Below are 144,179 nucleotides of genomic sequence, written 5' to 3' on the forward strand. Positions count from 1 at the left end.
TTTTGGTAAATAAATAGGAGGTAAGTCTTCTGTATAATAGAAAATAATTCTTTGCTATGCGTCCATTCCAAAGTTTACTTGTCCTTATAATGAAAATCTTCCAGCCCTATAACTGCTATTTTTAGCAATAGAGATCTGATGCATTGGTGATTATTTACAAGGTGACTATTAAATAAATGAGAGCAGTGTTTCACTTCTACCACCCCCTTGGGTCCTTTAGAGTTGTTACTTAGAGGTATGTTACTTTATAATCAAAAGTTAACCATTTGGGAATCAAACAGGAGTTAGATGGTAGAAATAGCTTCTCCAGGATCTTACCTCATTTTGCAAGAGTTTTTGACTTTTGTAAGCTTTTGCTTTGTTTAGGTTTACAGATAATCTACTGGCTACTTCCCATTTCCATTTTGATTATTTGATAAAAATCAAAAGTGTTTTAAAAAATTCTCTACATCCCTAATGGAGAACTTAGCTGCTAAACAGTCAAGCAAAATTTTGATATTTTTAAAAATGTAAAAGGCATGTTTTTAGGCAAAGATGAGTTATTCTCAAAAATGCAAAAACATTTTTGTTTCTCCACTGCCCCTGTTCCCCCATACACAACATACACACACATATCTAGTCAGTTGGAAGCCTGGGAAGATATGCATTAAACTAGAACAGAGGTTGGCAAATTACAACCCAACCAGTGGGCCACATTTGTCCCACCACCTATTTTTATATAGCCCATGAGCTAAGAATAGTTTTTATATTTAAAAAATGGCTGAAAATATATCAAAAGAAGAATAATATTTTGTGACATGTGAAAATTATATGAAATTTTTATACCAGGGTCCATAAATGAAGTTTTATTGGAACATAGCCATACCCACTTATTTACTTATTGTTTTTCAAGCCACGCCCATTTATTTACTTCTTGGCTTTCAAGCCACAGTGGCAGAACTGGGTAGATGAAATAGAGCCCAGAGTATTCATTATCTGGCCCTCTAGAGAAGTTTGCCAAACCCTGTGCTAGAATATAAAACTTGCCTCAGTGTTGTGATCTTCATTATTCAGTTTATGGTGAATAAAGAACTATCCTCACTTTTATTAGTAACCGTATTTTTAAACTTTCCAAACTCCTCCTTTTCCAGGTACCTATATGAGTTCCAAGAATCATCACAGATCTCTTTTCATTTGTTTGCATTCAATTCAGCAGATTTACTAATACATGAGTAGCAAATTCATGCAAGGTTCTTTGATAGCTGGCCATATTAGCACAGTAATCTATCATTCCATTAAGACTTTCTAAGTCTGTACATAGATATCATAGTGTCATAGTGATTATTTTCAAAAAATTTTTTGTTCCTAATCTCATGCTTTTCATGTGTCAAAATAAGGCTGCCTTACATTTATAAATTTTAATTCTTTATGTCACATCTCCTGACTATGATAGGACATGTGGAGGGTCAGGATAAACTTAACTGGGGGTGATAGGAGGATGTTCAGCTGGCAGAACATGATACACAGAGGGATGCATGGGTCAGAAAGCAGCTGGCAGTCAAGGGAAGTGGCCTGCATCACTGGCATAGGACAACAAGATCAGGGGAGGAGCAGGGCAGTGGGAAATCTAGAAGCAAAGAAAATTAGAGACCTAAATATGCAGGCCTAAATATGTAGGCAGGTCAGTTTACCAACTGGTAATGAAGCTGGGGTACAGGAAAAAGCTTTTAAAGCCTGGAGTGAAAGCCTTGTTAGACTGAGGAACTGGGTATAAAGAAAATGATCAAGAAGAGAAATTTGTTTGCCAGAAATGTGGTACAAGGAAGGTTGAAGTCCAGTTACTAGAACTAGGGAAAAGGTCAATATAAGATTTAACTTGTTAAGCCACTAAAGTACAGGCCTAACTATCACCACTTAAATTCCACTCCCACCCTTTATCCCACCCTGCCCCCAAAGGCCAGGATTGATTTGAGCATCTGAGACTAGGCTCAAGCCTTCAGGAAAGGCAGAGATGATAGAAAACCAGATAGGTAATTCCAGTTGGAAATATATGCCATTTAAATAAGAAACTACGAATGTCAAAGTACTTCTTTCATTTTTTTATACTGGCATGATGCAATTAAAGCAGCGATAATGTTAATTTAAGTTGAGTTCCAAACTAGAGAAAAGGGAGGTGGAAAAAAAAATCACTGCTTACTATAGTAAACATAGTTCAGTCTAATTTCCACTCAAGCTTGTCAAGTTTACATGTTTTTATATGGGGAAGTATTAAAATTTTCTTAAGAGGGAAGAAATAATCTTAGACAAAGATATTGAAAGTAAATAAAAATTAAAAATAGGGCTTCCCTGGTGGCGCAGTGGTTGAGAGTCCGCCTGCCGATGCAGGGGACACAGGTTCGTGCCCCGGTCCGGGAAGATCCCACATGCCGCAGAGCGCCTGGGCCCGTGAGCCATGGCCGCTGAGCCTGCGCATCCGGAGCCTGTGCTCCGCAACGGGAGAGGCCGCAACAGTGAGAGGCCCGCGTACCGCAAAAAAAAATAATAATAATAATAAAAATAATAATAATAATAAAATTAAGCAATAATTATTAAATTACTCTGTTCTCAAGTGAGATACTCTCAATGTCCGTGTCAAAGTGGATACTACCAATGTCCATGGAAGAGCAGGATTAAATACATTTTATATATGTTAGAGAACATATACACATATTTACACATATTAGGAAAACTATATGATTTATAAACTGTAAAATGTAATTTTTTATAATAAAGAGATCTACATATACAGGTATGTAAATAAAAATATATATCATGTAGATAATATATGCTTATGTGTTTAGATAGTAAATCATCAGAAAGTAAATAATTTTTAGTAATAAAGATAAATTAAGGTTTAAGAATTTTGGATGGATTTCCTTTTCAACAAATGCTAAATATTTTATCAGTGCTGTATTTCTTTCTTGAACAGTTTCCTGACCCAAGAGGTTACCTAATTGCCCTCTGACCCTAAAACAGCTCAGTCTTTGACTCTTATTATCTATCAGTCATGCTAGCCTTATTCATGTGAGGCATAACATTGATGATATCTTAAGTCAACATTTCAGCTGTTACAAATAACTACCTAATAACTAGTCTAATTTTTTTTTTTTTTTTCGGTACGCGGGCCTCTCACTGTTGTGGCCTCTCCAGTTGTGGAGCACAGGCTCTGGACGTGCAGGCTCTGCGGCCATGGCTCACGGGCCCAGGCGCTCTGCGGCATGTGGGATCTTCCCAGACCGGGGCACGAACCCATGTCCCCTGCATCAGCAGGCGGACTCTCAACCACTGCGCCACCAGGGAAGCCCAACTAGTCTAATTTTTTAGTTCACTGAATTTTTGTTATAAAAATCAGTATTTATATGATTACACAAGATGTATATCCTGGGAGATAATCCTATTTTAGGTACTATTTCCTAAGGACAACAGAAAACGTATTATATTTGAAATTATGAGATATTCCCCAGGTTAAAATGTGGAAAACAATCATGACAATTGGGAAAAAAAAAAGTATTTTGTGCATTTGTTTGGGATAAGAGATTCCTAGTTTCTAACCAAAATATCATAGAACACTTTGTAATATAAATTTTTGTAAGGACATACAAACATAACAGAGATATGAACAGCTAAACCCAATTTTTGTTTTGAGGTTTTTTTTCAGTAAGGAGTTTAAAGTCTTTGGGCCTTTACAGCTAAATTAAGTTTTGATGAAGTTCTCTCAAAAAATAATAAAATATACAGAATAATCAATTACTATGGTGCAATGTTTCTAACAGACAACTGTTTACTGAATATTAAAACTACAAGTGAAAGATTTTAAAGGATTTGGAGAAAGAGTGGTAAGTGGGAAAGGAAATATTATCTTTAGGATTATGGATCTATAACTTTTGTCCTCTCTTTTTCTCCACCAAGTCTGGTCTTTGACCTGGAAGAAAAGTCTGAAACCAATACAGAACTAAATAAAATTATGGTGCAGGTGGTTTGAAACACTAACCCTGTGGCCACAATCCAATATTTCATTTACTTAGGTTTCCCTTGCCTGAGCTGTTAAATCTGTGTTCTTCCTCCTTGAGGCGGGCTGACTGCTTTCCCAGAGCTTCGCTTGCGGCTCTGTCAGGATATGTTCTCCGCAGAAACCGCAGAGGCTGTCGGGAGGCCCGGAAGCAGCCTACCCGAGGCCACAGAGGCTGTTGGGAGGCTGCGCCATACTCCCTGGAGCCGAGAAGGGGCTGTCTGAGGCCTAAGAACGTGTCGCTCATCCCAAAACGAAGAAGTCAGAGCAACAGCCTGTCGCGACCCCGGTGTCTTCTTGCTCCGAAGTTCTGAGGAGATGAATTGGGTCGGGGGGTCCCGGTGAGTTGTGCTACTGGAGCCTGAGACTGTAGCATTTGAGTCCCATTCCCATAATGGCGCCTCTTCCGTTAGCCCTGGTGGGGAGTGCAGAGACTTAGCTGGAAAGAACTTGTCAGGAGTGCGGCTTTCAATCGTTATCTGAGATGGGAGATCCTAGAACCAAGTCTCTATTACTAAACCAGAAGCAATCCAGCTTTTCCCCGCTGTGTTTCCAAAGGCTTCACGGGTGGTGCTACTTTCCATGCGGTTCTCTGCTCACCTAGTGTCCCGCGTCCTCCTCTAATGAGGCCTCTGAGCACCTAAGCCCTTTTCTGCCTTCTTCCTGCCCTGCCCCTCTTTCTTGGGAGCGGTTTCTTTTAGGTCAATATATAATCTTTGCATGAATTTGCAAAGTATTATGGAAGAGGACATTCCTTGCGGCCCTTAAATATATTGATGGGGGGGCACTATGAACCATAAAAATCCAATATTGTTTGTTTTAAAGTGAGATAAAATAAATAGTTTTTACTTTAATAACTTACAGAGAATTTACAATGTACTTTGTATTTAGGAGTAATCACATAAAACATAATGGGTTGACAATTTAGTTTTATATAACCTATTCATTGCTATTGACCTTGAAGTCCACTAGGATGGAAATCATGTGGGTCTATAATTTCATTTGATCAAATTCCTTGATGAAAAAAATTGTTTTGATTGAAACTCTAAGCCATTAAATACAATTTTTTTCACAAGTAGACCCAGGAGAGTGGTATATGGTTAGAATATAACACATTTAAATTCTAACGAATTTGTAAGAGGAAAGACAGTTTTTGTATTCACCAAATATTGTAACTGTGCCCAATAATTTTAGCAGGCACATTTATCCTGTTGAAGAATATGTTAGCATTTTATTTTAGAAATTTATCTTGATTATTCCTGGCTAGTGTTCTACCATCAAACTTCCACTTTGGAGAAAAGTGAAAATTCATTTACAGGCTTCACAAGATTTAGTTGATATATGATTATAATTTCATACAATTTGATTATAATATTTTCTAAAATGTGAATATTAAATGAGATATGAAGTCATTTTACAAATGCTTAAGCATTTAATATGTTACTTTTTTTTTTTTTTTTTTTTTTTTTTTGCGGTACGCGGGCCTCTCACTGTTGTGGCCTCTCCCGTTGTGGAGCACAGGCTCCGGACGCGCAGACTCAGTGGCCATGGCTCACGGGCCCAGCCGCTCCGTGGCATGTGGGATCCTCCCGGACCGGGGCGCGAACCCGTGTCCCCTGCATCAGCAGGCGGACTCTCAACCACTGCGCCACCAGGGAAGCCCAAGTGTGTTACATTTTAAGCATGAAAATGTAAAAGTGCTATTCTTATTCTGTTATATATCTCAAACTTCTGGTTATTCAGGGAGTAATATTTTAGTTGCTATTGGGAGGATGTAAAAGCAGTAAACTACAGGAAACGTGTAGTCAAAGACTGTGTTTCTCAAAGTGAGGTAGTGCTGTACCTGGAGGTATTAGGTACCAGGGGGCTTAAGAAACCACAGAAGAAACATGACACATCTCCTTGGAGCATCAGATCTCCTCGGAGATCAGAGAAAAATATATTTTAAAATTTAAACTAACATGGATACATTATAGAGCAAAATACAAAACTCCTGTGAAATTTTAAGGTACAATATGTAATTTAAAATAAATTTTCTTGTGCATGGTGGGGGTGCAGGGAGGTGAAGGGGCTCCTTAGGGTCAAACCGCAGATTTGTAATGAAAAGATGAGTACCTCCACTTTCTACTATAACAGTTGACAAGATTAGTTGATCATGGCATCTGATCATGAGACCCTAAAGGGCCTCAGAATCCCAGACAATGCTTAGTAATCACTAGCAGCTGATTGGAGCTACTATAGAACAGAAATTTTAATTCTTATCCCAGACCATCCTGGAGTACTTGTTTCTTCCCCTCTGATGTTAGGATGGTTTTGTGGTTGAAAATTTTGGGAACTGTTAGGAACTTAAAATATAGACAAGTGAAATAACTGGAGAACATTTACAGAGTCCCCTCAGAACAACTGCTCCCTTATAACATTCAACATTAAGTATTCAACAAGTATATTTTTACATGCCTACATGTTTAGGACATTGTTAGGCTGTATGGGGGTGTTAAGCTGTAAGGGCTCAGAAGTGAAAAGATATAATTTTGGCCCACAAAAAGAATATATGGTAGAATGGTGAGATTAGAATTAGGTAAATGACTGTAATACTAGATACATAGCACTTAATATATAACAAGCACTGTTCTAAGTGCTTTTTGTATATTAGCTCATTTACTCTTAACAAGAACCCTATGAGGTATGTACAGATGTTATCCCCATTTTACTGATGGGGAAACCATTAACGTTAAGTGACTCACCCAAGGTCACCTAGCTAATCAGTGACAAGAGTTAGGATTAGAGAACAATGTGCTTGACCACTACACAGTGCTATATAGAAACATGTGTATTGTAAAAGTGGCCTGTGGATAAATAAAGGGCTGCGGATATTTAGAGAATTGAGAAACAGGAAATTATGTTAAGCCTTGAAGGATAGCAGAACAAACACCACAGAGAAGCAATGAAATACAGGTTCTTAAAAGTTGAAAAGGATGTGAGATAAATAATTGATCAAGTTGGAGACCTAATCTTTAGCAAGAGTTCTTAGAAGAGATGGATTGGGAGGGGAGGTATTAAAGAACTTGAAAGGATTATTTTGCAGTGTGTGTGTGTGTGTGTGTGGGGTCTGCATAAGGACAGGAAAACACTTAAGGGACTATATATTTTTGTCAAGGGAATGAATGAAGCAGGCTATAGCAAGTTTATGTTTTGGTCATAACAACTTGATTGTATACATTAAACTGAGGGAGAGTATTCTTGTATATTATAGGAATCTGATATATGTTAAGTGTAATTACAGAATCATCTAATAGGAGCATCTTTATAGTTGCAAAGGTCTTTACAGTTTTTCTTGGTATTTGACTTTTTGCTGCTCTTCAGTTCAGGGACTCTACCAGTTATACATAAAATGTCTTCTTTTGTGAGGGAAAGGGCTAAGCTTCCCTTATTTTCCTTTTTAAATTACTTAACTTGGTTTGCCTTTAGTGTTATGGTTTGTGGACATCTTTGCAAGATGTCATAACATTTCATTTCAAACGAAGTCTCATTTAGGGTAAAGATATTTGATCTAAGCTGAAACTAATTTATACATCTCTGATAGCAGTTCCCAATCTACTGTCCCTGAAACTTGCTAATCAGTGATAATGTCAGGTTTTTCAATTTAAGGACTGTTCTAAAATTATATTCCTCTTACTTTTTTTTTCTCTTACTTTTTTTGATTTTAAAGTACCTCTCCCCCTTTAAGTCCTCTCTTGACAAAATTAAAATATCAGTAATTTGTCAGTCTTACCAATTAAAAAAATTATTTTTATTTGGGAATCATTGACCTAGAACTCTAATTTTTGTTTTATACTTTTTACAAGTCACCGCTGAGACCCTGTATTTTCCTAGTCAGGTTAAGGTATAAATTTGAGAGAGGTCAGGTATAAGCAACTGATTTTTTTAAATTTGGAAAAGTTTCTCTTTTATTTTCCTTATTTATTGATTGGTGACTTGTTTCACCAAATTCATAGCCACTTCAGAAATGAGGGTGGTAGGATAGAGGAGAGGAAGTAGAATATAAAGATGTAACCAGTCTTTGGGCCAGAATATGCTATTCAGAATGAGATCGCCTTTTTATAACTTAGATTGAAGAATGTGACCAGTGTCATAAGAAAAACACAGATTAAAATCTTGTTTAAATTTAGGTGAGGTAGAGGTTTGCCTTTGTAAATGTAGGCCTAAAATGTTCACCTGTTCAAAACATTTGTTGAATGCTATGCACCAGGTGCTGTGCCAGGTTGGGGTACAAAATAACCGAAATTTAGTCTCTTTCTGATAGATTTATAGTTTATCGGGGGGAGGGGGAATATGACATGCTATTAAGCTTGAAAATGTTTAAGGTCAGAGGCCAAAATATGTGGTTTAAAAAATAGATACTGTGAATAATAGTAGAACATGGGGTAGTTTTAGATAGGGCTTGGCAAATCAGAAACAAGGATGAAAGAAAGTTCAGATGGAGAAAGACAAAGAAGAAAATAAACATTACATAACTAATTGGAGATAAGATTATATATTTAAATATTTTACAGTGTGTGTGGTATTTGCTTGACAGGTTGAAAGACAGACTGAGAAGTTGAAATTTGATCTGTTATTGAAGACTCATTCAAATTCAGAAGTAACGCAATGAAAGTGGTATTTTATGACTCTTTGTGATGTTAGTGGTGTGTAGGTTGGAATATAGCAGGGAAAGACTCCAGGATAGCAATACTAGTTAGGATTCTGCTTGGGGGGGGAAAAACAACTAATACTATTTTTTCATTTTCTGATATGACTGTATATTCTCCAAATCAAATCAATACCAGTGCTAACTCCTTTTTAGGTACTGTGGGCTATGTGAATTTGGGTTAATTATTAAACCTCTGTACAGGGGCAGATCCAGGTTGTAAGGAGCCCTCTTTATGGAAAAAGAATACAAAATTGTGACTACAAAATTATGTACAGGGCTTGGAAAGGGCATGCATATTCAGGTGAAGTGCCCTGAAGCTTAAGCTTTACAATAAATTGTCTTCACAATAAATTAACCTCTGTCTCTATACATCTCTTTCTTCATCTGTTAAATGGGGATAATACTTAAATGTACAGTGAACATCATTTCAGTTGCTTGGGACAGTCATGGTTTATGCCTGTGGTCCTAGTGGCATGCCCAGTTCAGCTTTGTTCTTGGAGGTTTTTTGTTTTGTTTTTATTTTTAATTGAAGTATAGTTAATTTACAATGTTGTGTTAGTTTCTGGTATACAGCAAAGTGATGATTCAGTTACACACATATATACACACACGCACATACTCTTTTTCATTGTGGTTTATTATAGGATATTGAATATAGTTCCCTGTGCTATACAGTAGGACCTTGCTGTTTATTTTATCAGCACTTGCTGATAAAATTAAGTGTGCTGGGACATGAGCAGCTTGGGGCAACTAACTTGCATTGGGTGGGAAGTATTTAATGCTGCTATCCTTGCTGGCCGCTTGTTGTACCAGCTAGTTGTACCATTGCATGCTAAGGTCGGAGAGATTTGTCCAGCCACCATGGCTGGGGTTGGGAAATTTTATATTAGGTGTCAGTGAAGTATCTATAAGGAATTGGGGCCTTTCAGTCCTGTGATAGAACATACAAAGAGTAGTAGGACTGTTGCTGCTGTAGTGGTTTTGCCAACAATTATTTTCTTTTTTTATATTTTTTGATAATGCTTTTGTAATCTTTTTTGCAGCCTGGAGCTCAAATAAAGAAGAATAAATACTTAATGATAAATTAAGTTCTGATATTTTGTTTTTCAGTCAAGTTGATGTGAATCTGTAACTTGTGTACAAGATGTGTGCCAACATTTATCATCTCTCATGGTTATGTCGTTGACCACATGACAATCTGAAGCCACAAACCTACTGAAAAGCATCAGGATTTACTTTCAGATATAGTAGTTATTTTAAGGCGATTATAGCTGCAGACAGTAATTTGACACATGGAACTGAAGAACATTAAAGGTAAAATTACTTCTGCAATAATAATATGAATACAAATTTGATGGATCATAGCATCATGGGTAAAACAGGGTTCTTACTAAATTATGTACCTATGTAGCCAAGATATACCTGGAATTGGTTGTGGTTTACATATATTTCATAGTTGCATCCAAAGAGGCTTTATATTTTACCAAACAGAAGCCGTACTTGTCACAGTTTCAAACAATTTTATATATGCACAGTTAATGTAACTGAATTACAGTGTTTTTGAGACAATACTAATGTTGAATACAAAAAGAATACTTTGGCATGTCATTAAAAGCTTTTTCTCTTTGCTGCCTTTCCTTAATTGAATTTCATGAACGTTTGTGTCCTTTAAGAATTACTTTATAAATCAGTCTGTTTGTCCTACATTGTTATTGAACATTTTTATAAGCAAGTCCTCTAAATTTTGATGACATTTTGTTCAAACAGTTGGAAATTTTTATTCAAAGTAGTGCCTAAATGGAGGGAAAAAACTTCAACTTTTGAAGGTTTTAGTGAATTATAATTATTGGAAATAATGTTTTTAAAACTTAATTGTGAAATATACACCTATGTTGGGGTATCATTCACATTCTAAAATCTCTTCCACTGTGTGACTCAAGAGATGGCGGCTTATGTTTATCATTACAGCCTGTAACTGTGAAACATTGTTTTCTGTGTGAAAATACTATAATAATTCAGTCTCTTAAGAACTTACTTTTAATTAACCTCTGTATTCTGAGTATTAGATGGATTTCTGCCTATTGATTTGCCAAATTTTTTTCACAATACTTTACCTTTTGTAATTCATACATCTAAAAACTTTTTTCTTGTATTACAAGAGAAGAATTTATTTAAAGCTATAATATTCTAAAATATATCATTACTATTCTTAACGCATCAGGTAGACCTGCTTTAGTTTTGTGGAAAGCCAATGTAAGTACTTTTTCTAGGCTAGTTACTGCCCTGAATCTTAATAAGTCTGCTAGCTAACAGTGCTAGATTATGATGTTTTAGGTTAATATTAATTTCGGTGTAACACGAACCATAAAATATTATTTTTCATTTTTAGTTATTGCTCTATTGATTTTATTTACATTTTCCACTTTTAATTATACGTAAGGTATTATAAAATTTTAACAATCTAGAACAGTTTCTCTTGCATGATATCATGCCACTGAAAAAAATAAGCAGCAAACTAAAAAGCAAAACAAAATGAAAGAAACAAAAAAGAACAATTTAAGACTAACTGACAATTAAGGCATAAGACACCCATAGTTTTTAATCCCTAATGTAGTTTCAATATATCCTGCATATTCCATGTAAAATGTACTTCAGTATTCTTTTTGATATTACGTTGACAACCTTATTACTTTTGTCTTTTTTTTTTTTAAAGAAAGTATTTCTTTAACATTTCCTTTAAAGCTTTTCCTATTAGAAAGAATAGCAAGGGGCAGAATGCCTTGATACATTTCTGTAGTCAGCATGGTTCACTTTTTTTTTTAACATCTTTATTGGGGTATAATTGCTTTACAACGGTATGTTAGTTTCTGCTGTATAACAAAGTGAATCAGCTATACATATATCCCCATATCTCCTCCCTCTTGCCTCTCCCTCCCACCCTACCTATCCCACCCCTCCCTGTGCTATGCAGCTGCTTCCCACTAGCTATCTGTTTTACATGGTAGTGTATATATGTCCATGCCACTCTCTCACTTCGTCCCATCTTACCCTTCCCCCCCCATGTACTCAAGTCCATTCTCTGTGTCTGCATCTTTATTCCTGTCCTGCGCCTAGGTTCTCCAGAACATTTTTTTTCTTACATTCTATACATATGTGTCAGCATGTGGTATTTGTTTTTCTCTTTCTGACTTCACTTTGTATGACAGTCTCTAGGTCCATCCACCTCATTACAAATAACTCAATTTCGTTTCCTTTTATGGCTGAGTAATATTCCATTGTATATATGTGCCACATCTTCTTTATCCATTCATCTGTTGATGGACACTTAGGTTGCTTCCATGTCCTAGCTATTGAAAATAGAGCTACAATGAATATTGAGGTATGTGACACTTTTTGAATTATGGTTCTCTTAGAGTGTATGCCCAGTAGTGGGATTGCTGGGTCGTATGGTAGTTCTATTTTTAGTTTTTTAAGGAACCTCCATACTGTTCTCCATAGTGGTTGTATCAATTTACATTCCAACCAACAGTGCAAGAGGGTTCCATTTTCTCCACACCCTCTCCAGCATTTGTTGTTTGTGGATTTTTTGTTGATGGCCATTCTGACTGGTGTGAGGTGATACCCCATTGCAGTTTTGATTTGTATTTCTCTAATGATTAGTGATGTTGAACATCCTTTCATGTGTTTGTTGGCAATCTGTATATCTTCTTTGGAGAAATGTCTGTTTAGGTCTTCTGCCCATTTTTGGATTGGGTTGTTTCTTTTTTAAATATTGAGCTGCATGAGCTGATTGTAAATTTAGGAGATTAATCCTTTGTCAGTTGCTTCATTTGCAAATATTTTCTCCCATTCTGAGGGTTGTCTTTTCATCTTATGGTTTCGTTTGCTGTGCAAAAGCTTTTAAGTTTCATTAGGTTCCATTTGTTTATTTTTGTTTTTATTTCCATTTCTCTAGGAGGTGGGTCGAAAAGGATCTTGCTGTGATTGATTTATGTCATAGAGTGTTCTGCCTATGTTTTCCTCTAAGAGTTTTATAGTGTCTGGCCTTACATTTAGGTCTTTAATCCATTTTGAGTTTATTTCTGTGTATTGTGTTAGGGAGTGTTCTAATTTCATTCTTTTACATGTAGCTGTCCAGTTTTCCCAGCACCACTTATTGAAGAGGCTGTCTTTTCTCCATTGTATATTCTTGCCTTCTTTATCAAAGATAAGGTGACCATATGTGCGTGTGTTCATTTCTGGACTTTCTATCCTATTCCATTGATCTGTATTTCTGTTTTTGTGCCAGTACCATACTGTCTTGATTACTGTAGCTTTGTAGTATTGTCTGAAGTCAGGGAGTATGATTTTTCCAGCTCTGTTTTTCTTTCTCAAGATTGCTTTCGCTATTGGGGATCTTTTGTGTTTCCATACAAATTGTGAAATTTTTTGTTCTAGTTCTGTGAAAAATGCCATTGATAGTTAGAGATGGATTGCATTGAATCTGTAGATTGCTTTGGGTAGTATAGTCATTTTCACAATGTTGATTCTTCCAATCCAAGAACATGGTATATCTCTCCATCTTTTGTATCATCTTTAATTATTTTCATTAGTGTCATAGTTTTCTGCATACAGGTTTTTTGTCTCCTTAGGTGGGTTTATTCCTAGGTATTTTATTCTTTTTGTTGCAGTGGTAAATGGGAGTGTTTCCTTAATTTCTCTTTCAGATTTTTCATCATGAGTGTATAGGAATGTGAGAGATTTCTGTGGATTAATTTTGTATCCTGCTACTTTACCAAATTCACTGATTAGTCCTAGTAGTTTTCTGGTAGCATCATTAGGATTCTCTATGTAGAGTATCATGTCATCTGAAAACAGTGACAGTTTTACTTCTTTTCTGATTTGGATTCCTTTTATTTCTTTTTCTTCTCTGACTGCTGTGGCTAACACTTCCAAAACTATGTTGAATAATAGTGGTGAGAGTGTGCAACCTTGTCTTGTTACTGATCTTAGTGGAAATGGTTTCAGTTTTTCACCGTTGAGAATGATGTTGGCTGTGGGTTTGTCATATATGGCCTTTATTACGTTGAGGTAAGTTCCCTTATGCCTACGTTCTGGAGGGTTTTTTTCATAAATGGGTGTTGAATTTTGTTGAAAGCTTTATCTGCATCTATTGAGATGATCATACGGTTTTTCTGCTTCAATTTGTTAATATTGTGTATCGCATTGATTGATTGCATATATTGAAGAATCCTTTCATTCCTGGGATAAACCCCACTTGATCATGGTCTATGATCCTTTTAATGTGCTGTTGGATTCTGTTTGCTAGTATTTTGTTGAGGATTTTTGCATCTATGTTGATCAGTGATACTGTAGTTTTCTTTTTATGTGACATCTTTTTCTGGTTTTGGTATCAGGGTGAGGTGGCCTCATAGAATGAGTTTGGGAGTGTTCCTCCCTCTGCTGTATTTTGGAAGAGTTTTGAGATGGATCAGTGTTAGCTCTTTTGTAAATGTTTGATAGAATTTGCCTGTGAATCCATCTGGTCCTGGGCTTTTGTTCGTTGGAAGATCTTTAATCACGGTTTCAATTATGTTACTTGTGGTTGGTCTGTTTATATTTTGTATTTTTCCTGGTTCAGGTTGTGCTTTTCTAAGAATTTCTCCATTTTTTCCAGGTTGTCCATTTTATTGGCATATAGTTGCTTATAGTAATCTCTCATGATCCTTTGTATTTCTGCAGTGTCAGTTGTTACTTCTCCTTTTTGATTTCCAATTCTGTTGATTTGAGTCTTATCCCTTTTTTTCTTGATGAGTCTGGCTAATGGTTTATCAATTTTGTTTACCTTCTCCAAGAACCAGCTTTTAGTTTTATTTATTGATCTTTGCTATTGTTTCCATCATTTCTTTTTCATTTATTTCTAATCTGATTTTTATGATTTGTTTCCTTCTGCTAACTTTGGGGTTTTTTTGTTCTTCTTTCTCTAATTGCTTTAGGTGTAAGGTTAGGTTGTTTATTTGAGATGTTCCTTGTTTCTTGAGGTAGGATTGTATTGCTATAAACCTTTCTCTTAGAGCTGCTTTTGCTGCATCCCATAGGTTTTGGGCCATCGTGTTTTCATTGTCATTTGTTTCTAGGTATTTTTTGATTTCCTCTTTGATTTCTTTGGTGAACTCTTGTTTATTTAGTAGTGTATTGTTTAGCCTCCATGTGTATGTATATTTTACTGTTTTTTTCCTGTAATTGATATCTGCTCTCATAGTGTTGTGGTCGGAAAAGATACTTGATACGATTTCAATTTTATTAAATTTACCAAGGTTAGATTTGTCACCCAGGATATGATCTATCGTGGAGAAAGTTCCATGAGCCCTTGAGAAGAAAGTGTATTCTGTTGTTTTTGTATGGAATGTCCTGTAAATATCAATTAAGTCCATCTTGTTTAATCTCTCATTTAAAGCTTTTGTTTACTTATTTATTTTCATTTTGGATGATCTGTCCATAGGTGAAAGTGGGGTGTCAAAGTCCCCTACTATTATTGTGTTACTGTTGATTTCCCGTTTTATGGCTGTTAGCATTTGCCTTATGTATTGAGGTGCTCCTATATTGGGTGCATAAATATTTAAAATTGTTATATCTTCTCCTTGGATTGATCCCTTGATCATTATATAGTGTCCTTCTTTGTCTCTTGTAATAGTCTTTTTTTTTCTTTTTTTAATTTTATTTTTTTTAAATCTATATTGGAATATAATTGCTTTACAATGGTGTGTTAGTTTCTGCTTTATAACATAGTGAATCAGCTCTCTATATACATATATCCCCATATCTCCTCCCTCTTATGTCTCCCTCCCACCCTCCCCATCCCACCTCTTGTAATAGTCTTTATTTTAAAGTCTATTTTGTCTGATATGAGAATTGCTACTCCAGCTTTCTTTTGATTTCCATTTGCATGGAATATATCTTTCCATCCTGTCACTTGCAGTCTGTATGTGTTCCTAGGTCTGAAGTGGGTCTGTTGTACACAGCATACATACGGGGTTTGTTTTTGTATTCATTCTACCAGTCTATGTCTTTTGGTTGGATCATTTAATACATTTACATTTAAGGTAGTTACTGATATGTATGTTCCTATTACCATTTTTTAATTGTTTTGGGTTTGTTCTTGTAGGTCTTTTCCTTCTCTTGTGTTTCCTGCCTAGAGAAGCTCCTTTAGCATTTGTTGTAAAGCTGGTTTGGTGGTGCTGAATTCTCTTAGTTTTTGCTTGTCTGTAAAGCTTTTAATTTCTCCTTTCAATCTGAATGAGATCCTTGCTGGGTAGAATAATGTTGGTTGTAGGTTTTCCTCTTTCATCACTTAAATATGTCCTTCCACTCCCTTCTGGCTTGCAGAGTTTCTGCTGAAAGATCAGCTGTTGGCCTTATGGGGATTCCCTTGTATATTATTTGTTGCTTTTCCCCTACTGCTTTTAATATTTTTTCTTTGTTTTAATTTTTGATAGTTTGTTTAAAATATGTCTTGGCATGTTTCTCCTTGGATTTATCCTTTTGGGACTCACTGTACTTCCTGACTTGATTGACAATTTCCTTTCCCATGTTAGGGAAGTTTTCAACTATAATCTCTTCAAATATTTTCTCAGTCTCTTTTTTTTTTCTCTTCTTCTTCTGGGACTCCTATAATTTGAATGTTGGTGTGTTTAATGTTGTCCCAGAGGTCTCTGAGACTGTCCTCAATTCTTTTCATTCTTTTTTCTGCTCTGCAGTAGTTATTTCTACTATTTTATATTCTAGATAACTTATACATTCCTCTGCCTTAGTTATTCTGCTATTGATTCCTTCTAGAGAATTTTTGATTTCATTTATTGTGTTGTTCATCATTGTTTGTGTGCTCTTTAGTTCTTCTCGGTCCTTGTTAAACGTGTCTTGTATTTTCTCCATTCTATTTCCAGGATTTTGGATCATCTTTACTACATTACTCTGAATTCTTTTTCAGGTAGACTGCCTATTTCCTCTTCATTTGTTTGTTCTGGTGGGTTATTACCTTGCTTTTTCATCTGCTGTGTATTTCTCTGTTTTCTCATTTTGCTTAACTTACTGTGCTTGGGGTCTCCTTTTCGCAGGCTGAAGGTTCATAGTTCCCGTTATTTTTGGTGTCTGCCTCCAGTGGGTAAGGTTTTCTCATTGTGTTGTGTAGGCTTCCTGGTGGAGGGGACTGGTGCCTGTGTTCTGGGAGATGAGGCTGGATCTTGTCTCTCTGGTGGGCAGGACCACATCCGGTGGTGTGTTATGGGGTGTTTGTGAACTTACTATGATTTTAGGCAGCCTCTCTGCTACTGGGTGGGGTTGTGTTCCTGTCTTCCTAGTTGTTTGACATAGGGTGTCCAGCACTGTAGCTTGCTGGTCATTGAGTGGAGCTGGGTCTTAGCATTGAGATGGAGATCTCTGGGATAGCTTTTGCCATTTGATATTATGTGGGGCTGGGAGGTCTCTGGTGGACCAATGTCCTGAACTTGGGTCTCCCACCTCAGAGGCTCAGGCCTGACACCCGGCCGGAGCACCAAGACCCTGTCAGCCACACAGCTCAGAAGAAAAAGGAGAAAAAAAAAAGAAAGAAAAAAGTAAATAAAATAACATAATTTAAATATATATGTTATTGAAGATTAAAAGAAATAGAAAAGTAATTAAAAAAAGAAAGAAAAAAGAAGAGAGCAACCGAACCAAAAAACAATCCACCAATGATACCAAGCGCTAAAAACTATACTAAAAAAAAAACCAAAACGGATAGACAGAGCCCTAGGACAAATGGTAAAAGCAAAGCTATACAGACAAAATCACACAAAGAAGCATACGCATACATACTCACAAAAAGAGGAAAAGGAAAAAATATATATACATTTATATATATAAGAAAAAAGGGAAGAGAACAACCAAATCAATAAACGAAGCTACCAATGATAAGCTCTAAATACTAAATTAAGATAAATATAAAACCAGAAACAAATTAGATGCAGAAAGCAAACCCCAAGTCTACAGTTGCTCCCAAAGTTCACCGCCTCAATTTTGGGATGATTCGTTATGTATTCAGGTATTCCGCAGATGCAGGGTACATCAAGTTGATTGTGGAGATTTAATCCACTGCTACTGAGGCTGCTGGGAGAAATTTCCCTTTCTCTTCTTTGTTCTCACAGCTCTTGGGGTTCAGGTTTGGTATTGGCTCTGCTTCTGTGTGTAGGTTGCCTGAGGGCATCTGTTCCCTGCCCAGACAGGACGGGGTTAAAGTAGCAGCTGATTAGGGGGCTCTGGCTCACTCAGGCTGGGGTACAGAATGCGTGGTGAGCCTGCAGCAGGCAGAGGCCGGCGTAATGTTGCAATAGCCTGAGGCACACCGTGTGTTCTCCCGAGGATGTTGTCCCTGGATAACAGGAGCCTGGCAGTGGCGGGCCGCACAGGTTCCCGGGAGGGGAGGTCTGGATAGTGACCTGTGCTTGCACACAGGCTTCTTGGTGGCTACAGCAGTACCGTTAGTGTTTCATGCCTATCCCTGGTGTCTGCGCTGATAACCGTGCCTCACGCCTGTCTCGGGAGCTTGTTTAGGCGGTGCTCTGAATTCCCCCTCCTTGCGCACCCTGAAACAATGGTCTCTTGCCTCTTAGGCAGGTCCAGATTTTTTCCCGGGCTCCCTCCTGGCTAGCTGTGGCACACTAGCCCCCTTCAGGCTGTGTTCACGCAGCCAACCCCAGTCCTTTCCCTGGGATCTGACCTCTGAAGCCCGAGCCTCATCTCCCAGCCCCACCCGCCTTGGCAGGTGAGCAGACAAGCCTCTCAGGTTGGTGAGTGCTGGTTGGCACCGATCCTCTGTGCGGGAATCTCTGCACTTTGCCCCCTGCACTCCTGTTGCTGCGCTCTCCTGTCTGGCTCCGAAGCTTCCCCCCGCTCACTCCCCACCGTCTCCACCAGTGAAGGGGCTTTCTAGTGTGTGGAAACTTTTCCTCCTTCAAAGCTCCCTCCCAGAGGGGTAGGTCCCGTACCTATTCTTTTGTTTCTGTTTTTTCTTTTTTCTTTTGCCCTGCCCAGGTATGTGGGGAGTCTCTTGCCTTTTGGGAAGTCTGAGGTCTTCTGCCAGCATTCAGTAGGTGTTCTGTAGGAGTTATTCCACATGTAGATGTATTTCTGATGTATTTGTGAGGAGGAAGCTGATCTCCATGTCTCACTCCTCTGCCATCTTGAAGATCCCTCCCAGCATGGTTTTATTTCTTTCTGTATCTGTCTCTCTCTGCACCTCCCTCACTCTCTCCCTTACTATTTTCCCCTTTTTTCCCTACCTTCCCTCAATTAACCTTTTTTACACCTCTCTGTTTTACTTTATTCTTTTTGCTTAACAAAAAATAATGTAACAAATATCTATATTCTTTCTTCATATAATTGATAACTTGTAGTGTTTTATGAAGAGGTTATGACCTACTGATTTTCTTTTTAGTATGTAGCTATAATGGCAACTAATAGTGTTCATTCAGACTTTTATTGAAAGAGATGGTTGCGGTATGTGACTTTAAAAATCCATTTTCTAGAATGAAATAATAATTGTTAAAAGGCTGAGCCTCATTCCCATTTCCCCACTCCCAATTCTCTGGTAGTTAAAATTTCAAGGCAATATTAGAAAAACTCTTAAAGTTATTTTTTATAAAGTACATATAAATTTCGTGAAGAAACTGGCTTTTGAACGGGGTCTTGAAGGTACTGAAAGTTCTGAATAAAAAAATGTGGTGGAAGAAGTATCTATATATGAAGAAGAGTAGCATATATTTTATTTTTTTAAACATCTTTACTGGAGTATAATTACAGTGTGTTAATTTCTGCTGTATAACAAAGTGAATCAGCTATATGTATACATATATCCCCATATCCCCTCCCTCTTGCTTCTCCCTCCTACCCTCTCTATCCCATCCCTCTAGGTGGTCACAAAGCACCAAGCTGATCTCCCTGTGCTATGCAGCTGCTTCCCACTAGCTATGTATTTTACATTTGGTAGTGTATATACGTCAGTGCTACTCTCTCACTTCGTCCCAGCTTACACTTCCCCACCGAGTCCTCAAGTCCATTCTATGCATCTGTGTCTTTATTCTGTCTTGTCCCTGGTTTCTTCAGAACCATTTTTTTTTTAGATTCCATATATATGTGTTAGCATACGGCATTTGTTTTTCCCTTTCTGACTTAGAGAAGCATATATCTTAATTTGGTTGGGTGTTGGAATACATGAAGTGGAAGAATGGAAAACAAGGTTGAAATCTAAGGGATGGTCAGGCTATGGAAGTCCTGTCCCTAAGTAATAATCAGTGCTGCATTTTATTGTGCTTACCATTATAGTAAAATATATTGGAGAATATTTGCATAAAATCCAGGAGACTTCAAAATATAAATCTGGTAGTTAGGCATATATTTAATATTGCAGTAGACAAAGTAGCTAATGACTTCTGGGGATTCATATTTTATATATGGCAAGGTGTTTTAATTATGTGGACTTTTTCTTTTTTGTTAGACATAAAATTCCACATAGTTTCCCACATTATATAGGGGTATTGTTCTCCCATTGTTACTATCTTTATTTTTCTCTAGCTTTATTGAGTTAATAATTGACAAATAAAAAATATAAGATATTTAAAGTGTACAACATGATGATTTCATATATGTGTACATTGTGAAAGTAATCCCCTCATCAAGTTAATAACCATATCCATCACCTCACAGAATTTTTTTTTGAATTTTATTATATTTATTTTTTATACAGCAGGTTCTTATTAGTTATCTATTTTGTACATGTTAGTGTGTATATGTCAATCGTCAATCCCAATCTCCCAATTCGTCCCACTACCACCAACCCCCACCACCACCTTCCCCCCTTGGTGTCCATACGTTTGTTCTCTACATCTGTGTATCTATTTCTGCCCTGCACACTGGTTCATCTGTACCATTTTTCATGTTCCACATATATGCATTAATATATGATATTTGTTTTTTATATTTTTGCCTTAATTCACTCTTTATGACAGTCTCTAGATCCATCCACGCCTCTACAAATGACCCAATTTGATTCCTTATTATGGTTGAATAATATTCCATTGTATATATGTACCACATCTTTATCCATTCATCTGTCAGTGGGCATTTAGGTTATTTCCATGACCTGGCTATTGTAAATAGTGCTGCAGTGAACATTCGGTGCATGTGTCTTTCTGAATTATGGTTTTTATTGGGTATATGCCCAGTAGTGGGATTGCTGGGTCATATGGTAGTTCTATTTTTAGTTTTCTAAGGAAACTCCATACTGTTCTCCATAGTGGCTGTATCAACTTATATTCCCACCAACAGTGCAAGAGGGTTCCCTTTTCTCCACACCCTCTCCAGCATTTGTTGTTCATAGATTTTCTGATGATGCCCATTCTAACTGGTGTGATGTGATTCCTCATTGTAGTTTTGATTTGCATTTCTTTAATAGTTAGTGATGTTGAGCAGCTTTTCATGTGCCAGTTGGCCATCTGTATGTCTTTGGAAAAATATCTGTTTAGGTCTTCTTCCCATTTTTTGATTGGGTTGTTTCTTTTTTTAATATTGAGCTGCATGAGCTATTTATATATTTTGGAGATTAATTCTTTGTCTGTTGCTTCATTTGCAAATATTTTCTCCCATTCTGAGGGTTGTCTTATCATCATGTTTATGGTTTCCTTTGCTGTGCAAAAGCTTTTAAGTTTTATTAGGTCCCATTTGTTTATTTTTGTTTTTATTTCCATTACTCTAGGAGGTGGATCAAAAAAGATCTTGCTGTGATTTTTGTCAAAGAGTGTTCTTCCTATGTTTTCCTCTAAGAGTTTTATACTGGCGGGTCTTTCATTTAGGTCTTTAACCCATTTTGAATTTATTTTTGTGTATGGTGTTAGGGAGTGTTCTAATTTCATTCTCTTACATGTAGCTGTCCAGTTATCCCAGCACCACTTAGTTAAGAGGCTGTCTTTTCTCCATTGTATATCCTTGCCTCCTTTGTCATAGATTAGTTGACCATAGGTGTGTGGGTTTATCTCTGGGCTTTCTATCCTGTTCCATTGATCTATATTTCTTCTTTTGTGCCAGTACAATATTGACCTGATTACTGTAGCTTTGTAGTATAGTCTGATCAGGGAGTCTGATTCCTCCAGCTCCTTTTTTTTTTAACCTCAAGACTTCATTGGCTATTCGGGTCTTTTGTGTCTCCATACAAATTTTAAGATTTTTTGTTCCAGTTCTGTAAAAAATGCCACTGGTAATTTGATAGGGACTGCATTGAATTTGTAGATTGCTTTGGGTAGTATAGTCATTTTCACAATATTGATTCTTCCAATCCAAGAACATGGTATATCTCTCCATCTGTTTGTGTCATCTTTGGTTTCTTTCATTAGTGTCTTATAGTTTTCTGAATACAGGTCTTTTACCTCCTTAGGTAGGTTTATTCCTAGGTATTTTATTCTTTTTGTTGCAATGGTAAATGGGATTGTTTCCTTAATTTCTCTTTCTGATCTTTCATTGTTAGTGTATAGGAATTCAAATGTTTTCTCTGCATTAATTTTGTACCCTGCAGATTTACCAAATTCATTGATTAGCTCTAGAAGTTTTCTGGTGACATCTTTGGGATTCTCTATGTATAGAATCATGTCATGTACAAACAGTGACAGTTTTACTTCTTTTCCAATTTGTATTCCTTTTATTTCTTTTCTTCTCTGATTGCCATGGCTAAGACTTCCAAAACTATGTTGAATAATAGTGGACATCCTTGGGCTTCCCTGGTGGTGCAGTGGTTGAGAGTCCGCCTGCCGATGCAGGGGGCACGGGTTCGTGCCCTGGTCCGGGAAGATCCCACATGCCGCAGAGCAGCTGGGCCCATGAGCCATGGCCGCTGAGCCTGCGTGTCTGGAGCCTGTGCTCCCCAACGGGAGAGGCCACAACAGTGAGAGGCCCGCGTACCACACACACACACACACATACACACACACACACACACACACACACACACACACACAAAAATACTGGACATCCTTGTCTTGTTCCAGATCTTAGTGGAAATGCTTTCAGTTCTTCACCTTTTTTATTTTTGTTTTTGCAGTACGCATGCCTCTCACTGTTGTGGCCTCTCCCGTTGTGGAGCACAGGCTCCTGATGCGCAGGCTCAGCAGCCGTGGCTCATGGGCCTAGCTGCTCCGTGGCATGTGGAATCTTCCCAGACTGGGGCATGAACCTGTTTCCCCTGCATCGGCAGGCAGACTCTCAACCACTGCGCCACAAGGGAAGCCCCAGTTTTTCACCTTTGAGAACGATGTTTGCTGTTCGTTTGTGGTATATGACCTTTATTATGTTGAGGTAGGTTCCCTCTCTGCCCACTTTCTGTAGAGTTTTTATCATAAATGGGTGTTGAATTATGTCAAAAGCTTTTTCTGCATCTATTGAGATGATCATACTGGTTTTATTCTTCAATTTGTTAATATGGTGTATCACATTAATTGATTTGCATATATTTAAGAGTCCTTGCATCCCTGTGATAAATCCCACTTGATCATGGTGTATGATCCTTTTAATGAGCTGTTGTATTGTTTGCTAGTATTTTGTTGCAGATTTTTGCATCTATATACATCAGTGATATTGGTCTGTAATTTTCTTTTTTCGTAGTATCTCTGTCTGGTTTTGGTGTCAGGGTGATGGTGGCCTCATAGAATGAGTTTGGGAGTGTTCCTTCCTCTGCAATTTTTGGAAGAGTTTGAGAAGCATAGGTGCTAGCTATTCTCTAAAAGTTTGATAGAATTCACATTTGAAGCCACCTGGTCCTGGACTTTTGTTTGTTGGAAGATTTGTAATCACAGTTTCAATTTCATTACTTGTGATTGGTCTGTTCACATTTTCTATTTCTTCCTCGTTCAGTCTTGGAAGGTTATACCTTTCTAAGAACTTGTCCATTTCTTCCAGGTTGTCCATTTTATTGGCATAGAGTTGCTTGTAGCAGTCTCTTATGATGCTTTGTATTTCTGTGTTGTCCATTGTAACTTCTCCTTTTTCATTTCTAATTTTATTGATTTGAGTCCTCTCAGTCTTTTTCTTGATGAGTCTGGCTAAAGGTTTATCAAGTTTATTTATCTTCTCAAAGAACCAACTTTTAGTTTTATTGATGTTTGCTTTTGTTTACTTTCTTTCTATTTCATTTATTGCTGATATGATATTTATTATTTCTTTCCTTCTACTAACTTTGGGTTTTGTTTGTTCTTTCTCTAGTTCCTTTAGGTGTAAGTTTCGATTGTTTACTTGAGATTTTTCTTGTTTCTTGAGGTAATCTTCTATTACTATAAACTTCCCTCTTAGGACTGCTTTTGCTGCATCCCATAGGTTTTGGATCGTCATATTTCTGTTGTAATTTGTCTCTAGGTATTTTCTGATGTCCTCTTTGATTTCTTCAGTGATCTCTTGGTTATTTAGTAATGTATTGCTTAGCCTCCATGTGTTTGTGTTTTTTACGGTTTTTTCCCTGTAATTGATTTCTAATCTCATAGCGTTGTGGTCAGAAAAGATGCTTGATATGATTTCAATTTTCTTAAATTTACTGAAGCTTGATTTGTGACCCAAGATGTGATCTATTCTGGAGAATGTTCCTTGAGAAGAAAGTGTAATCAGCTGTTTTTGGATGGAATGTCCCATAAATATCAATTAAATCTATCTAGTGTATTGTGTCATTTAAAGCGTCTGTTTCCTTATTTATTTTCATTTTGGATGATCTGTCCATTGGTATAAGGAAGGTGTTAAAGTCCCCTACTATTATTGTGTTACTGTCGATTTCCTCTTTTATAGCTCTTAGCATTTGCCTTATGTATTGAGGTGCTCCTATGTTGGGTACATATATGTTTATAATTGTTTTATCTTCTTCTTGGATTGATCCCTTGATCATTATGTAGTGTCCTTCCTTGTCTCTTGTAACATTCTTTATTTTAAAGTCTATTTTATCTGATATGAGTATTGCTACTCCAGATTTCTTTTGATTTCCGTTTGCATGGAATATCTTTCTCCATCCCCTCACTTTCAGTCTGTATGTGTCCCTAGGTCTGAAGTGGATCTCTTGTATACAGCATATATATGGGTCTTGTTTTTGTATCCATTCAGTGAGCCTGTGTCTTTTGGTTGGAGCATTTAATCCATTCATGTTTAAGGTAATTATTGATATGTATGTTCCTATGACCATTTTCTTAATTTTGGGGGGTTCGTTTTTGTAGGTCCTTTTCTTCTCTTGTGTTTCCCGCTTATAGAAGTTCCTTTTGCATTTGTTTTGGAGCTGGTTTGATGTTGCTGAATTCTCTTAACTTTTGCTTGTCTGTAAAGCTTTTGATTTCTCCATCGAATCTTAATGAGATCCTTGCAGGGTAGGGTATTCTTGGTTGTAGTTTTTTCATGTATCATGCTACTCCCTTCTGACTTGTAGAGTTTCTGCTGAGAAATCAGCTGTTAACCTTGTGGGAGTTCCCTTGTATGTTATTTGTCCTTTTTCCCTTGCTCCTTTCAATAATTTTTCTTTGTCTTTAATTTTTGTCAATTTGATTACTATGTGTCTCAGCATGTTTTTCCTGGGTTTATTCTGCCTGGGACTCTCTGCACTTCCTGGACTTGGTTGGCTATTTCCTTTCCCATGTTCGGAAAGTTTTTGACTATAATCTTTTCAAATATTTTCTCGGGTCCTTTCTCTCTCTCTTCTTTCTGGGACCTCTATAATGTGAATGTTGTTATGTTTAATGTTGTCCCAGAGGTCTCCTAGGCTGTCTTCATTTCTTTTCATTCTTTTTTTTTTTATTCTGTTCCTCAGCAGTGAATTCCACCATTCTGTCTTCCAGATCACTTATCTGTTCTTCTGCCTCAGTTATTCTGCTATTGATTCCTTCTAGTGTATTTTTCATTTCAATTATTGTATTCATTTCTGTTTGTTAATTCTTTAATTCTTCTATGTGTTTGTTCTTTAATTCTTCTAGGTCTTTGTTAAACATTTCTTGCATCTTCTCAATCTTTGCCTCCATATTTTTTTTTTGTGTGTGTGTGGTACGTGGGGCTCTCACTGTTGTGGGCTCTCCCGTTGTGGAGCACAGCCTCCGGATGCGCAAGCTCAGCAGCCATGGCTCACGGGCCCAGCCGCTCTGCAGCTTGTGGGATCTTCCTGGACCGGGGCACGAACCCATGTCCCCTGCATCAGCAGGCAGACTCTCAACCACTGCACCACCAGGGAAGCCCTGCCTCCATTCTTTTTCCGAGGTCCTGGATCATCTTCATGATCATTATTCTGAATTCTTTTTCTGGAAGGGTGCCTATCTCCACTTCTTTTAGTTGTTTTTCTGGGGTTTTATCTTGTTCCTTTATTTCGTACACAGTCCTCCACATTTTCATTTTTGCTCTCTGTGAATGTGGTTTTCCTTCCACAGCCTGCAGAATTGTAATTCTTCTTGCTTCTGCTATCTGCCCTCTGGTGGATGAGGCTATGTAAGAGGCTTGTGCAAGCTTCCTGATGGGAGGGACTGGTGGTGGGTAGAGCTGCGTGTTTCTCTGGTGAGCAGAGCTCAGTAAAACTTCAGTCTGCTTGTCTGCTGATGGGTGGGGTTGGGTTCCTTCCCTGTTGGTTGTTTGGCCTGAGGCAACCCAGCAATGGAGCCTACCGGCTCTTTGGTGGGGTTAATTGCAGACTCTGGGAGGGCTCATGCTAAGGAGTACTTCCCAGAACTTCTGCTGCCAGTGTCCTTGTCCCCACGGTGAGCCACAGTCACCCCCCGCCTCTGCAGAAGACCCTCCTACACTAGCAGGTAGGTCTGGTTCAGTCTCCTATGGGGCCACTGTTCCTTTTCCTGGGTCCCAACGTGCACACTACTTTGTGTGTGCCCTCCAAGAGTGGAATCTCTATTTCCCCCAGTCCTGTCGAAGTCATACAGTCAAATCCTGCTAGCCTTCAAAGTCTGATTCTCTAGGAATTCCTCCTCCTGTTGCTGGACCCCCAGGTTGGGAAGCCTGACATGCGGCTCAGAACCTTCACTCCAGTTGGTGAACTTCTGTGGTATAAGTGTTCTCCAGTTTGTGAGTCGCCCACGCAGCAGTTATGGGATTCAATTTTATTGTGATTGCGCCCCTCCTACCATCTCATTGCAGCTTCTTCTTTGTCTTTGGATGTGGGGTATCTTTTTTGGTGAGTTCCAGTGTCTTCCTGTCGATGATTGTTCAGCAGTTAGTTGTTCTGGTGTTCTCGCAAGAAGGAGTGAGCACATGTCCTTCTAATCCGCCATCTTGAACCAATCTTTTTTTTTTTTGGTGAAAGCATTTAAGTTCTCCTCTCTTAGCAAATTTCAGTTATACAGTACAATGTTATCAACTATAGATACCATGGTATACATTAGATCCTCAGACTGTAGTCATCTTGTAACTGAAAATCTGTACCATTTTTACAGAGCTTTCCCTATTTCCGCCACCCTTCAGCAACCACTTTTCTATTCTCTGTTTCTGAGTTTGACTTTTTTGTTTAGATTCCACATATAAGTGTTACCATGTGGTATTTGTCTTTCTCTGGATTATTTTACTTATGCTAATGCTCCCAAGTTCATCCATATTATTGCAAATGACATGATTTCATTCTTTTTAAAGGCTGAATGACTTTCCATTGTGTATATATATACCACATTTTCTTGTTCCATTCTTTCATTGATGAACAATTAGGTTGTTTTTGTATCTTGGCTATAGTTAATAATGCTGCTATGAACATGTGACTAGAGCTATCGCTTTGAGATATGGATACATATCTTTGGATACATACCCAGAAGTAGTATTGCTGGATCATGTGGTAGTTCTATTTTTAATTTCTTGAGGAAACTCCGTACTGTTTTCCATAGTGGCTGCATCAATTTACATTCCTACCAACAGTTTGCAGGAGTTCCTTTTTCTCCACATCCTCCCCAGCATTTATCTTTTTTATTTTTGATAAAAGTAATCCTAAGTGTTGTGTGGTGATAAATCATTGTGGTTTTGATTTGCATTTTCTTGATAATTGGTGATATTGAGCACTCTTTCATGTACCTGTTGGCCATTTGTATGTCTTCTTTGGAAAAATGTCTATTTAGGTCCTTTGCCAATTTTTAAGCTGGGTCATTTGGTCTTTTGCTATTGAATAGTATGAGCTCCTTACATATTTTAGATATTGACCCCTTATCATATATAAGCTTTGCAAATATATCTTCGCATTCCATAGGTTGCCTTTTCATTTTGTTGATGCTTTCCTTTACTGCGCAGAAGCTTTCTAGTTTGATGTAGTCTTACTTACTGATTTTTGCTTTTTTTCCTTATCCTTTTGGTGCCATATCCAAAAAATCACTACCAACACCAATATCAAGGAGTTTTTTTCTCTGTTTTCTTCTAGGAATCTTATGATTTCAGGTCTCACATTCCAGTGTTTAATTCATATTGAGTTAATTTTTGTGTATGGTGTAAGATAGTAGTTTAATTTTATTCTTTTGCACATGGCTGTGCAGTTTTCCCAACACCATTTATTGAAGAGACTATCCTTTCCTTATTGTATATTCTTGATTGTCATAAATTAATTGACCATATGTATGTACGTTTATCTCTGGGCTGTCTTTTCTGTTCCATTGGTCTATGTGCCTGTTTTTATGCCAGTACCATACTGTTTGATTACCATAGCTTTGTAATGTTGTTTGAAATCAAGCAGTGTAATGCCTCCAGCTTTGTTCTTTCTCAAGATTGCCTTGGCTATTTGGGGTCTTTTGTGGTTCCATACAAATTTTAGGATTATTAGTTCCATTTCTGTAAAATCTTTCACTGGAATTTTGATGGGGATTGCATTGAATCTGAAGATCACTTTGAGTAGTATGGACATTTAAATGATATTAATTATTTTAATCCATGAGCACTGAATATCTTCCTATTTAGCTGTGTCTTCTGCAATTTCTGTCATCAGTGTCTAATAGTTTTTAGTATACAGATGTTTCATCTCCTTGGTTAAATTTATTAAGTATTTTATTCTCTTTGCTGCCATTGTTAATGGGATTGTTTTCTTAATTTCTCTTTCTGATAGATCGTTGTTAATGCTTACAAATACAAGTGATTTTTGTACATTGATATTGTATCCTGAAACATTACTGAATTTTTTAGTTGTAACAGTTTCTGGTGGAATCTTTAGGGTTTTCTATCTATAATATCATGTTATCTGCAAATAAAGACAATTTTACTTGTTCCTTTCTAGTTTGGATGCCTTTTATTTCTTTTTCTTGCCCAACTGCTCTGGCTAGGATTTCCTTACTGTGTTGAATGAAAGTGGTGTGATTGGGCATCCTTGTTCCTGATCTTAGAGGAAAAGGTTTTAGTGTTTCACCATTGAATATTAGCTGTGGATTGGAGTGGTAGATATGGAGTCCAAACCCTTTGCTCCTCAGGGAGAAGCTAGGAGTTGGGGGTTCTCTCCCAACTGTATGGCATTGTGCTAGGGTAGGGTTTATGGTAACAGTGTGTCTCAGCCTTTCCTATTCATTTTAATGCGGAAATTTTATCATTTGTCCAATGTGCAGGAGTCACTCACCTAGTTTCTGTATCTCTTTCATAGGGAATGCTCCAAGTGTAGCTGTACACTGGGTGTGTCTGTGCGAAGAGGGAAGCTTAGGAACCTCTTATATTGCCACTGTAAGGGAGCAAAATCTTCCACCCCAAAATATCTCTTTGGCATGCGGATTATTTCAAGCTGAAAACATTCTAGGCCCAAAAGACTCAGGAAGAAACATTGACCTTTCTCCTAATTGCCTAAAAGAATTCAGATAGACAGCCTGTTCCCAGAACAGAGCTATCATCAGAGATATCAGCAAATATCGTCTAGGTGTGGTGTGGGAAAATTGGCAGGGCCTACAGATCAGAGTCCACTCTGTGTCCCATTGTCTACGTGGCCCAGCAAACATTTATGTACCAAACATTTGCTTTTCCATCTCCATATGAATTGCCTTTCTTCCCTTTGAAGTCCCAAACCACTACTCCCAACATCCTCTTTTGTCTTTAGCTGAAGATGGTATTAAAGGTGAGGACTGCACCCTGGTGGTGCAGTGGTTGAGAGTCGCCTGCTGATGCAGGGGACATGGGTTCGTGCCCTGGTCCGGGAAGATCCTACATGCCACGGAGTGGCTGGGCCTGTGAGCCACGGCCGCTGAGCCTGCAAGTCTGGAGCCTGTGCTCCGCAATGGGAGAGGCCACAACAGTGAGAGGCCCATGTACTGGGGAAAAAAAAAAAAAATAGGTGAGGACTTCAGCCATTTTGGTGAGTTACTCAGTTTTCCTGGATCTCTCTCATGTATACATGTTATTAAACTTGTTTGGTTTTCTCCTGTTAACGTGTCTCATGTCAATTTAATTCTTAGACCAGTTATAAGACCCTGGAAGGGCAGAGGAAAATTTCTTCTTCTCTGACACAATCTTGGTTAACCCTTGGGGGCAAAACCCAACTTTGCTCTCTTATTTTAATGTTAATCTAAGCAAAACCATTAGAAGCAACTATTAGGAATATATATATATATACCTCCAACATGCACACACATAAATATATACATACAAATCCATACCTGACATAACCAAATAAAAAATCACTTTTTGAATGTCAACTATTTTAACTTCATTGTACAACATCTCTTCAGTGGACTTTGTACCCTTCGGCAGCCCAACATCTGAATCTGAGCACCTTGTCTACGCCTTAGGTATTTCTCACTTTATGAATTTTGATGATAGGCACAGCCCACCTACCTCCACAGAATCTGGAAAAAAAAAAAAAACCCAGATACCTGTTTCACCCTGTTTTGCTGCTAGTGAATGGGCATATGATCTAAGCTCAGACTTTGATGTACTTGTCCTGTACCTTGAATCAGAGGTTAGTGACCCAAAGAAATAAGACCTACAGGGCACCTATTGTAGTTGCAGGCAGTTGTAGGATCTGCAACAGCATTGAGTTTTCAGGGTTAGTAATGCCAGTGATGCCAGAAGAGGTTGTTGTTCATTGTCCAGGTGTAGAAATGGTGCAGTCAGTGGTGTCCAGTGTTTGCCAGTGCCAGCAGTGGTGTCTTTATGAGACTAATCATGGCATAATTTTGACTGTGACCCCACAGCTGTCTCGACTTCCTTGTTCTTGCCAGTTGCCAAATCTGCTTCCTCAGCCCTCTTTGCAGGTCTATTAGCTATCCAATTTCCCTTTTTTTATATATATATATATCAATACTCAAAGAGAATTCATTTATTTTTTATTTTTATTTTTTAAACATCTTTATTGGAGTATAATTGCTTTACAATGGTGTGTTAGTTTCTGCTTTATAACAAAGTGAATCAGTTATACATATGCATATATCTCCATATCTCTTCCCTCTTGTGTCTCCCTCCCTCCCACCCTCCCTATCCCAGCCCTCTAGGTGGTCATAAAGCACTGAGCTGCTCTCCCTGTGCTATGCAGCTGCTTCCCACTAGCTAGCTATTTTACATTTGGTAGTGTATATATGTCCATGCCACTCTCTCACTTTGTCCCAGCTTACCCTTCCCCCTCCCCGTGTCCTCAAGTCCATTCTCTAGTAGGTCTGTGTCTTTATTCCCGTCTTGCCCCTAGGTTCTCATGACATTTTTTTAGTTTCCATATATAGTGTTACATAAGGTATTTGTTTTTCTCTTTCTGACTTACTTCACTATGTATGACAGTTTCTAGGTCTATCCACCTCACTACAAATAACTCAATTTAGTTTCTTTTTATGGTTGAGTAATATTCCATTTTATATATGTGCCACATCTTCTTTATCCATTCATCTATTGATGGACACTTAGGTTGCTTCCCTGTCCTGGTTATTGTAAATAGAGCTGCAGTGAACATTGTGGTATATGACTCTTTTTGAATAATTGTTTTCTCAGGGTATATGCCCAGTAGCAGGATTGCTGAGTCATATGGTAGTTCTATTTTTAGTTTTTTAAGGAACCTCCATACTGTTCTCCATAGTGGCTGTATCAGTTTACATTCCCACCAACAGTGCAACAGGGTTCCCTTTTTTCCACACCCTCTCCAGCATTTATTGTTTGTAGATTTTTTGATGATGGCCATTCTGACCAGTGTGAGATAATATCTCATTGTAGTTTTATCCAATTTCCTTTTAATTTATTTTCTGTTTAAATTAACCAAAGATGCTTTCATTTCTTTTAACTAAGAATCCTAACTGATGCAATATTCTTCTTTAATATAGGTAATTGAAAGTGACTATATCCAGTAAAACATTTAGACATAGAGTACTTACTGTTTACTAGCATTGGGTACCTTAATAATAGTTTAAAAAGATTACCTTTGACTTATACATCAGGATCCTTTTTTACTTTCACTGTAGTTTAGTGATTAGTAAGCTGATCTAGCAATTGGTCTTGAATTCCTAATTAATTTTTTCTTAGGCAAATAGGAACAGGGATTATGTAGTACATAGAATTTGGTGAAAGTCATAAGATGATGTCCTGGATAATGGAAAATCAGCCTGGAATAAATTCAGTTGGTTTATGCATATATTAAGACTGTATTTAGACTTTGACTTATCCCTAATTCTATTGATCTTTATAATGTGGGAACTGCTTATACAATTGATATTTCTTTTTTCTCTTTATAATCTGGATTGTTTAGTGTTATTGCAGCCTCTATCATACTTCTTATATTTCTGACTTTGAAAAGTCACTTTTCTCTCTGTGCCAAAGTTTTTTAAGTTTTGAAATGATGGAGAATAAACTAATCCCAAAGGTCCTCTCTAGCCTTAGCATTTAATGAGTTAATGAAGTGTAATTTGTTTCCTTTTTCTTTTCTAAAGTTTGAATGCCAACAGTACACTTATGCTGCATGGAGCAGAATAGTTTGGATTTATTGTTCAGTGACCTCAAAATGGTCAATTTAAGACATACTATTGGGAAATATGTTAAAGAACAAGTTCAGTAAGTGGCAGAGGACTTCCCTGGTGGTGCAGTGGTTAAGAATCCACTTGCCAATGCAGGGGACATGGGTATGATCCCTGGTGCAGGAAGATATGACATGCAACAGAGCAACTTAAGCCCATACACCACAACTACGGAGCCTGTGCTCTAGAGCCCGTGAGCAACAACTACTGAGCCCGTGTGCCACAACTACTGAAGCCCACCCGCCCTAGAGCCCATGCTCTAGCCCATGCTCTAGCCCATGCTCTAGCCCATGCAAGGAAAGCCACCGCAATGAGAAGCCTGCGTACCACAACGCGGAGTAGCCCCCGCTCACTGCAAATAGAGAAAAGCCTGCGCACAGCAACGAAGACCCAACACAGCCAAAAATAAATAAATTTATTTAAAAAAATAAAGTGGCAGAGTCTGGGGATATTCAGTAACTGTCATTCATGTAGTTTATGAAAATCATTTGGAAAAATGAACAGCTTTGTATATTCACAGTTGGCATACTTGGCAGGCAGTAAAAGAAACTGGTTAAAAATTTTAAAGCTAGATTTCTTGGATTTGAATCCAGGTTCTACCACTTATTAGCAGTATGACCTTGGGCAAATTACTTAACTTCTCTGTGTCTTAGTTTCTTCATCAGTAAAATGGGGATAAAAATAGAACTTACCTTATAGATTTGCTATGAAGATTAAATGAGTTTATACATGTAAAGATTCTGGAGTATCTAGAATGGTACAAGATTTATGGTACTCATTTTTAGCAATTTTATTTTCATTTTATTATTACATAATCTCACATAGCTAAAATACATTTTGTTATTTTACTTATAATTCTTGCACAAATCTTGAATTTGAGAGTATAGTTTCATGTATATCCAAAAGATATATTGTGTAGATGTGACTCTATTATCAATGTTTTATAGTGTTCTGCTATTATTAATAGAGCAAATATTTTATAACTGTTAAATACTGCATTACCATTGGGATTCAGTGCAGTTTTTGGCACAAAGATTATGTGGTTTGAAGCACATCCATAATGAATAGCTGTTTTTAAAGAAGTCGTGAGGTTTCAGGTACACGTAGCTGATATATTAATGTAACTGAAGTTGCTCTAATAATAAACTTAACATTTCCTTAGATCCTATATAGATTTTGATCTTCTCTCTATTCCATGTTGATTTCAGTAGAATATTGAAATACAAGGAAAGGCAAAGAAAATAGCAGTGTTGACCAAGAATATTGCTATCAGATGAGAATGTTTCAGTGATACATTCTTTCCAGTGCATTTATTTCTCTACTTATCTTGTTTTTCATAACAGGTTTATTTTATGCTTAATTATTCATCATAGGTCCAGAGTCTTTTTTATTAGTTCTTGGATTTTCTATCTGGGAAAATTTTGTGAAGCAGTATATATACTTTACAGATAATTTAAGAACATTTTCACAGTTGTCACTACACTTTTAGATTTTAATTCCAAGTCTTCAATTCAGCTAAAATGGCAGTTGTTTTAGAGACTATTTCTTTAATTATTATATGTTTTATCATGCTTCCCTTTTCAGGACCAGAGTTCTGATCAAGCAGGAAAGGAGAAAGCAAAAGGTAAAGAAAAAATATTTTTATTGTGTCTTATAGCCTTATGAGAACAGTGATCTTTTGGAGCACTTTTCCAAGGTTGATAAATTCACCTGAGTGAAACTGGAAGACCATCTTTCTTTAGTCTTCTTCCTTCTTGTAGATAGCTTAATTAGCTACCCATTTTGCTCAGGCAGAGAGTTAAGGATCATGTTGATTCTTGTTGTCATCTAGTTCCAATATATCCCAAGTCTGATCAATTCTCACTAACTGTACTGTTAGCCCCCTGATCCACATCATTATCATTTATTGCCCAGAGTACTATAATGACCTTATGACCTATTTCCTACTTTTTTTAGTGTTTTTAAAAATTTTTACATTGATTGTATTACATAGTAATGTTGAGCATGTATATGCCTTGCAACTGAGCAGTATATATCCCAGAGAAACTTCCACAAGTGCACTTTATGTACATGCTTGTTTGAATCGTTGTTGTTAAGTAGCAAACAAAAAAAAAAAAGAAAGGAGAAAGAGAGGAAGAAGAAGGACAGGGTACAGGGGAGAGAAAAGGGAGCACCCAAACATTCAGGAGCAGTAGAATGGTTAAGCAAATTGTGGCCTACCCAAGTAATGGTATAGCCATGAAATGTATCATCTGAATGTAATTAATGTAGATGAATCTCAAAAACAATGTTGAGCAAGGGAAGCAACTCACAGAAGAATACAAGCAGTGAGATTCCATTTACAAAAAGTTCCAAAACAGTAAAAATATGTTCAAAGGTAGTAAAATTTAAAGAAAAGCAAGGGAGTGATTATGATGTAAGCAGGATTTTTGTTAACTCAGTGAAATTATACCTTATTGTAAGTTTAACTTGTATTTTCTTGACTACTAATGAAGCTGACTATCTTTTCATTCAGGTTTTCTGTTTGGGGTTTTTTTAAACATCTTTATTGGAGTATAATTGCTTTACAATGGTGTATTAGTTTCTGTTTTATAACAAAGTGAATCAGCTATACATACACATATATCCCCATATCTCTTCCCTCTTGTGTCTCCAGGTTTTCTGTTTCATGAGGTGCTTTTCCAAGTATTTAAAATTTTTTTCTTTGGGTTCTTTGTCTTTTTCTTATTGTGTCTTTATACATTTAGGAATTCTTTGTCAGTTATATGTGTACTCCATAGCTTTATTTTTACTTCCTTAATGATATCTTTGAAGGAAAGTTCTTACTTTTAATGTCATTGAATTTATCAAAAATTTTTTTGCTTTTTCTTTTACTCTTTTGTATTCTATTCTTCACACAGCAGTTAGTATGATTTTTTTAAAAACACAAGCCAGAATTTATCATTTCCCTGCTTAAAAGCCTCAATTACTTTTCATTGCTTTTAGAATAAATCTGATTTAAACATATCTAAAAGGACCTAAAGGTTCTGCATGCTGCCTGCTTCTCTGACCTTATTTTTTACTACTCGCCCTATTGTTCATTGTATTTCAACCACACTGAGCCTCCTTCTGCCACTCTTCTTCCCTTTCTCTGGAAAATTCTCCCTTGAGATAGTTTTATGTCTGGCTTATCAATCTTGGGTCTCAGCTAAAGTATCTTAGACTGGCTTTCTCTGATCACTACATCAAATAGCTCCCCACCCTCCAGTTACTCTCTCTTCAGTACTCGCTCTTATTCATCACTCTTTTCAAAGTCTGGTATTTTCTTATAAATTTGTTGATTCTGTTCTCTTCCCCCACCCCCTATTAACATATATTCATAAAAAAGGGGTCTTATCACTTTTATTCATTCTGTATCTCCTGTGCCTAGAATTGTGTGTAACATAGGCACTCAATAACTAAATAACCTATGAATGTCATCTGTCCCCAGACTATTTTTCAAAAAATAATCTAACTCTATTTGGATCATTCTTTTGAATATTTATAAGAAAGAAAAAGACTCATGGCCCTTTCCCAAAGTGTTGATCTCTAGTCATGTCATTTTCTTATTCCTTGAAAATTTCATACCTTCCTTTGTCTCCTCAAGCCTCTCTTCCCCAACCCTGTTCTTTATTCCTTCATGCTCATTAGATGACCGTGTCTCATATTTCAAAGGAGATAGAAGCTGTCAGATGAGAATTATCTGAAATTTCTATCACCAGTTCTATAAACCATCTTATATCTTCACCCATCTTCTCTTTCCTTCCTGTAACTAAGGAAGTAGTTTCCTTTTGTCAAGGTCTCTCTATCTGTGATCTGGATTCCATTTACTTCTGCTTTCTCAGGGACCTCACTGCATCAATTACTTCACCCCTTTCTTGTATCTTCAGCTATTCTGGGTCAACTGGAGGTTTTGCATCGATATCATACATACTCAATTCTCTCCTGTTGAAACAAGTAAAAGCTCTCTCTGGATCCTTTCCCTTTTCTGCTATGCCCCTTCCCACTTACCTCCCGTTCACTTCTCAGTACACTCCACTATACAGCTCTTGCTAATGCTGAAATTGAACTTCATGTTGTTCAATTCCAAGATATTTTTCAGTCCAACTTACTTTAATATGTCATTATCTCCTGCAGTTTACCATTACCTCCATCTTTTCTTTTTGTAGGTGTGTGAGATATAAACAAACCATTCAACACTTCATAAAGTGGACAGTCTCCATTTGGAGAACTGTACACTCCCTTTATCTCAAAACAAGCTTTTACCTTGCTTTCTTCAACACATTCTCCAGATTCTATTCCTGTCTCTCTAGCTGCTGCTTTTAAATAGCTATTATCAAGTTAAAAATTGATTATTTCCTGAGGTTTTTCTAATTATTTTCTGTTTGGCTGTACCAAATGAAACTTGATAGAAAAATTGAGCCTAACCTTGTCAGGTAAATCAATTAGTCACATACCTTTGTTCTTTCTGGGAACACAAAGATTAGAGGCTATCATGATATCTAGAGTATGAGGATCCATTCTCTTCAGCACAGTGTCCCCTGAAATAAAGACTTACTAGCTTTGTAGATAGTCGTTGTACTGGTCTTCCTTATTCCTAGAACCTTATATTTCTATCCTCTGGCTTACTCTTGACTCATCCATCTACCTTAGAAATAATTTCATAAGAAACCTTCCCTCTCCTCCTCTGCCTGACCTCCCACCACCTACCCATAGGTTGACTACCCTTTTGGGGTAGATCCTATAACCTCCTATCACATGGTATTGTAATTATTTGTGTCAGTGTCTCTCTCACCATAGTCTTATTCATCACAAAGTATACTGCCTTAAGAAATAGCATCTTAATTCTAAGATATCATCAATTGTAAGATCCATAGTCAGTTTTTTCAAGGGAAAAAAATATTTACATCCTGAAGGTACTGTCATTTCATTGCTGAACCATAGTATGATCTTTTCTAAGACATTTAAGTCCAATTTGGGATTGCAAATCACTGAAACAAATTATAAACAGATATATTTTATATATATATATATTTTATATAAACAGATATGTTTATCTACGGTTAATTTTGCATAACAACTTTGTTGCTTGAGAACTGGTATGTTTCTTACAATTCTTACAAGTTTTTTACAATCTTAAGTCTAAGTCTACAGTATAAATGTCTATTATAATTAATGATATTCTGAAAGGTTAATGTGAAAGAGCTTTAATTTCTTGGAAAAGCAATACTTCCTCTTTAGTTTTTTTGCCATCTTGGACCTTCCTCATTTTTGATATCTCACATTTATAATCACATTTATGGCAGTGTATTATGAATTATTAATGGAAGAGAAGATGTTTTCACAATTTGTTATAGTGTTAGTACATAGTAGTTGCTCAATAAATAAGTTTTAAACAAATAAATGCCTTTGAACTTGGTAAATTAAGGGTATAATCTGAAAGAAAAGAATGAAGATAAGGAAGAATAATTAAGTTCAAACAACCAAGAAGAGAATAAATGCTGGATGATAAAAGATAATTATGTACAAGTCTGCTTTAAAAAAAATTGTAGTCATGGAGGTATAACAAAGGGAATTAAATTGGCTTTGGCTGCAGATTATTTCTCACATAGCTGCTTTTTTTTCCCCCCTCTTCTCATCTCAGTTGACTTTTAATGGCACCCAGCTGAGAATATCTTTAAGGATTTTTATATCTATAGAATAGCACACTTTGTAGAAAAACAAATTTGTAGCCTGTCAGATTTGTTTTATCAGATTTTTAAAAACTTTCTACATTCAGATAATTTTTGATACCTGTGAATGTCTTTATAAAGTTCTGTCTTAAAAGTATTACATTTAACAAAAGAAAGATTATAAGAGGCTGTGAAATTTAGACTCTTTAGGCAAACTGCAAGTTATCATGATTGATTTTAATTTGTAAACATATAAAGCGTGTCACAAAAATATAAAAATATCAAGTCAAGGGCTTCCCTGGTGGCGCAGTGGTTGAGAGTCCGCCTGCCGATGCAGGGAACACGGGTTCGTGCCCTGGTCTGGGAAGATCCTACATGCCACGGAGCGGCTGGGCCCATGAGCCATGGCCACTGAGCCTGCAAGTCTGGAGCCTGTGCTCCGCAATGGGACAGGCCACAACAGTGAGAGGCCCGCATACTGCAAAAAAAAAAAAAAAAAAAAATCAAGTCAATTATTTGATTGTATTATTGCTTTTTATTATTTATGATTCTGCCTGAAACCATATAGTTGCTGCAATAACTTTTTATTTATAATTACTTTAGGAATATTTTGAAAAGAAAAGGTTAAAATCAAAAATGGAATTACTGGGAGTTTCATCCCCTGTCAAAAATTCTGCTGTCAGTTTAGACCTCCTTAACCTGTATATGGTAAATCAGATATCTTGCCAGAAGGAAACACCTGGTAAGTAAGTTTTTCTAATACCATTTTGTTTTGATTCTGATGTGATTATAAGACTTAGTTCTCTAATAAGTGTAATTTTAGAACTCAAAGGATGTGGAAAGTAAACTAATTTTAAAACTTGGTTGCCTGGTTAAATAAGATTTGTTAATTTTTGCTTAAAATCTGTTGTTTAATCCATTTACTTTTATTTTTAGGTTAAGTGTTTTATAAAATTAATTTTATAAGGTATGGTTAGACTTATTACAGTGCAGCTGTTTCAGTTATTACATTATTCTGTCTAGGCAGATAGTTATCAAAGTTTAGCTAAAGAGAAGGAAATAAATGTATTTACTATCTTATACTATTTAGAGAATTTGTTTTAAAGGAAGAGCTGAAAGGATTTTTGTCAGTTTCCTATCTCACAATCTGAATAATTTCGTAGGCATTCCTGGGGTATTAACTATGGTAGTCTAATACTTCAAAATAAAATTCCTTTTGGCATGCACTTTGATTCTTTAAGTAAATAAAAAGTTTAATCAGAGTATTTTTTTTTCTCTAAAGGGAACTTGTGTCTGATATTTAATTTTTAAAATAAATGCTAAAATGAGAGCTTAAAGAAGTAAGAGAGTTCATAAATGATGGATAGAAATTGATCATACTGTTCTTAGTATCCCCTCTTTTCCTTTCTCTGCCATTTTTGTTTCTCCCTCCACAGATGGCAGTTTACACAAGTAAAAAACTTTTACTGTAGTAAAAGTAAATATGTTATTCATGGAGTTTGGGAATAAAAGCTTTTGTTGTAAATCTGTCTGTTGAATTTACCTTTTATTTTCTTCACTTGTATAATACAGTGTTATCAACTATAGTCACCACATTTTACACTAGATCTTCAGACCTTAATCATCCTACAGCTCAAAGTTTGTGCCCTTTTACCAGCCTCTCCCTATTTCCCCTACTCTCCAATCCCCAGCCCCTGGGAACCACTTTTCTACTCTGTGTTTCTATGAGTTTGACATTTTTTTTTTAAGACTCTACATGTAAGTGATTCTACATTTTTTTTTTAAGATTCTACAGTGCACAAGGGTTCCCTTTTCTCCACATTCTTGTCAACACTTGTTATCTCTTCTCTTTTTGATAATAGTCCTTCTGACAGGTATGAGAAGATGTCTTATTGTGGTTTTGATTTGCATTTCCCTGATGATTAGTGATGTTGAGCACCTGTTGGCCATTTGTATGTCTTTGGAAAAATGTCTATTCAGGTCCTCTGCCCATTTTTAAATTAGATTGTTTATTTTTTTGCTAATGACTTATGTGAGTTCTTTATATATGGTGGATATTAATCCCTTATTAGATACATGATTTGCAAATATTTTCTCCCATTCCATAGGTTGCCTTTTCATTTTGTTGATGGTTTCTTTTGCTGTGCAGTAGCTTTTTAGTTTAATGTAGTCTCACTTGTTTATATTTGCTTTAGTTGCCTTTGTTTTGCTGTCAAATCCAAAAAATCATTGCCAAGATGGATGTCAAGGAGCTTAAACTTTATGTTTTCTTCTAGGAGTTTTATGGTTTCGAGTCTTATAATTTTTACTTTTTTTTTTTTTTGGCCACGCTATGTGGCATGCGGGATCTTAGTTCCCAGACCAGGGATCAAACCCTTGCCCCCTGCACTGGGAGTGTGGAGTCTTAACCACTGGAACGCCAGGGAAGTCCCTAGGGTCTTATAATTAAGGCTTTAATCCATTTTGAGTTGATTTTTGTGTATGGTGTAAGATAAGGTTCCAGTTTTGTTCTCTTGCATGTGCTGTCTGATGATGAATTTATCTTTATGTATTTTCTTTCTCCCTTACTTTCTTTTCACTTATGCATTCAACATATGTTTACTGAATACCTACCATAAGTATTGTGTTGGATGCTGGGAATAGAATAGGAAGTGACAAGGTCGGGACATGATACCCCAAAATATGTCACCTTGGCATTTTGAATATTTTAAGCTGAAGGAATTTGAGAAGCAGCATGTGCAGGAAGGATTCTCATGTGAGAGGTACCCTATATCTGGAGGAAAGGAACATCTTTATCTCCAAGACAGAGGGGCACTGAGAGGAATCTAAATGAACGGGACTGCTGTTTCCCCCAGTTTACTACACTTTGCTCATACCCTTTTTTTGTCCTATCACATTCTTTATGACTTTCCATTGTTCGTCAAACCTAGCATTAAAATGCTCAGGTTTAAACACTTCTTTGGGTCTTCATTTTCTTTTTGAAGTTTTCTATGTAAAACCTATATTAAGTAAATTTGAATGTTTTCCTCTTGTTAATCCCTGTTTTGTTACAGGGGCCCCAGCTGGGAGTTTAGAAAGGTAGAGGATAGAGATATTTCTACTCTCCTACAAAAGCAAGACTTTATTAGTGAGAACTCATGACTGCAAACAACAGACATTTAAAAATATATACTTATTTAATGTTGTGATATGAATGCTTGTGTCCCCCCCCCTCCAAACTCATATGTTGAAATCTTAATCCCTAATGTTCAAGAGGGACATTTAGGAAGTGATAATGTCATGAGGGTGGAGCCCTCATGGATAGCATTGTATCCTTATTAAAGAGACCCCAGAGAGCTCTCTTTCCCTTTCTACCATCTGAAGGCACAGTGAGAAGATGACTGTGAACAGGAAGCAGGCCCTCACCAGACACCACATCTGCCAGTGCCTTGATCTTGGACTTCGCAGCCTCCAGACTGAGAACTAAATTTCTGTTGTTTATAATCCACCCAGACTATGGTATTCTGTTACAGCAGCCTTGAAGGGACCAAGGCACTTAACTAAAAGGAAGGGCTGTGGTGCAGCAGGGCCTCAGAGACTGCTTGGATCAGGGACTTGAATACAGCCAAGATTCTTTCTCACTTCAGATATTAGCTTCATTCTCTCAGACTGTCTTCGTCATTGAGGCTTAAAACATTACCTTAGGGACTTCCCTGGTGGTGCAGTGGTTGAGAGTCCGCCTGCTGATGCAGGGGACCTGGGTTCGTGCCCCCGTCTGGGAGGATCCCACATGCCGCAGAGCAGCTGGGCCCGTGAGCCATGGCTGCTGAGCCTGTGCGTCCGGAGCCTGTGCTCCGCAACGGGAGAGGCCACAGCAGTGAGAGGCCCGCGTACTGCAAAAACAAACAAACAAAAAAACACATTACCTTAAAAAATTAATATTGCTCATCTCTCCTAGTTTTGCTACCAGGGAAATACTGAGATCTGTTTCTCTGGTTCTGAACTTTAAAAAATTCCACTGGAGGGATGTTGCCTTGCCCTACTGGTGCCAGGGCCCAGCACTGGAACAATTACTTATTTTTTTAACTTTTTATTTTATACTGGAGTATAGCTGATTAACAACGTTGTGACAGTTTCAGGTGCACAGCAAAGCGATTCAAACCTACATATATATGTATTCATTCTCCCCCAGGCTCCCGTCCCATCCACGCTGCCATGGAACAATTACTTATAACCAGAGGGAACAATTATTAATTCTTCTTGGGTCAGATGGGTACCCATTATTTTTTCCAGAAAGGCAGGGTTTTATAACATAGAAAGTCTCCACTAGAACTACATAGTTGGTGCATGTGTAAAAGCATTTCACAGAAGAGTTGTCAAAAGTACTGAACAGACAAAATAGAGACTTCTTCTATAAAGAGAGACAAGGATTCTGCTCTATAAAGTTTAAAAATCTAGTGAGGGAAATAGAGTTAATCAAGTACTGCAAACTATGGTAAGTGCTATAATAGAGAACTTATATAGCTTTATGGGAATGTATCAGACAACATCTGATATAGTCTGGGCGTCAGGGAAGTCTTGGAGGAAGTAAAAAGTAGAAGTGAGTAGAGCCCCTTTCACGAGGAATATATAAGATAATGAAGAAAAAGAGATAGATTTGACTTACTGTGATAGTATTGTAATGACTTCTAGCATATATATCTGTAGAATATAGGTGGTTTTCAGTAAATTTCTAAAATGTACATTTATTTAATAAACATAGTATATCAAACAACGCTTTTAAAAGATTTTATTATTCTTATAGATTTTTATAAATTGTAATTGTAATTTTTTTCATTATAGAAACTGTGAGAAAACCAATCCACGTGAATATGAATAGAGACATAAAAATGCCCCTAAGAAAGCATGATATAGAGCTTCCAATGTCGCCTCCCTGTGTACCATCTAACCTCTGCATTGATGATGTAGAAAACAAGTAGGTTTTAGCTAAGTTGTATATTATTAGGTATTTAAAATGGGTCATTATTAACACTCATTTATTCATTGGAAAATGTACAAAGGATTTATCCTTCTAAGCTTCAGTTTTTATTTGTTCGGCTGTTATAATATTATTAAACTATTAAGACCTTTATCAAATGACCAAATGTCCACACTAAGTTTTTGTACACAGTTTCACTTTCTTTATCATAACAATGTCTCTCTTGTAATAATGTAATTTTTAGAAAACTCAGTAATATTATAACCCTGGAATGAAGAGAGTTACTTAGAGTTCCATATGTTTTCAAGTATTTGTGTAGAACAGTATGAATTTTAAATAGATATAAAAAGATGGTCAATTTTATTGCCAGCTATATTTTTAACCTTAAAATTTTATTTTCGTTAGTATATACTATCAAAGACTAAGCAGCAAGGAAGAATTTGATCCAGTTCAGGTGAGTTTTTTTTTTTTTTTTTGACAATTGTGACATGCCACCAAATGATATAAATTTTTCAAATACTGGAGAAAATTATAGTCCTCAAAATTATTCTTTTAAAAGTTTTTAATGTAAGGAACCTATACATTAAAATATTTTAACTGATTGCTTATGAGAAACAATTTGGAGTTCTGGTAAAGTAGACTAGGCCTACATGTGCATAACATTTGATTCTGCTTGTTACTGACAAACTGCAAAGGATAATTCATTAGGAGATTCCTACTTTGGGTTCATGTGATCATTGAGTAATTCATCTCTTCAAACATAGTGATCAGATTATTTTATTTTACATCAAATTGTGATTTTCAATATTCACATTGTTTCTAAGATTATTTTTTAAAGTATTGCAAATGATTATTTTTTAGCAAATAATTTTTAAACATTTTTATTTTTTTAAATTGAAATATAGTTGATTTGCATGTCATGTTAGTTTCAGGTGTACAACACAGTGACTCAGTTATATATATATATGTATGTATGTGTGTGTGTGTGTATATATATATATATATATATATATATATATATATATATATATTCTCTTTCAGATTCTTTTCCCTTATAGGTTATTACAAAATATTGAGTGTATTTTTCTGTGCTATACAGTAGGACTTGTTGATTATCCATTCTGTATATACTAGTGTGTATACATTAATTCCAACTTCTTAGTTTATTCCCCCCTCCCTTTCCACTTTGGTAACTGTAAGTTTGTTTTCTATGTCTGTGGGTCTATTTCTGTTTTGTAGATAAGTTCATTTGTATCTTTTTTTTTTATTCCACATATAAGCTATATCATATGATATTTGTCTCTCTCTGTCTGACTTCACTTAGTCTGGTAGTCTCTAGGTCTGTCCATGTTGCTGCAAAAGACATTATTTCATTCTTTTTTATGGATGAGTAATATTCCATTGTAACTATAAACCACATCTTCTTTATCCATTTATCTATTTGTAGACATTTAGGTTTGCTTCCACATCTCAGCTATTGTAAATAGTGCTGCAAAGAACATTTGGGTGTATGTATCTTTTCGGATTATGGTTTTCCCCAGATATATGCCCAGGAGTAGGATTGCAGGATCATATGGTAGCTCTATTTTTAGTTTTTAAGGAACCTTCATACTGTTCTCCAAAGTGGCTGTATCAGTTTACATTCCAACCAACAGTGTGTAGGAGGGTTCCCTTTTCTCCACACTCTCTCCAGCATTTATTGTTTGTAGACTTTTTAAGGGCCATTCTGACCGGTGTTGGGGTGATGCCTCATTGTAGTTTTGATTTTCATTTCTCAAATAATTAGCAATGTTGAGCATCATTTCATGTGTCTTTTGTCTACCTGTATGTCTTCTTTGGAGAAATGTCTATTTAGATCTACTACCCAGTTCTTGATAGGTTATTTGTTTTTTTGCTGTTGAGCTGTATGAGCTGTTTGTATATTTTGGAAATTAATCCCTTATCAGTCTCATCACTTGCAAATATTTTCTCCCATTCTGTAGGTTGTCTTTTGATTTTTTTATGGTTTGCTTTGCTGCAAAAGCATTTAAGTTTAATTAGATCCCATTTGTTTATTTTTGTTTTTATTTCCATTATTCCAAGAGATGGATCCAAAAAGATATCGCTGTGATTTATGTCAAAGAGTGTTCTGCCTATGTTTTCCTCTAGGAGTTTTATAGTATCCAATCTTACATTTAGGTCTTTAATCCATTTTGAGTTTATTTTTTACATTGTATTAGAGAATGTTGTAATTTCATTCTTTTACATGTAGCTGTCCAGGTTCCCCAGCACCACTTACTGAAGAAACTGTCTTTTCTCCATTGTATATTCTTGCCTCCTTTATCATAGATTAATTAGCCATAGGTGCCTGGGCTTTCTGTCCTGTTCCATTGATCTATATGTCTGTTTTTGTACCAGTACCATATGTTTTGAATACTGTAGCTTTGTAGTCTGAAGTCAGGGAGACTGATTACTCCAGCTCTGTTTTTCTTTCTCAAGATTGCTTTGGCTATTTGGGGTCTTTTGTGTTTCCATACAAATTTTTTAAAATTTTGTTCTAATTCTGTGAAAAATTCCATTGGTAATTTGGTAGGGCTGGCATTGAATCTGTAGATTGCCTTGGACAGTGCAGTCATTTTAACAACATTAATTCTTCCAATCCAGGAACACAGTGTATCTTTCCAACTGTTTGTGTCACCTTCAGTTTCTTTCATCAGTGTCTTATAGTTTTCAGAGTACAGGTCTTTTGCCTTCTTAGGTAGGTTTATTCCTAGATATTTTAATCTTTGTGATGCAATGGTACATGGGATTGTTTCCTTAATTTCTCTTTCTGATCTTTCATTGTTAGCATATAGAAATGGAACAGATTTCTGTATATTAATTTTGTATCCTGCAACTTTACCGAATTCACTGATGAGCTCTAGTAGTTTTTGGGTAGCATCTTTAGGATTTTCTATGTATAGTATCATGTCATGTGCAGTGACAGTTTTACTTTCTGTTTTCCAGTCTGGATTCCTTTTATTTCTTTTTCTTCTCTGATTGCCATGGCTAGGACTTCTAAAACTGTGTTGAATAAATATCATATGATATAGCTTATGTTTGGAACTTTTAAAAAAAGACAGAAACTGTGTCCACAAGAGTGGACATTCTTGTCTTGTTCCTGATCTTAGAGGAAATGCTTTCAGCTTTTCACTGTTGAGTATGATGTTATCTGTGGGTTTGTCATATATGGCCATTATTATGTTGAGGTATGTTTCTTCCATGACCACTTTCTGGAGAGTTTTTGTCATCAAGGGATGTTGAATTTTATCAAAAGCTTTTTCTGTATTTATTGAGATGATCATATGGTTTTTATTCTTCAGTTTGTTAATGTGGTGTATCATGCTGATTAATTTGTGGATATTGAAAAATCCTTGCATCCCTGGTATAAATCCCGCTTGATCATGGTGTATGATCCTTTTAATGTATTGTTGGTTTCGATTTGCCAATATTTTGTTGAGGATTTTTGTATCTAAGTTCATCAGTGATATTGGCCTGTAATTTTCTTTTTTGAAGGTATCTTTGTCTGGTTTCTGTATCAGGGTGATGGTGGCCTCATAGAATGAGTTCGAAGTGTTCCTTTCTCTGCAATTTTTTGGAATAGTTTCGGAAGGGTAGATGTTAACTCTTCTCTAAATATTTGGCTGAATTCTCCTGTTAAGTCATCTGGTCCTGGACTTTTGTTTGTTGGGAGTTTTTAAATCACAGATTCAATTTCAGTACTTATGATTGGTCTGTCATATTTTCTATTTCTTCTTGGTTCAGTCTTGGAAGATTGTACCTGTCTAAGAATTTGTACATTCCTTCTAGGTTGTCCATTTTCTTGGCATATAGTTGTTTGTAGCAGTCTCTTATGGTCCTTTGTATTTCTGTGGTGTTGGTTGTAACTTCTTTTTCATTGCTAATTTTATTGCTTTGAGTGCCCTCCCCTTTTTCTTTATGAGTCTGGCTAAAGGTTTATCAATTTTGTTTATCTTTTCAAAGGACCAGCTTTTAATTTCATTGATCTTTTCTATTGTTTTCTTGGTCTCTATCCCATTTATTTCTGCTCTGATCTTTATGATTTTTTTCCCTTCTACTAACTTTGGGTTTTGTTTGTTCTTCTCTCTGTAGTTGCTTCAGGTGTAAGGTTAGGTTGTTTGAGGTTTTTCTTGTTTCCTGAGGTAAACTTGTATCACTATAAACTTCCTTCTTAGAACTACTTTTAGCAAATAAAATTTTAATCAATTAGAAAATGCACAGATTGTGATTAAAGCTTGAAATATTAAGGTCTAAGGCTATATTATTCATTACCCTTTCTTTCCTTTGAATTGCTAAAGTTATACTAGAGAAAGATAACAACAGTGACACTAAAATCTCTTGGAAATTTTTTCACCTGTAATGTGGGTTAATGAAACTCAGGTTTCCCATCTTTAGGAGATGGCATGTAGGAGAATGGGGCTTGAGGATGGAGGGGACCAAGTGTGATAAAGGCAAATGAAAAGGAGCTCTTAAGTATAATCTTAGTTGATAACCTCTCTTGTCCATTACTGATGGGCTTGCCTTTCCTTGGGACTTTTTCTGCAACCCATGATCTTTTTGCACTTCTATTTTCACTTTCATCTTCTCTGGTTTTCACATTTTGGCAAACCAAATTATTGTATCTTCTTTCATATAGTCATCACAAGTCATGGACTCATATAGAATGTTTGAACCTCAATTCAACAGAACAGAAAACTGCAGTTTCACTCCACCATCTTTTTCAGCTGAATTATCTTCCAATAGAAATATTACAAAACTAAATTTCATTCCCAGAATAGCACCTAGTCTTCAGAAAGTTGCATATGAAGAGAAACAGAATGAACAGATATCTTTGGATCACGAGTTCTTAGCATTTTGATATTATTATATTTTTATGATATATTCCTTTCTCTTTTTATAGATTTAAAAATATTAGTTGCGAATTGCTATAGTTATAGCTAAAATAAGATATAAATTAAGTGTAATTGTTCCTCAAAGGTCAAAAACTTAATTCTCTGCACTGTAGAAGATTATGAATCCAAAAACTGGAGTGTTCTTTAAAAATCTTTGAAAAAAATCATTTTTTATAAAATTGATAGTGAAATTGAAAATCGTTCAGTGTGTTATATAGTAGTATGATTGTAATCACAGTAAATATCTAGTTGGTGATGTAATGGTGGCCCGGTAGACATGTTATGGAAAGGCTCTTGTGAATAGCAGTACATAATCTCAGTGATATCATAGTAGCCTGTTAAAGTATGAGTTGTGATGGCTTGATTCTTTTTATGATTTGTCAGATAACAACGTTATATGCACTTCAATTATAATTATACAAATATATTTATATAGAGATGTGTAGTGCTAAAATATTGTTCAATCATTGTGTACTCTAAAGTAAAAATATGAAAATGTCCAGAATTTAAAATTCTGAAATATATCTGCCATAGAACATACCAAGAAATGATTTTTTATTAAATTTATATAGAGTTTAAAAATAAAATTATTAAAGATTACTAATGTATAATGATAGGAAAATGGTTGTATAAACACTGTCTTATTAATAGGAATATTTAGTTTGAATTTCTCCCATTTTTAGCATGCAGTAGTTTTATGCCATATTTATGTAGTTATTATTTTTAAATTATAATTATAAATTTATAAATTATAGTTATATATCATGCCATATTATAGTTATATATAATATATAACATGATTCAATTTTATTAAAGTATGTTTTCTGTTTTTCAGAAGAGATAAAATGAAGTATTATGTTTCAGTGATATGTGTTAGCCTTATTAATTTGAGCACCCAATAATTTTTGAAAGATGCAATGAAAAACATCCAAGTACCCATTCAGTTTGTATTTTATAAGACTAAAACTTGCATCCTAGATCAGTTTATAGGCTAGAGAATGAAATGCTCTGTAATCTCCTACTTATAGACTGCAGGTTAGTGATTATCTCCAGAGGGGTAAATAATGTTATTCTTAATATGACAGAAGAGAAAAAGAGAGTTTAATGTCTCTGTCCAAGGCATATTGTCACATTGTGACCTTTTAATGAAGTATTTAATAGTTCATTTGGAGGGATTTCAAGAAAAGTGAGAAGAATTAAAATGAAATTATATGATAAAAAAGAAATTGAGTTGAAAAAACATTTTAGAAGAAAAAGTGTTCTGGGGCTCACTTCTCACTTCCCTAGAAAAGTAGTATTTGAGCCCATATATAATATTCCCTTCTCTTTTGATTTGTTTGTTTGTTTCTCACTTCAAGGGATGCACCTTTGTCTCTGCACCTCTGTCACTGTCTTTCTGAGGCTGAGATGTGAGATGTATTATCAGACTTTATTTTCAGCTCTCCCTGACTTCAGACCTTTTTTTTTTTAAGACTTTCAGTATCTCTTCTTGTCTCCCCCTCTTTTTCTCCTATTTCTGTCACTGATTGTCTTTGGACTTGTCATTTCTATGTTTGATGACTTGTAGATAAATATATACTACAGATATAAACTATTGTTGCTGGATAGATTAGTGCTGGGCCAATATAATATATTTATATGGTACTTTCCACATTAATAAATGGATTATCTCAACTGCTTTTCACAATAGTCTTCCAACACTTTCTCCATTTTGTATTCAAATATTTGATATTTGGAAATATTAAAGTAGCAGTATAAAATTACTCAGTAAATGGAAAAACTGAGATAAGTATAGCTGTTTTCTTGGGAGAGATAATGTATTTTTTGTCAGAGAAATTTAACTTTTATTTACTCAAGATCCTGGTGTACTGGGTATTTTTTTAATTTTTTTTTAATCTCTGAGAAAATGTTTAGCTGACCATAGTATCAACCCTGTTATTTCAATAATTACTCAAATACTGATATTGCTTTCATTGTTATAACAGTATTTATTTTGTTTTCAATTAGGACACAATTACTTTATTTTAGACTAAAATAATACATTTTTGTATATATATATGTTCACTTAAATGGCATTTGTGATAAATAATTTAACTTGTATATATGTACATTTACCACTTTGGCAGGCTCTTCCTTTCTTTTTGCAGCTCAGTAGTGTTAATTATTCTAATTCCTTGGTTTCTAAATTAAATGAAAGTCAAGATACTTTCAGTCCATCATATGAAACAGCACAATTTGGACCATTAGTTGAAAGATTAAACAGGTAAGCAAAGATGTTGAACGTAATAAAGAACCTGTAGCATTCTTTCCTTGAATTATTAATTTGACTTTTAATAGATACAAATATCTTTTGTTAGAAATGTAAGCAGACCTAAATATTACTTCTAGAAAAAAAACACTATCAGTAAAATGTAGCATTTCACTAAAACACTTATAAGTAATTATTTTCTAATGTGCACATTTACCTTTCATTTATTTATTTTAAAACATATTTGGAACCAAGGTGTTTTGTACCTGTTTTATAATCTCCATGACTTACTTGCTTCTTTTGCTGTGTCGTATCATATTAATTTCTTTTTCATATTTATGATAGTTGATCAGTGTCTTATTTTTATTTTCTAGATGTCTGTATATAAACCCTAGTTATTTGTTTTAAATCCATTGAACTTGTCAAACCAGTTTGAATTACTCTTGGTAATTGTGGTGAGAAACCTTGACTCTGTAATCCTACCCATCTTCTTCATGGTAGTAAAAGGCAACACTATTCACTCAGCTGCTTAAGCCAAAATAAAAGTTGTCCTCGATTCCTTCCTTTTCTTCATCTTCCAATATACATTTCACCAACAAAGTATTGTCATTTCTGTATTCTGATAAACTTTAAAATTATTTACTTACATTTTCATCTCAAAGGGTTCCATCCCAGTCTAAGCAACCACTGCTTCTTGCCTGGAGAATTGTAATAGCCACAAAACAGTTCTTTTTGTTTTCTCTTTGTCCTGAGATAAATTTTTTTTACAACTTTATTAATGTATAAGCAACGTACAACAAAGTGAACTTATCTGAAATGTGCACTTCAATAAGTTTTGACCTGTGTTAAAAATAATGAACTTATTTATCATCTCCAGTAGTTTCTTGGGCACCTTTGTAATTGCTTCTTCTGGTCACTTCACATCCCTTACTCCCATCCCAAGACAACTGCTGATCTGCTTTCTGTCACTATTGATTAGTCTTTAAGTGGCATCATACAATATGTTCTCCCTCCCTTTTTTTTGTTTAGCTTTTTTCACTCAGCATAATTATTTTGAGATTCATCTATATTGTTTATTGTATATATCAATGTCTGTTTCTTTTTATTGCTGAGTAGTATTCCATTGTATGGACATAGCACAATTTATTCATCTGTTGATGGACATTTGGATGTTTTTCTCCCAGTTTTGGCTATTCCAAATAAAGCTACTATGAACATTGATACTGAAATCTTCGTTTGGACATATGCTTTCATTTATTTTGGGTAAATATTTACAAGTGGAATAGCTGGGTCATATGGTAGGTGTATGTTTAACTTTTCAAGAAACTGACAAACTGTTCTCCCAAGTGATTTGTGTCATTTTTACATTCCCATGAGCAATGAGTGAGAGTTCCATTTGCAACACATACTTGACAACACTTGGTACAATCAGTTTTTTTAAATTTACACCATTCTAGTCAACATGTAATGGTGTCTCATTGGGGTTTTAATTTTGCATTTCCCTAATGACTAATGATGTTAGCATCTTTTCATGTGCTTCCTAGCCATTTATGTATCTTTGGTGAAATGCTTACCCTTTTTGTTTTCTTAATGGTGTCTTTTTGACACCAAACTTTTTTACAAAGGTTTTAATTTTGATGAAATCACACTTATTAATTTTTTAATTTATGAATCATGCATATGGTGTCAAAGTTAACAAATCTTTGCCTAAGACAAGGCCAGGAAGATTGTCTCTTATGTTTTCTTCTGTCTTGTAGTTTTCAATCTAATATTTTTTATTTTATTTTATCTTTAAATTTATTTTATTTATTTATTTTTAGCTGTTTTGGGTCTTCATTGCTGTGTGCAAGCTTTCTCTAGTTGCGGCGAGCGGGGGCTACTCTTTGTTGAGGTGCACAGGCTTCTCATTGCGGTGGCTATTCTTGTTGTGGAGCACAGGCTCTAGGCACACAGGCCTCAGTAGCTGTGGCACATGGGTTCAGTAGTTGTGGCTTGTGAGCTCTAGAGCACAGGCTCAGTAGTTGTGGCGCATGGGCTTAGTTGCTCCATGGCATATGGGGATCTTCCTGGACCAGGGCTTGAATCCATGTCCCCTGCATTGGCAGGCGGATTCTTAACAACTGCACCACCAGGTAAGCCCTCAATCTAATTTTTTTTTTTTTTTTTTTTTTTTGCGGTACGCAGGCCTCTCCCGTTGCGGAGCACAGGCTCCGGACGCACAGGCTCAGCGGCCATGGCTCACGGGCCCAGCCACTCCATGGCATGTGGAATCCTCCCAGACCGGGACATGAACCCACGTCCCCTGCATCGGCAGGCAGACTCTCAACCAGTGTGCCACCAGGGAAGCCCCTCAATCTAATATTTTTGAGTTAATTTTTATGTATGGTGTGAGGTAAGGATTTAATTTCACCATTTGCATTTGTGGAAAGAGAAGAATAACTTCTCCCCACTGAGTGCTTTGAGACTTTAGTTGAAAATTATTTGACCAAAAATATGTTTTGTTTTCCCTGTAATCTCAATTCTGTTTTATTTATCAATCATGTCTATCTTTGTTTGTCACACTGTATACTAAAGCTTTAGTATAAGTTTTGAAATTGGGACTTGTATTAGTCCTCCAATTTGTTCTTCTTTTTCAAAAGTGTTTTAGGTTGTCTTAGCCCTTTGCATTTTCATATAAGTTTTAGGATCACCCGGTCAGTTTCTGGGGAAAAAAAAACTTTAATTGGATTTTTATAGGGATTGTGTTGAATCTATAGGTCAATTTGGGAGAAATTTTAACATTTTAACAACCAAATTTAACAATTTTAACAAAGTGATTCTTCCAATCCATGAGCATGAAATGTTTCTCCTAATCGATTTTTCTGTATGTCATAGGAGCTTTATTCTTAATAGCCCCAAACTTCAACTAACCCAGAAGTCCATTAAGAATAGAATATTATATAATATTCATGTAACGGAATAGTACATGGAAAAGAAAAAGAATGGACTGCTAATGTATGTAATAGCAAGCAAGAACATGAATAAATCTCAACACAAAAAGAGAACCATTGTATAATTCAATTTAAATGAAGCTCAAAGACAGGCTAAAATAATGTATAGCAACAGTAATCAGAATGGTGGTTACTTTTGAGAGGTATGGACTTGGAGGGACATGAGAGAGCCTTCCAGTGTGTTTGAAGTGTGATTTTCTTTCTCTCCAGCTTTAATGACATAACTGACAAATAAAAATTATATATATTTAAAGTGTTCACTGTGATGATTTAATATACATACACATTTTGAAATGATTACCACAATCAAGCTAATTAACACATCCATCACCTCACATAGTTACCATTATTGTATGTGTGGTAAGACCACTTAAGATCTACTCTTAACAAATTTCCAGTGTAAATATAGTATTAAGAACTATAGTCACCATGCTGTACACTAGATCCCCAGAACTTATTCATCTTATAACTAGAAATTTGTACCCTTTGACCAATATTTCCCATTTCTCCCACTTCCCAGCCCCTGGCAACCACCATTCTACTCTCTGCATTTTTGAGTTTGGCTTTTTAGATTCTACATATAAGTAAGATATACAGTATTTATCTTTCTGTGTCTGACTTTTCACTTAGCAAAATATCCTCCATGTTCTTTCATGTTGTCACAAATAGAAGGATTTTCTTTTTTTTTTTTTATTTTGCAGTACGCGGGCCTCTCACTGTTGTGGCCTCTCCTGTTGCGGAGCACAGGCTCCGGACGCACAGGCTCCGCGGCCATGGCTCATGGGCCCAGCTGCTCCATGGCATATGGGATCTTCCCGGACCAGGGCACAAACCTGTGTCCCCTGCATCAGCAGGTGGACTCTCCACCACTGTGCCACCAGGGAGGCCCAGGATTTTCTTTTTATGGCTGAATAATACTCTATTTTATTTAATCTTCTTTAATTTTTCTCAGTAATGTACAGTAGTTTTCAGTGTATAAGCCTCATGGTTATATTGTTAAATTTATTCCTACATATTTAATTCATTTTATGTTGTTGTGATGGGAATTATTTTCTTTTTTTTAAGTTTTATTGAAGTATAGTTGATTTATACTGTGTTAATTTCTGCTGTACAGCAAAGTGACTCAGTTATACACACACATACATATATATGTGTATATATATACACACATATATATATATTCTTTTCCGTATTCTTTTCCATTATGGTTTATCACAGGATATTGAATATAGTTCCCTGTTCTGTACAGTAGGACCTTGTTGTTTATCCATCCTATATATAATAGTTTGCATCTACTAATCCCAAACTCCCAATCCTTCCCTCCCCCCCAGCAGCCCCTTGGCAACCACAAGTCTGTTCTCTATGTCTGTGAGTCTGTTTCTGTTTCATAGATATGTTCATTTGTGTCATATTTTAGATTCCACATATAAGTGATATCATATGGTATGTCTCTCTCTTTCTGACTTACTTAGTGTGATAATCTCTAGGTCCATCCATGTTGTTGCAAGTGGCATTATTTTATTCTTTTTTATGGCTGACTGATATTCCATTACATATATATCTTAATCCATTCATCCATCAGTGGACATTTAGGTTGTTTCCATGTCTTGGCTATTGTAAGTAGTGCTGCTATGAATATAGGAGTGCAGGTATCTTTTTGAATTATATTTTTTTCTGGGTATATGCCAGGAAGTGGGATTGCTAGATCATATGGCAACTCTATTTTTAGGTTTTTTGAGGAACCTCCATACTGTTTTCCAGAGTGGCTGTACCAAATTACATTCCTACCAATAGCATAGGAGGGTTCCCTTTTATCCACAACCTCACCAGCATTTATTTGTAGCCTTTTTAATGATGGCCATTCTGAATGGTGTGAGGTTATACTTCATTGTAGTTTTGATTTGCATTTCACTAAGAATTAGCAATGTTGAGTATATTTTCGTGTGCCTATTGGCCATATGTATGTCTTCTTTGGAGAATTGTCTATTTAGGTCTTCTGCCCATTTTTTGATTGGGTTATTTTTTTGTTGTTACTGAATTGTAGGAGCTGCTTGTATATTTTGGAAATTAAGCCCTTGTCAGTTGTATTATTTGCAAATATTTTCTCCTAATCCATAGTTTGTCTTTTCATTTTGCTTATGGTTTCCTTTGCTGTGCAAAAGCTTACAAGTTTGATAAGATCCCATTTGTTTATTTTTGCTTTTATTTCTATTGCCTTGGGAGACTGACCTAAGAAAACACTGGTACAATTTATGTCAGAGAATGTTATAACTATGTTCTCTGCTAGGAGTTTTATGGTGTCTTATATTTAAGTCTTTAAGCCATTTTTGAGTTTATTTTTGTGTATGGTGTGAGGGTGTGTTCTAACTTCATTTATTTACATGTGGCTGTCCAAATTTCCCAATACTACTTGCTGAAGAGACTGTCTTTTATTGTGTATTCTTGCCTCCTTTGTCAAAGATTAATTGTCCATAAGCGTGTGGGTTTATTTCTGGGCTCTCTATTCTGTTCCATTGATCCATATGTCTGTTTTTGTGCCAATACCACACTGTTTTGATTACTGTAGCTTTGTAGTATTGTCTGAAGTCTGGGAGGGTCATGTCTCCTGCTCTGTTCTTTTTCCTCAGGATTGTTTTGGCAATTCTGGGTCTCCCATGGTTCCATATAAATTTTAGGATTATTTGTTCTAGTTCTGTGAGAAATGTCATGGGTAATTTGATAGAGATCACCTTAAATCTGTAGATTGCTTTGAGTAGTGTGGCCATTTTAACAGTATTAATTCTTCCATTCCAAGAACATGGGATATCTTTCCATTTCTTTGCATTATTTTTAAGACTTCCTTTATTAATGTTTTGTAGTTCTCAACATATGTCTTTCACCTCCTTGGTGAGGTTGATTCCTAAGTTTTGTGTGTTTTTTATGTGATTTTAAAAGGTATTGATTTTTTTACATTCCCTTTCTGATATTTCATTGTTAGTATAAAGAAATTCAACTGATTTCTGTGTGTTAATGTTGTATCCTGCTACCTTGCTGAATTTATCAATTCTAGTAGTTTTTGTATGGAGTCTTTAGGGTTTTCTATATATAATATCATGTCATCTGCATATAATGACAATTTTACCTCTTCCCTACCAATGTGAATACCTTTTATTTCTTTTTCTTTTCTGATTGCTGTGGCTAGGACTTCCAATACTATGTTGAAGAGAAGTGATGAGCGTGGGCATCCTTGTCTTGTTCCACATTTTAGCGGGAAGGCTTTCAGCTTTTCACCATTGAGTATTATATTGGCTGTGGGTTTGTCATAAAAAGCTTTTATTATGTTGAGATATGTTCCCTCTATACCCACTTTTGTAAGGGTTTTTATCATTAATGGATGTTGAATTTTATCAGATGCTTTTTCTGAATCTATTGAGATGATCATGTGGTTTTTACCTTTTCTTTGGTTGATGTGGTGTATCACATTGATTAATTTGCATATGTTGAACCATCCTTGTGACCCTGAGATGAATCCAACTAGGTCATGGTGTATGATCTTTTTTATGTGTTGGATTTGGTTTGCTAATATTATGTTGAAAATTTTTGCATCTATAGTCATCAAAGATATTGGCCTGTAATTTTCTTTTTACTAAAAAACCAATGGATCAATGATGAAATCAAGGAAGAAATTTTAAAATGCCTTGAGGCAAATGACAATGCAAACACAACCAAACAAAATCTATGGGATGCAGTAAAAGCAGTTCTTAAAGGAAAGTTCATAGCAGTACAGGTCTTCTTTAAGAAACAAGACAAATGTCAAATAAACAACCTAACCCACCACCTAAAAGAATTAGAAAAAGAAGAACAAACAAAACCTAAAGTTAGCAGAAGAAAGCAGATAATAAAAATCAGAGAGGAAATAAATAAAATAAAGATTAAAAACAATAGGAAAAAATCAGTATAACCAAGAGTTGCTTCTTTGAAAGGGTAAACAAAATTGACAAACCTCTGGCCAGGCTCACGAAGAAAAGAGAGAAAACCCAAATAATGAAAATAAGAAATGAAAGGAGAAATCATAACTGATACCACAGAAATACAAAAATCCATAAGAGATTACTATGAACAATTATATGCCAACAAATTTGACAACCTAGAAGAAATGGACAACTTTCTAGAAACATACAGCTTGTCAAGACTGAATCAAGAAGAAAATGATAACTTGAACAGACCAATCACTAGAAATGAAATAGAATCTGTAATTAAAAATACAAAAACAAGAAACAACTCCCTACAAACATAAGTCCAGGGCCAGATGGCTTCACAGGTGAATTCTACCAAACATACAAAGAACTTGTACTGATCCTCCTCAAACTCTTCCAAAAGATTGAAGAGGAAGGAACACTCCCAAAGACATTCTATGAAGCCATCACCATCACTCTAATACCAAAACCAGACAAAGACACTACCAGAAAAGAAAATTACAGGCCAATATCTTGGCAATTATTTTGTTAATATTATTTTTGGATTATTCATTGCTAGTATATAGTTATACAATTTTGTATATTGAAATTGTATCCTTTGACCTTGCTGTATTATTCTACTAGTAGTTTTATGAGTTCTTTAGGATTTTCACCATATTGGATTATGCTGTCTATAAATATAGATATTTTTACCTTTCCCCTTTCAATCTGAATGCCTTTTGCTTCTTTTTGTTGCCTGACTGCAGTGACTTGAACCTCTAATACAGTGCTGAATAGCAGTGGCAAGAGTGAGCATGTTTACATTGTTCTGAGTCTTAGGGAAAAGCATTTAACCTTTCACTGTTAAGAATGATATTAGCTTTAGGTTTTTTGTAGGTGCCCTTTGTCAGGTTGCCCTCTATTCCTAGTTTATTGAAAGTTTTTATCATGGATTTTTGCCAAATGCTCATTCTGTGTCCCTTGAGATTATCATGTAGTTTTTTTCCTTTATTCTATTAATATATATTACCTTATTTTCAAATGTTAAACCACCTTGCCTTCCTGCAATAAAGGCTGCTTAATTATGTTACAGAACCCATTTCATAAAATGCTGGATTTATTTTGCTAATTTTTTAATGATTTTTACATCTATATTCATGGGAAATATTGGTCTGAATTTTTCTTTTCCTTTGATGTCTTTGTCTGGCTTTGGTAACAGAGTAATACTTCTGGCTTCATAGAACAAGTTGGAAAGCATTTCCTCCTCTATTTAATGGAAGAATTTGTGGAGGACTGGTTATTTCTTCTTTAAGTATTTTTGCACCTGGCCTTTTCTTAGTGGAAAGACATTTAACTAATAATTCTTTTTATTTTTAGTTGTTATAGGTCTAATCAGATTTTAAAATTTCTTCTTGAGTACTTTGTGTTAATGTGTGTTTTTATAGGAATTCATCCATTTCATCTAAGTTGTATAATTTGTTTGCATAAAGTTGTTCATAGTATTCCCTTGAAATCCTTTTAATTTCTATAAGGTAAGTGTTGATATCCTTGTTTAACCTGTTTAATTCCAGATCTGTGTCTTTTCTACTTTTTTTCTTGGTCAGTATAACTAAAGATTTGCTAATTTTATTTGCTAAGTTTTGAGTTTCATCAATTTTCTCTATTTTTTTTTCTATTCCATTTCTGCCCTAATGTTTATCATTTTCTTTTTCTACTTACTTTGGATTTAGTTTGGCCTCCTTTTGTTTCTAGTTTCTTAAGGTGTAAGCTTAACTTATTGATTTGATATTTTTCATTTAAATTTTTGACATTTAAATATTTTGACATTTAAATATTTTTCATTTAAATATTTGACATTTAAATCTGTAAAGCAGTGCTTAGAGGTCAACCAATGATTAGTTGAAGGTTGTGTTTAAACACCTTGAGCTAATAAGACTTCCTCCTGGGCATAAGACCTTACATTCAGCCAGGTATGAGTGGATACCTCACATTCAGCCAGGATGAGTGTTATTTTTCAAAGACATTTTGAAAAATGTCTTTGAGTGGCATTGTTTCCAACTAGAAGTTTGCTGTCATTCTTATCTTAATATCTGTGTATATAATATAATTTTCTGTTTTTAAGATTCTTTTATCGTGGATTCTCTACCACAGATTTTTTATGGTGGCTTTCTCTCCATTAGGGTTAGGATGTTTGTTTTCTATTTCTTGTATTTGGACTGCGCTGAGCGTCTTGGATCTGTGGACTTATTGTTTTTACAAAATTTGGAAAAAATTCAGTCATTAATTTTTCAAATATTTTTTACATATTTTTTCTGATTGCTCTCTCCTGTGTGTGCTCACAGCCTTATACATGTTTGCAGCTTTCCAGACCACCAGTGATGGCTGGGAGTTTATGAAAATGTATTTGTTTTCTAGATCTCTCCATGAAATTTCTTGATCGTTTTTTGCTTTCTCCAAGTATTATAGCCTTAGGCAGCTGCAATGTTAGCCTATCCTGATGGTCTGCCACCAAGATAATGATCGATTTTGACAAATTCCCTGGTCATGGGGCTCCCCCATACCCACCTCCAAACTGCCTAGCCTTGGTAGTGCTACCAGCCATGGAGCTGGGGATGGAGGGAAGCAGCCCAAGGCTAAAACTCCACAGACTCCCACTTTTCCTACTAAGGTTTAGTAGTTTTACCTCCTTCTCAGTTTATTGTATACCTTTGGTCACTCCCCAGATTCTGAAATAGTTTTTTTTGCAAATGTTATTTGGTTCTGTTGTTGCTTAGAGTGGGGAAGAATTTGCCAAGTTTCTCTATCAATTCCAGAGGTCCTGCTCCTCATAGATTAATTTTTTTAATGTTAAATCAGTCTTGTGTTCCTGAGATAAACCCCACTTGGTCACAGCATGCTATCCTGGTTATGCATTCTTGGATTTGATTTGCTAAAATTTTGTTAGGAATTTTTGAAAGATATTGTTTTCTAGGTTTCTTTTTATTTTAATATCTTGTTCTGATTTTGATATCAGCCTAATGCCAATGTCATAGAATGAGTTGGGAAGTAACCCCTCCTATGTAATTTTCTGAAAGTTTGTGTAGCTTTGGTATAATTTACTCCTTAAATGTCTGGCAGAGTTCATCACTGAGTTCTTTTTGTGGGAATGTTTATTTTTTACTATAAATTTCATTTCTTACTAGATACAGGCTAGTCAGATTATTTTTAGTGAGATTTGATAATTTGTATTGAATGAAAAAAGTATTCATTTAATCTGTTGTAGAATTTATTGACTTCAAGTTATTCATAATATCCCCTTACAATGCATTTAACATCCTTAACATCTGTAGTGATGTCTTTTCTCTCATTGATAACATCTTCTCCTTTTTTTCTCCTGATTATTCTGATTAGGGACTTACCAAGTTTACTTATCTTCTAAACGAATTAACTTTCAATTTCACATATTTCTTATTTTTCTAGTATTCATTTCATTGAATTCTGCTTTTATTTCCATTTGTCTATTTAATTTGGATTTAATTTGCTCTTTTTTTTCTGGTTTCTTAAGGTGAAAGCTGAGGTCATTGATTTGAGACCATTTTTTCTTTTCTCTCTGTGTGTGTGTGTGTGTGTGTGTGTGTGTGTGTGTGTGTGTGTGTGTGTTTAGTGCTATCAGTTTCCCATTAACCACTGTTTTTGCTATATCCTACAAGTTTGATATGTTTTGTTTTAATTTTCATTCAGTTAAAAAAATTATAATTTTCCTTTTGATTTCATTTACAATCCATTAATTATTTAGAAGTTTGTTGTTTGGTTCCTAGAAACCTCAAGGCTTTTCTGTTATCTTTCTGAATTAATTATATTGTGGACAAGGAAGATGCTTTATGTGATTTGAATCCTTTCAAATTTATTGAAATGTATTACTGTTAAGAATATCATTTACATTTAATGTGACAATTGATATGGTTGGGTTTAAGTCTGTTCTCTTGCTATTTGTTTTTTATTTGTCCCATATAATTTTGTTCCCCTTCCCTCTTTTTCTGCCTTTTGAGTATTTTGTATGACTTAATTTATCCCTTTTGTTGGCTTATTAGATATAACTCTGTTTTTTGTTTTTCAGTGATTGCTTTAGATTTTATAGTATATATTTAATTTATCATGGACTGTCTTCAAGTTATATTATGCCAATTCAAATATAATATGAGACTTATAATGGTATGCTTCTGTTTCTTTCCTTTAGCCTTTGTGTTGTTGTATTCATACATTTTACTTATATATATGTTATAAATCCATTATTCTTTTTGTTTTAGAGAGAGTTAAAAAATAAGAAAACAATTTTTTATATTCAGTTCAAATTTATCATTTTTGGTGGTCTTCATTATTTTGTGCAGCTCTAGATTTACATCTGGTGACATTTTCCTTCTGTTTAAAAGACTTTCTTTAACATTTTTTATAGTGTGGGTCTGCTGGTGATTAATTCATCTCGTATATTTTTAAGTCTTTATTGTTCTCTTCTTTTTGAAAAATGTCTTTGAGTACCATTGTTTCCAACTAGAAGTTTGCTGTCATTCTTATCTTAATATCTGTGTATATATAATATACAATTTTCTCTGTTTTTAAGATTTTTCATGATGGATTCTCTACCACAGATTTTCTACTGTGGATTTCTCTCCATTAAGATTAGGATGTTTGTTTCCTATTTCTTGTGTTTGGGATGTGTTGAGCTTCTTGGATCTGTGGACTTATTGTTTTTACAAAATTTGGAAAAAATTCAGTCATTAATTTTTCAAATATTTTTTCTGATTCCTCTCCTCTCTTCTTTGGGATCCCAAATAATATGTAAAGTAGTCCAACTGAAGTTTTGTGACAGTTTGCTGATGCTCTATTCATTTTCCATTTTTTTCCTCTCCTTTCATTTTATATATATTGTTAGATCTTCAAATTCACTAATTGTATCTTCTTTGGTATCTTGTACTGGTAAATTTATTCAGTGTATTTTTCATCTCTAGAAATTTGATTTAACTCTTTATTTTCCTTGTATCTATTCAATATGCTCAATCTTTCCTTTAGCTTCTTGAATATAGGGAACATAGGATAACTCTCTTAATGTCTTTGTCTATAAATTATATCATTTTGTGTCATTTCTTAGTCTATTTCTAATAACTGATTTTCCTCCTCATTACAGATTGTAACTTTCTGCTTCTTTGCATTCTTGCGAATTTTGTTTAGATTCTATACATTGTGAATTATCTTTTTGGTTTCTGGAAATCTTGTAATCCTATAGATCATCTTAAGCTTAGTTCTGGGATACAGTTCAGTTACTTGGAAGTAGTACGATTTTATTGAGGGTTGCTTTAAACTTTGTTAAGCAGGACCAGATACACCTTCAGTCTGTGGTTAATTTGCCCTCTGCTGAGGCTATACTCTTCTGAGTCCTCTCCAATTTCCTTTGAATTACAAGGTTTTCCACTCTGGTTGATGAGAACACAAAATTTTCCCATCTTTGTGTGAGTTCCTGGAATTGTTCCATCTTCTCATGTTGGGTGGTTCTTTTCCCAGCCTTGACTAATTGCTTCATATGTGTGTGCTGGTCAGTACTTGGTTACAGAATTGAGAACTCTCTGTAGATCTCTGGAGCTTCCTTTTTTTGAAACACACTCCTTCATGGTACTCTGCCCCGTGAACTCTATTTTCTGTAGTCTCCCTGAACCCCCAGCCCTATTTCCTCAAGGAGGGTAATCTGTGGGCTCTGACTAGGTTTCCCCTCCAAGTATTCAAGTATTCTGTGGCTTGGATACACTCTCAAGGTAGTAAGCTAGGAGCAGTTATAGGGTTCATTTGATTTGTTTTCTCTCTTTCAGGGATCATTATCCTGTTCTACCTGATGGCCCATGTCTGAAAATTATTGTCTCATGTATTTTGTCTAGTTTTTTAATTTGGTCAGTTGGGAGGATAAATCTGGTTCTTTTTTCTTCATTTGGGTAGTCAGAAGACCTGAAATTCATATGCACCCAGCAATCAGACTGATATTTTCCAAGGCAGAAGGCAGTCGATTTTACTTTTGTACTGGAACCTTTCAGTGTTTTGGTTTTTTTTTTAACATCTTTATTGGGGTATAATTGCTTTACAATGGTGTGTTAGTTTCTGCTTTATAACAAAGTGAATCAGTTATACATATACATATGTTCCCATATCTCTTCCCTTTCAGTGTTTTTTTATTGGTCTTTTCAGAAATAAAGCTCTGCATGATTTTTGGCCCTTTTGTACCTTTTAAGCCTTAAGTCATAAGTTTTCTTTTACTGATTCTAATCTAGCTTTATTCCTCCTCTTTTCATTTCCCAAACATGCTGCAGACCTTACATTTGTTATTATTCCATTCCCCAGGGTGTGCTTACTCCTTTCTTCACATGTCTAACCATTCTGTACTTTTAGCTTATTTATCACTTCCTTATTAGGGACTTTCCTGACCAAACTATCTGAAACATGACCTCCAACATGTTATTCCATCACGTGATTTTGTAGCACTTGTAAAGGCACTATAATTATCTTTATTTGTTTAATTCTTCATTTCTTTTATTGTACTTATTAATGGCTAATTATCTTATTTGTTTAATATATTTGTTCACTAGAATATAAGCTGTATTGTCTCCTTACCACATAGTAGGCATACATTAAATTTCTGTTGAATACTCTTTATTTAGATAATAAATTTATCCCTATTTTTGTACATAATTTTCATGAATTTTATATTTATCTATAGGAAAAATTAAATTGTTAAACTGGATGGATTTATCTTAATAAGACTTTAAAATTTTTAGCATCATGTCTCTCATTTGTACAAGTAACAATTCTTCCCAACATTTGGTCCCCAACTCAAATGCCACCTGCCTGATTTTTCTCAGTCAAAAGAATTTCTATGTACTATAGTGACAATTTACTGTAGGATAGCACTTTTCACTTTCTAATTTTTTCTTGCCTCTTCTAGGCTATTTCTTGTGAGCAATGACTGTGCACTCTACACTTCTGTATTGCCCACATCTTTTGAGTTAGTGATTATCCTGAGTCTGAATGCTTAAGATACCCTTTTAAAATGATGATTTACATTTTGTAGTATGCTTTCTAACTTACTAAGTGCTTTTAAATTTATTTTCTTATTTAGAGTAATAGAAATTTCTCTGCTGTTAATGGTGTATATTATTGTATACTATAGGTTATGCCTTTTGGTAATAACAGAGTAGCATTTTTCTGCCCAAAATACCAATAAGACCCATATTAAGAAATAATGTAGGATCATGATCTGTGTGCATTCATGGACAAAACATCTCTGTCTCCTTAATACCAAAATGAAATATTTTATCTCTCTGTCCCCAACACATGGCGCACTGCCTAGAACAGAGTAGGTGTACTTGCTCATTAAATATTTAATAAATTAATTATAAATAAAATTGGAACTCAATCAGAGTTTCAGCAGTCTGTGTTTTTTCTAAATTTCTTTGGTACCTCCAATCTCTGGAACAAAACCAACCCCAAGTAAATTTGTAGATAGTCAAAGGCAACAAAATTCATAATACCTTGATTTCTAATTACTTTCCATGATAACTTTGATTCTTTAATACAAGTTGGACATAACTTAGAATTATGATTTATAATAATTTATAATAATTATACATTAGAAGGGAATTTGCAAGCTATCTGGTCTAACATTTTCATCTAATCCATCTTATCTCTTGGCTTTATTACTTACGTATGCATTTGTAGTTATATTGCTCTTCCTTGGGAACTTCAGAGATAGTTTGAGTTCCTTGTTAGGTTGAGAAATATCTGATTTAATGTTCTCATAACAATTTTATTTGACATTTTAATACTAAGGGTAATTATTTTCTCTGAACAGTCTTCAAAGTGTCTTTCTCTGGTTAAATGGAGTGGCATTTATGTACAGTGTTTGCCTAGATAATTATCTAGATGTTTTGTTTTTGTTAATAAATATTTTGTTTTGTTAATAAAACAGTAAATTGAACCACATACTAGTTTTTCATGTTGCAGTACTAAACTAAGTGTAGATTATTTTTATACTCACTAAGATATTAGAAGAGGTTATTAACACATTTCCACCCAAAGCAGTATTATTTATTTAAACTTTAAAAATGTAAACATGGTCCATTTAAATGTTAGCAGCTACTCAATATGTTCTGTAAGATTTAACTTCACATGTTTCTAAATGAGAATGCTCTATGCTTTTCTTGATAAATATGTTTTTATTTATCCTGAAGTCCAGAAAATAGAAATTTCCTTACTAGGAGACCTGCTATAGTTGTAGGTGAATATTGTGGAAGCATGGATGAAAGAAGACAGTCAGATTTCATTACTGAAAAAAATTCATTACAACATATTTGGGGAGAAAATAGAAAAAAGTTTTCTAATGAAGATATGAACCAGCCAACCCCAAACCTTCTATCAGATAACTGTGACTCTTTTATTAGTGAAAATATGATCAACTTATTAAACATAGATCAACAGAAGATAAAGAAAACCTTTGACAAGTGTCATTATGACAGTGCAGTCATTAGTTCTGATAAAAACCATTTCACTGATAGATGCATTAGAAGTATTTTTACAGATCCAGAGTTGACTTCTAGTAATTCTACTTTTAATAAATCAAGTTTTCCAGAAAAGTGTCGACCAAACAAGAATTGTCAGAAAGAGTACAACAATAATGAAAGAAATAATTTTAGTACATCTTTTGAGAAGGATTGTTACCCAGCCAGCTCTGAAAAAAAAGGTTGGTGTTATAGATGGAAAGTGTAATAATCTATTGGGGCTTTTTGTTTGTTTGTTTTCAGTTTTAATGAATATCCGTGTGTGTGTGTGTGTGTGTGTGTGTTTGGGGGAACATGAAATTAAAAATAGAATGACATTCTATTATATGACATTGTGGACCAGTGGCATCCCTCTATATGGGTCATGCTAATAAACTTCAAATTAAAAAATAGAAATCGCCTATGCTAAAGTTTTATTTCAATACATACTTTTATTTTTAAAGGAAAATTTGAAAGTGATTACCAAGAGAAGACATCCCAGAAAAAAAATCAGAAATATTCAGTGAACCATATGTAAGTTTTTAGGTAAATTTGGGGAATGCAAATTGGGATCTAATATAATGCATGTTTAAGGATTAAACTGATACAAAGTGAGGTAGGCATAATGCTGTCTGAGGGTGGGCAGACTGGCCTCAAAAATCAATTGTCAGACCTTGGTAATATCACCCTAGTTGAGAGTTTGGTCCTCATATTCACCAGTGCAAAAATATCTTCTTATCTGAATCATAGTGTTAATTAGATTTGAGAAAACTGACTTATGTGTTCAGGAAATTTATTTACCCACCAGAATGTCAATTTATTAATTTACAATAAGAAATAGGTGACATATATAGGAATGCTTACTGGCATAATTTTCGTACTGAATATTTTTTACTTTTTGGCAGCTTGCCATGGGAAGGTTGCTTGGTTAATATAGAATCAGAACAAGGGAGTAATAGAATTCAAATGTTAATGGCATAAACAAGCATATCAACAATGTATGGGACTGACATTATAGGAAATTAAAGAAGACTTGTCGTTTCAGAATATACCTAACTTTCTCAGTAATAATTATGATTTAATCAAATCTTCGTAATTGAAAATCATGAATTAGAATAGATTTTTATTTTGGAAGTACTTTCTTATGGAAATATGTAAAATATCTGTAATACAAAGAATTATTAGATGCCATTTTTATGGCATTGGCACAACAAATTAATTAAAAAATAGATTCACCACATTTAATAAAATCAACAACTTAGGTTCTTTGTTGTCAAACCTCCAAATGTTCAGAAACTTATGAATGAAAAACAGGATGTTAAAACTTGAATTTTAAAACATATTTTATGAAAGTGATTTAGAACATGGCTTCCAAACCTGTGTGAAGATCCTCATCACTTGAGGGTTTTTTTTTCCCTAATAAATTTATTTATTATTTATTTTTGGCTGCATTGGGTCTTCATTGCTGCACGTGGGCTTTCTCTAGTTGCGGTGAGCAGGGGCTTCTCTTCATTGCAGTGCGCAGGCTTCTCATTGTGGTGGCTTCTCTTGTTGCAGAGCATGGACTCTAGGCATGAGGGCTTCAGTAGTTGTGGCTTGTGGGCTCTAAAGCGCAAGCTTAGTAGTTGTGGCGCATGGGTTTAGCTGCTCTGTGGCATGTGGGATCTTCCCAGACCAGGGATTGAACTCATGTCCCCTGCATTGGCAGGTGGATTCTTAACCACTGCGCCACCAGGGAAGCCCAAGGGGTGATTTTAAAATACAAAATATCAAGTTTGACCTACACAAAATAAATAGGCTCCTTAAGATAGAGCTTATGAATCCTTATCTTTTAAAAAACTTCTCTTATAATTCTGATCTTTAACCAACTTTGGGAATCATAATTTAGAACAATAATTTTCAGAGGGAATAAAACACACTCTAATACTGTCTTATTTAAAACCCTTAGGGGTAATATCCCTTTGGAAGAATTGTGTTCTAAGCAATCATGGGACTTTGGAATTGGTGAGGTAAAGTACATCTTACATTATCTTTCCAATTAAGTAAGTTGTATTATCATGTCTTATTTTAGTATTTAAAATTTACTTTGATTTAAGGTTAGCTCTTTCTGAAAATTTTCTTTTTAGGGTAACTTTTTTTAATATATTTTTTTACTCTGGGGAAATTATAGCTTAGATTGAGAAATAAAATTAACAACATTTCAGAAACTGTAATGTGCCTTATTTTAGTCAAACCAATATAGATGCATTTAACGTTCTTTCTCTAAGTCCTATAAAATTTATTCCAAGATGAAATTTCTTTAGGTTTAATTGTGTTACAGGTGAAAATAGTTATATATTTAAAACATATATAAACACTGGTTACCTAAGTTGTAATTCCTGCTCATAATAAGGGTGTATGATTCAGTCATTCAAAAAACAATACACATTCTTTTCAAGAGCGCATGGGACATTCTCTAGGATAGGTCACATACTAGGACACGGAACAATAAACAGTTAAGGAACAAGCACAAAGATGTAAAATATAGCATAAAAAACCCACAAAAGAGAAGGGAGTAAAAAAATGTAGATATTTTAAAATGTGTTTGAAATTAAATGACTATCAGTTTAAAACAAGTACAGTAAGTCCCCTACATATGAACCTTCAAGTTGAGAACATTCAAAGATGCAAATATGCATTCACATGTCCAATCACATAAATTAATTCATGTGTCTGGCATACATTGTTACATGTATGTGTCTTCTAAAAGTGGTTGTGCTTTTGTGTACTTTACAGTACGGTATAGAGTATAGTAGTACAGTGTCTTTATTTCAAGCCCAGGCTGTCTGGAAGCAAGTATAAAAGCAGTGGTGATGTAGCAGGTACTGCTAAGAAGCACCAATTGATAACAATAGAATTGAAAGCCGAGAGAAAGGCTGAAGAGAGAAAAGAGGAAGAAGAAGTAACTGAAGAACCAAAGAGATTCACAATGCAGGAAATTTGGTAAGGGGATTTTCTTTATTTGAGGAGGCACTGTTAGTTTTTGAGGCAGAGGACCCGAACTTAGTACATGAAAGTTGCAGCAGCCGTTCAGAATGCAATCCAGTGCTACTGTGTCATCTATGATGAGAAAAAAAGAGCTACTACCCGCCAGAAATCACTGGGTCTTTTGTTCAAGAGGGTAGATAGAATTGAATCCAGCAAGGAACCAGAACTTTTGTCATCAATGTCAGGCATGTGTAAAATTGCAGCTTGCCCTCCATCTCTCATTGCTGATGATCCTTCAGCTCTACCATCTCCCACCTCCTCTCCCTCCTCCAGTCAGTAATTATTCTTGCCTGTTCACTCAATGCCAGCCCCTGTATGCCAGCTGTTGTACTGTACTACTGTACTTTTCAAGGTACTGTACTGTAAGCTTAAAAATATTTTCTTTACTTTTGTGTTTGTTTGCTTTTTATGTATTATTTGTGTGAAAAATATTATAAACCTATTACAGTACAGTACTATATAGCTGATTGTGTTAGTTGGGTACCCAGGCTAACATTGTTGAACTTACAAACAAATTGGACTTATGAACGTGCTCTCAGAACAGAACTCATTCATCTGTAGGGGACTTACTGTAGATATAATTATGGGTCAACATATGTGATCCTCGTGGAAACCACAAGTCAAAAGCCTATAATAGCTACACAAAAAGCAAATAGCAGGGAAACCAAGGAATTACTAAAGAACCTCATGAAACCACAATGCTAGAAACAAAAAGAAAAAATGAACAGAGAAGAACTACAGAAACAACTGGAAAACAAGTGATAAAGTGGCCATAAGTACATACCTATCAATAATTACTTTAAATGTCAGTGTTCAATCAAAATACATAGGGTGGCTGATTGGGTAAAAACCAAGACCCTCAATATGCTGCTTACAGGAGACTTTAGGGCAAAAGACACGTACAGAATAAAAGTGAGGGGATGGAAAATGATATTTCATGCAAATGGAAACAACAAGAAAGTGGGAGTAACAATACTCATATCAGACAAAAGAGACTTCACAACAAACGATATAACAAAAGACAAAGAAGGGTATTATATAATGATAAAGGGATCAAACAAGAAGAGGATATTATACTTGTTAACATATTTGTACCCAAAACAGGAGCACCTAAATATATAAATCAAATACTAACTCTTAAAGGAAGAAAGGGACAATAATATAATAATAGTAGGGGACTTTAACACCTAACTGACATCAATGGACAGATTATCCATACAGAAAATCAATAAAGGAAGAGTGGTCTTAAGGACACACTAGACCAGTTAAACTTAGTAGATATCTATGGGACAGTACATCCAAAAACAACAGAATACACATTCCTTTCAATTGAACACAGAACGTTCTCCAGGATAGATCACATACTAGACCACAAAACAAGCCTCAGCAAATTTAAGAGGATAGAAATTGCATCAAGCATTTTTTTCAGAACACAACTGTATGAAACTAGAAATCAACTACAGAAAGAAAAATGGGAAAAGAACAAACACATGAAGACTAAATGACATGCTACTGAAAAGCAAATGGATCAACAATGAAATCAGAAAGGAAATCAGAAAGTACCTTGAGACAAATAAAAATGGAAACAAAACTTTTCAAAATACATGGGATATTGCAAAGTCAGTTCTAAGAAGGAAGTTTATAGCGATATAGGACTTCCTCAGGAAACAAAAATCTCAAACAGCCTACCACCTAAAAGAATTAGAAAAAGAAAAACAGAGATCAAAGTCAGCAGAAGGAAGGAAATAATAAAGATCAGAGAGGAAATAGAGATAAAAAACAATGGAGGGCTTCCCTGGTGGTGCAGTGGTTGAGTCCGCCTGCCGATGCAGGGGATACGGGTTCGTGCCCTGGTCTGGGAAGATCCCACATGCCGCGGAGCAGCTGGGCCTGTGACCCATGGCCGCTGAGCCTGTGCGTCCAGAGCCTGTGCTCCGCAATGGGAGAGGCCACAACAGTGAGAGGCCCGCGTACCGCAAAAAAAAAAACCAAAAAAAAAAACAATGGAAAAGATCAATTAAACTAAGAGCTATTTTTCTGAAAAGATAAACAAAATTGATAAACATTTAGCTGGGTTCACCAAGAAGAAAAGAGAGAAGACTGAAATAAAATAAGAAATGAAACAGGAGAAATAAAAACTGATACCACAGAGATATAAAGAAATTATAAGAGAATTCTCTGAACAGTTATATGCCAGCAAATTGGACAACCTCGAAGAAAGGACAAATTTCTAGAAACATACAGCCTGCCAAGACTGAGTCCAGAAGAAACAACTTTAACAGACCAATCACTAGTAGTGAAATAAAATCTTTAACTTGAAAACTTCCCTACAAATAAAAGTCCAGGGCAAGATGGCTTCACAGGGGAATTTTACCAAACATATGAAGAAGAACTAATACTTATCCTTCTCAAACTATTCCAAAAAGTGGAAGAGTAGGTAACACTCCCCAATTCATTCTACAAGGCCACCATTACACTGATGCCAAAACCAGACAAAGACAGTACGAAAAAGAAAATTACAGGCCAAATATATATATACATATATATATATATATATATTTTTTTTTTTTTTTTTTTTTTTTTGCGGTACATGGGCCTCTCACTGTTGTGGCCTCTCCCATTGCGGAGCACAGGCTCTGGATGCACAGGCTCAGTGGCCATGGATCATGGGCCTAGCCGCTCCGCAGCATGTGGGATCTTCCCGGACCGGGGCACAAACCCGTGTCCCCTGCATCGGCAGGTGGACTCTCAACCACTGCGCCACCAGGGAAGCCCAGGCCAAATATTTTTGATGAATATAGACAGCAGAATCCTCAACACAATATTAGCAAGCCAAATCCAACAATATATAAACAGGATCATACACCATAATCAAGTTGGATTCATTCCAGGGTCAAAAGGATGGTTCAACATTTGCAAATCAACCAGTGTGGTATATCACATTAGCAAAAGGAAAGATAAAAATCACATGATCTCAATATATGCAGAAAAAGCATTTGATAAAATTCAACATCCATTCATGGTAAAAACTCTCATCAAAGTGGGTATAGAGGGAAAATATTTCAACATAATAAAGTCTATTTGTGACAAACCTATGGCCAATGTCATACTCAATGGTGAAAAATTGAAAGCCATCTCACTAAATTCAGGAACAAGATAGGGATGTTCACTCTTGCTGCTTTGATTTACCATAGTACTGGAAGCCCTAGCCACAGAAATGAGACAAGAAAAAGAAATGAAAGTTATCCAAATTGGAAGGAAAGAGGTAAAATGGTCATTAGTTGCAGATGACATGATACTTTATATAGAGAACCCTAAAGTCTCACACAAAAACTACTAGAACTAATAAATGAATGCAGCAAGGTAGCAGGATACAAGAGAAAGTTTTTAAAAGTCCCATTTAAAAATCACACCAAAAAGAATAAAATACCTAGGAATAAACTTAAGAAGATGAGAAACCTATACTCTGAAAACTATAAAACATTGATGAAGGAAATTGAACATGATACAAAGAAATGGAAAGGTATCACATTTGTGGCTTTGAAGAATTAATATTGTTAAAATGGCCATACCACCCAAAGCAATCTATAGATGTCATGTAATCCCTATCAAACACTCACGACATTTTTCACAGGACTAGACCAAATAATCCTAAAATTTATATGGAACCACAGAAGACCCTGAGTTGCCAAAGCACTCGAGAAAAAGAACAAAGCCAGAGGAATTACCCTCTCAGACTTCAGAGAATACAACAAAACTGAAGTATTCAAAACAGCATGGTACTGGCACAAAAACAGACACATAGATAAATGGAACAGAATAGAGAGCCCAGAAAGAAACCCACAGAACTGTGGTAAATTAATCTATGACAGAAGAGGCAAGAATATACAATGGAGAAAAGAAAATCTCTTCAACAAGTGGTGCTGGCCAAACTAGACAGCTACACATAAAATAATGAGATTAGAACATTTCCTCACACCATATTCAAAAATAAACTCAAAATGGTTTAAGACCTAAATATAAGACATGAAACAATAAAACTCCTAGAAGAGAACATAGGCAGAATACCCTTTGACATAAATTGTAGCAATATTTTGGGGGGTTTGTCTCCTAAGGCAAAAGAAATAAAATCAACAATAAATAAATGGGACCTAATTAAATTTAAAAGCTTTTCCACAGCGAATAAAACCATCGGCAAAATGAAAAGCCAACCAGCAGAATGGGAGAAAATATTTAGAAATGATGCAATCAACAAGGGATTAATATCAAAAAATACATAAACAGCTCATACAACTCAATATCAAAAAAACCAAATAACCAATCAAAAAATGATCAAAGACCTGAACAGACTTTTTCTTCAAAGAAAACATACAGATGGCCAACAGGCCCATGAAAAGATGCTCAACATCACTAATTATTAGAGAAATGCAAATCAAAACAGCAATGAGATATCACCTCACAACTGTCAGAATGGCTATCATCAAAAAGTCTACAAATAACAAGTGTTAGAGAGGATGTGGAGAAAAGGGGACACTTGTACACTGTTGGTGAGAATGTAAATTGGTGCAGCCACTATGGAAAACAGTATGGAAGTTCTTTAAAAAACTAAGAATAGAGTTAACATATGATCCAGCAATCCCACTTTAGTATATATATCAGGAGAAAAAGAAAACACTAACTTGCAGTTACATGTGCCCCAAAATTTATAGCAGCACTATTTATACTAGCCAAGACATGGAAGCAACCCTAGTGCCCATCAACAAAGTAATGTATAAAGAAGATGTGGGAGATAAACACACACACACACACACACACACACACACACAAAATGGAACATTACTTAGCCATTTGCAGCAATGTTGATGACCCTATGGTCCTAGAAGATATTATGCTTTCTGAAATAAGTCAGGCAGAGAAAGAAAAATAGTGTATGATATCATTTATGTGTAGAATCTAAAACATAATACATATGAATGCATATGCAAAACAGAAATAGACTCACAGATATAGCAAACAAACTTGTGGTTACCAGTGGGGATAGGAAAGCAGGGAGGAACAAATTAGGGGTGTGGGGTTAATAGATACAAACGACTAAGTATAAAATAGATAAGCAACAAGGATGTATTGTATAGCACTGGTAATTAGCACAATTATCTTGTAATAACTTATAATGGAGTATAATCTGCAAAAATACTGAATTACTATGCTATACACCTAATCTAAATAATATTGTAAATCAACTATATTTCCATTAAAAACTGCTTTCCAAGATTCTGTTAGATTTCAGTAATTAATACAGTAAATAAAATCGGAATAAAACTGAATTATGTATTAATTTTCCTTCTGTTTGATAATCAGTGAAAATAAATATTGTTTACCATCAAAAGAGAGAGAGAGAATGAGCTGCTAGAGAGATTTGGGAGTACTCAAAGAAAGGTGTCATAGGAAAGAAAAATGGGAGAGATTTTTAAGGAAGGGAATGTGGTCAGTAATATTAGATGCTATCCTGTTACTCCTTTAAATAACTCATATTTTCTAAATAAGAATAATATAGATATATCCTCTTAAAGAACGAATCATGAGCAGGTTAGAATCCTTAAAAAACAATCTCTACATCTATGGCAGCTTGAATGTGTCTAGAGCAAGTCAGAAAAGAAAATAAGCTCACTGGTAGAACCTGAAGGGTATCAGGTGCTATGAGTTCTTTAGGTAGAGCAGCCATCAGCTTTTAATTTGTGATGCCTAGACAGGGCTAAAGGCATAGTGGAACCCTGGCTAAAATCTTAAATTTTACAAGAGAGACCAAGGCAGGAGTCACAATAAGAGAGGAAGAAAAGGATTGGAGCAGTAGAGGAGCTGAGCTATACCTGCCTACTGGTTGGGAAACTTTGGGACAGGTAATTCCTACTGAGGCAGAATTAATGAAGAGATAGCAAACAAGCAAACCAAACCCAAAAATCAAACCAAACAAAAACTCCTCTTGGATGGCAGATAGTAGGGTATGGGTAATTAGGGGTGTTCCAAGATCCTTTGTTGGATGTGGAATGGAATAGGAAAGAAGAACATCTTGGAGGATATAATAATTTTTTTTTCCGGTTTTCCCAATGAGTTTTATTTGGGCAGACCTGGGGACAGGGAGGGCCTGCGTCTAAAAGAAGGTGTTGGGCCTCTTAGTGGTGAGGTGTGGCTTGTGCTGGCAACAGAGAACCCTGTAGGGCAGTGGGAACTTGATCTTGGAGTCGTGGAACTGCTTGACTGCTGGTCGACAGCACTTGCTGGCTGCAATCTCTTCTGTTTTTGTGATCTGGATCGAGTGGGCCCAGGCGCGGTGCCAGGTGCCCATGTCTTGGTAGCACTGGGTGACCGCACTGGCTGTGGTCAGGTCCCGGTACTCTCAGTGCTGCGGAAGTCATAGCGCAACCAGAAGCCAAAGTTCTTCACCCGCAGGGGCGATTTCTCCAACACCTGTCTGCAGTAGACAATTTCCCCTGAATACTCTCATCTTCTTCAGCTGAGACACAAAGTACCAGAAACAGGACTTGGCAACATGATTAGGTGCAAAGATGCACATGCAGTAGAGGGGAGACATGCCGCATTTGGGGGTCAGCAGGCAGTGCCCCACCACCTTGTATTCTGGAAGTGTGCCCGAGGCCTTCATGGTGTTCTATACGTGCTTGCTGCCACCCTCAAAAAGGAAACTACTTTATTATTTTTATGGAGGTATAACTGAATATAACAGTTATTTAAAGTGTACTACATAGTGATTTGATATGTGTACCCACTGTGAAAAGATCGCCACAATAAGTCTAGTTAACATGGATCACCACACAGTTACAAATTCTTTTTCTTTGGATGAGAAATTTTAAGATATACTCTCTAGAAACTTTCAAATATAAAATACAGTATTATTAACTATAGTCGCCATCCTGTACGTTACATCACCAGGACTTATTTATTTTATAATCGTAAGTTTCTACATTTTTACCACATTGGCTAATTTTGCCCATACCCCACCCCCCGACTCTAGGAACCACTAATCTATTCTATTTATGATTTTTTTTCAGATTACATGTATAAGTGAGATCATATGGTATTTTTCTTTCTCTGCCTGACTTATTTCACTTAGCATGGTGCCCTCAAGGTCCATCCATGTTGTTGCAGTTGGCAGGATTTCCTTACTTTTTATGGCTGAATAGTATTCCATTGTGTTTGTATATATAGATATATATACCACATCTTCTTTATTCATCCATTGATGGACACGTAGGTTGTTTCCATGTCTTGGCTATTGTAAATAATGATTCAGTGGACATGGTGGTGAGGATAATATTTTTGAGTTAGTGTCTCCTTTTCCTCGGAAAAATACCAGAAGTGGAATTGCTCAATCATATGGTAGTTCTATTTTTAACTTTTTCTTCCAGTTTTATTGAGATATAATTGACATACAGCATGTATGAGTTTAAGGTATACATCATAATGATTTGACTTACATGCGTCATGAAATTATTAGCACAATAAGTACAGTGAACATCCGTCATCTCATACAGATACAAAATTAAAGAAATAGAAAAAAATTCCTTGTGATGAGAACTCAGGATTTACCCTATTTTTAATTTTTTTGAGGAAACCTCATTCTGTTTTTCGGTAGCAGCTGAACAATTTACATTGCCACCAATAGTGCACCTGGGTTCCCTTTTCTCCACATCCTTGCCAAGGCTTGTTTTTGCTTATATTTTTGATGCTAGCTATTCTCACAGATGTGGTTTTGATTTGAATTTCCTTGATGATTCATTTTGTTAAGCATCTTTTTCTGTACCTGTTGGCTGCCTGTAGATCTTCTTTGGAAAAATGTCTGTTCAGGTTGTCTGCCCATTTTTTAGTGGGATTGTTGTTTTTTCACTCTGAGTTATATGAGTTATTTATATATTTTGGCTTATCAGATATATGATTTACAAATATTTTCAGATATATGATATATATATATCAGATATATGATTTACAAGTATTTTCTTCCATTCAGTAGGTTAGCTTTTCAATTTTTTGATGGCTTCCTCTTCTGTGAAAAGCTTTTCAGTTTGATGTAGTCCCACTTGTTTATATTTGCTTTAGTTGCCTTTGCTTTTGGTGTCAAATTCAGAAAATCATTGCCAAGATGGTTGTCAAAGATTTTGCCACTTGTGTATTTTTCTAGTAGTTTTTTGGCTTCAGGTCTTATATTCAAGTCTTTAATACATTTTGAGTTAACTTTTATGTATGATATAAGATAGGGGTCCATTTTTCATTCTTTTGTGTGTAGCTGTTCAGTTTTCCCAGCACCGTTTATTGAAAGGACTGTCCTTTCTCCATTGTATATTCCTGGCTCCTTTGTCATAAACTGATTGACCAAATATGTATGGGTTTATTTCTGGGCTTTCTTTTCTGTTCCATTGGTCTATGTGTCTGTTTTTATGTCAATATCATACTGTTTTTATGTCAACATCATACTGTTTTGATTACTATATCTTTAATATTGTTTGAGATTATGAAATATGATGCCTCCAGCTCTGTTCTTTTTTCTCAATATTGTCTTCGCCATTTGGGTTTTGTTGTGGTTCCATACCAATTTTATGATTTTTTTTTTCTATTTCTGTGAAAAATATCATTGGAATTTTCACAGGGATTGCATTGAATATGCAGATGACTCTGACTAGAATGGGCATTTTAACAATATTAATTATTCCAGTTCATTATCATGGACTATCTTTCCATTTATTTGTGTCTTCAATTTCTTTTATTAATGTCCTATAGTTTTCAGCATACAGGTATTTCACCTCTTTGGTTAAACTTACTTCTAGGTATTTTATTCTTTTTGATACAATTGTAAATAAGATTGTCTCCTTAATTTCTTATTCTGATAGTTCATTGTTAGTGTATAGAAATGCAACTTATTTTTGCATATGGTTATGTATCCTTTACCCGAGTTTATTGTACAGTTTTTTTGGCAACAGTGGAATCTTTAGCGTTTTCTATATATAATATTGTGTTATAAGCAGATACAGACAATTTTAATTGTTCCTTTCAGTTTAGAATACTTTTTCTTTCTTTTTCTTTTCTTTTTCTTGTCCATTGACTCTAGCAAATATTACCAATATTATGTTGAATAAAAGTGGTGAGAGTGGGCATCTTTCTCTTGTTCCTGATCTTGGAGAAAAAGCTTTCAGCTTTTCATCATTGAATGTGATATTAGCTGTAAGCTTGTCATACATGGCCTTTATTATGTTGAGGTACATTCTCTTTACACTCTTTTGTTACAAATTTTTAGACATAGATGGATGTGAATTTTTGCAAGTGCTTTTTGTGCATTCATATCAATGATTATATGATTTTTACCCTTCATTTTGTTAATATGGTATATCTCATTGACTGATTTGTGTTATGTTGAACCATCCTTATCCTTGGAATAAATCCTACTTGATCATGCTGTATGATTCTTTTAATGTATTGTTGAATTCAGTTTGTTAATATTTTGTTGAGGATTTTTGAATCTATGTTCATCAGGGTTATTGGCCTGTAATTTTCTTTTCTTGTCTGGTTTTTGTATCAAGGTAATGCTGGTTTTATAAAAGGAGTTTTGAAGTGTTTCCTCATCTTCTGTTTTTTGGAAGAGTTTGAGAAAGATTTATATTAACTTTCTTTAAATATTTGGTAGAATTCATCAGTGAAGTCATTGGTCCTAGACTTGTTTGTTGGGAAGTATTTGATTACTGATTTGTTCTTCTTACTAATTATCAGTCTGTTCATATTTTCTATTTCTTCATGGATTAGTCTTGTAGGTTGTAGTTTCTAGGAATTTTCCATAAATTCTAGGTTGTCCACTTTGTTGGTGTTCAGAGTACTGTCTTATGATCACTTGTATTTCTGTGGTATCAGTTGTAGTGTCTCCTCTTTCATTTATGATTTTATTATTTGAGTCCTCTCTTTTTTTGTTGTTGTTGTGTCTAAATAAGTTTGTTAATTTTGTTTTATCTTTTCAAGAAAGCAGTTCTTAGTTTTATTTATCTTTTCTATTATCTTTTTATTTTCTATTTTATTTATTTCTGCTCTGAAATTTGTTATTTTATTTCATCTACTATGTGTAGGCTCAGTTCATTCTAATTCTAGTTCCTTGAGGTGTAAAGTTACTTTGTTTATTTGAGATCTTTTGTTTATTGATGTAGGCATTTATCACCATGAATTTCCCTTTTAGAACTGTTTTTGCTACATCCCTTAGGCCTTGTTATGTTGTTATTTCCATTTTCATTTGTCTCAAGATATTTTTTTCTCTTTTGATTTCTTCTTTAACCCATGGTTGTTCAGGAGCATTTTGTTTAATCTCCACATGTTTGAATTTTCCAATTTTCCTCTTGTAATTGATTTGTAGTTTAATACCATTGTAGTTGGAAAACATGCTTGATATTATTTCAGTCTTTAAAAAGAATTTGAAACTTGTTTGTTTTTTGATATTGAGCTCCATGAGCTGTTTGTATATTTTGGAGATTAATCATTTGTTGTTTCATTTGCAAATATTTACTCCCATTCTGAGGGTTGTCATTTTGTCTTGTTTATGGTTTCCTTTGCTGTGCAAAAGCTTTTACGTTTAATTAGGTCCCATTTGTTTATTTTTATTTTCATTGCCCTAGGAGGTGGGTCAAAAAAGATCTTGCTGTGATTTATGTCAAAGAGCGTTTTTCCTATGCTTTCCTCTAAGAGTTTTATAGTGTCTGGTCTTACATTTAGGTCTTCTATCTGTTTTGAGTTTATTTTTGTGTATGGTGTTAGAGAGTGTTCTAATTTCATTCTTTCACGTGTAGCTGTCCAGTTTTCCCAACACAACTAACTGAAGAGGCTGTCTTTTCTCCATTGTGTGTTCTTGCCTCCTTTGTCATAAATTAGGTCACTATATGTGCATGGGTTTATCTCTGGTCTTTCTATCCTTTGCCATTGATCTATATTTCTGTTTTTGTGCCAGTACCATATTGTCTTGATTACTGTAGCTTTGTAATATAGTTTGAAGTCAGGGAGCCAAATTCCTCCAGCTTCGTTTTTCTTTCTCAAGATTACTTTGGATATTCAGGGTCTTTTGTGTTTCCACATGAATTGTAAAATTTTTTGGTCTAATTCTGTGAAGAATGCCATTGATAATTTGATAGGGATTGCATTGAATCTGTAGGTTGCTTTGGGTAGTATAGTCATTTTCACAGTATTGAGTCTTCCAATCCAAGAACATGGTATATTTCTCCATCTGTTTATGTCATCTTTGATTTCTTTCATCAGTGTTTTATAGTTTTCTGAGTATAGTTTTTATAGTTTTCTAAGTCTTTCACCTCCTGATGTAGGGTTTTATGTTTTTCTTTTTTTAATACATTGATTGATTGATTGATTGATTTTTGGATGCATTGGGTCTTCGTTGCTGTGTGTGGGCTTTCTCTAGTTGCAGAGAGCAGGGGCTACTCTTCGTTGAGGTGTGCAGGCTTCTCATTATGGTGGATTCTCTTGTTGTGGAGCATGGGCTATAGGTGCACAGGCTTCAGTAGTTGTGGCACATGGGCTCAGTAGTTGTGGCTCACAGGCTTTGTTGCTCTGCGGCATGTAGGATCTTCCTGGAGCAGGGCTCGAACCTATGTCCCCTGCATTGGCAGGTGGATTCTTAACCACTGTACCACCAGGGAAGTCTCCCTTAGGTAGGTTTATTCCTAGGTATTTGATTCTTTTTGTTGCAATGTTAAGTGGGATTGTTCCCTTAATTTCTCTTTCTGATTTTTCATTGCTAGTGTATAGGAAAGCAAGAGATTTCTGTGCATTTATTTTGTATCCTGCAACCTTACCAAATTCATTGATTAGTTCTAGTAGTTTTCTGGTGGCATCTTTAGGATTTTCTATGTATAGTATTTTATCATCTGCAAACAGTGAAAGTTTTACTTCTTCTTTTCCAATTCGTATTCCTTTAATTTCTTTTTCTTCTCTGATTGCCGTGGCTAGGACTTCCAAAACTATGTTGAATAAGAATGGTGATATTGGACATCCTTGTCTTTTTCCTGATCTTAGTAGAAACACTTTCAGTTGTTTACCATTGAGTATGATGTTTGCTGTGGGTTTGTCATGTATGGCCTGTATTATGTTGAGATAGGTTCTGTCTATGCCCACTTTCTGGAGAGTTTTTATCATAACTTGGTGTTGAATTTTGTCAAAAGATTTTTATGCATCTATTGAGATGATCATATGGTTTTTTTTAATTTGTTAATATGGTGTATCAAACTTGTTGTTTTGCATATATTGAAGAATCCCTGGGATAAATCCCACTTGATGTGGTGTATGATCCTATTAATATGTTGTTGGATTCTGTTTGCTAGTATTTTGTTCAGGATTTTTGCATCTATGTTCATCAGTCATACTGGTCTATAATATTTTGTGTGTGATATCTTTTTTTTTTTTGCGGTACACGGGCCTCTCACTGTTGTGGCCTCTCCCGTTATGGAACACAGGCTCCGGACATGCAGGTTCAGCAGCCATGGCTCACAGGCCTAGCTGCTCCGTGGCATGTGGGATCTTCTCGGACTGGGGCACAAACCTGTGTCCCCTGCATTAGCAGGCAGACTCTCAACCACTGCGCCACCAGGGAAGCCCTGTGATATCTTTTTCTGATTTTGGTATCAGGGTGATGGTGGCTTTGTAGAATGAATTTGGGGGTGTTCCTCCCTCTGCAATATTTTGGAAGAGTTTGAGAAGGATAGGTGTTACGTTTTCTCTAAATGTTTGATAGAATTCGCCTGTGAAGCCATCTGGTCCTGGACTTCTGTTTGTTGGAAGATTTTTAATTACAGTTTAAATTTCATTACTTGTGATACTTTCTGTTTATACTTTCTAATTCTTCCATGTTCAGTCTTGGAAAATTGTAGCTTTCCAAGAATTTGTCCATTTCTTTGTGACTGTCCATTTTATTGGCATATAGTTGTTTGTAGTAGTCTCTTATAATCCTTTGTAGTTTTGTGGTGTTGGTTGTGATTTCTCCTTTTTCATTTCTAATTTTATTGATTTGCGACCTCTCCCTTTTTCTCTTGATGAGTCTGGCCAAGGGTTCAATTTTGTTTATCTTCTCAAAGAATCAGCTTTAGTTTTATCGATCTTTGCTGATGTTTTCTTCGTTTCTGTTTCATTTATTTCTGCTCTGATCTTTATGATTTCTTTCCTTATACTGTCTTGGGTGTTCTTTGTTCTTCTTTCTCTAGTTGCTTTAGGTGTAGGGTAGATTGTTTATTTGAGATTTTTCTTGTTTCTTGAGGTGAAATTGAATTGCTATAAACTTCCCTCTCAGAACTTATTTTGCTGCATTTCAGAGGTTTTAGGGGGTATGTTTTCATTTTCATTTGTTTCTGTGTATTTTTTAATTTCTTCTTTGATTTTTCAGTGATATCTTGGTTATTTCATACTGCACTGTTTAGCCTCCATGTATTTGTGTTTTTTATAGTCTTTTTCCTGTAATTGATTTCCAGTCTCATAGCATTGTGGTCAGAAAAGATGCTTGATACAATTTCAATTTTCTTAAATTTTCTGAGGCTTGATTTGTGACCCAAGAAATGTTCCGTTTTCACTTGGGAAGAAAGTGTATTCTACCACTTTTGGGTGGAATGTTCTATAAATAATAATTAAACCTATCTGGTTTATTTTGTCATTTAAACCTTGTGTTTCTGTATTTATTTTCTCTTTGGATGATCTGTCCATTGGTGTAAGTGGGGTGTTAAAGTCCCCTACTATTATTGTATTACTGTCGATTTCCACTTTCATGGTCGTTAGCGTTTGCCTTCTGTATCGTGGTGCTCCTTTGTTGGGTACATAAACATTTATAATTGTTATATCTTTTTCTTGGATTTATCTCTTGATCATTAGGTAATGTCCTTCCTTATCTCTTGTAACATTCTTTATTTTAAAGTCTATTTTATCTGATATGAGTATTGCTACTCCAGTTTTCTTTTGATTTCCATTTGCATGGAATATCTATTTCCATCCCTTCATTTTCAGTCAGTATGTGTCCCTCGTTCTGAAGTGAAGACAGGATATATATGGGTCTTGTTTTTGTATCCATTCAGCCAGTCTGTATCTTTTGGTTGGGACATTTAATCCATTTACATTCAAGGTAATTACTGATATGTATTTTCCTATTACCATTTTCTTAATTGTTTTGGGTTTGTTTTTGTGGGTCTTTTTCTTCTCTTGTGTTTCCCACCTAGAGAAGTTTCTTTAACATTTGTGGTTAAATGGTTTGGTGGTGCTGAATTCTATTAGCTTTTTCTTGTCCTAAAAGCTTTTGACTTCTCCATTGAATCTGAATGAGATCCTTGCTGGGTAGATTAATATTGGTTGTAGGTTATTCTTTTTCATCACTTTAAGTATATCCTGCCACTCCCTCTGGCCTGCAGAGTTTCTGCTAAAAAATCAGCTGATAACCTTATGGGGACTCCTTTGTATGTTATTTTTTGTTTTTCCCTTGCTGCTTTTAATATTTTTTTCCTTGAATTTAATTTTTGTTAGATTGATTAATATGTGTCTTAGTGTGTTTGCCCTAGGGTGTATCCTTTATGGGACTCTCTGTGCTTCCTGGACTTGGGTGACTATTTCCTTTCCCATATTAGGGAAGTTTTCCACCATAAGCTCTTCAAATATTTTCTCAGACCCTTTGTTTTTCTCTTCTTCTTCTGGGACCCCTATAATTCAAATGTTGGTGTGTTTAGTGTTGCCCCAGAGGTCTCTGAGATTGTCTTCAATTCTTTTCATTCTTTTTTCGTTATTCTGCTTCTCGGCAGTTATTTCCACCATTTTGTCTTCCAGCTCACTTATTTGTTCTTCTACCTTGGTTATTCATTTCTTCCAGTGTATTTTTCATTTCAATTATTGTGTTGCTCATCTCTGTTTATTTGTTCTTTAGTTCTTCTAGATCTTTGTTAAACATTTTTTGTGTTTTCTCAATCCGTGCCTCCATTCTATTTCTGAGATTCTGGATCATCTTTACTATCATTACTTTGAATTATTTTTCAGGTAGATTCCCTATTTTCTCTTCATTTATTGGTCCTGTAAGTTTTTACTTTGCTCCTTCATCTGTGACATATTTTTTTGCCATCTCATTTTTTTTTTCTTTATGGGTGGGATTGTGTTCCTATCTTAGTGGTTGTTTGGCCTGAGGCTTCCAACAGTGGAGTGTGTAGGCTGTTGAGTAGAGCTAAGTCTTGGTGCAGAGATGAGACCTCTGGGAGACCTCACTCCAATGAATATTCCCTGGGGTCTGAGGTTCTCTGTTAGTCCAGTGGTTTGGACTCAGAGCTCCCATCACAGGAGCTTCAGCCCAACCCCTGACTAGTGAACCAAGATCCTTTTAGAGGAATGATATGCATCCAAATTTTAAGCCTCTCTGTCCAGAAGTTCCTTAACTTCAGTCAAGTTCTTTAATCTGGAGAACCACTTGCCAGGCGCTTCCCAGACCCCCTCTCTGTGACCGCCAAACTTCTTTTTCCTCCAGACCCTTTAAACTGCCTCTAGGTATTTTTCTGATTTCCTCTTTCCATTGGTTGTTTAGTAGGATATTGTTTAGCCTCTATGTGTTTGTGTTTTTTTACAGTTTTTTTCTTTTAGTTGATTTCTAATCTCATAGTGCTGTGGTCAGAAAAGATGCTTGATATGATTTCAATTTTCTTAAATTTCCTGAGGCTCACTTTGTGGCCCAGTGATCAGTTCTGGAGAATGTTTCATGTGCACTTGAGAGGAATGTGTATTCTTCTGCTTTTGGATGGGATGCTCTGTAAATATCATTTAAGTCCACTTGGTCTAATGTGTCATTTAAGGCCTGTGTTTCCTTATTGATTTTCTGTCTGAATGATCTGTCCACTGATGAAATTGGGGTGTTAAAGTCCCCCACTAATATTGTGTTCCTGTCGATTTCTCCCTTTATGGCTGTTAATATTTGTCTTATATATTGAGGTGCTCTTATTTGGGTGCATATATATTTACGATTTTTATATCTTCTTCTTGGATTGTTCCCTTGATCATTATGTAATGTCTTTCTTTGTCTCTTGTAAAGTCTTTATTTTAAAGTGTATTTTGTCTGATATGAGTATTGTGACTCCAGCTTTCTTTCGATTTTCATTTGCATGGAACACTTTTTCCATCCCCTAATTTTCAGTCTGTATGTGTCCCTAGATCTGAATTGGGTCTTTTGTAGACAGAAGATATATGGGTCTTGTTTTCATATCTGTTCAGCCAGTCTCTGTCTTTTGGATGGAGCAATTAATCTGTTTACATTTAAAGTAATTATTGATATATATGTATTTATTGCCATTTTGTTAATTGTTTTGTGTTTGTTTTTATTGGTCTTTTTTCTTCCCTTCCTCTTTCATTCTCTTCTCTTGTGATTTGATGGCTAACTTTAGTGTTGTGTTTGCATTGCTTATTCTGCTTTATGTGTGTATCTATTGTAGATTTTCAGTTTGCAGTCACCATGGGGTTTTGATATATCAGTCTATATATAAGCAAGATTGTTTTAAGTTGCTTGTCTTTTCATTTCAAATGCCTTTCCAATATCCTGCATTTGTGCTCTCCTCTTCTCACAATTGCTGGTTTTGATACCATATTTTGTACGGATGATTTCCTACATTTACTGTTTGTTTGCCTTTACCAGTGAGCTTTTCCATTAGTAATTTTCCCATTTTTAGTTGTGGCTTTTTCTTTTCTGCTTAGAGAAGTTCCTTTAGCATTTGTTGCAAAGCTCGTCTGGTGGTGCTGAATTCTCTTAGCTTTTGCTTCTCCGTAAAGCTTTTGATTTCTCCATTGAATCTGAATTAAAGCCTTGCTCAGTAGAGTATTCTTGGTTGTAGGTTTTTCCCTTTCATCACTTTAATATATTGTGCCACTCTCTTCTCGCCTGCAGAATTTCTGCTGAGAAATCAGCTGTTAACCTTATGGGAGTTCCCTTCTATGTGTTGCTTTTCCCTTGTTGCTTTTAGTATTTTTTCTTTATCTTTAATTTTTGTCAATTTGATTACTGCGTGTCTCGGCATGTTTCTCCTTGGGTTTATCCTGCCCAGGACTCTCTGTGCTTCCTGGACTTGGGTGGCTATTTCCTTTCCCACGTTAATGAAGTTTTCGACTATAATCTCTTCAAATATTTTCTCGGGTCCTTTCTCTCTCTCTTCTCCTTCTGGGACCCCTGTAATGCAAATGTTGGTGCATTTAATGTTGTCCCAGAGATCTCTTTGGCAGTCTTCATTTCTTCTCATTCTTTTTTCTTTATTCTGTTCTGCAGCAGTGATTTCCACCATTCTGTCTTCCAAGTCACTTATTCATTCTTCTGCCTCAGTTATTCTGCTATTGATTCCTTCTAGTCTATTTTTCACTTCAGTTATTGTTCATCTCTGTTTGTTTGTTTTTAATTCTTCCAAGTCTTTGTTAAACATTTCTTGAACCTTCTCAATCCTTGCCTCCATTCTTTTTCCAGCATCTTGGATCATCTTCACTATCAGTATTCTGAATTCTTTTTCCAGCAGATTGCCTATCTCCACTTCTCTTAGTTGTTCTTCTGGGGTTTTATCTTGTTCCTTCATCTGGGAGGTATTCCTCTGCCTTCTCATTTTGTCTAACTTTCTGTGATCGTAATTTCTGTTCCACAGGCTGCAGGATTGTAGTTCTTGCTTCTGTCTGTCCTCTGGTGGTTAAGGGTGTGTAAGAGGTTGTGAGGTTTCCTGATAAAGGGACTCCACTGGTGAGTGGAGCTTGGTATTGCCCCTCTGGTGGGCAGGGCCATGCTCAAGAAAACTTTAAGCAGCCTGTCTGCTGATGGGTGGGGCTGTGTTCCTGCCCTGTTTGTTGTTTGGCCTGGGGCACCCAAAACTTTTGGGTGGGGCTAATGGCAGCCTCTGGGAGGGCTTACACTAAATGATTACTCCCCAGAACTGCCACTGCCAGTGTCTTTGTCCCCACAGTGAGCCACAGCCACTCCCCACCTCTGCAGGATACCCTCCAATATTAGCAGGTAGGTCTGGCCCTGTCTTTTATGAGGTCACTGCTTTTTTTCCCCTGGGTTCTGTTCCACACAGAACCTTCTGTTCCCCCTTCAAGAGTGGAGTCTCTGTTCCCTCCAGTCCCATGGATTTTCTGTGATCAAACCCCACAGGCTTTCAAAGCCAGATTCCCTGGGGGCTCCTCCTCCCATTGCTGGACCCCCAGGCTGGGAAGATGGACATGGAGCTCAGGACTTTCACTCCTGCAAGAGGGCCTCTGTGGCACAATTGCTTTACAGTCCATGGGTCACCCACCTGGCTGGCATGGTGTTTGATCTTATCGTGATTGTGCCCCTCCTAACATCTCATTGTGGCTTCTTCTTTGTCTTAGGCTGTAGGGTATCTTTTTTGGTAGGTTCTAGCATTTTTCTGTCCATGGTTGTTCAGCAATTAGTTGTGATTTTGGTGTTTCCATAAGAAAGGATGAGTCCACATTCTTCTACTTCACCATCTTGAGCCCAAGATAAAAGCTCTACATTTTTATTTCCCTCCCCCATTTTGTTTTTGATGTCACATCTTACTTCTTCTTACCTTGTGTATCTATTAACAAGTTACTGTAGTTGTTATTTTTACTACTTTTGTCCTTTAACTTTCACACTAGTTTTATAAGTGATTAACCACCCTTACAACATTAGATTATTCTAAATTTTACATATTTACCTTTACTAGTGAGATTTACACCTTCACACATTTTCCTGTTGCTAATTACTGTTATTTTGTTTTGTCTTAAAGAAGTTCTTTTAACATTTCTTTTAAGGCCAGTCTAGTGGTGAAAAACTCCTTTAGTTTTTGCCTTTCTGGAAAACTCTTTATCTCTTCTTCTAATCTGAAGAACAAATTTGCCAGGTAGAGTATTGTTGGTTGGTAGTTTTTTTTTCTTCCTGCAATTTGAATATATTGTGCCACTCCTTTCTGGACTGCAAAGTTTATGCTGAAAAACCTGCTGATAGTCTTATGAGGGTTCCCTTATACTTAACAAGTTGTTTTTCTCTTGTTGCTTTTAAGACTGTCTCCTTGTTTTTAACTTTTGATAAGTTAATTATAATGTGTCCTGGTGAGAGTCTATTTGGATTCATCTTATTTGGAACTTTATTGTCTTCTTAGATCTGGAGGTATGTTTCCTTCCCCAAGTTAGGGGATTTATTGGCCATAATTTTTTCTAACCAGTTTTCTGCCCTTTTTTCTTCTTCTTTTCATTTTTGGACCCCTATAATGTGAATATTGGTCCACGTGATATTGTCCCATAAGTCCCTTACACTATTTTCACTCTTTTTCTTTCCTTTATCTTTTTTGTTACTCTGATTTGATGAATTCCTTTGCCTTATTTTGAAACTTCTGATCACTTCTTCAGCTTAATCTGGTCTTCTGTTGAACCGTTCTATTGTATTTTTTGGTTCAGTTATTGTATTCTTCAGCTCTGATTTCTGTTAGGTATTTTCTTATATTTTCTGTTTCTTTGTTGAAATTCTCACTTAGCTCATGTGCTGATCTCCTGACCTCAGCGAGCAGTTTTATGACTGTTATTTTGTAAGGTATAAGCTAAATTGCTTATCTCCATTTCATTAAGGTCTTTTTCTGAGGCTTTATCTTTTTCTTTCATCTGGAAAATATTCTTCTGTTTCTTCATTTTCCTTGACACTCTTTGTCGGTTTTTATGCATTAGAGAAAACAGCTACCTCTCCTAGTCTTGAAGGAGTGGCCACATGCAGGGGATGATCACTGTGTTTCAACCTCACCCTAGGTCTTTGTTGTCTCTCAAACTTTTGTGATTGTCCAAGCAACTTAGTTCATTTTTAGTGGCTCCCAGTTGAGGGTGTGCCAAAACCACCAGGTTCCTAAATGGGAATATCTCAGTCAAAACATAGATTTAGTCTGATTGGAAGCTGGACCCTCTGCCAACAGTACACAAGTACACAAATATGCCTCTTCCATGAGAAAACTTTAAGATGGGAATTTCTTTCTGTTCCCTCTGCTCTGAGACATGGTGTGATAGCCAGTTGAGAACTGTTTCTTTGTTTGCTACCATCCCATTGAACCTGTGAAAACAAGGGCTGCTGACCACCAGAGCCAGGCTATCAAGGGATGTGTCCTTTGGGCAGCAGCCTCAAAAGTCAGGGCCTCAGACGTGTGCACAAACTCTTTTCTGGGAGATACCAATGTCAACTGAAAAAAATGCATAACCTAAAAATTGAGAATTATGTTTTATTCAGCAGGCATACTGAGGACTTAAGCCCAGGGGACAGCCTCTCAGATAGCTCTGAGGAACTGTCCCTTAGAGGTAAGGTAAGAGCCAGGTTATATAGGAGTTTTTGCAAAAACAAACAACAAACAAACAGATAGTCAGAACATCAAAGGATTACTGTTAATTAAAGAAAAACCAGACACCTCAAGTTAATAATATAGCATTTTTCTATGTGCGGGAAGCTGCAAGTGTCTGGGCTCATTGAAATCATTCCTTTGATATGCACCTTTACTGTCTAGGTCAGTATCCTGTCTTCTCCATCCTGAATCCCTCAGGGTGCACCTGTGGATGCTGGGGGTTGGGGAGGCTGCAGTAGCTGACGGCTGCAACATCCTTTGTTTACTGATTTAACAAGTGACATTCTTTGTGACAACCTAGAATAAGGCAGAGGGAAAGCGCAAAGATGGCACCTGCTGGTCTCTGTGGTCTTTAAAAAGTATTTCAGTCTGTCTCTAAATGTGTGTCAAATAAGAAGCCTGTTCCTGAAGATTTAAGATAAGCAAATAAGCCTCTCTCAGGGAAACATTCAGGGTATGTTTCAGTCTGCTACCTCTGTGCTGTGCCCTGGGGGAATAACTGGTTAAGAATTCTTTCTCCATTTGCTATAGTGCTATAGGACCTACAAATGTAAGACCCATTGGCTGCCAGAGCAAGGCAGACAAGTGGTGGAAACCGCAAAAACTGGGGCACAGATGTGTGTACAGGCTCATCTCTGGGAGCAAGGCAGAGGGAGCGCATGAAGATAGTGCCTAGACTCTGAGGTCTCTGGAGAGGATTACAGTCTGCTCTTAGATATGAGTTTAATTAGAAGCCTTCTGTTCAGGTCACATCTATGAAGATAAACTAATAGGCTTCTTTCACAGAAAGATTGGGTATGTCAGTGGGCTACCTCTGCTCTAGGCCCTGGGTAGTAGTCTTGTGGAGCTTGTGCAAACACTTTGAGAACTGTTTCTCAGTTTGCTATAGTCTTGCAGATCTCATAGACAAAGGCTTCACTGGCTTTCAAGTCTTGATGTTTGGGAGGCTCATCTCTCAGTTGCAGGTCTTAGAAGTTCAGGAACCAAATATAAGGTTATAACCATTAGTTCTTCATGGAGAAACTTGTAGTAAGTTCCTTCCTGATTGTGGGTTGCTGCACCTGGAGTGGGGTTTATGGTGTCTCAGCGTAATCTGAGATTGAGTCTCAGCCTGTCCTACCTGCTTCAATGTAGGTTTTTTCTTATTTGGCCAATGTGTGGGAGGCTCTTGGCTAGTTGGGGTTTTTTGGCGGGAGGGGAGGTTCTTTTAGAAGAAATTGTTCTGTGTGTAGCTGTAGATTCAGTGTGTCCATGGGAGAAGGTGAGTTTAGGATCCCTCTACATTGCCATCTTTAACTGCAACTTATTTAATTTTAAAATAGTAGAGGAATACAGTTTAAATATGATTGTTTAAAATGGGAGGAAAATCACTAGAGAAATGGAGGCACATGGAAGAACTTCAGAATGCAAAACGGTGGGGATGTCACACTAGGAAACCTGATCAAGGTGGGAAAAAATGAGAACACTTCTACATAAACAATAAATGTAAAATGTAAGGAATGAATCCTGCTTAGCAATATATTAAATTTTATTAGAGGGCTGGTGTTTCTTATGAAGATTAGAGGAATATCAAATTGAGGAGACTAATATCTCTACATATTTTTCAAGAAACATGTAGAACATAATAATAAAGGTTGAAAATAAAAAGATAGCAAAAGATATGTATATAAAGAAAATATATAGTATTAGGGACAGTATAAATGCAATAAATGCCCATTAGAGAAGAGAAGAAGAGGATATAAAAGTTATTGATCCATACCAATTATGAAATCCTGCTGAGCAGGCATTGTGAAGGCTTGCTGAACCTAGAGAATGGGGGAAATTCCTTGAATAATTCAGTTTTATTTTTTTCTATTTGGGCTTCTGTTTTTCTCTATCAAAAGATATGAAGTTGGCATTGCAGTATATGTCTACCTTGGGGTCTATGTAGCTTTCTCAGTTTGTGGGTTCCTGGTACAAGTTTGAGACTTGAATGTTTTAAGAATTGAGCCTACAATACTTTTTTTTTTTTGTACAGCAGGTTCTTATTAGTCATCTATTTTATACACATCAGTGTATACATGTCAATTCCAATCTCCCAATTCATCACACCACCACCCCCACCCCCCGCCACTTTCCTTTCTTGGTGTCCATACGTTTGTTCTCTACATCTGTGTCTAAATTTCTGTCCTGCAAACCGGTTCATCTGTACCATTTTTCTAGGTTCCACATATATGCGTTAATATACAATATTTGTTTTTCTCTTTCTGACTTACTTCACTCTGTATGACAGTCTCTAGATTCATCCACATCTCTACAAATGACCCAATTTCGTTACTTTTTATGGCTGAGTAATATTCCATTGTATATATGTACCACTACTTCTTTATCCATTCGTCTGTTGATGGGCATTTAGGTTGCTTCCATGACCTGGCTATTGTAAATAGTGCTGCAGTGAACACTGGGGTGCATGTGTCTTTTTGAGTGATGGTTTTCTCAGGGTATATGCCCAGTAGTAAGATTGCTGGGTCATATGGTAGTTCTCTTTTTAGTTTCATAAGGAACCTCCATACTGTTCTCCATAGTGGCTATATCAATTTACATTCCCAACAACAGTGCAAGATGGTTCCCTTTTCTCCACACCCTCTCCAGAATTTGTTGTTCATAGATTTTCTGATGATGCCCATTCTAACTGATGTGAGGTGATACCTCACTGTAGCTTTGATTTGCATTTCTCTAATAATTAGTGATGTTGAGCAGCTTTTCATGTGCTTCTTGTCCATCTGTATGTCATCTTTGGAGAAATGTCTATTTATGTCTTCTGCCCATTTTTGGATTGGGTTGTGTGTTTTTTTAATATTGAGCTGCATGAGCTGTTTGTATATTTTGGAGATTAATCCTTTGTCTGTTGATTCATTTGCAAATATTTTCTCCCATTCTGATGGTTGTCTTTTCATCTTGTTTTTAGTTTCCTTTGCATTGCAAAAGCTTTGAAGTTTCATTAGGTCCCATTTGTTTATTTTTGTTTTTATTTCCATTACTCTAGGAGGTGGATCAAGATCTTGCTGTGATTTATGTCAAAGAGTGTTCTTCCTATGTTTTCCTCTAAGAGTTTTATACTGTTGGGTCTTACATTTAGGTCTCATCCATTTTGAGTTTATTTTTGTGTATGGTGTTAGGGAGTGTTCTAATTTCATTCTTTTACATGTAGCTGTCCAGTTTCCCAGCACCACTTATTGAAGAGACTGTCTTTTCTTCATTATATATCCTTGCCTCCTTTGTCATAGATTAATTGACCATAGGTGGGTGGGTTTATCTCTGGGCTTTCTATCCTGTTCCATTGATCTGTATTTCTATTTTTGTGTCAGTACCATGTTGTCTTGATTACTGTAGCTTTGTAGTATAGTCTGAAGTCAGGGAGTCTGATTCTTCCAGCTCCTTTTTTTTCCCTCAAGACCTCTTTGGCTATTTGGGGTCTTTTGTGTCTCCATACAAATTTTAAGATTTTTTGTTCTAGTTCTGTAAAAAATGCCATTGGTAATTTGCTAAGGATTGCATTGAATCTGTAGATTGCTTTGGGTAGTATAGTCATTTTCACAATATTGATTCTTCCAATCCAAGAACATGGTATATCTCTCCATCTATTGGTATTATCTTTAATTTCTTTCAACAGTGTCTTATAGTATTCTGCATACACGTCTTTTGTCTCCATAGGTAGGTTTATACCTAGGTATTTTATTCTTTTTGTTGCAGTGGTAAATGGGAGTGCTTCCTTAATTTCTCTTTCAGATTTTTCATCATTAGTGTATAGGAATGCAAGAGATTTCTATGCATTAATTTTGTATCCTGCAACTTTACCAAATTCATTGATTAGCTCTAGTAGTTTTCTGGTGGCATCTTTTGGAGTCTCTATGTATAGTATCATGTCATCTGCAAACAGTGGCAGCTTTACTTCTTCTTTTCCAATTAGTATTCCTTTTAATTTCTTTTTCTTCTCTGATTGCTGTGGCTAGGACTTCCAAAACTATATTGAATAGTGGTGAGAGTGGACATCCTTGTCTTGTTCCTGATCTTAGAGGAAATGCTTTCAGTTTTTCACAGTTGAGAATGATGTTTGCTGTGGGTTTGTTTTCTGATTTGGATTCCTTTTCTTCTCTGATTGCTGTGGCTAAAACTTCCAAAACTATGTTGAATAATAGTGGTGAGACTGGGCAACCTTGTCTTTTTCCTGGTCTTAGAAGAAATGGTTTCAGTTTTTCACCATTGAGAACAATGTTGGCTGTGAGTTTGTCATATATGGCCTTTATTATGTTGAGGTAGGTTCCCTCTAGGCCCACTTTCTGGAGAGTTTTTTATCATAAATGGGTATTGAATTTTGTCAAAAGCTTTTTCTGCATCTACTGAGATGATCATATGGTTTTTATTCTTCAATTTGTTAATATGGTATATCACATTGGTTGATTTGCATATATTGAAGAATTCTTGCAGCCCTGGGATAAATTCCACTTGATCATGGTGCATGATCCTTTTAATGTGTTGTTGGATTCTGTTTGCTAGTATTTTTTGAAGATTTTTGAGTCTATATTCACCAATGATATTGGTCTGTAATTTTCTTTTTTTTGTAGTATCTTTGTCTGGTTTTGGTATCAGGGTGATGGTGGCCTCATAGAATGAGTTCAGGACTGTTCCTTCCTCTGCAATTTTTTGGAAGAGTTTGAGATGGATGTGTCTTAGCTCTTCTCTAAATGTTTGATAGAATTCACCTGTGAAGCCGTCTACTCCTGGGCTTTTGTTTATTGGAAGATTTTTAATCACCATTTCAATTTCATTACTTGTGATTGGTCTGTTCATATTTTCTATTTCTTGGTTCAGTCTTGGAAGATTATCTTTCTAAGAATTTGTCCATTTCTTCCCGGTTGTCCATTTTATTGGCATAGGGTTGCTTGTAGTAGTCTCTTAGGATGTTTTGTATTTCTACAGTGTCTGTTCTAACTTCTCCTTTTTCATTTCTAATTTTATTGATTTGAGTCCTCTCCCCCTTTTTCTTGATGAGTCTGGCTAATGGTTTATCAAATTTATCTTCCCAAAGAACCACATTTTAGTTTTATTGATCTTTGCTATTGTTTTCTTTGTTTCTATTTTATTTATTTCTGCTCTGATCTTTATGATTTCTTTCCTTCTGCTAACTTTGGGTTTTGATTGTTCTTCTTTCTCTAGTTCCTTTAGGTGTAAGGTTAGATTGTTTGAGTTGTTTATTGAGGTAGGATTGTATTGCTATAAACTTCCCTGTTAGAACTCCATTTGCTGCATCCCATAGGTTTTGTGTTGTCATGTTTTCATTGTCATTTGTCTCTGGGTATTTTTTGATTTCCTCTTTGACTTCTTCAGTGATCTCTTGGTTATTTAGTAATGTGTTGTTTAGCCTCCATGTGTTTGTGTTTTTTATGGTTTTTTCCCTGTAATTGATTTCTAATCTCATAGCAAAAGATACTTGATATGCTTTCAATTTTCTTAAATTACTGAGCCTTGATTTGTGACCCAAGATGTGATCTATCCTGTAGAATGTTCTGTGCACACTTGAGAAGAAAGTGTAATCTGCTGTTTGGGGGTGGAATGTCCTAGAAATATCAATTAACTCCATCTGGTCTATTGTGTCATGTAAAGCTTGTGTTTCCTTTTTAATTTTCTCTTTGGATGATCTGTCCATTGGTGTAAGTGTGGTGTTAAAGTCCCCCACTATTATTGTGTTACTGTCAATTTCATCTTTCATAGCTGTTAACAGTTGCCTTATGTATTGAGGTGGTCCCATGATGGGTGCCTATATATTTATAATTGTTATATCTTCTTCTTGGATGGATCCCTTGATCTTTATGTAGTGACTTCCTTGTCTCTTGTAACATTCTTTAAAGTCTATTTTGTCTCATATGAGTATTGCTACTCCCGCTTTCTTTTGATTTCCATTTGCAGGGAATATCTTTTTCCATCCTCTCAGTTTCAGTCTGAATGTGTCCCTACGTCTGAAGTGGGTCTCTTTTGGACAGCATATCTAAACCTCAAAACCTGTTTTGAGGTTCTTGTATTTGTATCCATTCAGTGAGCCTGTGTTTTTTGGTTGGAGCATTTAATCCATTCACGTTTAAGGTAATTATCAATATGTATGTTCCTATGACCATTTTCTTAATTGTTTTGGGTTTCTTTTTGTAGATCCTTTTCTTCTCTTGTGTTTTCCACTTAGAGAAGTTCCTTTAGCATTTGTTGTAGAGCTGGTTTGGTGTTGCTGAATTCTCTTAGCTTTTGCTTGTCTGTAAAGCTTTTGATTTCTCCATCGAATCTGAATGAGGTCCTTGCCGGTTAGAGTAATCTTGGTTGTAGGTTCTTTCCTTTCATCACTTTAAGTATATGATGCCACTCCCTTCTGGCTTGTAGAGTTTCTGCTGAGAAATCAGCTGTTAACCTTATGGGAGCTCCCTTGTGTATTATTTGTCCTTTTTCCTTTGCTGCTTTCAGTACTTTTTCATTGTCTTTAATTTTTGCCAATTTGATTACTATGTGTCTTGGTGTGTTTCTCCTTGGGTTTTTCCTGTATGGGACTCTCTGCACTTCCTGGACTTGGCTGGCTATTTCCTTTCCCATGTTAGGGAAGTTTTTGACTATAATCTCTTCAGATATTTTCTCGGGTCCTTTCTCTCTCTCTTCTCCTTCTGGGACCCCTATAATATGAATGTTGTTGAGTTTAATGTTGTCCCAGAGTTCTCTTAGGCTGTCTTCATTTCTTTTCATTCTTTTTTCTTTATTCTGTTCCTCAGCAGTGAATTCCACCATTCTATCTTCCAGGTCACTTATCCCTTCTTCTGCCTCAGTTATTCTGCTATTGATTCCTTCTAGTGTATTTTTCATTTCAGTTATTGTATTGTTCATCTCTGTTTGTTCTTTAATTCTTCTAGATCTTTGTTAAACATTTCTTGCATCTTCTCGATCTTTGCCTTCATTCTTTTTCCGAGCTCGTGGGTCATCTTCACTATCATTATTCTGAATTCTTTTTCTGTAAGGTTGCCTATCTCCACTTCATTTAGTTGTTTTTCTGGGGGTTTATCTTGTTCCTTCATCTGGTACATAGCCCTCTGCCTTTTAATCTTGTCTATCTTTCTGTGAATGTGGTTTTTGTTCCATAGGCTGCAGGATTGTAGTTCTTCTTGCTTCTGCTGTCTGCCCTCTGAACATACAATACTTTTTAAATGGTTGAATAATGGGGTTAGAGAAGAGGTTCTGTTCTATAAAGTTATTCAGGACTCCTGGCTGCTAGGGACTCTGCTGTCTTTTAACTGGTAGCTTTCCATGTTTGCACTGTATGTTGATATCAGAGGGAAAAGGAAGTGGAGGATTATGGAGAAAATTTTTATAGACCAAGACTGGTAGTGTTCTGCACCATATTTGCCAATGAGCAGAACTTAAATCACTTGTTCAAACCAGCTGCAAGGGAGGCTAGGAAATGTAGTTTAGCTGTATGCCTAAGAGGAAGGGGAAACAGGTTTGATTGAGCAGCCAGACAGTTTCTCTTTTATACTACCTATCTATCTAAAAAACTGTATCCCACCAACAGAGAATATTTAGTTTCTATGAATCCATGGTACGTTTATAAACATAATTCATATATAATAATAAGCCATAAAGAAACTCTAAGATATTTATCTATGGAGAGATTCATAGCCACATTCCCTAGTAAAAAATCATTAAAGTAGTAATCAACAGCAACCACAAAAGGTGTTTAACCTCCCTTACCTTCTTGGAAATTAAGAAACACTGTGGGTTTAACAATGAAAAAGAAAAAAAAGAAAAAAATCAAAAGAAAATGCAAATTACATAGAGATTGATGAAAATCAAAGCCAGTGGTGTGTTATACAGAAAATTTTTACCTCTAAGAGCTTTTATTATTTAGAAAACCTGAAAGTAAATGAACTGATATCCAACTTAAGAAATTAGAAAGAGAATAACAGAATAGATCTTCAAATTGCTTTAATATCTTTGTCTTTTTTCAACTACATTTGCTAAGGTTACCTGAAGCCTTTCCTTTTTGTCAATAATTTATTTCTTGGTAAATGTCTATTCTGTTGCTTGCTGTTTCTAAACCAATTTATATTTTATTTCATTTTATTGTTCATCACAGGCAAATTTTTCTTTGTGATTTTAAAATCATCTGAGTTGAATTAAAGTAATATGAAAGAAGAATGCTATAAGATGAATTGGTGTGGTTAAAAGGAACTATAAGTAGGTATTATTTTATATTCTTTGGAGTTGTTAAAATTTTGTTTTTCTTCTAGATTCTGATGGAAGAAGGAGGAATGTGCTCTTTAAAAGGTGGGATAACATCTACTAAGAAAACCTGTCAGTATAACTATAAGTGAATTTTATTCTTTAAAAAAACAACATTTTAACAGAAATTAGTTAAATTTTAAGGTTTTTTTAGAGTTTTGCCAGCAAATATATTTTATAAGTATCTTAGAATATATTAATAATGCAATTGGCTCTTTAAAATTAATTTTGTCTTCTATAAAATGTTATACATGATGAGGATATATAATATATATGTACAACTTACTGAATAATAAACAGATACCTTTGTACTTAGTTTGTATAGTAGTTTAAGAAATAATACATAATCAGTACTTTTAAATATCTTCTCAATTGCATTTCCTATCCTGCCCCCTAGTGGTAACTCTTTTCCTGAATTTGTTTTTTGTGATAGCACATATAGACTTTTCCAATTGCTTGCTTTTGAGCTTTCTGCAGCAAATTGAGGCAAACTCTATACATTTTTCTGAAACTTACTTTTTGTTCACCCAGCAATATGTTTTGAGGTTCAATCACCCTGACACTTGTGACTCTAATACAGTTCATCATTTGTTTTCTCCTATATAGCCTTCTATTGTGTGAATGTAGCACAATCTATGTATGCATCTTCTGACAAAGATTATTTGAGTTGTTTTTAATATTTTGCTATGATAAACAATGCTACTTTGACAAATTTTGACGTTTCTCCTGGCACACATGTATAAATGTTTCTTCTAGGATATAATTCTAGAAGTTGAATTGGCTAGTTCATATGATATGCACTCTTCTAGGTAATGCAAAATTGTTTTCCAAAGTAGATGTGCCTGTTTAAACTCCTGGTTTAAACTCCTGGTTTAAACACTAGCAATAGGTAAAGAATCTTAGCTGTTACATATTCTCACTAACACTGGATCAGCTTTTTATCATTGTTGGCAATGTGATATCTTATTGCAATTTCAATTTATATTTTCCATTGTTCATTAGGCTCATTGGCCACCCATATTTCATCTGTGAAATGTCTTTCATGTCTATTGTCCATGTTTCTTTTAGGAAGTTTGGCTTTCTTTATGGGATGTGTCTTTTGTATATCTATGTCCTTTATACCTTTTATATATCCTAGATTCAGATTGCTTGTAGACTCCTGTGTAGCAGATATTTCATATTTGAGTAGCAAATATTTCATATTTGAGTAGCAGATATTTCATATTTGAGTGGTCTTTTTATTCTATATTGTCTTTTTGTTGACAACACTTTCTGGCACTTTTTAGATATTTTGCGGTTGAATGATTCTTCAGCATATCTAGTCTGTTGGGATACCTAGAAATCTTTATGGACTTTTTCCTTTTTTACTTAATTTAATTTTTTTAATATGTAAAGCATTAATTTGGTTTCTATCCCTCTCCTGTCTGCCCTATTTCCTTCTGCCTCATATGAGTAGCTATTTTTTGTTGGTTTACTGTTTATCATTACAGTGGACTTTTTTTCTAAATAAAGCCTGATGTGTATAAATGCACATATATGTGTGTCTTAGTTCCCTGTTCTTTGCACTCTAAATAGGATATTTTATTTAATACAGTATATTTTATAGATGAATTAAATGGATTTATTTAATAAATTTTCTGTAGATTTCCTCATATTAGTACTGGACATTTATTCATCCTTTATTTATGCCCATTTAGTAATCCATTATGTGGATGATCTATAGTTTACTCAGTCAGTGCCCTGTTGGTGGATATTTAGGTTGTTTCAAGTATCTTTCTTACAAACAATGTGCAGTGAACAATTTTGAGCACATATTTCTTAATTGTGGAGGTACATTTTCAGGGTAATTTCTAGAAGTGGGATTGCTGAATCAAAGAGGAGATACACTGTGGGTTTTTTTTTTTTAATAGTTATTGCCAAAATTTGATTTTGATAGAAATTTCCAAATTCCCCATTGCATCATTTTGTAATCCTACCAGAAATGTGCTTTTGATTCCACAGCCTCACCAACAGGGATTGTGGTCAAACTTAGGAATTTTTGTGAATCTTATAAAGATATATAGATAGAAGTTTCAGTTTGCACTTCTTTTTATATGAGTGCAGTCGAGCATCATTTAAAAATGTGTAATGGCTATTTGTGATTTTTTTTCTGTGAACTCTCCATTCATGTCCTTAGGCCCATTGAGGTTTTACATCTTTTTCTTGATATTTAAGAGCTCTTTATATATTAATATTAAAGAGGTTTAGGTCTTTGTAATGTGTCACAAATATTTTCTGCTAGTTTATTAATTTTTGATTTGTTTTATCTGTTTTTACTTTGTTTATGGTGTCTCCTGCTTTGCAAAAGGCTTAACATTTTTTATGTAGCTAATATTATCAATCTTTTCTTTTATACCTTTGGATTTAATTAGGAAGACTGTTTACACTCCCTGGTTGCAAATGAATTCACTTATATTTTCTTCTAGTATTAGTATGATTTTATATTTTTGCACTTAGAGTTTATCCTGTTTTAGGAGTTTATCCTGATTCAAGTTTTTAAAAATGCATCTTTTCCCTAGGTATTTGTAATACTACCTTTTTATGTATCAACTTTCCATATATACTTCAATCTGTTCTGGGGCTTTCTTTACCATTCCATTGATCTTTCCTAATCTTCATGTGCTAATATCACATTATTTTTATTATGATTACTTTATACTATGTTTCATTTCTAAGAGTTACACCTCCCTTTGCACTTTTTAAAGAATTTTTCTGGCTATTTTTGATTAATTTTACATGTAAACTTTAAAATCAACTTGTGTAACTTCAAGGAAATGTTTCCTTTGGTGGGGGGGGCACACTGCTTGGCATGTGGGATCTTAGTTCCCCGACCAGGGATCAAACCTGTGCCCCCTACAGTGGAAGCACAGAGTCTTAACCACTGGACCACTGGGGAAGTCCCGCCAAGGAAATATTTCAATTTTTATTGGGAAAGTACTAAATGTATACATTAATTAAGTGTGAATTGTCATCCTAATGATGTTGAGTAGCCCTATATAAGAATAAGGATGGCTTTTTATTAATTCAGTCTAATTTTATATCTTTAATAGTTGTTTAAAACGCCTTTATGCACTTTAACATTTTCCTCAAGCAGATTCTGCATGTCCTTTATTAGATTTAGCTGTAGGTACTTTTCATTGTTTTTGTTGCTACTTTAGTGTGAATGTACACTCCATGTTTCTACATTAAGTAAGAGTCTGGATTTTGGACTTAGGCATGTGTATGTTGACTGTTTTATTGAGAGTTTTTTTAGAGGTGATTTTGAGGCTATTAGTGGTTTGGGGAAGAGTGATTATTGGCATCTATAGAAATGATTATTATCTTTCCCTCATATATCTTTTTTTGTACCCCAAAACACATAAAATTCACCCTTCCAACAATTTCAAAGGGTACAGTATACCTCTCCTTCCCCCCAGCCTCTGACAACCACTATTCCGTTTCTATGAGTTTGAATATAAGTGTAATCATACAATATACAAATATTGTATGTAATCATACAATATTTATCTTTTTGTGACATTTCACTTAGCATAATGTCTTCAAGGTTCATCCATGTTGTAGCATACAACAGGATTTCCTTCTTTTATAATGCTGAATAATATTCCATAGTATGTGTAAACCACATTTTCTGTATCCATTCTTTTGTCAATAGACATTTAGGTTGCTTCCACCTCTTGGCTATTATAATTCTGCAATGAACATGGGTGTGCAAATATCTCTTCAAGATTCTGTTTTCAATTCTTTTGGATATATCCCTAGAAATGGGATTACTGGATCATATGGAAGTTCTGTTTTTAAATTTTTGAAGAACAATTCATACTGTTTTCCATATCAGCTACACCATTCTATGTTCCCACGAAGAGTGCACCAGGGTTCCAACTCTTCCAAATCAGTGCCAACACATTATTTTCTGTTTTTTTTTCCTCAATAAGTAACCATCTTAATGGGTGTGAGGTGATATCTCACTGTGGTCTAGATCTTTTAAAGTGCTGAATTTTGCTAATGGATTTTGTGATATGGACCATTCTAGCATTCCTAAAACAAATCCCACCAAGTCATGATGAATTATGATTAAGTTTGCTATTCTATTTAATTTTTAAATTTTTTTGTTCTTTAATTTTAAATTTAAAAGTTTTAATATTTATATACAATTTTTGCATTGATCCTATAAGTGAGATTGGCCTATGTATAATATGTATGTGTGTGTGTATGTGCATGTGTAATCTTTCTCAGATTTTGGAATTAGTGTTATGTCAGATTGACAAAAAATTTTTTTAAACTGAGGCTATTTGAAAGCTTTCTTGAAATTTGAATCACTTGCCTCTTCAATGCACTCCCACTGTTTTATTGCAGATCCTTATCACTTCATAACTTGATTATTGAGTTAATCTCCTAACAATCTGCTTTCATGTAGTTTAACCCTTCTTTAATTAATCCCCAATTAGATGCCTTGGTAGACAGTCTAAAATTAATTTTGTATTAAAGTGCACCTCTACACTTTCTTTTCCCCCATCCCATATGCTATTTTTCATCTTGTCTTTTGGGAAATTGTTTATTCATCTTCCAAAACCCATTCTTTATCTTGTGCTTTCTCTATTACTCTTCACTAAACCTTTTTTCCCTAGAGCTCATCACACTTAGGTCTCTACCACTTTTGTACCTTCTATGACTTCTATTGTTGGGTCTAATTTTGTGACTGTTTAAAAAAAATAAATGTATGTCTTTTTCTCCATCTCAAGAGTCTGAATACTTTGAGCATTATGGCCACATATTCCTAAAAACTACTAAGTGACTTACTTAAGGTAATTACTCAATAAGTGTATAATTTCCATTTTAATCTACATATCCTTTCTTACACTGTTAGAGGTAAGACATTCATTTAACGGACATTTGTCTTCTCTACTAATAACTATGGGTTTACTATACTTATGAACTGAATGAACCTTGTTGTGGGGGAATGCCCTTAGATCATGTTGTTAGTAAAATCCTACTTTTCTTTTCTCTGCTTTCCACTGTTGAGGAGAACCTGCTTTGGGAGGGTATAAATTCCTTCTAGTATGATGAACTAAGGGTAACTGAATTTACCTAAGTTCTCTCTACCTCTCAGCTGACTGATGGCTAGATTCTGTTACAGAAGGTATCAGATCTGATCTGAGGTATGAATAGTAGTCATGGTCTGTTGTGTATGGGAGGACATGTGATTTAACATGTGTTGTTGCACCACATTCCATTACCTTTTTCTTTTTCTTTTTGGATAGCAAATTCATTTTCACAAACAAGAAGAGGAATGGTTGAAGCTACTGTTGATCTATAGTATTTATGCATGCTAGGGAGTCATGACCTACTTTTCAAGCCCATTTTTAAACTTTACTTGTAATCATAAGAGAACACATTAGGCAGATAATGAAAGAATAACATACTGGATGCTTTGAGTTGTTTTACATACAGCTTTTTAAAAAATAGATTTAACAGTGTCACAGTCACCATCAAATTTCAATAGATTATATATCTTTTTATATTATTTTGCATTCATAAATGGCTTTAAAATTCTATAGTTTTGAAATCATATTAAAGGTTAAATACAGTTTTGATTGTGTGATAAAACTTCATTTACTCAATTAGCAAATATCTGGTACCTTAACTTGGCTTATTTCTCCTTCGTACAGATTGACACTTTAAATTATTTGCTCATAAAAAATGGTTCATTGTATTGGAAAAAATCAATTCAATTTCCTCTGTTCTCCTTTCTTCCCTTACGTTAGGTACCCTCATTTTACTTGTAGATACACATCTTTTACATGTAGAATAAATCCATAATACCCTGTCAAAAATGCAACCTGCCACATATCCAAAATTTTAACTTTTAAAATGCTCTATAGTATGTTATCTAAACTTATTTACCAGCAGCTATCTTCTGCCTATGTACATATTAATAGGTACCATTCTTCACAAATTAAATTTTTATTTTCAGATCTTGATTCTTCACGGAGTAGTCAGTCTACCAGTTGCTCCCCAAGGCCAGCAGATAGTTGTTTTAGTTCTAGTTCAGAGATGGTAAGTTATGCTCTTTTTTTTTTTGCTTGTTAATATATGCTATACTAATTTAGAGTGATTTGTATTTCTCATCGTTTACTTTTTCATTCTGAAAAAAATAGTTGAGATAATAGTGAAAATAAATGTAAACAAAAATGTGAAAATATTAAAAATGTAAGAAGAATGTAAATTAAAATGTAATTGAGCATCATTCATTCATGCTTATGAGATGATGAATGTGTTCATTGTTATTTACAAAACCCACTCTTACTGAGATGTATGTGTGTGTATATGATAAATGCATTCTTCTTTTAAAAGCGTTTTTAAAAGAACCTATTCACAATAATTGAAAACCTAAAACAACCAATAATACACACAAAAAGAAAGTCTCCAGACTTGTGTGAAGAAAACTATAAAATACTATAATCTGAATAATTGGAGTGACATGTTTAATGCTGAGTGGGAACTGTAATCTGAATAATTGGAATGGCATTATATTCTGAGTGAGTTTCTCGCAAATCACATGTTTAAATGGAATTCTCCATTAATTCTTCCATCTTCGTTTCACCTGCCTTTTGTCTCTAGCTTGCTGTCCAAACTGCCTTGCTGAGGAAGGACATCAATGACCTCTAACGATGCCAAATTCATTGGACAATTTTCAGTTTTTATTTTATAAGAATTTCTAACAATATTAATAGAAATTATTATTTTCTTTTCTTGAAACATTTTTTTCTCTTTGCTTTTGTGATACACACTATCTTAGTTCCCTGCATACCTCTCTGAATGCTACTTTATGCCTTTGCCCACTTCTCATCCACCTTTCCCTGTATATAAATGTTGTAATGTTTAGGGTTTGCTTCAGGAGCCTATTCTTCTCTTAACCTACACTCCAAACTCTAGATGATGTTACATACTCCATTGATTTTTTATACTATTACCTGGTTGATGACAATTCTCAACTTTATGACTTTAGCTTAGATCCTTAATTAGGTGTCCAATTTCTTATTGGATATCTTCTTGGATATTTCACAAAAAACTGAACACTTCTGATCTCCCCATATCAGTTTTTCTGATAGTTCCCATATTAGTGGATCCCTTTTCTATCCACTCAGTTGTTCATGCCAGAAACTTTAGTTTGGCATTTCTTTCTGTCTCATCTGCCTTCCTTAACCATATTCATTTCATCACTTGATCCAATCAATTCTACCTCCAAAATAAATTGCATATTTATCTACTTCTCACCTAGGGTACTAGGTGTCAGTACCCTAATCTAAGGTACCGTCATCTTGTTCTTGAACTGTTAATGGTTGTTGCCCAAGAGATCTCTCTACTTCCACTCTTGCCCCACTTTTTCTCTAGTTAACAGTCATCATGGTCTTTTGAAAACTTAAACTGAATGATGTTACTTCTATGTTTATTCAATGGATTCCTGTTTTACTTTAGAATCTAAACTGCTTTCATTAGTGACAGGCCATGTGTGGTCTAGCCCCTGGCTACATCTCCAACTGCTAGTATTCCTCTCTCACCACACTTTACGCATACTGACATTCCACTTCCTTAGCTTCTTAAGTCACTTTTCTGCTTCAGCACATTTATATATTCTGTTTCTTACATTACTGTTATTCATCCTTTAGGTCGCAGCTTAAATATGTCACTTCTTTTGAAAGCCCCTCCTTGGCTTTTCAATCTAAATTAGACTCCTTAGTTATGCTCTTGAAGTGCTTCATGCTTGCTCTTCATAATGCTTTGTTCAACTTGTAATTACATATGCTTGTGTGTAATTATTTGATTAACGTCATTTCCACGCATAAGAGTGTGTGCTGTAGAGAGCAGCAAATATGTCTGCTTCACTCACATTGCAGGTGCTGAGTATTTATTTCTTGAATAAATAAATGTACTGATCCTATTTTCTCTAATTTATGCCCAGCCAGTTTAATGCTGTTTCTTGGGCTTACTTTTCCTATTTTAGTGCCAATCAGCTTAGGTCTATACCTCATTTTAGGTTTTTTTATGTTAACTTTGCTTTTTATTTTTAGCTAGAATAATCAATACTTTTATATAAGATTTTTATTAAAATAGTATTTTGGTTAGTTCAGTAATTAAAAGATAAATTTTTCTTGAAGTTGAAAAATTCAAGCTACTAAATTGAAATCTAGACCTATTAAAAGTTCTTAAAATTTGATTTTTTATATAACAGTTTTGATATTTATTGCTGTTTAACCTTTCTTTTGTCTATTTGATTTCCTGTTAGCTGATACCATTCTTAATGAGTCTTTCTTGAGACTGAGCTTGTGAAAGATACAATATAGATATTTTTTGACTTAATGACTCAATGAGTGAATATTAAAACAAATTGTATGTGTTAGCTTTTTCTTTCAAAGTTATACTTCTACTTCACTCTTCTTAAGTAGTTGAAGAGTATATGTTGTATTTCATTTCCTCTCTGTGAAAAGGTAGTAGGGTGATGTCACCTATGAGTATGAAGACTAATAATGGACAAAAATCTTCTCTTTTTTGTGCTTTTGCATCTTTAATATAAGGATTATTATTGTTTCATGCTATTTTAAAATCCATAACCTTGATTAAAAAAAAATTCTAAATCTAGGTTGATTTGCCACCTGCCAAAGTCTCTTTTTTTTTTGAAATTTTCTATAATGTGAATTTTAAGAATGTCTACTTTCGGGCTTCCCTGGTGGCGCAGTGGCCGATGCAGGGGACACGGGTTTGTGCCCCGGTCCGGGAAGATCCCACATGCCACCGAGCGGCTGGGCCCGTGAGCCATGGCCGCTGAGCCTGCGCATCCGGAGCCTGTGCTCCGCAATGGGAGAGGCCACAACAGTGAGAGGCCCGCGTACCGAAAAAAAAAAAAAAAAAAAGAATGTCTACTTTGAAGTGATTGTTTTTTTAATTTAAGCATCATTAAGAGCAAAATTACTAAATTTCTTTTAGCCCTCTGAAGATGAAGATCAAATTGAAGGTTCAAATAGGAGATCCATCAAACCAAAGAAACAACTAATAATTTTTATTTAGAAAGCATGGAGAAACTTCCATGTGATAGGATTATTAAAAACAATGCCAAATTTTATAAACAAAATGAGGATTTTAACCAGTTCTCAATGAATAGTAATATAGATCAGTTTCCACAGTCTCAGTGTAATTCAGCACATATATTTCAAAACGTAACCAATAATAACTGCATTCTACAGGTTGCAAGGTGTGATGCATGGATACAGACGGAGAGTGAACGTGTAATTGAAGAAAAATTAGATGCTGCCATACAATGTGATATAATTTCAAAATGTAAATGTAGAAAAGATGTGTCTTCTTTTTGTAACGTTGAAAGGTGCAATGAAAATATTAAGGCAGATACCACTGGAGGGCAGGAAATCCTTAAAAACAACTAATATTCTAAAACCTCAGCCTGAGATTTTGCATTTGGTTTAACGTTTAGAGTTTTATTAACATAATAAAGAATGAGAATATTTTTGTAGCTAAGCAACTAGGTGGAAGTATTCCCATAGGTATTTTTAATAGCTTTAGTATGTCAAAGTTTTTTAGAAAATAAGATATATGTAAATTTACTATCTTTCTTATGGTAATTATTAATTACATTATGATATGCTGTTGTTTATGGATTAAAAATATGTTTAATTACTTCTTTGTTGCATTTATGTTAAAATTTAGTGCTGTTGCATCTTTTGGCAAAAATGTTCTCTCCCAAGAGCTTAAGACAGAAAATAATACTAAATAATACTAAATATGTTTTATAACTTAATTATAAGAATTTTCTTAGCTACTTCTCTTAACTACTATACCATCATTAAAAATTCTGGCCTTAATTTTTAGATAAAGTATTTTTTTCTAATTTGGAGAACATTTTTTGGTTTTGCTTATATTAATTCAGAGGAATGGTTTTTCTCTTCAAGATTAAAAAAAATGTTTTAATGCTTTTGTAAAAGAATTGATCAACATTGGAAAATAATTTATGTTTACTAATTTTAATATTACATAAGATTTTCATAAATAATGCATCAGAATTTCTCATTTGTAAAATATGGGCTTTGTTTCCAACATAACAATTATTGTTTTTGGTCAAGATTTTAAATGTTCACACTAGTCATTTTAGAAAATGGACATTTGTATGGGTATATTACAAAGTGACCAGCAGGGGGCATTCTGATATCTAACTGTAACAAAAATAAAACTGTTAGGACTTTCTGTTAAAGGATGATTAGATGCTGCATTTTTACATGTACACATATCACTCAATAGTTTGTTTTACAGAGGTGATCTGAAACATAACAATTTAGAAACACTAATAGCTAATATTTAAACAGTAGCAATCTTTAGGTTTTTAGCTAGTTTTAGGAAGCTCTCTTTGCTGCCTCAGAGAGAGCACAATGAACTCTAAAATAATTTTCTTAAAGTAGGGTAATCTCATGAAAGGGTAATATAATTATCTGATGTACACTGGTTTTTTTTCAAAAGGCCAGATTTTCATCCTGGTATTCAATAAAAAGTATTCCATAGTGGATTGATTATCCTGAGCAATTGTTTTGTAAAATATGACATATTGTAGTAATGAAGACCTATATATGGAGAAGACGACGATACTGGTGATACTAGAATAAGATTGAGCTTTGAATCTTGGGTTGTTTCAAGTATCATGTAAACTGATTTTTTCCCCAAATACAAATCAAAGTCTAGCAGCTATTAAAAGCACATTCATTACAAAAGTTCACACCTAGTTACATTTTTATCAATATCATAATGTGGCAGTTAAGATAAGTAAGGTAAAGAAAAATATAGGGGCTATTTAGTGTAATGACTGCACACAATGATAGCAGGGTAAGGTTCAGTGTAGTAAAGAATTTAAGTTTGCCCCAAAAGAGATCTGGTTTTTTACCCTTGGCTTTTGTGAGGTAATCTCTAAGCTCTTGGAGTGTCATGGCTGATAGATGCCTTGGGACCTTGGGCCAAGCCAGATAGTTAACAGTGTGATTTAGGATGGGACTCTGAGTCAAGCAATATCAGCTCAACTTCCTAAGGGGCTAGAAACTGAAATCAGCCATATGGGCTGTCAGTCATGCCACTGTGATAGAGCCAGAGTAAAGGCTCTGGACACCAAGGCTCAGGTGGGCTTCCCTGGTTAGCAGTACTGTGTGTTGTCACACATTGATACCAGGAAAATAACACTGTCCATTACTTGTAGAAGACTGGAAGCTCTGTATTACTTTCTTAGACTCTGTACTAAGTGCCTCTTACCTGGGCTGATTTTAATGTCTCCTTTCCTTGTAGTAAACTGTAACTGTGAATATAACAGCTTTCAGTGAGTTCTGAGTCCTTCCAACAAATTATCAAATCTGAAGGTGCTCTTGGAACCCCTGAATTTTTATGGACTGTTCCCTAACATTGTAGTTGCTAACTCTTTAGGGAAATAAATATATTTGGATAGGAAAGTGAGTACAGATTTACAAAATAAAGAGGACATATATAACAGAATAGATTATAACATACTTTTCAAAATACTAGTTTAGAGTTTCTCTTGGTGAAACAATTTAATGAAAAAAATTAACTGAGGTAAACATAGCCTTCTTCCATATTTGCAATTTAAGGTTTATAGAACAAAGTAATCCTAGCTAAGTTTTATCCAAATGAAACAAAATGGAAAACTTAATGATTCTGCACACATTTGTAATATAAACTGTCAATCACAGTGACTTCAAATAAAATACTGTACATCCAATAATGGCTATTGTATATAATATCGATCTGGAGTTTGTGTTTAACAGTTTGTGAAAAGTTGCCACCTGAAATAATATGAAGCTATATTTAGGGGTAGTCTCATGTAATTTACTTTTACAGCACATCGTAATTGTAAGTTATTTGTGTAATTTCTTCTTTCATGTTTATTTTCCCCATGACACCATATATGGCAGTATGGCAAATGTCAGTACTCTGTTCACATTATCTTGGCACTTTCCATTTCAATACATGCCAACCTGATTTCCAACTGCCAGCACATTTGACTCATTCCCTGAGGGGTTTCTCCTTGCTGCAGATACCTGTTTGGCCTATGTGCAGGCAGGCAGGTAGTACCAGGGTATTAATACTATCTGAAAGCGGTCTTTTTAGAGCAATGACTGATGGTAGATGGTGAATAAACACCCCAGTTCCCTTGCCTCTTGAGCAGGATAACGTCCTCAGAAGTGTGTTCTACACCACTGCTTAAAGTGTGATCCACTGACTTGTAACATCAACATCACCATTGCTTGAGAGTTGGTTAGAAATGCAAATTCTTAGAATCCACTCCAAAATTACTGTATCAAAATCTCTTGGAGTGGGGTCAAAGAATCTGTGCTTAAATAGGTGATGTTTATACATTCTAAAGTTGGAGAAACACTATTCTTCCAGAGTTCCTCAGAAGTATTATGCTTCAGTTGCTTTCAATGGTAACTTGCTTGATAGTAAGCCCTTTGTTAGCTTCCTTCTTTTCCTATCTCACTTCTTCAATTCCATACCAGTGTTTCTTGAGATCACACCCCAAACATACTACATGCACTTAAATTCTTGGCTTATGATTTGCTTCTGAGGTAATCCATACTGACAAGTTAGGGACCATGACAAATAGCTGAATGAATTGTCTTTATTGGTGTCACTCAAATGTTAACATAAATAATTTTCTGGTTTTACAATTCTCTTGTACCAGTTTTCTATTTCTGCCACCTGCTGAAAACTCAGTAAATGGGACTAGAAGCATATAGACACAAGTGAAGAGAGAATTAGTGAAATGAAATATTCATCATAATAAATTATCCAGATGCAGGAGAGAAAAAGAAATAGAAAATATGGAAGAGAGTGAATTAAACAGTAACAAGGATATAATGAGAAACTCCAACATATGTTTAATTGAAGTATCAATAGTAGAGGAGAGAAATAGGATTTTGAAGAGATAATGGCTGAGAATTTTTCAGAATTCATCAGTCACATTAATCCACAATTCAAGGAGGCCAACAGATTCCAAGTAGTATAATGTGACATCCATGTCTAGACCCAGCATAGTGAAATGGCAAACCTCAAAGACAAGATGTTGAAAGGAACTGGAGAGAAAATGACCTTCCTAGAAGGACAACAACACTGTTAGGTTATTTTTAAAAGCAATAATGAATGCCGAAAGACTGTAAAAATACCATCCAAATCCTGATAGAAAAATAACAAGTCACTCTAGAATTGTGTTTCCAGCCCTACACATCTAGCACTATTTGACACCACCATACTAGCCAATACTAGCATGAAGGACCGAATTTTGTAGGCTACAGCAATTTATATTTAAGCTTTTTGAATACAGGTACTGATTTCTCTTTGTGGAAAAAGTTTCTAATTTTTTTACTGTTTGGTTTTTAACCCATATGCACAATTTTTCCACTGCTTCTATTTTTTTAGGCCCTCTTCTTATTGACTTTGCAACACTTGAAGTTGTTCCAGCGATGGACTTTATTTATCTTCTCAGTGTTTTCTCTGATGGTCCGCAATATATATTCCTTTATGCCTGTTGCTGAGGAGCTACCACATGTTCTCTCATTCCTTTAAAATTACTTTATTATTTCAAACTTCTCTTTAATACTTAAAACTTTACTTTTACATGCACTGCTTGGCCTTTTTGAATCAAGATATTTAGATCTGTTTTGAATGTTGATATCTATATCTATCTGTTTATATAGATATCCACAAATATGAAAACTTAAAAGATAACAGTGAATTAAGGTAACTGCTAAGTTTTTAATGGATGTATGTTCATTTTGTATATACCTATATGGTTCAGTTCAAATGGGTGCAGTTTTGTGCATTCACCTAGTGTCTTGGGTCCACCCACCCATGGGCCAGCACTACTCCCAGGACATCCTGGGCCCTGGCCTGCCTACCAGCAGGTTGACACCAGCTCCAAGACACCTTGGAACCCTCAGCATTGCACACCAGGATCCAGCCCCAATCACAAGTAAGCCGACACCAGCTTTAGGATACCCTGGACTGTGAAGCCAGCCATGTCAGGAACCAGTCACCCCTATCAGCAGTTTGATACTAAATCCAGGAACCCCAGCTTCACAACCACCCACCCCATAACTTGACTCCACCTACCAATAGGTCAACACTAGCCCTGGAACCCCCTGAGGCTCCACAGCCAGCCATCTCATGACCTGGCCCCACTCACCAGTGGCCAGAAGCCTCTTCACAAGACAGGTTCTGGCCACCAAATGGACCAGGAGCCAACCACAACTGCTAGATAGTCCATAGTAGTCAGTCCACCACCACAGAAGGACACATGCAGCCTACATAGGGGGCGCCCCAGAGCATATAGCTCTGGTAACCAGATGGGAGTGCACTGCTGGGAAGCATAGAACATCTCCTACAAAAGGTCCCTTCTCCAAGGTTGGAAAGTGTAACCAACCTACCAAATACATTGATATAAAAACAGCAAATTAGGCAAAATGAGGTGACAGGAATAAGTTCCAAGAAAAAAAAGGAACAAGGTAAAACCCAGAAGAGAAACTAAGTGAAGTGGAGATAAGCAATCTACCCAATAAAGTGTTCAAGGGAATGACTCTAAAGATGTGCAAAAACTCAGGAGAACATTGGATGAACAGAATAAGAAGTTAGAAATCTTCAACAAAGAGAAAATACAAAGAAGAACCAAACAGACGTGAAGAAAATAATAACTGAAATTTCAAAATACACTGGAAGGAATAGTAGATTAGATGATACAGAGGAACAGATCAGTGAGCTGGAAGACAGAATAGTGGAAATGACTGAAGTTGAACTGAAAAGAGAATAAAAAGAAATGAGGACAGTTTACTACCATTCACATTATAGGGCAGTCTCAGAAGGAGGAGAGAGAGAGTAGGGGCAGAGGACATATTTGAAGACATAAAAGATGAAAATGTCCCTAAGCTGGAAGAGAAAACAAACATCCAGGTTAAGAAAGCACAGAGTGTCCCATACAGGATCAAGCAAAAGAGTACCAGACCAAGAAACATTGCAGTTAAAGTGTTAGAAATTAAAGAGGTAGTATTAAAAAGCAGCAAGGGAAAAGCAGCAAGTTACATAAAAGGAAACTCTCATAAATCTATCTGCTGACTTTTAAGCAGAAATTCTTCAGTTGAGAAGTGACTGGTACAATATATTTAATGAGATGAAAGGCAAAAGGCTACAACCAAGAATACACACACAGCAAGGCTTTCATTCAGATTTGATAGATAAAGAGTTTCATGGACAAGCAAAAGCTAAAAGAGTTCGGCACCACCAAACCAGTTTTACAACAAATGTTAAAGGGACTTCTCTAAGTGAAAAAGAAAAGGCCACAACTAGAAACAGGAGAATTACAAAAGAAAAAATCTCATTGGTAAAGGCAATGTATAGTAAAGGCAGTAAATCAACCACATACAAGCTAGTAAGAAGGTTAAAAGACAAATATAGTCAAATCAAATATATATCCACAATAACTGGTTAAGGTATACACAAAAGAAAAAGATGTAAAATATGAGGTCAAAACAAATGTTGTGGGAGGATAAAAATACAGTGTTGTTAAAATTCATTTGAACTTGAGAGGTCAGCAACTTAAAATAATAATGTATACCTCATGACAATTACAAACCAAAAATCTATAATGATAAATACACACAAAATAGAAAGGAATCCAAACATAACACTAAAGATTGTCATCTAATCATGAAAGAAGAGAGCAAAAGAACAAAAGAACAAAAAACAACTACAAAAGCAACCCCAAAACAATTAACAAAATGGCAATCAGTACATACATATCAATAATTACTATAAATTTATATGAACAATATGCTCAAACCCCAAGATATAGACTGGCCAAATGGATACAAAAACAAGACCCATATATATGCTGCTTATAAGAGACTGACTTTAGATCTAAAGTTACACACAGACTAAAAGTTGAAAGGATGGAAAAAGATATTCCAGGAAAATGGAAGTCAAAAGAAAGCTGGTACATCAGTATTTATATCGACAAAATAGACTTTAAAACAAAGACTAACAAGAGAAAGAAGGACATTGCATAATGATAAAGGGATCGATCCAAGAAGAAGATACAACAATTGCAAATATATATGCACCCAACACAGGACCACCTAAATACATAAAGCAAATATTAACAGACATAAAGAGAGAAATTGACAGTAACACAATAATAGGGACTTTTAACAGCTCACTTACATCAACGGACAGATCATCTAGACAGAAAATCAACAAAGAAGCACTGGCCTTAAATGACCCATTAAGACCAGATGAATTTAATAGATGATAGATAGGTAGATTATAGATATAGATAGAACATTCCATCCAAAAGCAGCAGATTACACATTCTTTTCATGTCCACGTTGAAAATTCTCCAGGATATATCACATGCTAGACCACAAAATCAGTCTCAGTAAATTTAAGAAAACTGAGACAATATCAAGCAACTTTTCTAACCACAACACTATGAGACTAGAAATCAACAAGAAAAAAATCTGCAAAAAACACAAACATGTGGAGGCTAAACAATAAGCTACTAAACCAATGGATCACTGAAGAAATGAAAGAAGAAATAAAAGAATATGGGAGACATATGAAAATGAAAACACAATGGTCCAAAATCTATGGGACACAGCAAAGGTGGTTCTAAGGGGGAAATTTATAGTGATAAAAGCCTACCTCAAGAAACAAAAAATCTCAAATAGAAAACCTAACTTTATACCCAAAGGAACTAGAAAAAGAAGAACAAGTGAAACCTAAAGTTAGTAGAAGGAAAAAAATCATAAATATCAGAGCAGAAATAAATAAAATAGAGACTAAAAAATAGAAAAGATCAATGAAGCTAAGAGCTGGGGAATACCAAGCATACAAATAACTTATGCCTATTTTGCTCAAACAATTCCAAAAAATTGAAGAGGAGAGAACAATCCCAAATTCATTTTATGAAGCCACCATCACCCTGATACTAAAACCAGAAAAAGACACTGCCAAAAAAAATTATAGGCCAATATCTTTGATGAATATAGAGGAAAACTTCTTAACAAAATATTAGCAAACCAAATCCAAGAATACTTAAAAAAAGATCATACACCATGACTAAGTTGGATTCATTCCAGGGTCACAAGAATGGTTTGACATAAAAAAAAATCAATGTGTTACACCACATTAACAAAAACATGATCATCTCAATAGACTCAGAAAAAAAATTGATAAAATTCAACATCCATTTATGATAAAAATTCTCACCAAAGTGGGTATAGAGGGAACATATCTCAACATAATAAAAGCCATCTATAGCAAACCACAGCGAACATAATAATGGTGAAAAGCTGATAGCCTTCCTACTAAATTCAGTAGCAAGACTAAGATATCCACCATTTCTATTCAACATAGTATTGGAAGTCCTATCCACAGCAGCCTAACAAGAAAAAGAAATAAAAGGTATCCTAAATTGGAAGGGAAGGGGTAAAACTGTCACTCTTTGCAGTTGACATGGTGCTCTATATAGAGAGCCCTAAAGTCTCCACACAAAAACGAATAAATCAATTCATCAAGGTAGCAGGATACAAGATTAATATAAATAAATCTGTTCCATTTATTTTTACTAACAATAAAATGTCAAAAAGAGAAAGTAAAGAATAATTCCATTTAAAATCCCGTCAAAAAAATAAAAATAAAATACCTAGAAGTAACTTAACCACAGAGGTGAAAGTCCTATACACTAAGCACTATATAACATTGTTAAAGGAAACTGAAGATAATTAAAAGAAATAGAAAGATATCATGTTCTCTTGGATTGGAAGAATGAATATTGTTAAAATGGCCATACTACCCAAAGCAATCTACAGATTTAATGTCATCCCTATGACATTTTTCACAGAACTAGGACAAATAATCCTAAAATTTATATGGAACCACAAAAGACCCAGAATTGCCAAAGCAATCCTGAAAAAAAAAAAAGCTGGAAGCATAACCCTCCCAGACTTCAGACAATACTACAAAGCTTCAGTAATCAAAGCAGCATGGTATTGGCACAAAGACAATCAATGAAGCAGAATACAGAGCCCAGAGTTAAATCCACGCACCTATGGTCAATTAATCTACAACAAAGTAGGCGAGAATATACAATGCATAAGACAGTCTCTTTAACAAGTTGTTCTCAGAAAGCTGGAAAGCTACATGTCAGTCAATGAAATTAGAAAACTTCACACAATATGCATAAAAAAACTAAATGTGGCTTCAAGACATAAATATGAGACATGACACCATAAAATTTCTAGAAGAGAACGTAGGCAAAATATTCTCTGACATAAATCGTAGCAGTATTTTCTTAGATTGGTCTCCATGGCAAAAGAAATAAAAGCAAAAATAAACAAATGGGACCTAATCAAACTTAAAAGCTTTTGAACAGCAAAGGAAACTATCAACAAAACAAAAAGACAACCTATGGAGTGGGAGTAAATATTTGCAGATTTTGTGACTGACAAGGCATTATATCCAAAATATAAAAATAACTTATACAACTCAATATCGAAAAAACAAACAACACTATCAAAAAAATGGGAAGGAGACCTGAATAGACATTTCTGCAAAGAAGACATACAGATATCCAACAGGCATGTGAAGAGATGCTCAACATTGCAAATCAAAATCACAATGAGATGTCACCTCACATCTGTCAGAATGGCTATCATCAGAAAGCCTACAAATAACAAATGTTGGAGAGGATGTGGAGAAAAGGGAACCCTTATACACTGTTGGTGGGAATGTAAATTTGTTGCAGCCACTGTGGAAAAATAGTAGGGGGGGTTCCTCAAAAAACTTAGAACTACCGTATGATCCAGCAATTTCACTCCTGGGTATATATCTGAAGAAAATGAAAACACTAATTTGAAAAGATATATGCACCCCAATGTTCATAGAAGCATTATTTACAACAGCCAAGAAATGGATGCAACCTAAGTATCCATCAACAGGTGAATGGGTAAAGAAGATGTGAGATAGATAGATAGATAGATGATAGATAGATAGATAGAGATAGATAGATAGATAGAGATAGATAGAGATAGATATACACCCCAATATAATGGAATACTACTCAGCCATAAGAAAGAATGAAAATTTGCCATTTGCAACAACATGGATGGAACTGGAGGGTATTATGCTTAGTGAAATAAGTCAGATAGAAAAAGACAAATACTGTATATATTTTATATGTGGAATCTAAAAAATAAAACTAATGAATATAACAAAAAAGAAACAGACTCTCAGATATAGAGAACAAACTAGTGGTTGCTAGTAGGGAGAGGGAAGGGCAAGACGGGACAGGGGATTAAGAGGTATAAACTACCACGTAGTTTAATAAATAAACTACAAGGATACATTGTATAGTACAGGGAATGTAGCCATTTTTTTTTTTTTTTGCAGTACACGGGCCTCTCCCGTTGCGGAGCACAGGCAACAGACGCGCAGGATCAGCGGCCATGGCTTACGGACCTAGCCGCTCCGCGGCATGTGGGATCTTCCCGGACCGGAGCACGAACCTATGTCCCCTGCATTGGCAGGTAGACTCTCAACCACTGTGCCACCAGGGAAGCCCTGTAGCCAATATTTTATAATATATAAACTATGAATGGAGTGTAATCTATAAAAATTTTGAATCACTATGTTATACTCTTGAAACTAACAAAATATTATAAATCACCTCTACCTCAATAAAAAAAATAAAATTTAAACTGTCATTTTCCTAACAGTTATTTGAAAAAAATAATTTAAAAATGGGCAAAGCACCTGAAGACATTTTTTTCAAGGGAAACATACAGAGGGCCAACAAACACATTAAAAGATCCTTGACATCCAGAATGGCTGTCATCAAAAAATCTGCAAACAATAAATGCTGGAGAGGGTGTGGAGAAAAGGGAACCCTCCTACACAGATGCTGGGAGTGTAAATTGGTGTAGCCACTATGGAAAACAGTATGGAGGTTCCTCAAAAAACTAAAAATATAGTTGCCATATGATCCAGCAATCCCACTCCTCAGCATATATCCCAAGAAAACTATAAAACTATAATTCAAAAATATACATGCCTCCCGATGTTCATTGCAACACTATTTACAATAGCCAAGACATGGAAACAACCTAAATATCCATAGACAGATGAATGGATAAAGATGTGATACATATATACAATGGAATACTACTCAGTCATAAAAAAGAATGAAATAATGCCATTTGCAGCAACATAAATGGACCTAGAGATTATCATACTAAATGAAGTAAGTCAAGAGAAAGACAAATGCCATATGATATCACTTATATGTAGCACCTAAAATATAACACAAATAAACTTATCTATGAAAAGGAAACAGACTCACAGACATAGAGAACAGATTTCTGGTTGCCAGAGGGGTGGGAGGGTGAAGAAGGGGTGGATTGGGAGTTTGGGATTCACAGATGCAAGCTACTATATAAAGAATAGATGAACAACAAGGTGCTACTGTATAGCACAGGGAATTCAGTATCCTGTGATAAATTATAATGGAAAAGAATATGAAAAAGAATATATATATACATATATATATACATATATGTATGTATAACTGAATCACTTTGATGCACAGTAGAAATTAACACATTGTAAATCAACTATACTTCAATAAAATAAATTTTTTAAAAAGATGATTGACATCACTAATCATCCTGGAAATGCAAATCAAAACCACATGTTATCTCCTCAAACATGCCATAATGGCTATTATAAAGTAGATAACAAACGGTAAGCATTGGAAAAATGTGGGAAAAAAATGGAACACTTGTGCACTATTAATGGGACTGTAAATTGTGCAGCCACTCTGGAAAATAGTATTGAGATTCCTCAAAAAAATTAAAAATAGAGCTACCATACAATCTAGCCATTTCACTCCTGGGTATTTAGCTGAAGAAAATGAGAACACTAATTAGAAAAGATGTATGTACACCTATGTTCTTTGCAGCATTACTTACAATAGCCAAGATATGAAAACAAACTTAGCGCCCATCAATAGATGGATCTATATAGAAGACGTGATATATACATACAATGGAATATTACCAGCCATAAAAAAGAATGAAATCTCACCATTTGTGACAGCATAGATGGACCTGGAGCATATTATGCTAAGTGAAATAAGTCAGACAGAGAAAGACAAATAATGTATGATTTCATTTGTATGTGGAATCTAAAAAACAAATGTAACAAAACCACAGAGAAGAAACACATGATTGCCAGAAGGGAAGTGGGTGCAGGGAGGAGAGAAACAAGTGATGGAGATTAACAGAAAATTCCAGGTGCAAAATATGAGTCACATGTATGAAATATACAGATGGGGAAGATTCAATAAGTATGTAATATCTTTGTATGGTGACCTATTGTAATTTGACTTATCATGATGATCATCTTGAAATATATAGAAATATTAAATCATTATGTTATGTAACAGGAAACAAACTCATAGAAAAGAGATCAGCTTTATGGCTACCAGAGACTGAGGTTGCGGGGAGACGGACTTGGATGAAGGCAGTTAAAAGGTACAAACCTCCAATTGTAAGATAAAAAAAGTACCAGGGATGTAACATACAGCATGATAAATATAATTAACACCGTTTTATGTTACATATGGAAGTTAAGAGAGTAAATCCAAAGAGCTTTCATCACACAGAAATTTTTTTCTATTTCTTTAATTTTGTATCTGCATGAGATGATGGATGTTCACTAAACTTATTGTGTTAATCATTTCATGAGGTCTATAAATCATATCATATGCTGTACTCCTTAAACTTATGTAGTGCTGTATGTCAGTTATATCTCCATAAAACTGGAAGAAAAGAAAAAGAAATTCATGTCATTCTCAAATTGTCCCCTAATATATCATATGGGAACAAATTTGCCTTCTCAAAACAATTGTTGTAGTAAAACCGACTCTATTTTCCTCCAGACAGAAGGGTCTTTTTATTTTCATAATGGTGTCTTTTGAAAAACAAACGTTTTAAGTTTTAATAAAATCTAATTTATCTTTTTCGAAAAATCATGGTCACAAATTCTCTTCTGTGTTTATTTCTAGAAGTTTTATATTTTAATTTCTTACATTTACGTTTATAATTCATTGCCAGCTAAATTTTTTGGTATAAGGTAATGTTGTAAGAGTTTTGTTGTTGTTGTTGTTTGTATATAGATAGACATTCAATTGGTCCAGTAGCATTTTTTCAAAAGACAATTTTTCCCTGTTGAATTGACTTTACAACCTTGTCAAAAATTACTTGACCAAGAGGCTTCCCTGGTGGCGCAGTGTGTAAGAATCTGCCTACAAATGCAGCGGACATGGGTCGAGCCCTGGCCTGGAAAGATCCCACATGACACGGAGCAACAGAGCATGTGCGCCACAACTATTGAGCCTGCGCTCTAGAGCACGTGTGCCACAACTAGTGAGCCTGTGTGCCTAGAGCCTGTGCTCCACAACAAGAGAAGCCACTGCAATGAGAAGCCCGTGCACTGCAACAAAGAGTAGGCACAGCTTGCCGCAACCAGAGAAAGCCCACATACAGCAACAAAGACACAATGCAGCCAAAAATTAAAATAAAATTAAAATAAATTAAACAAAAATTAATTGACCGAAATCACCTTGAGGGGGCACCTTCAATATGGTGGAGGAGTAAGACGTGGAGATCACGTTCCTCCCCACAAATACATCAGAAATACATCTACATGTGGAACAACTCTACAAAACACCTACTGAATGCTGGCAGAAGACCTCAGACTTCTCAAAAGGCAAGAAACTCCCCACATACCTGGGTAGGGCAAAAGAAAAAAGGAAAAACAAGGACAAAAGAATAGGGATGGGACTGCACCTCGGGGAGGGAGCTGTGAAGGAGGAAAACTTTCCACACACTAGGAAGCCCCTTCACTGGTGGAAATGGGGGGTGGGCGGGGGGAAAGCTTTGGAGCCACCTTGGAGAGCATATCAACAGGGGTGCAGAGGGCAAAGTGGAGAGATTCCTGCACAGAGGATCAGTGCCAACCAGCACTCATCAGCCTGAGACGCTTACCTGCTCACCTGCCAGTGTGGGTTGGGGCTGGGAACTGAGGCTCAGGCTTCGGAGGTCAGATCTCAGGGAGAGGACTGGGGTTGGCTGCATGAACACAGCCTGAAGGGGACTAGTGCACCACAGCTAGCTGGGAGGGAGTCCAGGAAAAAGTCTGGACCTGCCTAAGAGGCAACAGACCATAATTCGGGGTGTGCGACGAGAGGGGATTCAGAGCACTGCCTAAACGAGCTCCAGAGACAGGCGCGAGCCGCGGCTATCAGCGCAGACAACAGAGACGGGCATGAAACACTAAGCCTGCTGTTGCAGCCACGAAGAAGCCTGTGTACAAGCACAGGTCATTATCCACACCACCCCTACCAGGAGTCTGTGCAGCCCGCCACTGCCAGGATCCCGTGATCCAGGGACAACTTCCCCAGGAGAACACACAGCGCACCTAAGGCTGTTTCAACATCACACCAGCCTCTGCTGCCTGTAGCCTCACCCTGCATTCCGTACCCCTCCCTCCCCCCAGCTTGAGTGACCCAGAGACCCTTAATAAGCTGTTACATTAACCCCAACCTGTCTGGATGGGAACAGACGACCTCAGGAGACCTACACACAGAGGCAGGGCCAAATACAAAGCTGAACCCCAGGAGCTGTGTGAACAAAGAAGAGAAAGGGAAATTTCTCCCAGCAGCCTCAGTAGCAGTGGATTGAATCTCCACAATCAACTTGATGTATGCTGCATCTCTGAAATACCTGAATAGACAATGAATCCTCCCAAAGTTGAGGCGGTGGACTTTGCGAGCAACTGTAGACTTGGGGTTTGCTTTCTGCATCTAATTTGTTTCTGGTTTTATGTTTATCATACTTCAGTATTTAGAGCTTATTATCATTGGTAGATTTGTTTATTGATCTGGTTGCTCTCTTCCTTTTTTTATTTTATATATATATATTTTTTCTATTTTCTCCTTTTTCTCTTTTTGTGAGTGTGTATGTGCATGCTTCTTTGTGTGATTTTGTCTATATAGCTTTTCCTTTCCCATTTGTCCTATGGTTCTGACTGTCTGGTTTTTGTTTTTGTTTTTTATTATAGTTTTTAGTGCTTGTTATCATTGGAGGATTTGTTTCTTTGGTTGCTCTCTTCTTTCGTTCTTCTGTTTTTTTATTACTTTTTTATTTTTAGTAATTTTTTTCAATTTTAATAACTTTATTTTATATATTTTTTTTCTTTCTTTTTCTCTCTTTTCTTCTGAGCTGCTTGGCTGACAGGGTCTTGGTGCTCTGGCCAGGTGTCAGGCCTGAGCAGCTGAGGTAGGAGAGCAGAGTTCAGCACATTGGTCCACTGGAGACCTCCCGGCCCCATGTAATATCAAACAGCAAAAGCTATCCCAGCGATCTCCATCTCAACATTAAGACCCAGCTCCAATCAATGACCACAAGCTACAGTGCTGGATACCCTATGGCAAACAACTAGCAAGACAGGAACACAAACCCACCCATTAGCAGAGAGGCTGCCTAAAAGTTCACAGACACCCCAAAACTCACCACTGGATGTGGTCAGGCCCACCAGAAAGACAAGATCCAGCCTCATCTACCAGAACACAGGCACTAGTCCCTTCCACCAGGAAGCCTACACAAGCCACGCAACCAACCTTACCCACTGGAGCAGACACGAAAAACAATGGGAATTACAAACCTGCAGCCAGGAAAATGGAGACCCCAAACACAGTAAGTTAAGCAACACAAGAAGACAGAGAAATATGCAGCAGATGAAGGGGCAAGTAAAAACCCACCAGACCAAACAAATGAAGAGGAAATAGGCAGTCTACCTGAAAAAGAATTTAGAGTAATGATAGAAAAGATGCTACAAATTTTGGAAATACAATGAAAAAAATACAAGAAACATTTAACAAGCACCTAGAAGAACTAAAGAGCAAGCAAACAACGATGAACAACACAATAAATGAAATAAAAAATCTCTAGAAGGAATCAGTAGCAGAATAACTGAGACAGAAGAACAGATAAGTGACCTGGAAGATAAAATAGTGGAAATAGCTACCACAGAGCAGAATAAAGAAAAAAGAATGAAGAGAATTGAGGACAATTTCAGAGACCTCTGGGACCACATTAAACACACCAACATTCAAATTATAGGGGTCCCAGAGAAGAAGAGGAAAAAAAACAGAACTGAGAAAATATTTGAAGAGATTATACTTGAAAACTTCCCTAATATGGGTAAGGAAATAATCAAGTCCAGGAAAGCAATGAGTCCCATACAGGATAAATCCAAGGAGAAACACTCCAAGAAACATATTAATCAAACTATCAAAAATTAAATACAAAGAAAAAAAATTAAGAAGCAGCAAGGAAAAAGCAACAAATAACATACAAAAGAGTCCCCATAAGGTTAACAGGTGATCTTTCAGCAGAAATTCTGCAAGCAAGAAAGGAGTGGCAGGACATATGTAAAGTAATGAAAGGGAAAAACCTACAACCAAGATTACTGTAACCAGCAAGGATCTCATTCAGATTCGATGGAGAAATTAAAACATTTACAGATAAGCAAAAGCTAAGAGAATTCCGCACCACCACCAGCTCTACAACAACTCCTAAAGGAACTTCTCTAGGCAGGAAACACAAGAGAAGGAAAAGACTTACAATAACAAACTCAAAACAATTCAGAAAATGGTAATAGGAACATACATATCAGTAACTACCTTAAATGTAAATGGATTAAATGCTCCAAGAAAAGACATAAACTGCCTGAATGGATACAAAAACAAGACCTGTATATATGCTGTCTACAAAAGACCCACTTCAGACCTAGGGACGTGTACAGATTGAAAGTGAGGGGATGGAAAAAGATATTCCATGCAAGTGGAAATCAAAAGAAAGCTGGAGTAGCAATTCTCATAACAGACAAAATAGACTTTAAAATAAAGACTATTAGAAGAGACAAAGAAGGACATTACATAATGATCAAGCCCAGAAGAAGTTATAACAATTGTAAATATTTATGCACCCAACATAGGAGCACCTCAATACATAAGGCAAATGCTAACAGCCATAAAAGGGGAGATCAACAGTAACACAATCATAGTAGGGGACTTTAACACCCCACTTTCACCAATGGACAGATCACCCAAAATAAAAATAAATAAGGAAACACAACCTTTACATGATACATTAAACAAGATGGACTTAATTGATATTTATAGGACATTCCATCCAAAACCAGCAGATTACCCTTTCTTCTCAAGTGCTCGTGGAACACTCTCCAGGATAGAACATATCTTGGTCACAAACCAAGCTTTGGTAAATTTAAGAATACTGAAATCATATCAAGTATCTTTTCCGACCACAACTCTATGAAGCTAGATAACAATTACAGGAAAATATTTGTAAAAAATATAAACACATGGAGGCTACACAATACAATACTTAATAACCAAGAGATCACTGAAGAAATCAAAGAGGAAATAAAAAAAATACCTAGAAACAAATGACAATGAAAACACAGTGACCCAAAACCTGTGGGATGCAACAAAAGCAGTTCTAAGACAGAACTTTATGGCAATACAATCCTATCTCAAGACACAAGAAACATCTCAACTAAACAACCTAACATTACACCTAAAGCAATTACAGAAAGAACAAACAAAAACCCGAAGTTAGCAGAAAGAAAGAAATCATAAAAATCAGATCAGAAGTAAATGAAGAGGAAATGAAGGAAATGATAGCAAGGATCAATAAAACTAAAAGCTGGTTCTTTGAGAAGATAAACAAAATTGATAAACCATTAACCAGACTCATCAAGAAAAAGAGGGATAAGACTCAAATCAACAGAATTGGAAATGAAACAGAGAAGTAACAACTGACCATGAAGATATAAAAAGGATAATGAGAGATTATTGCAAGCAACTACATGCCAATAAAATGGACAACCTGGAAGAAATGGACAAATTCTTAGAAAAGCATAACCTTCCAAGACTGAACCATGAAGAAACAGAAAATATGAACAGACCAATCACAAGCACTGAAATTGAAACTGTGATTTAAAATCTTCCAACAAACAAAAGCCCAGGACCAGATGCCTTCAGAGGTGAATTCTATCAAACATTTAGAGAAGAGCTAACACTTATCCTTCTCAAACTCTTCCAAAATATAGCAGAGGGAGGAACACTCTCAAACTCATTCTACGAGACCACCATCACCCTGATACCAAAACCAGGCAAAGATGAAAGAAAGAAAACTACAGGACAATATCACTGATGAACATACATGCAAAAATCCACAACAAAATACTAGCAAACAGAATCCAACAGCATATTAAAAGGATCATACAACATAATCAAGTGGAATTTATCCCAGGAATGCAAGGATTCTTCAGTATACGCAAATCAATCAATGTGATACGCCACATTAACAAACTGAAGAATAAAAACCATATGATCATCTCAATAGATGCAGAAAAAGCTTTTGACAAACTTCAACACCCATTTATGATAACAACCTCCAGAAAGTGCATAGAGGGACTTACCTCAACATAATAAAGAACATATATGACAAAGCCACAGCCCACATCATCTTCAATGGTGAAAAACTGAAACCATTTCCACTAACATCAGGAACAAGACAAGTTTGCCCACTCTCACCACTATTATTCAGCATTGTTTTGGAAGTTTTAGCCACAGAAATCAAAGATGAAAAAGAAATAAAAGTTATCCAGGGCTTCCCTGGTGGAGCAGTGGTTGAGAGTCTGCCTGCCGATGCAGGGGACACAGGTTTGTGCCCTGGTCCGGGAAGATCCCACATGCTGCGGAGCGGCTGGGCCTGTGATCCATGCCCACTGAGCCTGCGCATCCGGAGCCTGTGCTCCAAAACTGGAGAGGCCACAACAGTGAGAGGCCTGCATACTGCAAAAAAAAAAAAAAGAAAGGAATCCAAATAGGAAATGAAGAAGAGTAAAGTTGTCACTGTTTGCAGATGACATGATACTATACATAGAGACTCCAAAAGATGCCACCAGAAAACTACTAGAGCTAATCAATGAATTTGGTAAAGTAGCAAGATACAAAATTAATGCACAGAAATCTCTTGCATTCCTATACACTAATGATGAAAAATCTGAAAGAGAAATTAAGGAAACACTCCAATTTACCACTGCAACAAAAAGAATAACATACCAAGGAATAAACTTACCTAAGGAGACAAAGACCTGTATACAGAAAACTATAAGACACTGAAGAAAGAAATTAAAGATGATACAAACAGATGGAGAGATATACCATGTTCTTGGATTGGAATAAGCAACATTGTGAAAATGGCTATACTACCCAAAGCAAACTACAGATTCAATACAATCCCTATGAAACTACTAATGGCATTTTTCACAGAACTAGAACAAAAAAATTCACAACTTGTATGGAAACCCAAAAAACCCCGAATAGCCAAAGCAATCTTGACAAAGAAAAATGGAGCCAGAGGAATCAGGCTCCCTGACTTCAGATTATACTATAAAACTACAGTAATCAAGACAGTATGCTGCTGGCAGAAAAACAGAAATATAGATCAATGGAACAGGATAGAAAGCCCAGAGATAAACCCACGCACATATGGTCACATTATCTTTGATAAAGGAGGCAAGAATAGAGAAAAGACAGCCTCTTCAATAAGTGGTGCTGGGAAAACTGGACAGCTACATGTAAAAGAATGAAATTAGAACACTCCCTAACACCATACACAAAAATAAACTCAAAATAGACTAAAGATCTAAATGTAAGACCAGACACTATAAAACTCATAGAGGAAAACATAGGCGGAACAATCCATGACAGAAATTACAGCAAGACCCTTTTTGATCCACCTCCTAAAGAAATGGAAATAAAAACAAAAATAAGCAAATGGGACCTAATGAAACTTATAAGCTTTTGCATAGCAAAGGAAACCATATACAAGGTGAAAAGACAACCCTCAGAATGAGAGAAAATATTTGCAAATGAAGCAACTGACAAAGGATTAATCTCCAAAATATACAAGCAGCTTATGCAGCTCAATATCAAAAAAACAAACAACCCATTCCAAAATTGGGCAGAGCCCTAAATAGACATTTCTCCAAAGAAGATATACAGATTGCCAACAAACACATGAAAGAATGCTCAACATCACTAATCATTAGAGAATTACAAATCAAAACTACAATGAGATATCACCTCACACCAGTCAGAATGGCCATCATCAAAAAAATCTACAAACAATAAATGCTGGAGAGGGTGTGGAGAAAAGGGAACACTCTTGCACTGTTGGTGGGAATGTAATTTGATACAGTCACTCTGGAGAACAGTACGGAATTTCCTTAAAAAACTACAAATAGAACTACCATATGACCCAGCAATCCCACTACTGGGCATATACCCTTAGAAAACCATCATTCAAAAAGAGTCATGTACCACAATGTTCATTGCAGCTCTATTTACAATAGCCAGGACATGGAAGCAACCTAAGTGTCCATCGATGGATGAATGGATAAGAAGACGTGGCACATATATACAATGGAATATTACTCAGCCATAAAAAGAAACGAAATTGAGTTTTTTGTAGTGAAGTGGATGGACCTAGAGACTGTCATACAGAGTGAAGTAAGTCAGAATGAGAAAGACAAATACCGTATTCTAACACATATATATAGAATCTAAAAAAGAAAAAAAGGTTCTGAAAAACCTAGGGGCAGGACAGGAATAAAGATGCAGACATTGAGAATGGACTTGAGGACACGGGGAGGGGAAGGGTCAGCTTGGACGAAGTGAGAGAGTGGCATGGACATATATACACTACCAAATGTAAAATAGATAGCTCGTGGGAAGCAGCTGCATAGCACAGGGAGATCAGCTTGGTGCTTTGTTTCCACCTAGAGGGGTGAGATACGGAGGGTTGGAGGGAGACGCAAGAGGGAGGAGATATGGGGATGTAAGTATATGTGTAGCTGATTCACTTTGTTATACAGCAGAAACTAACACACAATTGTTAAACAATTATACTCCTATAACGATGTTAAAAAAAATTGACCATGAAGTGTGGGTTTGAACTCTTTATTTAATTCCATTGATCTATGTATCTTTTCTTATATAAATAATACATTGTCTTGATTAATGTAGTGTTCTAGCAAGTTTTGAAAAATTCAGATAGTGTTACTACTTGTTTTTTAAACAATGAATTTGGCTTTATATGTATTTCCGTATAAATTTTGGCCTGAGCTTGTCAATTTTCATGAAAACAATTGTAGGTGGATTTTGATACAGATAGTGTTGAATCAATATGGTAATTTGGGGGAATTGACATCTTCATAATATTGAGTTTTACAATCAGTGAATATATTATAGCTCTCCATTTAGTTAGGTTTTCTTTAATTTCTTATACCAAGCTTTTGCATAGACCACAGGTTCATGAACAAAATAAATGTTTTTAGCCACTATTTTTGGGGTGTTTGTTTTTGAATAATTGATCAATGAAACACATTTTAGTACCTGGAAGTGAGGTACTGCCATAATAGAAACTGAAAATGTGGCTTTGGTAGTGAGTGGCAGTCTGAAGATGGAAGGACCTTGAGAATATTCTTAAAGGCTAATGGCCCTTGAAGAAACTTCTGGTGGCTTGTCAGTGAGAGCTGAAAGGAAATTGAGGATAATGTTACTGAAAATTGGAAGAATGGGTACATTATGTGGCCCTATGACCTGAAGTAATGTGGGAAATAGAATGAAGTAGAAGTGGAAAATTGAGATTTCAAAGGAGAGTGTTGAAGATGCCACCCAGCTTCTTCTAGCTGCCTATAAGTAAAATGCAAGATGAGACTGTTAAGTGAAAGAAAGATCCTTATATATAATGGATCCAGGACTTCCTGGAATTAAAAATAAAGCTGTTTTTCGTTTCAGTTTCTTCAGATGGCAAATGATGCTGAAATTATGAAAAGACTTTTGGACAAAAATCATTCCAAGACACAGTCAGGAAAATAAGGAACAAATATGATATCAAGGGTGTTGTTACACTACAACTCTTTGCAAAGACCTCAGAAAAATTCGAGATGGTATCTAAAACAGATGAATATCTCTAAGGAGTTTAAAAGGCATGTATTGCAAATTGTTTCTGTTCAACAATAGGGCTTTTAAGAATACCAAGATCTTTTTCTTAAAGCAGCCAAGGATATAGAAATTCTTATCATGGTGAATTTTGTGCGTTTGACTCTTGTCTGATGGGATGAACCGCACTGCTATTTAAAAGAAATCCACGAAGTTTTAAGAGAAGTGTACTTGCAAAAACACTACCAGGTTTGACTAAAAGGGACAGAGATAGTACAACGTGAAAAGAAGCCTTTGGACTTTTGAAGTTTCCACTGGCAGGAAGCAAGCTGATAAAACTATGTAATCTGCAAACATCAGAATTTTTTTTTATTTATGGAAAAGGATGACTAAGAGGGTGGAACCATAAACTCAGAGAGTAGAACTTAGACGTATAGAGATGTTATGCTGCATTCCCAGGCCTGTTGCATGGAATCAGTATGTCCCTGGCTGGTATTCAGAATTGTGTATGAACTAGTGACTGCTTCTTGCCGTTTTTTACCTCCCTTTCAATGGAATAGTCTACAATGATTATCTCATGCCTCTTTCACTGTGGTATGTTGGTGTGCAGAACACCTATAACTCGTCCTTTTAGTTCACCAGGTCTACAGATTGAGAATAGCTATAGCTGAGGAGCTGCACTTGATAAATAACATCTGAACAGTTTGATACACACTTGGATGAGATTCTGGACTTTGAACCTATGCATGATGCCATAATAGATGAGACTTTTGCACAGGTGGTGCTGTCTTGGGAAGTAGAGAGTGTATTTTGCATGCAGAAGGAATATAATTTGAGGCAAAGGTATGCTTGCAATTTCTTTGACTCTCCTTTCACAAAAAGTGGAGTCTAATTGTCCTTCCCTTGATATGTGTGAGCCTTAGTGACTTGCATCCAGCAAATAGAATGAGGCATAAGTGATGTTGCAGGACTCCCAAGACTGTGTCATAAAAAGTGATATTTCCAGCTAGTGCTCTCTCTTTCCATCTTTCAGGACACATGCCTTAGTTGCCCTGAGCTGCCATTTAAGAAGTCTGGCTACCATGAAACCTCCATACTGGAGAGACAACATGGAACGACCATATGGAGATACAGTAAAATGCACGAGGAGCCCAGTTTTCCCAGCCCCAGTCTTTCCAGTCTTCTCAGCCCAGGCACCAGATTGTGTGAGTAAATGAGCTAGACCCCTGCTTTCAAGAAGCCACAGACAAAGATGTGTAGAAATAAGCTGTCCTTGCTAGCCCTGCTCAGATTGAATATTTATGATATTTATGATCCAAATGTGTTGTTTTAAGCCAGTAAATGTTTTGAGGTGATTTGTTACACAACATTAGATTACTGGAGCAGTTCGTGTTTACATCATATTATTCTCACTCATTACATTTACTGTTGAGAGGGAGAACACTGTTTTGCACTTTTTTTTTTTTTTTTTTTTTTTTTTTGCAGTACGCGGGCCTCTCACTGTCATGGCCTCTCCTGTTGCGGAGCACAGGCTCCGGACGCACAGGCTCAGCGGCCATGGCTCACAGGCCCAGCCGCTCTGCGGCATGTGGGCTCTTCCCGGGCCGGGGCACGAACCTGTGTCCCCTGCATCGGCAGGGTTAGTGTATATAACCCAAAATAGTTCTCTTCATACAGTGGCCACTCAGTAAATCCAGTTGGTGTTCTTAAATGGATTGGAGCACAACACAGACATCATGCACTTGGCTCCTTTAAAGCAGCTTCATTCTAACAGTATAGTTGTATCACTTCATGTTTCCCTTTTGAGTCTTTGTTCTTGTTTATTTGTTTACCTTAGTTACTTTCTGATTTTGGCTCTAGTTCATAACTCTAATATCTATTTTACTTCATCCTTACTTTGACTCCTTAACCTAACTTTTGCCTCATGGCCTGATGTTGACAATAACTCTTAAAATATATTGAGCTATATGTAAGTTTTACAGGTGAAGAGCCACTGTATCCCTTAGAAAAGTGCCTAGCACATAGTAGCAAGCAGTAATCATGTGTTGATTGACCTTAACTGTGTGAAAGATACTGAAGAATAATATATACACTACCTTTTTTAATCCTTGCAACAGCATTATGAGGATTATTGTCTTCATTCTATAAATAAGGAAGTTTAAGTTAAAATTGGTGATTTTTCCAAGGTACTATAGTCGAGTGGAGACAGAATTCAAATCAAAGATCTATCTGACTTGAAAGCCTTTGTTCTTTATGACTGTGCTTTACCTTGTTTTGTTGTTTACATAGGTTTCTTGTAGTTGACCTTGGCATTATTTATTAACTTCACCCATGACATTTGTTTGATTTGCTATTTAGCCACCACTTTCCAGAACTGATGTCTTATTTGCCCTTGATTTTTATGTTGCTACATTATATCCTGTGACTTGTTTTGGGGTCCATGGAAAGACTCTACTATTAAAATGTAACTATACACATACAATTCAGAATTTAAAAGATTTACTTCAGTAATACAGAGAATAACGGTGTGTTGTCTTCAAGTAAAATGTATCTAACATACACTGGAGCTATTGAACATTTTCCATGCTTGAAAAAATTAAGACCTACAAGGATGGATGGACTTTAAGCAATTTTGAGTTTATTTTTTTGTATGGTGTTACACAATATTCTAATTTTATTCTTTTTTTAAAAACATCTTTGAGGGCTTCCCTGGTGGCGCAGTGGTTGAGAGTCTGTCTGTCGATGCAGGGGACACGGGTTCGTGCCCCGGTCCGGGAAGATCCCACATGCCGCGGAGCTGCTGGGCCCGTGGGTCATGGCCGCGGAGCCTGCGCGTCTGGAGCCTGTGCTCCGCAACGGGAGTGGCCACAACAGTGAGAGGCCCGAGTACCACAAAAAAACAAAAAACAAAAATAAACATCTTTGAGTATAGTTGATTTACAATATTGTATTAGTTTCTCCTTTATAACAAAGTGAGTCAGTTATATGTATACATATATCCCCATATCCCCTACCTCTTGCATCTTCCTCCCACCCTCCCTATCCTAACCCTCTAGGTGGTCACAAAGCACCGAGCTGATCTCCCTGTGCCGTGCAGCTTCTTCCCACTAGCTATCTATTTTACATTTGGTAGTGTATGTATGTCAATGCTACTCTCTCACTTGACTCCAGCTTCCCCTTCCCCTTACCCGTATCCTCAAGTCCATTCTCTACATCTGCATCTTTATTCCTGTCCTGCCCCTAGGTTCATCAGAACTATATATTTTTTTAGATTCCATATATATTTGTTAGCATTCAGTATTTGTTTTTCTCCTTCTGACTTACTTCGCTCTATGACAGACTCTAGGTCCACCCACCTCACTACAAATAACTCAATGTCATTTCTTTTTATAGCAGAGTAATATTCCATTGTATATATTTGCCACATCTGCTTTATCCATTCATCTGTTGATGGACCCTTAGGTTGCTTCCACGTCCTGGCTATTGCAAATAGTGCTGCAATGAACATTGTGGTATATGACTCTTTTTGAATTATGGTTTTCTCAGGGTATATGACCAGTAGTGGGATTGCTGGGTCATATGGAAATTCTATTTTTAGTTTTTTAAGGAAATTCCATACTGTTCTCCATAGTGGCTGTATCAATTTACATTCCCACCAACAGTGCAAGAGGGTTCCCTCTAATTTGATTCTTTTACATGTGGCTATCCAATTTTCTCAGCAGCACTTTTTGCAGAGACTGTCTTTTCACCATTGTGTATTCTTTCCTCATTTGTCATAGATTAGGTGAACATTGGTGGGTGGGTTTATCTCTGGACATTCTATCCTTTTCCTTTGATCTATATATCTGTTTTTGTGCCAGTACCATAATGTTCTGATGACTGTAGCTTTGTAGTATAGTCTGAAGTCAGGGAGTCTGATTCCTCCAGCTCCATTTTTTCTTTCTCAAGATTGCTTTTGCTATTTGGGATCTTTTGTGCTTCCATGCAAATTGTAAAACTGTTTGCTCTAATTCTGTGAAAAATGCCATTGGTGATTTGATAAGAACTGCATTGAATCTGTAGATTACTTTGGGTAGTATAGTCATTTTGACAATATTTATTCGTCCAATCCAAACACATGGTATATCTCTCCATCTGTTTGTGACATCTTTGATTTCTTTCATCAGTATCTTATAGTTTTCTGAGTACAGGTCTTTGACCTCCTTAGGTAGGTTTATTCCTAGGTATTTTATTCTTTCTGATGTGATGGTAAATGGGATTGTTTCCTTAATTTCTCTTTCTGATCTTTCATTGTTACTGTATAGGAATGCAAAAGACTTCAAGACCTAATTGTAAGACTGGATACTATAAAACTCTTAGAGGAAAACATAAGAAGAACATTCTCTGACATAAATCTCAGCAAGATCTTTTTTGATCCACCTCTGAGAGTAATGAAAATAAAAACAAAAATAAAATAATGGGATTAAACTTAAAGTTTAAATTAAATTAATTAATTAGTTTAAATTAATTAAACTAATTAAACTTAAAATCTTTTGCACAGCAAAGGAAACCATAAACAAAATGAAAAGACAACCCACAGAATGAGAGAAATTATTTGCAAATGAAGCAGCTGACAAAGGATTTATCTCCAAAGTATACAAACAACCCATGCAGCTCAATACTAAAAAAAAAAAACAACCCTATCAAAAAGTGGGCAGAAGAACTAAATAGACATTTCTCCAAAGAAGACATACAGATGGGCAAGAGGTACATGAAAAGATGCTCAACATCACTAATTATTAGAGAATTGCAAATCAAAACTCCAGTGAGGTATCACCTCACACTGGTCAGAATGGCCATCATCAAAAAATCTGCAAACAATAAATGCTGGAGACGGTGTGGAGAAAAGGGAACCCTCCTATACTGTTGATGGGAATGGAAATTTGTACAGCCACGATGGAGAACAGTATGGAGGTTCCTCAAAAAAACTAAAAATAGAGCTACAATATGATCCAGCAATCCCACCCCTGGGCATATATCTGGTGAAAATCATAATTCAAAAAGATACATGCACCCCAATATTTATTGCCACACTATTTACAATAGCCAATAGCAACCTAATGTCCATCGATAGAGGAATAGATAAAGAAGATATGGTACATATATTCAACGGAATATTACTCAGTCATGTTCAATGGACTATTACTCAATCATTAAAAAAGAATGAAATAATGCCATTTGCAGTGACATGGATAGATCTAGAGATTGTCATACTGAGTGAAGTAAGTCAGACAGAGAAAGACAAATATCATATGATATTGCTTAAATGTGGAATGTAAAAAAATGGTACAAATGAATTTATTTACAAAACAGAAATACAGTCAGAGATGTAGAAAACAAACTTATGGTTACCAAGGGGGAAATGGGGAAGGGATAAATTGGGAGATTGTAATTGACATATACACACTACTATGTATTAAATTGATAACTAATAAGAACCTACTGTATAACACAGGGAACTCTACAATGACTTATATGGGAAAAGAATCTAAAAAAGAGTGGATATATGTATATGTGTAACTGATTCACTTTGATGTACAGCAGAAACTAATACAACATTTTACTCAACTATACTCCAATAAAATTAATTTTTAAAAAAAGAATGAATAGAGAAGAGTTATAGCAATTCTTTCTGATGTTAAATTTTACAGTTTTAGAGTTAAGATACTTCAAGTCTTGTTGATATGACAGTAAATGATTTTTATTTAAAATTTCTTTTATTAAGGTGAAATCACTTGCTCACATTAAAACTCTATTCTTTTCTCTTGCATGTTGCCATAATAGTTAATTCTTTGACCTGCTATTGGCCATTTGGTTCTCAGACAAATTATTTGGTTCTCAATAATACTTCTGGTGTCACTGAACATGTATGTGAACAGTATTTTCCACTCATCAGTTGTTTTAAGGACTTTTATTGATATGTTAGTTATGAGTTAGAGAGAAGGTAAATGTATAAAATTTGAGAGTATTTAAGAAGGTAGATCAAAAAAGAAGTGATGGGCTTCCCCGGTGGCGCAGTGGTTGAGAGTCCGCCTGCCAATGCAGGGGACATGTGTTCGTGCCCCGGTCCGGGAAGATCCCACATGCCGCGGAGTGGCTGGGCCCGTGAGCCATGGCCGCTGAACCTGCGCATCTGGAGCCTGTGCTCCGCAACCGTAGAGGCCACAACAGTGAGAGGCCCGTGTACCGCAAAAAAAAAAAAAAAAAGAAGAAGTGACGTTTGAAAAAACAAAGTACAATGAATCCAAAAATATTCTTTTCCTATCATAACATAATTATACTGAAACTTTATTACATTTCATATTAGTCAATTCTAATCTATCTTTAATAATTGATAATAGGGAAATACTTCATTTTACATAAGATCAGATCCAAGTGTTATTATTTTCCTGAGCTGCTTTTACTTGAAAATAAGTTCATCTGACTTTACAGAAAGTGACCCCCACAAAAAAAATAAGTGACATATCCTAAATTATTTCATAAGATCTCTGAGTAATGATTTATTTGTTCAATACCCATGATGGTGATATATTTTAATATATGTCTTTTTTTGATGTTTTAATTATTTATTGCCAGTTAGGTGCCCATGTTATTTATATTAGTGTTGACCAGATTCCACTGAACCTTAAAAGTAACTAAATATTAATTATTAATAATGAGTTATGGCAATTATATTTCTATAGACCATACACTGAAGATGATGTATCACTGTAAATAAGAAAACTTTTCAAAGACAGAAGATGATAGCCAGACCTGGAATTTCAATAAATGTTCTTAGTTTTTATTTTTTTCCTATTTATTTATTTATTTATTCTGTTTTGTAAACATATGTTCATTTGTATCATTTCTTTTTAGATTCTGCATATATGTGATATCATACATTTCTCTTTATCTGTCTGACTTACTTCATTCAGTGACAATCTCTAAGTCTGTCCATGTTGCTGCAAGTAGCAGGATTTCATTCTTTTTATGGCTGAGTAATATTCCATTGTATATATGTACCACATCTTTATCCATTTCTCTGTTGATGGACATTTAGGTTGTTTCCATGTCTTGGCTATTGTAAACAATGAATACAATGAAAAATATGGTGCATTTACCCTTTGGACCATGTTTTTCTCCAGATATATGCCCAGGAGTGGGATTGCAGGGTCATATGTTAGCTCTATTTTTAGTTTTTTAAGGAACCTCTGTTCTCCATAGTGGCTGTACCAATTTCCATTCCCACCAACAGTGTAGGAGGGTTCCCTTCTCTCCACACCCTCTCCAGCATTTATTCTTTGTGGATTTTTTGCTGTTAGCCATTTTGACTGGTGTGAGGTGATATCTCATTGCAGTTTTGATCTGCATTTCTCTAATCATTAGTGATATTGAACACATTTTCATTGGCCATCCATATGTCTTCCTTGGAAAAATGTCTGTTTAGGTCTTCTGCCCATATTTTGATTGGGTTGTTTATTTTGATGATATTAAGCCACATGAGCTGTTTGTAAATTTTGGAGTCTAATCCCTTGTCGGTCACATCATTTGCAGATATTTTCTCCCAGTCTGTAAGTGGTCTTGTCATCCTATTTATGGTTTTCTTTGCTGTGAGAAAGCTTTTGAGTTTAATTAGGTCCCATTTGTTTATTTTTGTTTTTATTTCCATTATTCTGGGAGACAGATCAGAAAAGATATTGCTGCAATTTATGTCAGAGAGTGTTCTGCCTATGTTTTCCTCTAGGAGTTTTATAGTGTCTGGTCTCACATTTAGGTCTTTAACCCATTTTTAACTTGCTTTTTTGTATGGTGTTAGAGAATGATCTAATTTCATTTTTTGCATGTAGCTGTCCAGTTTCCCCAGCATCATTTTTTGAAGAGACTGTGTTTTCACCGTTGTATAGTCTTGTCTCCTTTGTCGTAGATTAACTGACCATAGGTGTGTGGGTTTATTTCTGGGCTTTCTATCCTGTTCCATTGATCTATAGTTCTATTTTTGTGCCAGTACCATACTGTTTTGATGAATATAGCTTTGTAGTATAGTCTACAGTCAGGGAGCCTGATTCCTCCAGCTCCATTTCTCTTTCTCAAGATTGCTTTGGCTACTCAGGGTCTTTGGTGTTCCCATACAAATTTTAAGATTTTTTCGTCTAGTTCTATGAAAAATGCCATTGGTAATTTGATATGGATTGGATTGAATCTATAGATTGCCTTGGGTAGTATAGTCATTTTGACAATATTTATTCTTCCAATCCAAGAGCATGTATATATTTCCATCTGTTTGTGTCTTCAATTTCTTTAATCAGTGCCTTATATTTTTTGGAGTACAGGTCTTTTGTCTCCTTAGGCAGGTTTATTCGTAGGTATTTTGTTCTTTTTGATGCCATGGTAAATGGGGTTGTTTCTTGAACTTCTCTTTCTGATCTTTCATTGTCAGTGTATAGCAACGCAACAGATTTCTGTGTATTAATTTTGTATCCTTCAATTTTACCAAATTCATTGATGAGCTCTAGTAGTTTTCTGGTAGCGTCTTTAGGATCTTCTATGTATAGTATCATGTCATCTGCAAAAGTGACAGTTTTACTTCTTGTTTTCCAATTTGGGTTCCTTTTATTTCTTTTTCTTCTCTGATTGCCATGGCTAGGACTTCCAAAACTTTGTTGAATAAAAGTGGTGAGCATGGGCATCCTTGTCTTGTTCCTGATCTTAGAGGAAATTCTTTCATCTTTTCACTGTTGAGTATAATGCTAGCTGTTGGTTTGTTGAACATGGCCTTTATTATGTTGTGGTAGGTTCACTCTATGCCCACTTTCTGGAAAGTTTTTATCATAAATGGGTGTCGAATTTGTCAAAAGTTTTTTTCTGCATCTATTGAGATGTTCATATGGTTTTTATTCTTCAATTTGTTGATGTGGTGTATCACTCTGATTGATTTACCGATATTGAAAAATCCTTGCATCCCTGGGATAAATCCCACGTGATCATGTTGTATGATCCTTTTAATGTATTGTTGGATTCGAATTGCTACTATTTTGTTGAGGATTTTTGTATCTATGTTCATCAGTGATATTGACCTGTAATTTTCTCTTTTAGTGGTATCTTTTTCTGGTTCTTTATCAGGATGACAGTGACCCCATAGAATGAGTTTGGAAGTTTTCCTTCCTTTGAAATTTTTTGGAACACTTTCAGCAGGTTAAGTGTTACCTCTTCTCTAAATGTTTGATAGAATTCACCTGTGAAGCCATCAGGTCCTTGACTTTTGTTTGCTGGGATTTTTTTTTTTTTTTTTTTTTTTTTTTTTGCAGTATGCGGGCCTCTCACTGTTGTGGCCTCTCCCGTTGCAGAGCACAGACTTCGGAAGCACAGGCTCAGCGGCCATGGCTCATGGGCCTAGCCACTCCATGGCATGTGGGATCTTCCTGGACCAGGGCACGAACCCATGTTCCCTGCATTGGCAGGCGGGCTCTCAACCACTGTGCCACCAGAGAAGCTCTATTTTTAATTTTTTGGAGGAATCTTTATACTGTTTTCCTTAGTGGCTGCATGAACTTACATTCCCACCAACAGTTTGCAAGTGTTTCCTTTTCTCCACATCCTTGCCAACACTTACTATCTTTTTGATAATAGCCATTTTGACAGGTGTGAGGAGATATTTCATCACAGTTTTGGTTTCATTTCCCTGATGACTAGTGAAGCTGAGCATCTTTTCATGTGCCTGTTGGCCATTTATATGTCTTCTTTTGACAAAGTTCTATTCAGGTGCTCTGCCCATTTTTAATTGGATTTTTTTTTTTATGTTGAGTTGCATAAGTTCCTTATATACTTTGAATGTTTACCCCTTATCAGATATATGATTTGCAAATATCTTCTCCCATTCAGTAGGCAGCCTTTTCATTTTGTTGATGCTTATTCTTCACTGTGTAAAAGCTTGTTAGTTTGATACAATCCCATTTTTAGTTTTCACTTTTGCCTTTGCCTGTGGAATCAGATTTAAAAAAAATATCACTCAAATCAATGTCAAGGAGGTTACTGCCTATGTTTTCAAGGAAATTTATGGTCCCAGGTCTTACATTCAAGTCTTTAATCCATTTTGAGTTAATTTTTTATATGGTGTAAAATAATTGTCCAGCTTTATTCTTTTGCATGTAGCTGTCCACTTTTCTCAACATCATTGTTGAAGAGACAACAAATCTCTTTTCCCTGTTGCATATTCTTGCTTCCTTTGTCATAGATTAGTTGACCATGTAAGAATAGGTTTATTTCTGAGCTCTCTATTCTGCTCTATTGATCTCTATTTTTGTGCCAGTACCATACTGTTTTGATCACTATATTTGTGGTATATTTTGAAATCAGGGAACATTATTCCTCTGGATTTGTTCTTATTTCTCAATTTGCTTTGGCTACTTGGGGTCTTTGGTGTTTCTATATATATTTTAGGATTTTCTTTAGTTCTGTGAAAAATATCATTGGTATTTTGATAAGGGTTATATTGAATCCATAGATTTCTTTGGGTAGTAGAGGCATTTGAAAATATTAATTTTTCCAATCCAAGAACATGATTTATGTTTTTATTTATTTGTGTCTTCTTCAATTTTTTTCATCAATGTCTTATAGTTTTCATAGTACAAATTTTTCACCTCCTTAGTTAAATTTATTCCTAGGTATTTTATTCTTTTTGATGTGATTGCAAATGGAATTGTTTTCTTAGATTTTCTTTCTGAAAGTGTATTATTAGTGTATAGAAAAGTAATAACATGTTAATTTTGTGTCTTTTATCTTTACTGAATTTATTTATTTTTTCTAATAGCTTTTTGATGGAGTCTTTAGAGTTTCTTATGTATAGTATCATGTCATCTGCAAATAGTGACAATTTTACTTCTTCCTTTCCAATTGGTGCCATTTATTATTTTTTTCTTGCCTAATTGCTGTGGCTAGAATCTTTTTTTTCTTTCTTTCTTCTTTTTTGTTTTTGCTGCAAGCATATGTCTTTTTTGTTTGTTTATTTGTTTGTTTGAGGTGCTGTTTGTCCTTATTTTTAACCTTGCCAGGGAATCCAGCAATACAGATTTTAATTGTCTGGCACAGTCACTGACCAGAGCAATTTTCTCTGGGCTCAAAAAATCTGGGTGACATTTTGAGCAAATTTACTATCACTTTTCTTTTAGGGTAAAAAATATTCTTGCTACCCATCATTACATGGTGTTGTCCTGGGAACTCCATCAAAGCACAGACTCACTAATCAAGTTTCTTTGCATAGGATTAAGATGGAATTGTTAATTTTTAAAAACTACAATCCACGTTTTCTTAAAATCTGTTGTCATTATTCCATAGGAGGAGTGGGGAATCCAATGTTACATGGAGATCATTGATCCCAGGGTGTGCAGACAGGGAGATAGCACGCAGGCTTGTTATAGTTGTTTGGTTTGGAGTTTTCTTGTTCTTGCAGATCTGATCCTTCTTTATCCTCTTGGTGCCTAGGGTTGGGGTTGGGGTAGGAGGGAGAAGTGAGCAGTCCTCTGACTGAGGGAGGAGATGGAGTGGAGGCCTTTGTTTTAAGACCATGGTTCTGATTATGTGGTTAGAATTTCAAATCCTGTGTTGAATGAAAGTGGTGAGAGTGGGCATCTTGTCTTTTTCCTGATTTTAGAGGAAAAGCTTTCAGCTTTTCACCATTGAGTGTGATAGCTGTGTGTTTGTCATAAATGACATTTATTATGTTGATGCATATACCACTATGTTGAGAATTTTTATCATAAATGGATATGAAACTTTTTCAAACGATTTTTATGCACCTATTGAAAGGATTATATGATTTTTGTCCTTTATTTTGTTAATGTGGTGTATACATTGGTTGATTTGCAGATGTTGAACCATCCTTGCAGCTCTGGAATAAATCCTACTTGTTCATGGTGTATGATCCTTTTAATGCATTGTTGAATTCAGTTTGCTAATATTTTGTTGAGGAGTTTTGCATCTGTACTTATCAGGCATATTGGCCTGTAATTTTTTTTAATGTGTGTGGTGTCTTCGGTTTTGGTATCAGGGTGATGCTGGCTTTGTAAAATGAATTTGAAAGCATTCTCTCTTACTGTTTTTTTGAATAGTTTGAGAAGGATAGGAATTAAATCTCCTTTGAATATTTGGTAGAATTCACCAGTGAAGCTGTCTAATCCTAGATATTTGTTTGTTGAGAATTTTTTGATTACTGATTCAATCTCATTACTAGTAATTTGTCTATTCAGATTTTCTATTTCATCATGATTCATGGAATTGGAAGATTGTATATTTCTAGGAACTTAAATATTTCTTCCTGTTTGTCCAATTTGTTGGTGTATAATTGTTCATAGGAGTCTCTTATAATCATTTATATTTCTGTGGTATGTTATAATGTCTCCTCTTTTATTTCCAATTTTATTTATTTGGCCCATCTCCCTTTTTTCTTGCTGAGTCTGGCTAAATGTTTGTCAGTTTTGTTTATTGTTTTAAAAAACAGCTCTTAGTTTCATTGATATTTTCTAAGTTTTTAGTCTCTATTTCATTTATTTCCACTCATCTTTATTATTTCCTTCCTTCTACTAATTTTGGGTTTTGTTTCTTCTTCTTTTTCTAGTTCCTTTAAGTATAAGATTAGATTGTTTGAATTTTTTATTGTCTTTTGAGGTGGGCTTGTAATGCTATAATCTCCCTTCTTAGAACTGATTTTGGTGCATTCCATAGACTTTGGAATGTTGTGTTTCCATTTTCATTTGTCTCCAGGTAATTTTTGATTCTCAATTTGATTTCTTCAGTTACCAATTTGTTGTTCAGTAGCATGTTGTTTAGTCTCTTTGTGTTTGTGTTTTTCCTTGTGTTTTACAAGTTTTCTTCTTGTAATTGATTTGTACTTTCATATCACTAAGGTTGGAAAAGATGCTTGCTATGATTTCAATGTTCTTAAATTTATTGAGACTTGTTTTATGACCTAACATGTGATCTATCCTGGATAATGTTCCATGTGCACATGGAAAAAAAATGTGTATTTTTATGCTTTCAGATGGAATGTTCTCTATATATCTATTAAATTCATCTGCTCTTAATGTGTTGTTTAAGACTAGTGTTTTCTTATTGACTTTTTGTCTGGAAGACCTATCCATTGATGTAAATGGAGTATTAAAGTCCCCTATTATTGCTGTGAATTTCTCCCTTTATGTGTGTTAATATCTGCTTTATATATATTTAGGCGCTCTTACGTTGGGTGCATAAATATGTACAAATGTTATTTCTTCTTGTTGGACTGATTCTTTATCATTATGTTATGCTGTTCTCTGTCATTGTTAGAGTCTTTATTTTAAGGCCTATTTTGCCCAATAAGCCTAGTATTTTGCCTAGTACTGTTACCCCAGCTTTTTTTTGGTTCCCATTTTCATGGAATATCTTTTTCCATCCTTTCCGTTTCAGTCTTTGTGTGTCTTTATCTGTAGTGAGTCTCTTATAGGCAGCATATATATGGGTCTTATTTTTTTTATCCATTTAGCTACGCTTTGTCTTTTGATTGGAGCATTTAGTCAATTTACATTGAAAATAACTGTTGTTAGGTATGTACTTATTGCCATTTTATTCCTTGTTTTCTGATTATTTTTGTAGCTCTTCTGTGTTTCTTTCTTCTCTTGTTCTCTTCCCTTGTGGTTTGATGACTTACTTTAGTGCTTTGTTTAGATTTCTTACCTATTATTTTTTTGTGTGTATCTGTTACAGGTTTTTGGTTTATAGTTACCATGAGATGTGTGTATATATATATATATATATATGTTTGTAGTTACCATGAGATGTGTATATATATATGTGTATATGAGATGTGTATATATATATGAGAGAGAGAGAGAGAGAGCAGTCTATTTTGACAGTTGTTAGAACACATTTCAAAAACGCTATATTTTTACTCTTCTCTTCCACATTTTGTTTCCATTGTCTTATTTTACAACTTTAATTTTGTGCATTTCTTAACTAATTATTGTAGTTAAAGTTGATTTAACTAATTTTGGTTTTTGACCTTCATACTAGTTTTATAACTTGTTGATCCACTACCTTTAGTTTGTTTGCCTTTACTATTGAGGATTTTTTCTTGCATATATTTTTTAATTTCTAGTTATAACCTTTTGTTTCAGCTTAGAGAAGTCCCTTTAACATTTCTTGTAAGGCTGGTTTAGTGGTGATGAACTCTTTTAGGTTTTGCTTGTCTGGGAAATTCTAATCTCTTCTTCAACTCTGTATGACAACCTAGATGTGTAGAGTATTCTTGATTGGAGTTCTTTTCCTTTCTGTCTTTTGTCCTGCAAAGTTTCTGCTGACAAGTCAGCTAATAGTCTTATGGTGGTTCCCTTGTACATAACTGGTTGTTTTTCTCTTGCTGCTTTTAGATTTTTCCTTTATCTTTAATTTTCAATATTTTAATTATGTTTCTTGGTGTGGATCTCATTGGGTTCATTTTGTTTAAAGCTCTCTTTGCTTCCTGGACCTGGATCTCTTTTTTCTTTCCCAGGTTAGGGAAGTTTTCAGCCAGAATTTCTTCAAATGTTTTCTGCCAATTTTATTTCCTATGGTGAATTCCTATGGCAGATTTCCTATGGTGAAAGTGGAATTAGGAATTAGAATATGTGTGAATTATATTGCTTTCCAAAATGTTTGTGTCAAATTAATAGGAGATAGGTATTCATTTTCACTAAAACAATGTTGTAATTTTTAATGTCCTTTTTTGTTTGCATGTTAGTTTTGTTTTGATTTGTGGGGGGCACTTCACCAAGCAAAAGTGAAAATATTAAGGTTTTATTTAGTTTGTATCTTGGGTTCACTTGCAAGGATAACTTGTGGTTAGAAATATGAATTGCCAGATGGAATCAGTGAGACCCTTATTTTGCTGTAGAAGTAATATAGTGAAAAAGAAAGAAAGTGAGATTTGGAGTTGAAACAACTATATCTGCTAACAAAATACAATTTTCTTGTTTTTTTAAGAAGGTTATTTTTTCTCTTTTCAAAATTTTGTTTTTTTGCTTCCCCCAAACTAAGGGATAATATTTAAAATCCAGCTATTCAATGATATTTTTATAATAAAATTAAAGCCATGTAAAAAGAAATCTGATTTGTGTTGTCTGAATGAACTAAAAAATTTAATGTAACATGAGTAGTTGTTTCATGAAAAAAAGTGCTCCTTTACATTCTTAAACATTTTAATTTATAGAAAGCATTTCAAGTTCTTTCAAAATTCATTTCTATAGTTCTC

The 144,179-nt window shown here is 35.5% G+C and overlaps 1 protein-coding gene and 1 pseudogene across 2 annotated transcripts; one reads left to right on the forward strand and one right to left on the reverse strand.

Annotated features, from left to right (window-relative positions):
• Positions 1 to 34,250: 34,250 nt before the first annotated feature.
• REDIC1 (regulator of DNA class I crossover intermediates 1) lies at positions 34,251 to 107,135 on the forward strand (the record flags this gene model as incomplete). The annotated part of the gene is given in 12 exon segments (XM_082666923.1): positions 34,251 to 34,286; positions 38,956 to 39,094; positions 43,174 to 43,306; positions 43,715 to 43,763; positions 50,388 to 50,503; positions 65,660 to 66,168; positions 66,430 to 66,499; positions 67,914 to 67,974; positions 97,668 to 97,731; positions 103,670 to 103,752; positions 106,681 to 106,726; positions 106,729 to 107,135. Coding segments are annotated over 11 exon segments (1,644 nt in total). The 5' UTR covers positions 34,251 to 34,286; positions 38,956 to 38,988.
• On the reverse strand, positions 75,116 to 75,650 carry LOC309830399 (large ribosomal subunit protein eL20-like; annotated as a pseudogene). The gene has a single exon. The product of its transcript is annotated as a large ribosomal subunit protein eL20-like (transcript).
• Positions 107,136 to 144,179: the final 37,044 nt, after the last annotated feature.

Source organism: Grampus griseus (assembly GCF_964374135.1).
Source record: "Grampus griseus genome assembly, chromosome: 11".
Taxonomy (NCBI): domain Eukaryota; kingdom Metazoa; phylum Chordata; class Mammalia; order Artiodactyla; family Delphinidae; genus Grampus; species Grampus griseus.